General features: G+C 41.9%; 1 protein-coding gene across 1 annotated transcript; it reads right to left on the bottom strand.

Annotated features, from left to right (window-relative positions):
• Positions 1-72,436: 72,436 nt before the first annotated feature.
• LOC103877644 lies at positions 72,437-133,645 on the bottom strand (the record flags this gene model as incomplete). The annotated part of the gene is made up of 3 exons (XM_031653352.1): positions 133,540-133,645; positions 73,252-73,377; positions 72,437-72,534 (listed from the first exon to the last, which is right to left on the bottom strand). Coding segments are annotated over exons 1-3 (330 nt in total), but the record flags the coding sequence as incomplete, so codon positions are not given.
• Between the last annotated feature and the right edge of the window lie 10,534 nt (positions 133,646-144,179).

The following is a 144,179-nucleotide window of genomic DNA, read 5'->3' as shown; positions in this document are numbered from 1 at the left end:
GAGAGTGTGTACTGAACTATCTCCAGATGGTAGGAAAACAAAATTCAATAGGATTAGATTTGCAAGTTTCTCCTGGTGCTGGGATGTACCTCCTAAGCAACATGCCTACAATTTTGCAATGGGCATGGTAAGGTAGTAGGGCACCTCAAAATATGAATAGCCCCGTCAAGACCCATAGTCTAGTCAATTATTTTGTGCTAAAATATATCTCTATATTAAAACAATAGCATATAGACAAACGCATATGTATACGTGTACATATATGTGTGTATATACGTATGTGTGTATATGTATATGTGTGTACATATGTACATATGCATGTGTATATGTGTATGTATATGAAATGTTCATATTAATATAAAGTATGTCTTTAGCAGTCCTGTCCCACCTAATAGTTCAGCACAGCATAATAGCCTGGCACTTAGTTGGGGCTCACTAAATGTTTCTCAAATGAATGGAACTGTAAACAATTAGATTCTTTATCTGTTGTGTAGTGATTTCTCCTGTACTCAAAGGCAGCCTACTTGAAGGTGATACAAATGATACGTTCATACCCTTCTGTCCCAGCTCTAAATAACGTTTTTATTTCACTTGTAACTCCCTTACCTGTAGCCATTAGCACACAGCATTCCAGGTCCACTGCAGATATTATGTAATCTAATAAGGACAATAGTTGACCACTTCAAAAATTAGAAATGGCTTTAACTTGTGGCTTCTGGGGCAAAAGTTGTTTTTGGTGTAGCAGGATTCATTGTGGAATAATAACAATTATAGTAACATTATTATTAATAATAATGTCTGTTGTGTCTTTAGAGTCTACCGTGAGGTGGGAACTATGCTAGACACTTTGCATATCTGAAAAGTGCTATTCCTATTGTTAAAAGTATTATTTACATGATTGAGCCAAACGTGTGCACAATACTTTATATGTATTATCTCATCTAATTTTCACATGTCTGTGAAATAGTTGCTGTTACTTACTTTATGCAAATGGTGAAATTGAGGCTCCAAGAGGGTGAGTAATTTGCCCCAAGTTACCCACACACTGTGTAGCAACCAGAATTCACACTCAAGGGAAACAGACTTCAAGGACCCCTGCATTTTTTAAAATGGGACACTGGATCAGAGAAGTGGTGGAAAACAGCGGAGACACAAGTCATGCATCCTGGTGGGGAGATCACCAAGGTATCCACTTCCCATGGTGGCAGTGAGGAGTGGCGGAGATTATGTGAGTCAATGTCTAGACTGGTGTAGGCCACTGAGAAACACTCATGAACAACAGTCTCCTTTCCCCCCCTCGAAGCAGCAAATGTAACTAACAGTGTGAAATGTCTAGATTTTTTTTTTTGAGTGACATACAGATATTTCTGAGTCAGTTTTGATGGGGATTCATTTTCAGTGGCCATAGAAATACTCCCCATTAGCTCGTGCCTCTGTTAATCTCACATGTTGATCCTCACAGCAGAGGTTACTATGATAGACCAACAAATAATAAAGCTAATAATAATGAAGTGGCAGAGCCTCCCAATGTTTTAATACTGTAAGCTTTCTGTCTAAAAGATGTCATTTCTTTCAACGGCTTCAACTTTCTTCAAGGCAGAAAACCATTGAAGCTGCAGCATAGCTGAACATCTGTCTTATCATGTGGGCAGATATTGGGATTAAATTAACTAGAAATGAATAGAATGATGTATGACAGGGTGCAGATGTCCCAGGCACAGTGTGATAATTTCATTGCAAAACTATGTAATGAATTCCATACATTATGGAAGTACAAATGTACCACTTTAGGTAATTGTGATGAAAAGGTATAATGTGCAATGCATAAACAGAGTGTGAGCCCAGGGGCATTTCTCCTCTGCTATTTCTCTTTAGTCATTTCAGAATGACTTTATTTGGTTTAATGTAAGCCTATTATTATTATTATTATTAGAGCCTTATTTTTTTGGTCAGCCCCTTCGGCATTTCTTGCCTGGTTGGTATAAGAAATATTTGGAGTAGAGGAATAGAATTTGGGTGGGTCAGAGCTTTGGCCTCCTGGAGAGTGATGACTGGTGACAACATTTACAAAAATGTGTTTGTGTGAAAATTTCAGAACAAGGATTTACCTCCCCTCTTTTATTTCTTCCCAATAGGCTGGGGAGATTGCTTCAGTATCCCCTGCTAATCTATGCATGGGATTCAGGGTTGTGTGATGGGAAGAGACATGGATTTAAGCCAGAAGACCAAGGTTCCTCTTTTGGCTCTGTTCTTGACTGCTGTGTGACTTTGGGAAAATCACTCCACCTCTCTGAGCTGCTATCTCCTCATTTATACAATGCAGCTGATAATACTATATCATAGTGTTGCCAGGTACCAATGAGGAATCTCAAACTTCAGTTCTGAGAAAATAGGGACTGCATCTGTTTTGCTTTTTAGCACTTTGCTAGACACTATTTTATGCCCAGTGCCTAGCAAGGTGATCACACAGAACAGGTAACTGATAACTGTTTTTAAGGACATAAGTCAAATAATTATGTGCTAGGCAAAGTGCCTAGCACAACGCCTGGCACATAAGAGGCATTTAATTAATATTTCTTGAATTCTGATGGTTTGAAGAAGCTTACTTGCAGAGACCTTCAAATTGAGCTGTTGGTAACACAGTCACTGAACAGCCCATTATACAGGGTCACTGGCCAAGCATCAGGTACAGCTGGGCTCCAGAGAAGGGCTGTGGATCTTCCAGTGTCACACAGCACCACAGAAGCAGGGCCAGGACTCCCTTGCTGATCAACAGCTTCAGTTTGCCTGCTTTGCCAGGCTGCCTCCTGGCTGGGATTAAGCAACCAGGTCTGGTGTGAAACAGAGGTCTCCCCTCCCTGGAGTAGAAGCATACCTTTGCTAGTATGTGTTCCATCAGGGAACAAGAAGAAGGTTTCATTCTGCAGCAAATGGCTGGCCCGCAGCCCTGCTCGCCAAGTGAGAGTGAGAGCCCCGTGGTCACAGCTGGGGCCAGTCCGAGCCCTATTTTTCTCCCTGTTCCACTGCTCTGTTCACATAGCCCCTCTCTTCCCCTTTAAGTCTTCTCTCCACCAATTATTTGCCTGGGGTGACATCAGTGGAAAATGTGAGGAGATGGCAGCAGGGCCGAAACCTTAGCCTTCCCTGGGAGGCTAGAAAAGCCTGTTTTTAATGCTCTGATTGGTCCTTGATTTCCCCAGCTTGTTTGTGCCATGTAATGCTTTCGGCACAGTTGAAGCCAGATGCCCGGGGTGATTTGAGGCCACCGAGGGCCTGGGTCCCCCTGCCCACTGGACGGATGCTTCGCTGTCTGTCCTCCCAAGGAGGGCTCCTACAGAGGAAAAGTCGTGAGGTGGGGGTTCCTTCTTCCCCCATATGAATGTTGCTGCATTAAATGCTGTGGGTTTGGGGTTGGTCACAACACATCTTTCTTCCCTTGCTCCAATCTTCCCTTCTCTATCCTCTCCCCACAAGCCTCAGGGCTGTCTGCAGGGCCTAGATTTTCTTGCCAATTTGGATGACTTGAAAGGAACATTGTTTGAAATAGAGATTTGAGGAAGGTGCTAATCTTCCGCTGCTTATCAAATTTGAGCAAAAAATGTTGACATCCCACTTTCCCAAGTGCTAGCTCAGCTTTTTTGTGTTCCACTGCAAGAGAGGAACAGCTGTGTCTAGCAGGGGATAAAAACTCAACTCGGACTCCCCAACCCTTTATACCTGGTCTCAGCAGACCCAGGGGCACAGCAGGAATTGTGGGGGGCTTGGAGGTGTCTTCATTCCCAACAGCACGACCCTCTCAAACCCCAGGAGGGGCATCCCATTGATTGCCTCTGCTCCTGCTCCTGCTTAAACTCTTCAGGAGAAAAAAAAATGCCACTGAGAAGTTACTGCTTTAAATGTGGAGAGAGCTCTTCATTTTCTCACTATGAAAGACATATTTGGGATCATCTGGTTTTCCAAGCAGATGCCCAGTTTATCTCACTTTAAATCAACTCTTTCAGACTGGACCCTTTCCTGGATGAATTAATTGAGCGTGGCTAAAACCAAAATGCTCTCGCGATTAAGGAGCTAGAAACAGGGGCTCTGTGTCAAGGATGTCAGCTCGCGAGGATGGTGGCGAGTTGTTTACTTCTATTCTCATAACAGAAGGAACAGGCAGGCTCAGCCCACTGGAAATAATTTTGAATAATCTCACTCTATTACTCCAAGCGAAATTGAGTCTGCTCAAGCTACCCTAGTGATCCGACATTTCAGCGAAACGGAGAAACTAATATCCAATTCATGCAGCATAAAATAAGTGACATAAGGAAAAGCAGGATGGAATCTGGAAGTTTTTAGTTTTCAATTTGCATGGCTTGTCTTCTATTACTGGATCAAGTCACTAATGCGGCTCACACAGAGGAGGAGGTTTCATTAAGCTCTTGGTCATTAGTGGTGGTGGGCATGTGTTGAGTGTGTGTGTGTGTGTGTGTGTGTGTGTGTGTGGTAGTTATTGATGCCTGACACTGATCTGAAATATACATCACTCTGTGTAAATCAAATCTAGAAAGAAAATTTGTCTAAGAAATGGAAATTGAGTCCTGTGTTACTAACTGGAGTTCTCCCGACTGAGAGGGCAGATGACCTGGAATTTAGATTTGACCCTTTAGAAAATGCTCCCAGTGTGGGGGAAATGGCTCATTAGCTTCATCCACCAGTCCTGACAAGGTCTGTCTCCTATGAACATGCACTCTGCTAAGGGAACTGTCATCCTCTGAGCCAGGAGGAAGCCTTAACATCTCTTTTAACTCTTTCCTCCATCGTAGCCCTTACACCTTACTAGGTGCTAAATAATTGGATCTGGCATCAAATAATCTGTTGCTTCCATTCTGTCCTCTCCAGGTCTGGTTAAGACACTGATCCCATCTTTCTAGTAATCCGAATTGGTCTTTATCCTGTCTATATCTCTCTGCTTTAAGCTGTCCTCTTTCTGGTTACTAAATCACCCTAAGCACAACTTGAATATATCACTTGCTGCTCAAAAGCATTCAATGGCTCCCCATTGCCCAGTAACTAAAATTCAAATCCCAGGGCTCATCATTCAAAATCCTCTACAGTTTGGCTCCCGGCTTCCTTTCTAACTCAGTCGAACACGTTCCTCTTCATTCATACTGAACTGCAGCCAAGTGCAAGTGATTCTTGTTTTCTTGCACACACTGCAGGCAGTTGTCTGCCTCTGTGTGTTTGCTCACATGGTTTCCTCTGCATGGGTGTCCTGCTTTGCCTGCCCATCTGTGCAGTTCCAGATCCTACTCATGCTTAAAAATCTATGCCAGGTGCTACCTCTTCCAGGAAGACTTCCTTGATCCTCTGGGTGGAAGGAGGTCCTTCCTCCTTAGGCTCCTCATTGTTCTTATAGCACAGGGGCAGCAACATAATAAATAAAATGCACAGCAGTGAAGTCAGATGTCTAAAGGAGAGTCCCAGCTGTGGGGTCATGTATATGCCACTTAAATTCTCTGTGACACAGGTTTTTTTCTGTGAAAATGAGCTAATAATAGTATTTACCTCTCAGAGAATTTCAGGGAATTCAAGGAGACAATAAGTGCAATGTACTTAGTATAGTGCTTTTTGCATGGCAAGAGTTCAACATACATTTTTTTTTTTAGTTACTTTTCTCCTCTGCAGTAGTGCAAGCTTTTAACGGAGAAGCCTGTCATTCAACTCTACATTTTTTTAACATCTATTCGAATCACATCCTGCGCTAGGTTTGAGGACATATAGAAATAAATAACACATAGTGCCTTCCCTCCAGGGGCTCATGATCAAGGGTAGAGGTGATAAATATGCAAACAATGGCAACATACCGGTGAAGGGGTATAATAGAAGTGATCCGAGGAAAGGCAGTGTGGTGAGGTGGATTCACTCTGTTCGAATCCCAGCCTAGTCATTTCCTAACTGTGTGACCTTAGGCAATTACTTCACCCCTCTGTGCTTCAGTTTCTTCACCTGTCAATTGCGGATAGTAAATGGTACCTATCTCAGAGGATAGGTGTAAGGGTTACAAAGTTTGAGAACCAAGTCACACCCAGGACAGGGCCTGACTGGTTGAAAGAGCTCAGTCAGTCATGGTTAGTTACTCTCGTGGAGCTTTTGAGGATCTGATTGATGCTTTGACTTTGGGCAATTTCTCTGCCAGAGAGGTGAGCTTTTATGAGGATAAAGACATCATGGTTCAGAGAAGCCACGACCGGAGGCATGAGGCTTCTCAGCTGTCTGTTTGTGATGCACTTTAAACTCAGAGACCACTCCTCTTTCAGAACAGAAACCATTCCCGCCTGTGTCGTGAATACAGGTGTGGATAGGGCACACCATTGGCCAGAGGATTTTGCTGAATCTCTTGACATTTCCTAGTGCTAAGGGGTCTGCTTCCGCTCTCCTAGGCTTCTGTCCAAAAAAAGTCCATTTAGAGAACATCCTCCACCCCTTTGTCACGTATGAACATTGAGATCTTATAAAACAGGGATGGATGAAACTTTATCAGGCAGTTTTAACTGGCTTCAACTCTGGTATCTGCTTTTGTGACCTTGGTAATCAGCCATGTTGGAAAATAGAAACCCCTCCAGAGTCTGCAGCTTTGTCTTCCAAACCCTCACTCTCCTCATGCTGTGGGTCACTTGTACTTGGTCAAGGGAGACCTGGGACTCACAGCTCAGGGAGTCTCTTGCTGTGATTGGATTGGGTCCTTCTTGGTTGGAGGTGGCAGCCAAGGAGATTCCTGGGCAGCACTGTCCTGGGGGACTATTTGACCAAAGCAGGGCACATCCACCTCTGACGTGAGTCTGTACTCAGGCCTGTTATTCAGAGAGAAGCATCAGAAAGAGTGGGTGCCTGAAGGGACCAGGAGATGATGTGCGGTGAGTGTTCAGGTGGTGTGGAAAATCAGGAGATACAAGGGAGGATCAGGCAAAATAAATCTGTTAAATAACAACTCAAACAAATTCTTGGAAGTGAAGGACCATTTTTATTCCAGAAAAAGCAGACTTTGCTAGAGCAGATTGGATCCAGGGCTCTGCATGGCATGTACATATGTGCCTGTGTGTGTGTGTGTGTGTGTGTGTGTGTGTTACTCCCTGATGAAACACAGCAAAGTGACCCTGAAGTCACTGCATAATCACCTGTCCCTTGTTTCTGTAGCCCACCTGCACCCAAGTGAGAAAAATTCAAAGATATGTGGTTATGAACCTGGAAATGACCCTGAGCCCCCACGAGTTCCCTCACGTCTCTGCCAAAGACCCATGTGACTCACTGGTGCTCCCTGGTGGGCATTTGGGTTCTGTGGCTCCACCTGGGACATTGCCCCATTGTTTGGGCCTCTCTTGCTCTCATGAAGAAGGAATGAGGAATCACTGAAGCTGGAATTAGACTGCAGTGCCCAAATACTGCTCCAGCTGAACTGGGTAGGGCTTTCCTCCCTCTAGTATCTCAACCCATTATTTTAGATTTCTCAGAGGAGGACTTTGCTCTTGTCATACACACTTTTTTGACTTGAGGGTTTTGGGGCTGAGTGATTAGAAGACCTATGAGGGAAATCAACCAGTGTCCCAGTTCAAAGTCCACAGGCCCCTGGATTCTCTCTACATCACAAAGCAAGCCCTGTCTAGATAGGTAACCCTGGAGAGGCCAATTTGGATTTGGACTGTTGTTCACAGCCTGGGGTTCTTGCCATAACTGATGGAAGCATTCTCAAGGGCTGGCAGTGCCAGCCAGCCCAGGACAGCCCCATCCAGCTGTCTCACCAGAGCAAGTGTCCCCTGACCTAAACAGGACTCCCACCCCCTAGGAGGGAGTGTGAGATGTGGAAACCTGGAATGAAATCAGGTGACCTAGGTTCAAAACTCTGGTCTTTCCTAAGAGTATGACTTTGGCCAAATCATTGAATCTTTCCAAGTCCCATTTTTCATGATTACAAAAGAGAAAGAATAAAATATCTTCCTTATAGGGTTGTTGTGGGAGTTAGAGGTGACACGCTTGAAGTGAATGGCCTGGTGCCCAGCAGGTCATCACAGTGATAACAGCAGCTTCCATCTGTTTAGTTGTTCACTAAATGGCAGACACTGTAATAAGTTCTTTACATATTTTGGCAAGCCCGGTTTTCATAGGCCATGTAATTACTGAATTAAATAAATGTAACTTTTTTGTTCTATGACTTCATTTTTATTAATTATATGTTTATATAAGCCCCCATTCTGCATGATAGATGCCCAATTCTAGTACCAAGGAATCTGGGTCCCCTCAGGGTTTTCTAAGTTGCTTTGGGTTTAAGCTCAATAAATTCAAACTTGTTCCCTTTCTCTTTTTCCCCTTGGTGTGGCATTTGCATTCTGGTATTGAGATGTATTCTGACAAGGGTATGAGTTGAGAAAAGGCTGAGGTTCCAGCCCACAATCATTCTTTTTCCAGTTATGGTGGCTGCCAAGATATGACTCCTGGTCTTGGTCACTGGCACCCTCTCCCAGGTGTGTGGGTACTGCTGTCCCACCTGATCTTGGCTTCATAGTCTCTGCTCTTCTCTAATGTGACATCTTTCTCTCCTAATTCTAATGCCATCCCATGCTGCACAGAGGGAGCTGGCTATTTTCCAGTGCTGTACTGGGAACACTGGAGACTGATGGGTATCCAGGTTCCTCTGGGTATCCTTGCCTCTGGGTATCCCATGGAGCTATCTCTGCTATCTGTTCCTGGGCCTCCGTGAGTTGCCATCTCACAGAAGACTAGATGGGAGCACGGTAATGGACCCTTTCCTCTGTATCCACAGCTCTCCTGACTGCTCTTCCGTCTCTGCAGCTGACACCTGTGGAGGAGAGGTGGGGCCCAGGGGAAGGGCCACAGTCTTTTGCTTTATCTCTGGTACTCTGTCTCCTCCTCCCTACCTTGGAAAGTTTTATGGGTATGGGTAGTGAGACTGGAAACACTGGTTCTACTTGATCACATATTCTTCTAAATAGTTTCTGTTTTACTTCTGGACTGAGAGCATTGAACTTCAAAACCAAGATGTGATCCCTTTGTTCTCTGGTCCTACCACGACAGCTTTCCTAAAGTAGTAGGGGCTTTAGTCTAACTGCCCCAATGCAAGTAGGTTGAGATGGAAATAGGAAATGCAAGGTGGATGGGTAAGGAGACTATTTCCATCTCACTGTAGACACTAATCTTATTTAATCTTTCAAACAATCTTATGATGCAGTTTCTATTATGAAACTCATTTTACAGATGATAAGCTAAGACTCAAAGAAATGACTTGGCTGGCTGATTCCATTCATTCAATCACAAAATATTGATAGAGTGTCCACGATGCACCAGTTACTGTTCTGGGTTTTGGAGAATACAACAGTGCACAAAACAAACAAAACTCTTGTCCTCATGGGGCCTACAGCCAAGTGGGGTAGATAGAGGAGGACACAAACAGTAAGGAAGAAGATCAACAGGTATGTGATATAGTTTATCCCATGGTAATAAGTTTTAGGGATACATATAAATCATGGAACGAACATAAAAAAGCAAGGAGGATATGGCTTCAAACAATATGCCTTACCAAGATGAATCATGTGAATAATCCCATATTGGAGGGGAACGAATCTCAGGAAGAGGAAGGAGCAGGACAAAGGCCCTAGGCTGGGAGTGTGCTTGGTTCAGTAGCTCAAGGAAAAGGGCTGGGATTTGAACATAGTCAGTTTTGACTGCAGAGCCCATGTACTTCACTACCATCTGATAGGGTTCAAGTTATGATAGTCATTGTTCTGTCTGTTTCCATGGCTAGACATTGAATGCCCTTCCCCTTTATGAGTCTTGGTGGGCAGTTGAAAATGCTAGAGGCTCTTTTTCCTAGCATTTTACAGCTCCTGTAACTGTAGAATGGTTGTAGGCCCCAGGTATAACCAACGAAAACACAACCTAGGATTCAAATCAGGAGCTACTGATGCACAGAATGGGGACCAGGAGGAAGAGTTTCTTGGAGCCCTGGTGGTTGAAGAACAGTGGATCATGCTTGGTTGTGGTGGGAGTGGTGCTGAACATTGTCCACGCTGGCTATGTCATGAGTGGAATCTATGGAGTCAAAGCTAGCTGAGGCAGGGTTTGCATCTGCACTTGACCAGTTCTGTGGTGTGACCTTGGGTGTTCTTGGCTGCATAGCCTTGAGCCGGTTTCCTGAGATTTCACGGCCATTTGTTGAACTAACTATTATCCATCTGTTTTTTCCTTCAAAAGCAACATAGGTTTTATTTTTAGTTCAATAAAAAAAGACTAGATGACAGAAACATTTTCTTTTTCATCCCTCCACCCTATCCCCCAAATTTAGAGTTTGCAATTTTTATAAGGTTTGCATGATGATAAATAAGAAACAGAAATGTTATTAAAATTGAAGCGAATTTCCTTTTGGCCTGTGGAAAATAATGAAAAAGCTATTTCATCTGTTTTCTTTCCTATTTCAAAATATAAAATGGAAGATGAGGCTGCTTGCTGTTTTGACATTGTCAGGCATGTCTTGTATGCCCTCAGTAGTTCTCACGTTACTTCAACAAGGTCTCCAAGCAACCGAGAAAAATGGTTCCTCTGTGTTGTCTTCCGAGAGCAGTAAAAAGACCGAGATCTCCTTGGAACATTTTACTTCACCTGTAAAATGATCTTTCTTTTCTTTCTAAAAATATATTTTCTAAAATGAACTAATTTAAGTGGGTAAAAATTAACACACTTCTTTGGATACATTGCCCCCAGGAGATGACCATACTTTAAGTAAAGCTGAAACCCAATTCACAGGCCTATTTATCTAATTCTATGTTTTCCCCTTGAATTTTTTATTTTTTAAAGTTAATTATGGATAAAATTTGAAGAATCATCTGATATTCATCTAAAGCAGAGATGCTTTAGAAATCTCTGGCCCAAGGTCATTCTTTTTCCAGTGATGGTGGCTGCCAAGATATAACTCCTGGTCTGATAGGGCTTGAGGTATGACAGTCAAATTACAAAAATTATACCATGTTAGTTATGGAATAAAATCTGAAGAATCAAAAGTTTTGCAGAGTCAATTATACCAAATAGAAGCTTTCTGTCCCCCATCTCCTCATTTTTTCTTTCTCGAAGACAACCACTTCACCCAAAAAAGCTAATAGATTTGTTACTTACTCCCATGCCCTTATTCATAGTAATATACTCAAATTGCTAGTTACTCAGTGTTCAGTTTAGGCATTATCTATGGACTTCCCATGAGGGAAGATGAGAATTTAGCTCTTTGCTCTCCTGACCCAACTCATCTTCTTCCCAAACCCCATATCCTTCTAATTATAATATGATAATATTATCATTTTGAGAGATAAATATTCAGTGTTTATATTATTATCTTCAGGTAATGACCTTTACAAATGATTCATGTAGCAAACTATGATTTTTCCTTTCCTTCGCAAAGTTTAGTTTTTTTCTAGGGTTAATATTTATCATTTTCCCCCTACTTACTTAGAATTACATGTAGAAATCAGTAACTAAATTGCAAACCCTTTGTCCAATATGTATATCTCTCAAGACTTATTTACATGAAGTTTTCTAGCAATTTCTCTCCAGGAGGCTCCTGACCACTTATGATCTCTCTCTGCCTGTGCACAGCATTTTTCCTGGGATCTACTTTCATCATCTATCCCATTATTCCCTCTTTTTCTTGGAGTGCATCCTCTAGTGGCTTTCTGGGAAAGTTGAATGGAAAGTAATCTTTTGTGATCTACAAATATTTTTCTTTTACCTTCACACCTTATTAATAGTTTGAGAATAGAATGAATTTTTAAGGCATTTCTCCATCGTTTTCCAACCTCCAGACTGGTATTAGTCTGAAATCAGTCTGATTCCTGAGCCTTTGTGGTGTGTTTTTCCTCTGGAAACTTGTGGAACTTTCTCTTGGTCCCTATTATTTGGAAATTTTATACTGATATGTCTTGCCATAAGTCCTCAAAATTTTCTTTTTAATCCATTGCCCTTATAAACTCTTTTATCAGGAAACTCAGGTTCTTTTGTTGTGGGGACTTTTCTTGAATTATATTTTTGATCATTGTATTTGTTTCATTTCCTCAAATTGCCTAAAAATCCTATTATTTGGTTATTAGATCTCCTGACTTATGTTTTTAATTTATTTATATTTTACTTTCTGGGTATTCTTCTCTTCATCTTTATTTTTTTTCCTGGAAATTTTCTAATTTAAAACTTCCTATTGTGTTTCTCATTTTTGTGATATTTTTAATTTCCCTGATTTCCCTTTCGTTCTCTGAATATTCCCAGTTTTCCATTTTTTTAGGAATGATTGCAGTATTAAATTTCTAAGGGCATGACCGATAGGTGTTTTTATAGTTTTCTTCTCACCAGTTCTCTACAGTGTACCATTAAAAAGAAATCTATGATGTCAGAAGATTTCCTTAGATATCTGGGTGTCTGATAGCCCTTGGTTGTCTGACCGTATTTCAGAATGTAGGACTTCAAACCTGAATAGAGGGTTTAGACATGTTATAAGATTTGTCAACTGTGATTTGGCTGGGATTTTACTCGGAGAGCCTTCCTTGTCAGTACCTGAAGGTCGTTCCCTTTGTATTTGGTTGCGTTTTGTCAGACTTCCCAGAGAAGTCCCTTTCGGTCTCTTTCCTGGAGATGATATTATATTCTATCTGCCAGCATTCTAGAGTCAGGAAGAAAATAATGCTGAGCCTCAACATTCAGTAAGGAAACTTTTACCAAATTTTCCTGTTTTCGATATAATACATCCATCTCCATTATGCTTATTGCCCTGCCATTTAAAATCCCTCGCCTGTAATCCCAACTCTTTGGGAGGCTGTGGCAGGTGGATTACTTGAGGTCAGGAGTTTGAGACTAGCCTGGCCAACTTGGTGAAACTTCGCCTCAACTAAAAATACAAAAATTAGCTGGGTGTGGTGACATGCACCTGTAATCCCAGCTACTCAGAGGCTGAGGTGCTAGAATTGCTTGAAACCAGGAAGCAGAGGTTGTAGTGAGCCAAGATCACGCCACTGCACTCCAGCCTAGGTGGCAGAGCGCGACTCTGTTTCAAACAAACAAACAAACAAAACAGTGGCTCTCATATTTCACTGGAGAGCTTGTTAAATCACAGAATACTGGGTCCCACCCCTTAAATTTCTGCTCAGTTAAGTCAGAGGTGCGGTTCAATAATTTACATGTCTAACAGGTTCCCAGGTGATGCTGAAGCTGCTGCTCCTGGGTCCACACCAGGAGAAGCACTGCTTGTGAGAAAAGGACTCTAGTCTTGGCTGGGTGAACAGGGCAGTTGACTGGCTCTGCGGAGTGATGTGGGATCTGATTGATTTTCCCACAGATTTTTGACCCAATTCACCTGTCTTTAGCCCTGTCTTTACCCCAGTTCCAGAAGTTCTTAGCTGCTGTAAAATCCTGAGTCTTTAGCCAGTTCTGTGATATGAACTGGGTTGCCTCTTGACTTTTCCCACTGCTGATTTACGATTCAGCATTCTAAAATTTACTAAGACAGATTATTGTTTTATTTTATTTCTAGCTTCCAAAATTTTGTTGCTATTGCCTTCTCTCCTGTTCTTTTTTGCTTTGTTAATGTATGGCTTTTAAAAATCCATTCACTGTCATTTTAGTGAAATTTAGGAAGGGATAAAAGTATAGTGAATGCTGCCAGTCCTCTACTTTTAACCAAGAGTCCTCATATCTTTTTTCAGTCCTGGAGAATTCTATTGTTTTATCATGTTATTTCCCTTTCACTTCCTCTATTATTTTTATCAGGAACTCAGATGTATGTTGGAGACTCTCAGTTTATTTTCTACTTCCCTAAACTGTTCTTTGCATTATTTTTTTTAAAAATCATCCCTTTTTCTCTTTCTGCTGAGGTCTGGGTGAATTCCTTGTTGTTATCCTCTAGTTTGCTAATTCTCATTTCAACTGTGTCTGATTCAGCGTTCATTCATTGAATAATTTATTTCAATGACTCCACTGTTCATTTCTTAGAATGTGAATTGTGAATCGGTTTCTTTTTACATGTACCTATTCATTTCCCACTTTTTTATTTCATCACTTTTTGCTCTTTATTTCATAGAATTTACTTATTTGCTGTTCTCTTTGAGAATTTTAAAATACTCATACTTTAATAACTTTGGAAAATTGCTTTAATAACATCAGTTTTATGTGGAGAGAACACATGCCCTGATTTTTCCTTTTGTTGGCTATCTTTATTAGCTTTGGATTTCTTTACGTCCTTTATACTTTTGGTCAGTAGGAAAATCTCAAGTTTCAGGTTTTATTTTTAGCTATATATTTTTTTCTATTTCTTGGTGCTTGCCTCTCCCTACCTGATAGTTTTTACAGTCGCTTTTACTGACCCTCATTTTCCCAGTTAAAAATCAGGTCTTTGTCCCATGGCAATACTTCAGTGCTTCTATGGCATGAGCTGAGTGTGGTCAGCCCAGTTCCTTCCTCCCTCCTTTTCTCTCTTCTTATCTACATCCTGTAGAAAGCATGGATTCTTCTCTCCTTCTTCATGTCACAACGTTTACAGGAGAAGACTCTGTCTCCGAAGGGGAAGGCCTAAGGTTGCCTAGCGCTATCTGTCACTGGGTGAGCAACTCAGTCCAGCTTCCGGGGTCAGCATGTAGTATGGCGTTGCACACCTAAGGAAAAAACAGAGTCATGATGAGTAATAAAATGATACTTTGATCTCCGTATGTCTAACTGCTGTGTCTGTATCTCCATCTCCACTGAATAGGTGAGGAGGGTAAAGAGAATGATGTGTTTACCCCCTAAAATTCCTAACATTCCCCAGGTGTTTAGAGTAGAAGGGTTTCATCAAAACTTGAACTTACAAATCTAAATTTATTGGAAGTAATTTAATTTCCCAATATGCTTTATGTTAAATCCAGTTTGATATTCTCTAGTTTATGGATTTGTATGTTTATTTTGGGGGGATTACTTGTATGTGTGTGTAGAATATGTATATATAATATATATGTTATATATACTACATGTATAAAATATATATTTTTATATAAAATACACAACAAAAGGACCTTGACCACTTTAACAGCAATCTCACTTCTCCCACTTTACATTATTGCCCTCTATTTTAGTTCCACCTTGTTTTTACCCTGAAATTAGTTATTATAATTATTTAATAAGTTAACATCTATTTAGATTTACCCACATATTTGCCAGTTTCTTTGCTTACCTTTCACTCTTACAGCACAGCTCAACCTTTTCTTCTCTTTCAATGTTCTTCGTGAAATATAGTGTTTAGTAATTTTTTCTTTTTTTTTTTTTTTGAGGTGGAGTCTTGCTCCATCACCTAGGCTGGGGTGCAGTGGTAAGATCTTGGCTCACTGCAACCTCCGCCTCCTGGGTTCAAGTGATTCTCCTGCCTCAGCCTCTCGTATAGCTGGGATTATAGGCACCCACCACTGTGCCTGGCTAATTTTTGTATTTTTAGTAGAGACAGGGTTTCGTCGTGTTGGCCAGGCTAGTCTTGAACTCCTGACCTCAGGTGATCCGCCCGCCTTGGCTTCCCAAAGTGCTGGGATTATAGGCATGAGCCACTGCGCCCGATCAGTAATTTTTTTTTTAATGAAAGTCTATTGGTGGTATTTGTCTTTAGCCTTCATGTGTCCCGAAATGTCTTCATCCTCAATCTTATGATTGAAGAATATTAGATTGATGTAGAATTTTAGGTTGACAATGGTTTTATCTCAGTACTTTGAAAACATTATTCTGGCTGGGCATGGCGGCTCAGGCCTGTAATCCTAGTACTTTGGGAGGCTGAGATGGGAGGATCACTTAAGGCCAAGAGTTCATGTTTGCAGAGAGCTATGATGGTGCCACTGCACTCCAATCTGGGTGACAGAGCAAGACCATGTCTCTAAAAAAACAAAAAAAGAAACTATTACTCCACTATAGTATGTTTTCTCCTGTTTCTGTTGAGAAGTATTCTGTCAGTCAGTTAACTCATTTCTTTTCTTACTGATCTGAGACATTTTCTTTGGACTTCCACATTTTCATTATAATGTGTATCTCCCATTTCAATAACTCTCTTTTCCCCCTTTGTAGTGAGTTTTAAACTCATCCATTGAGGGTTTTTGTTTTGTTGTGTTGTGTTACTTTTAAATTTCAATGGTAAAAATTTTTACTTCTGTTACTGTTTTTTGGATCTTTAAAAAAAATCTGCCTGACTCTTTTCCTTAATGTCTTTCTCATTTCTCATGTTCTGTTTCTTTTTGCTTTTAATGAACTAGACTATTATTTTCCAATTTTCCAATATTTCTATTATCTACTTTTCTTGAAAACATGGCCCTGTTATTTTTCCTACCGTCTTTACTCAGATTTTGTCCTCATTGTATTAGGAGTTTCACTATGAGTTACATAAATAAGGAAAATAATGACATAAACCTTGCATCTGCCAGGTGCCCCAAAGTATTTCTTGTTTGAGATCTATTTTTGTTGTTGTTGTTAATTTCTTATGTTGCAGGGCAGGGGTGGGGGGGAGGGTCACCAAAAATATACATGGATAGTGTAAATTTGAGCTTCAAACTTGTATGTGGTATGTCATTACAGTTATGTATTCTTAGAGAAGATTTGATTTTCCCTCCAGAGCTCAATCAGTACAGACAAGTGTCCTTGTACACAGAGACTAGGTTGAGTGGATTTTCAAGTCTTTTCTTTTATACATGGTGTAACCCCTTGAGTGTTCTGGCTTTATGCAGATGTCTTTTTGTTCAGGTGTTTAGATTTGGTCTTTTGTTCCAAGGTAGGCATAAAAAGCCAAGCTTTTAGGTCAATGATATTGGCACCTCCCATGCCCTTTCACACCTCCCTACCTACTTACCAGGGCAGTTCAGGGTCAGCTTACAAGGGTCTAGTTTTCTCTTTATTTTAATTGCCCCAGGGATTCTTTTTACTTTCTTACAAGCTCCTGAAAGTTAAAATATAGCCCGGCATGGTGGCTCATGCCTGCAACCCCAGCTATTCCAGAGGCTGAGGCAGGAGGATTGCTTGAGAGCAAGAGTTCAAGACCAGCCTGGGCAACATAGCGAGAACTCATCTCTCCAAAAAAAAAAAAAAAAGCTAAAATACATAGTTTGTTTATCATGTCTTTCTAGCATTTCTAGGTATTTTTTGGAAGGAGAATTTCAGATTACCATTACCTATTGAAGACTATTTTCCCCGATACCCTCTTTATAAATTCCTCTCACACTTTTAATTTGCTTCTATTAGTCAGAATTTATTTCTTTTGCTCCCCTCCAAGACTACTGACAGGTACAATGTGTTTTAGAATTTTCCCCGTTGGATCTGGCTCTGATTCCTGGTGATCCCCGAGGTTTAATATGTTGCTAGAGAGCTCCAGATAGAGAATGCCAGATGGAGGTTCCCAGGCTTCTGATGTGATTCCCCCACCCAACCAACTCATGAAGGGGAACTTATTTCAAGCCTGCTTTAGCTGGTCTCCCATGAACTCACCTCTCCCATGTGAAGGTTTTGTGGAACTCCAGCTCCAGCCTCTCCCCGTCTGAGAACAGCAGCTTATGGTGTTCAGAAAAGAGCATACTTATTCCTTAGATAGATTGGAATGTATCCCATTGATGCCAACTGCATTGAATAATCAGAATATGGCAGCAAGGCTTTGGAGCTTAGGGATGAAATAATATTCATTCCATCAGGGTGGGGCAGGCTTCTAAATGCCCACAGCTGAAGGAAACCTGGACCAGGTTTCTCCCAGGCAGATCCTGAGCTGCCTCAGAGTCAGCAAAAAGGCACTGGAGTGGGAGGAGGGCCAATACCTCACATGCAGTGGAATTGGGGGAGCTAGGCTCATCTGCTTTTCGGTCCTGACTCTGTCGCACATCTGCTAAGTCACTTTGGGCTCACTCTGTCTCATCTCTTACCATCAGTTTCCTGATGATACTAAGGCAATGGTGAGACCTATTTATTTTTTGTTAATTTCCCATGTTGCGAGCTCAGGCGGGGCAGGGTGGAGGGAGGTGGGGCAGGGTCACCCAGCAACATGGATGGTGCAGATTTGAACTCCAAACCTGTGTGAAGTATGTCATTACAGTTATGTATTTTTAGAGAAGATTTTATTTTTCCTCCAGAGCTCTCTATCTTAGAGAGAGAATGTGTGCACTATACACTCTCTACCTTAGAGTTCTGGAGGGAAAATAAAATCTTCTCTAAGATTTCTTCACTAAGGAAATGGTGATAAGGTTGCTGGTCATGTCTACCTTATAATGTTGAAATGACCAGATACCTCATAGATGTTATGTACATTTGGGAGAGAAGTGATGTTAACATCTTCACTTGATGAAGGAAGAAACTGAGGCTCAGAGAGATGAAATTGGTTCTCTGAGGTCACACAGCCAGTGAGTGGCAGAGCTGGGGCTCAGCTCTAAAGCTTGTAACCCCAGGGCTCATTCCTTTTTCACAAGGCCACCACTGTAGAAATGTAAGATAAAGGCAGGAAGAGGGGAATCAAACGTTTATGAGCACCTCCTCTCTGCTAGCTGACCTGTGTGTGGCATATCACTTACTCTCCACACCACAATCTAAGGTTAGAGGTTAATTGTCTTATGCTTATTTTACAGATGAGAAAACTGAGCATCAGAGACTGTCCATGATTTACCCAAAATAACATAGTAATTTTAAGAGCTAGGACCTGGCATTGTCCAATTGCAAAATCTGTGCTCCTTCTGTTTTTAGTTTTTTAAACAATACTCTCCAGATATTGGCATTCTCCCCTAAAATCCATATGCATTTAGACAAGGTGCAAATCAATTAGTTCATACTTTGCTGCTGAGACTCCTTTGTGCCGAAGGTGATCAAGGTGCTCCCAGTTTTATGCATTCAAACCCAATGAGGCCTCTTTCCCTACTTCTTGCATGACAGCCCAGAATTGAGAACCGCGGTGCATATGGTGTTTGCAAAATGCTAGTTGTGTATGGGTGTTTAAACTTTAGTTTTGCATCTTTTAATTTATTTATGCAAGCAAGCCGCCTTTCATGAATTTTAATCGGTGCTGCCTTAAAGAAGTGCTTTCCAAATGGGACAGCATTTGTGATCACCACTAAGCCATTCTAACTGCTTGCAGGCCTGGGGAGAGAGGCAGTAGAGAATATTAGCAAGCGCTGCACTGTCCCTGTGTCATCCCGGGCATTGTGGCGTAAAATGTGCTTCGTGTCTAGAAAAAAAACACAACTGTGACTCGAGTCTTTGGTTATTTTTAATGTTGAGCGGCAGAACCACAGGGAATATTATGAGTTCCAAGATTTCTGACAAGAGGGACTCGCCGCTGAAGTGCTTTCTTCAGGAGAGAGAGAAACACTGCTACAAGTCTTTATTCATTTATTTATCATGCTTCAGTTCCCTAAAAAAGAAAACACTTCTCCTGTGCAGGGGAAATTGCTTCAATGGCTAGATTGCATTTAAATAATTTAAGTATAAAATTACTCCAACAGGCCGACTGATATTTCGAAAACGAAACAGTCACAATCACTTAAGAACGCCGGCAAAGTTCGTGATTTGGTGTGTAGATGAGGTATGAGAAGAGCTTCTCTCTGACTTGGGGAGAGGTCTCCATCTTGCCCCAGGTGAAGCTCGTTTCTGGTCAGGTTCTTCAAGAAGATGGTCTTGCAGACCCCAGAGCCTTGAAAGAGAGGTGAACTGCTCACACCTTTTGGGTTTTTGTCTTTATTTAAGCAGCTAGGTAATGTAGAGAAGCCACTGGATTTGTGTTTGGAAGACTCCCATCTTTTCCGCAAAGTCCACTGGCCAGCCTCCACAGTCCTGGAGTTCCTCATTAATGGATATTAGCACTGACCTCCCAGGGCTGTCGGAGGCTGAATTAGTTTCCTGAGAAGACCCAGCACGGGACTTAGCGTGTAGTGGTCCATTTTGTTATGTGTGCAGTACATTCTTCCATGTGTCTGAGAGGCTGTTCCCACAGAGCTGCCATCTGGATCTCTCTATTCTCAGGAAGACTTCAACCATGCTAATGATCAGCTTTCTGTGATCTGTCCATCCATGCCCACGTAAAATATTGACTGAGGAGGTTCTGTCCTCTCCTGTGCAGACAGCATCTCTTCAAGTTGGTTTCTATAGTCCGCTAGGATGCTGAAATGCCTGGAAAAGAAACGGGCCTATGGTCAAATGCATTTGCAAAATGCTATACATTCATGCCCATTCTGGGGATTCACCAGGCATTCTGACATGCCAAAGGCTCTGAGAAGTCTTCCAGAAAGATGCTTTTTTTGCTTTAATTCCACTTAATTCTGCATGTATTCATCTTATTTGGCAATGAGAGCCTCCCCACCCCACCCTCCCACCAACTGCCCTATTAATATCTTTTGGAGTAGGACTTACTGAAATATACTTAGGGAAATTCTACTCTAAGGCGGTTCTTCCTCTCTCTACCCAACACTATTGACTTCTATCTTATTTTCTTCTGAACTTAATAGGACCAGCTTCAGGGGCTTCAACAACTTCTTCTGTTTACAATTAACTAATTAATGAAGCAGATGCACTGAGTGCTGGGTTTAAGATCAATAAACCATCATTCATACCCTCATGATGCAGCCAAGATGGAGACCAGACACATAATCAGGAAGGGTGATTGCTCTGTGCCTAGTGTTGTTAGCACGTGTGGAGTAAGGGCTGGGTTTCGGGTTCACAGGTCAGGATGAGGGGAGACACCTCATGACTGGCCTGAGAATGTCAGACGAGGTCTCCTGGAGGAGGAGTCCACATCCTGTTCTCTGTTGTCATCATCCCTTGAGGGGATTTTGCCTTCGAGGCATTTAGAGGAAGCAGGGTGCGCGTGGGTATGGGCAGCCGCCTCTCAGCAGCACCAGTGTTTACTTTGAAGAGAAAATGTCTGCTTTGTAGGCAAATGTTTTCAGCATGGAAATGATCATTGCAATTGCTGTGGTTGTCACAAATGTTTCATCAGAGCCGATAAAGCAGCTGAGTGTTGGCAAAATCGATGAAAACATCTTGAGAAGTGTTCGCTGCCTACTTAACCGTCTGTGGCTCATCTGGTGTGAGGGAGGAGGGGAAGGAGGCGGTGAGCTGAGGCCACACATGAGATTTTGAGGCAGTGTGGCATGGTGGATGGGAGTACAGGCTTTGGAACCATAATGCTTTGTTTGAAACCCTGGCCCTGACTCTCGTGCGCTCGGTGACCTAGACAGGTTACCTAACTAACTTCTCTGTGCCTTCATTTTCTCATTTAGAAATTGGATAATAATATTACTGACTTCATGGTGGTGTTGTAAATATTTAAATGAGTCTACATATGTAAAGTGTTTTGGCACTTAATAAGCGTTAATTAAAATAATTTATGAGATTTAAATAATTAAAATAATTACTTGAATTGTTTGAGGTTCACAATCCTTACACCCATATGTCTCACCTGACAAAGAGGCTTTACAAAGCACCATTCATTCAACAAGTATTGATTGAGCACCTTCTGTGAACCAGACCCTAGTCTCAGGGTTAGCTTCCCAGTGGCAAATGAGACAAAGTCCAGGCTACTGTTTCCTTGAAGCACTCTTTCTGCTAAGGTAGACATACAAATCAAACAAATAAATAAGAAATCTTCAGATCATGATGTGTTATAAAGTACATAAGTCAGGGTAATGGACAGAAGAGTGTAGTGGAATCACAACCCCCAAATAAACTCAGGTGGACACAGAGAACATGCATTTTATTTAAATTTCTCAACTTCTCTGACATTCTTCATGTGTTACCTAATGGTTAGCATAAAAAGTAATTAGTTCAATCTGTAATTTTAATCTGACCAAATAATCTAAAGAGTCTCTTTAGGTTTTTGTTTTCCTACCTTTGGCTACAAATCAAGATGGCATCCTGGTATACGCGGAGGAGAGGGTCTGATCTGGGACCTTGCACTCATTGGGAAGAAGGGCCCTCAAGATCCATGAGGCATTATTGTACTGTCCTCTAGATTCTCTGGTCTAAGAAGTAGTGTGTTCTTCTGCCTGATGGCACCTGTCCTATTGCAGCTGAGCCCATGGCAAATGCCTTCATGCCTTCATTTGCCTTGCTTCACTCTTTCAGTTTAATCTGAACCTTGTAACCCTCCCTGGCTAACTGATCTTCATCTCAGCTCTCCTTGGCACTGTTGACTCATCTGCAGCTCTGCCTCTGCCGGGATACCACCAGCCCTGGCGTCCATTCTTTATCCTCGGCTGAGAGTCATCTTTACTTTTGTTATGACAGACTCTACGACAAGTCCATTGCATCCCAAATCTGCTGCCTTTTAAATCACTTTCAGGAACTTCTGAGTCTTGAACATACTGCATGTAAACCAAGAGAAACTCAGGAAAGCAGTGAGCCAGCAGTTCCTACTAACTCTCTTGTACTGCCAGAGAGTATTACTGCCAGCAGGTACTCTTTCCCCAGAGTCCTATAACTGACGCAGGGCAGAATACTGCTTCATACTCTTCCTCTGCCCCTGCTTTCCCTCCCCTTATCTGAATGTTTCTAAGCTACTCCCCTTTAAAGTTTAGCCCTGAGATAAGCAGGAGGAAAAATAAAAACCCTGGCATCAGACCTTCTTTTCCTTTCCCATTGTTTCTCTTTTTTCTCTCCAAATGCCTCAGGTAGAAAGGGATAGAATTCTCTTTCCATGTCAATACCTTCTTCTACTCTAGAGTAAGAAATCTCAATGCTGGACTTCCAGTTTCAGCTCTGACATGTAAAAAAAGTTTAGAATTCATCACTTCCATCCTTTCCGTAAGAAAAAAAACTGAGAAAACTAAAAGCCAGTGACTTTTCTTGACCCATCTGCAAAGTGAGATGACAAGGTAAGCCAATACCCCAAAATATGGGGAGACAGGTAGATCCAGGGAAACAGAGCTGAGATCAGCTCATCTGGAACAGAAGCTGCTGGAGCCACAAACTGGCAGGAACAGTAAAATGCTAACATTGATTAATTGTTTGAGGCTGAGTGTGGGCATTATAATATGGGAGCAAGAAACTCCTGGGGGCTGCAGTCTGAGGAAGCACCACACTCTTACGGGTTTTGCCTCTGGGAATCCCATCAGTTTCTCATGGTGAAGGGCCAAGAAAAATTCCCTAATGACTCTGGCAAAAGAAGGGGAAGAATAACCACTGTGAAATATATCCAGAGCATTCTTCATAACAGAGTGCAACCTTCCGGTGGGGAGGGAGGAGAAAGATTTCATCAGAGCCTCATTCTACCCAGAGGAAGATCATTCATTCCTCCCACCCCAGACCTGTCTAGCCTTCCCGTCTCATCTAAGAAGGAAAAGTGCCATGCCAATAGAAAAACACTTGTGAAGGTTACAGCCCACAGACTAAAAGATCACCTACTAAATACCAGGATTTAATAAGTAATAGAATATTTCTATCCTAACAAATTTTACCACTACACCAATAGGACTCCAGCATAACAGTGGATTACAGCCAATAGAACCATTAGGTCACTGACTGTCTCCAAGGAAGAGTACTTAGTAAAGCCCGAGGACGACAAGGAAAACAAAAACAAGGATACTAGAGGAATTTGAAATCTCTAGCACCAGCTACAGAAATATTAACATAGCCCCAGTGCTAGCCAGCTTAACATAAATCCTCACAGTAAAGCCCTATTTACTTCAGTTTCTACAACTCAGCACATGTCAGTCTTTCAACAAACAAAAATTATAAGGCATTCTAAAAGTCAAGAAAAAACACACAGTCTGAAGAGACAAAGCAGCCAAGAGAACTAGACTAAGATATGACACAGATGTTGTAATTATCAGACATGGCATTTAAAATAACTATGATTAATATGTTAAAGGCCCTAATGGAAAAAGCAGACAACATACAAGAATGGATGAGTAATGTAAACAGGGAGATGGAAATTCTAAGAAAGAATCAAAAGGAAATGCTAGAAATCAACAACACTGTAACAGAAATAAAGAATGCCTTTGATGAGCTTATCAGTAGACATGAGAAAGGAAATAATCAGTGAACTTTCAAATAGGTCAATAGAAACTTCTGAAAATGAAATGCAAAGAGAAAAATAAGGGGGTAAAAACCCAACAGAACATCCAAGAACTATGGGATAATTTGAAAAGGTATAACATATGTATAGCTGGAATACCAGAAGAAGAAAGAGAGAATGGAGCAGAAGAAATATTGGAAGTAATAGTGGCTGATAATTTTCAGAAATGAATGATAGACCAAATCACAGATTCAGAAAGCTCAAAGAGTTTCACTGAATACAAAAGGTCGATACCTAGGCATATTGTAGTCAAACCACTAAAAAACAAAAAATGAAAAAAAAAAAGAGGAATTCTTGAAAGAAGCCTGGGTGGGGGATGATCTTGGGGAGAACCTTGCCCATGGAGAAACAAGATAATTATAGCAGACTTCTTATCAGAAACCATGCAAGTAGAAAGAGAGTAGAGCTAAATAATTACAGTGTCAAAAGAAATAAATAGCAACCTAGAATTCTATACCCAGTAACATTTCTTTCAAAAGTGAAGGAGAAACAAAGAGATTCTCTGATAAAGAAAAACTGAGAATTCATTACCAGTGCATCTTCCTCACAAGAAATATAAAAAGTTTTTCAGACAGAAAGAAAATTATTTAAGTCAGAACTTGGGTCTACAAAATGAAAGGAAGAATGTCAGAGAAAGAGTAAACGAAGGTAAGAAAAAGTCTTAGTTTTTCTTACTTTGAATTGATAACTGTTTAAAGTAATAATAGTAGCAATATATTGGATAAGCATATGGATAAGTGAAATGAATGACAGCAATGCATAAAAGAAAAGGAAGGAGGAATTGGGAATAATCTATTACATGGTATCTTCATGTATAACTGTAAAGAAGTATACTGTTATTTGAAGGTGGAATTAGATTACTTAAAATATATATTGAAAACTTCAGGGCAGCTAAATCTTAATACTCAACAATCGTGATCCAACAAAAGTTTTAGAATAGGGAAATCGCATAGATAGATTTCTTCTTGTTTTTCTTAATTATCATGTTGTGGTGCTGAGAAATAGACAATAAAGGGTAAGGCTATTGTATCAAAGAAATTGTCTTTTAGGGTCCACAAATAAATTCAGCCTGGCCTAAGTTTTCTTCCTTTGTTTCTTTGTCTGACACTTGCTTCCTGCCTGGACATCCTGACCATCTTGGATGTAGCTTTGGGGAATTATTGAAAAGCCACCTTGCCTGAAGACAACCTATCCACAATACCCGAAAAGATTTTCCTGTTCTATTTTCTATGTCAAAACCTATAAAACTTAGAGATTCATATTAACTAACTGGGATACAGTCACAGAAAGACCTGACAAGTCATTCAAAATGAGACAAGAAAGAATTTAGTCAGATTGTTGTCCTCACAGCAAGCCAAGATTAATTCTCCCATTTGGAGGCAAGAAGGGGAGGGGGGAGCTTCTTACAAGAAGGGAGAGTATAGAAAGAAGAAGTTAACTTTTAAAATTGAGGAATTAATGTCAATATGTTAAACTACTTTCTGGGACTTTCCTCACCCAAGGAAGGTTCATCATCTATAAACAATAATACCAATATCCTGAGGAAGTGGTGAAGATTACATAAAATAGTTGTAAATAGCATAATTATTACTGTTACTATTATTATTAAAATGGCTATATGTTTTTTCTGTGTAACTTTACTCCTGGCTTCCTAATATAATTGTATCTCTATATTTTTCTACCTGATATACTAATATGCTCTCTTTATTATAGCATAATATTTTCATAAGTTGTTTAAAATCATAACTAGAACAATGTCCTTTATAGGGAAATGATATAAATGTAAATGAAATAAGCACACTACTTTTCATCCCAGTGCTAAATCCTATTGTGGAATCCTGGAAGAAGGAAAGCTTATACTCAGGTGCCATCAGGCTCCAAGGGCAACTAAATGTTTGGAGATGGTATTTGTGTTGAATGTGGGAGAGACTCTTCTCCTACACTTTGCTGTGGCTCAGGCCTGGGAGCAGCTGCCACAGGAATAGGGTCATGCATAGCAAGGCCCCTGCCAAATGCATTCAGGGCAGAACAGAAAAGAGCATCCAGTCAAAGGGCCTGCAATGCTGGACCCATGGCTGCTGATGGAGAGAATTTGGGAAAGAATAAGGAAAGAAGAGAAATCAGATTGCAAAAGTTAAATGTGGAAAATGAATCAGTAAGCAAGATATGATCATAAGAGCAACAATAGCCAAAAAGAAGCGAATGTCATACTTTAACTCCCTTTTGTAGGACAAGGTACTTAGCTCTCTCTGCCCCAGTTTCTTAATCTATGAAATGGTGATTAGAGTAAGGGGAGGACCTGAGATCTACCTGGCAAGGCTTCTTAATTTTTTTTTTTTTTTTAAATTACCATGAATCCTTTTGGCGGTCTGTTGACCTGTGAACCCTATCTTTGTTTGGATTTTCCCAGAAGCAGATTCTAAGTGCAAGTAACGTATTTGAGAGTTACAGAAAATACCTATAGAGAAGTATAAAAGGAAAGAAAGCCAATAAAGTGGGAAACTGGAGCTTTATCCTGCAGGATACTCTGTAAAAGGCGCAAAACCACTTCTCAGAATTTTTCTACCTGAAGGGTGAGGGAGCTGGGGTAATTATACACCTACTCCTAAGGGTGTTAATACCCTGGCACCTCAAGCCTGCCATGTGTGGGCATCCAGGCAGTGGTTCCTTGCATAGTTGGTGAGGTAGAGAGCCCTTAGACCCAGAGATTCAGATACTGACAGTTGGAAGCCACCTGGGGCATATTGAAAGGTTGGAGAGCTGTGCAAGGGGGCACTTCCAGCATCTGCTACAGACCCGCTTACCCGAATAATGTTTTAAAATGCATAAAATAAAATACACAGGATTACAACGAAAACCAATTATACTGAAATTTAGTTCTATCCGCAGACCCCCTTGGGGCACTCCAGGTTAAGAAGCCCTGCTAGGATTTCTTTTCCATGTGAAATTATATGGTTTTATGACCTAAGAGCACAGATTGTGTTACTCTGCTGGGAGGTGGTGGAGTAAAGCTCTGCCTATTCTACATAGAAACTATTTCAGAGGAAAAATACACTTGCCCAACCTGACAATCCCCTACAGCTCAGGGACTATAAATGATGCTGCTGGGCTCTCTCACTCTCTTTCTATTTTTTTTTAACAGTGTTTGTTTTGCTTTGTTTATGTTTCTGTGTTTTTAGTGTGTCTTTTGTTAGCTCCCAAAGCACTCTGGGGCAGCAATTTGCCCACATGGCCCTGGCAGCAGCCCTGCCCCCTCAGTTGTCCCTGGGGAGCTTCATCTTTAAAGTGGTGTGTCTGAAGCACTAGGGTCCCATGCAGCCACAGAGGGCCAAGGTTCATCATGTGACTTCATGGTGCCAACAGGTGGTTGCGTGCGGGGTGCTGGAGCCACCGCCCCACTGGGAGCTGCACACCACTGAGACTCTATCCCACCTCCTAATGTGACTCCGTGGCTCTGTTACTCACAGCTAAATTACAGTATTATGACTTCATTGTTGAGTCCCAATTCTCCTAATTATAGCCTAGAGATCTATTATTTGATTTGGTAACACCAAGTGCTTCTTTTCTAAATCATGTAATCTCTTGTAGCTTATTAATGTCAGGTTTGCGCACACGCAGGGACTTGGTTGTTTGCCAGGCAGAATCAAATTTTCAAATTTTCACTGTGTTATGTTACAGGGCTTTGCTTGTTACAATCTAATTATATTGGCACTGAAATACCGAAAACCAATTTATATTAGAAAGCACTTTAACTCTTTCTTTGGAGTGAATTTACATGCTTAAGTGTCTGCCACACCATTGGTCTTTGTATTTCCACTGGGAAATTCCTTCTGGGATAAAGGTAAAAGTAATAGTCCCTTTGTATTAAAAAGTCTGCTGTTCAAGGAAAAGAATTGTGAATGTTGCCATTCTTAAACATATTGGAAGCATGAAGCAAGCAGGTCCCTTCCGTCTCCACAGGTACTCCCTACTGGGGAGGCCACTTGCTCTAGGCACCTAGAAATCCCTCTCTTGGCGGGTGTCACCTCTGGAACTGTTCTCAGTACCATCCCCAACCGTGGACTGTGTTACTTCTTTCCTATGCCCTTCTCCCCTTTAGATATATTTTCCTATTTTCTGTTTTCTTCTATGGGCGCAGTTGACACATTGCCCTGAAAACCAGGAGTACTTGCTGCCTATAGAAGTTGCTCTAGCAGTGGGATCACCCTCATCATCCTCACTTACCTTCTCAGGAGAATCCTGTGGCCATTGCACCTGACCATTGGTATATTCGTCTTGCCATTCTATTAGTCTCCCTGGTAATAACAGGGAATACTCTTCCTGGCCACACTATCAGAACCAGAGAGCATGATGTAAATCATCCAGCCCACTCCCACTTCCTCTTGGCTTCTCTTCTGCCACCTGACTACCTTCTTTTTCCTTGGTCTTTTGGGAAACAGATCTTGCTCCTGCTGAGCTGGTGCAGGTAGAGAGAGGAGGGCTATCTCAGCAGGCAGCAGGGGACTCGGGTGAAAGGAATTCGCAGAGTGGTATCTTGATGGAAATGGAAGGAGCAGCGGCATTAAAATCAGACAGATCTGGATGGGAATCTGGGTACCTCAGCTTACTACTGTGCATCTTGTGCAGGTCTTTTAATCTTTCTGAGCTTCAGTTTTTCTCATCTCTAAAATGGGTACAGTTACAGCTATCTCCTGGGTTGTTTTGAAGATTAAATGGAATAATGTGTGCAGAGCACCTAACAGAGTTCTTGTTATGCAGGGTGCATTTAACATATATATTTTTTATCCCCAGAAGACCTTCCTTCTTAAGCTCACCTTCCAGGCCTGTGTGGGTCCAGAGACCAGGCTCTTTCAAACTGAGGATATTTTTCTCCTTCCGGTACTCTAGTCCTTTGGGCCCTGCCCGGCACTGCTTCTCATGACCATAACTTCAGCATGACTTGTATTTGTGAGCTGTAAACTTCCTTTTGTTTAGATGTAAATTTATCAGCTAGTGCCCAGCTTCCTAGAGACATGATGAAGTTAGTTCAGTCCTCGTATTCTTAATGTTCATGTTGTGGCTGCAATGTGTAGAGATTCACCCACTGACATTTCCTGGGTAGAATTAATGTTGGTGATCAAAACCATAACTTGTCTCCAAGGTCTGCGCCCATTTCATCTGTTTAATTTTATTTTTTATTATGAATATTTCAAACATTCTGAAATGTATAGCAAACACTATAACTAATACCAGTATTCCCACCATCAGCTTTATCAGATTTTACATCGTGTAATGTTTGCTTCCAGTCTTCTGCTTCGGGTACAGTATCTGTCCCTGTGTACTCTTCTTTGATCCATGTCTGATTCCACTTTTCCCAGAGGGGACCACCCTTCTGTATCTGGTTTTTATCATTGCCATGAACGTTTGAATACTTTTTTTCAACATATGCCTATATTCATGGACTATACCTACGGCATCCTATGCGGAAGTAGAATTAGGCAGACTTTGCCACTAATTTATTTTAGCATCAGTGTTCTCATCTGTAAAACAAGGATAATAATACCTCATTCCCAGACTTGCTCTGTGTAAAGTACTAGGCACAGTACTTGGCACATGGTGGGTACGAAATAAATCTCTGCTTTTATGAGGGATTATATTTAATACATGTTTAACTTGAAAGTTCTCTTCTTTGTCCCTGTACTTAACCTTTTATTCTGAAAATTTTCAAATATGCACTATAATAGAATTATGAGCAAAAAAAATCTCCATGAAGCCATAACTGGGCTCCAGTGATACCAGCTCTCCATGTTTCTTTTAAATTCAAGATAGCTTTCAGCATGGAAATACTCCCATCATCTGGCCTCTGGTTCCTGCATCATGCCACGTTGCTGGACACAGCACAGAAGCATACTGATTTCTGGAGGAAATGTTTACCTTCTCCAGTTCTATAGATGATCTCTCCTCTCCTCAGGGAGAAGATTTTGTTACAAAACTTTGAATAACTAGAAATTCAGCTGCATTTTCTATGCTCGTGCGATAACACAAACCCTAGTGGCAAGAAGGCAGCCCAGTATTCTGACTTTAACCTCATGGCCTTAAGTACCCTATGATGATGACTCTTCTCCAATTCACTTCTAGAAATATCCTTGAACATCTCCAAGACTCAGACCTGACTGCCTCAAAATAGACCAGTGTGATACTTTCAGAACCCTCCAAGAGATGCCCATTGGACTTAGAAGAAAATCCAACTTCTTTTGGCCTACAAGTCTGTTGCGAACTAGTTCTGATCACAATTCTGTCTCACTCTGAGCCAGCCCCTTGCTCACTCAGAAACTTCAACCACACAAGGGTTTTCCAACTTCTCTTTCCCACTTCAGGACATTTGTATACATTCTTTCTTCTGTCTGAGATGCTTTGGGTATTACTGGCCCCTTCTCATCCTTCACTTCTCAAATAAAATGTCACTTGCTTAGAGCTAACTTCCTTTCCCTGTGTTTAATCAAGTATGCCCTTCCACCGTCCCATTTCCTTTGTTCTATTTTTTACTTACTTGTTTTCTTCTTTGTTACCGCTCCACTCTCAGCGTTTACCCAAGACTGTCAGATCTGTGAAGGTGGAAATTTTGTTTTGGTTAATGCTAAGTTTGCAGTACCAAGTCCAGTGCCTGGCACATAAGTGAAGATCAATAAATAGCTGTTGAATAAAGGAATGAATGAATATCAGGGAAATTTTATCTTTTGCTTTGTAATGGAGAGGAACAGATGTGCTCCAGATCTTTGGATTTGCCTGGCTCCCTCTTTCCTTTCCTTGCTCCAATCAAGTGGACCTACCTCCTACTCCCCAAGGGCACACAATACAGACTCATCCTCTTCTCCTGAGTAGGAAGTTGAGGAGCCATCAGAGCTTGGCATGGCTATGACTCAGTGTCTCCATCTCACCTTTCTCAGCTAGAGCCTGAGCTGGCAACAGAACCCATCTGAACCAAATGGCTCATCCTCCAGAGTATCTTCCTTGACCCTTTCCCAAAAGTGGTTCCATATATGATGCTAGCAAGTGTCACTTAACCAGTGGACTAGTGGCAGCAGAGGGTGTATATTAGTCCATCTGTGTTGCTATAAAGGAATACTCAAGGCTGACTAATTTATAAAGCAAAGAGGTTATTTGGCTCATGGTTCTATGGACTATACAAAAGCATGGAGCCAGCATCTGCCTCTGGTGAGGGCTTCAGAAAGCTTACAGTCATGGCAGAAAGGTAGGAGAGCAGTTATGTTAACTGGCAAGAGAGGGAGCAATAGAGAGATGTCAGGCTCTTTAAACAACCAGTTCTCACATGAACTAATAGAGTGAGAACTCCCTCATGAACATGGGGCAGGCACCAAGCCTTTCATGAATGATCTGCCTCCCATAACTCAAACACCTCCCATTAGACCCCACCTCCAACCCTGGGGACTACATTTCAACATGAGATTTGGATGTTTTGGGGCAAACATCCAAACCATATTAGGGCCCATTTGTGGCCATCTCAAGGATCACTCCTATTTGCCTATGTGAGGGATGAAGTGATGTGAGGTCAAAGTAGTCACTAAGTCAGAGAAGGGGATGGATGGATGGAAAATTAACAAGACCACCCAGAAGCAGGGAGAGAGGTTAGCTAGGCACATAGTGCTCCATGGTAGAGTGCTCTCAAGGAACGATCACAGAATGAATTATGCACACCCATTGCAACTCTGAATAAGACAGTTGCAGAGCTGATCTGTGGGCTGATGTGGTTATTTAATCTCAATTCTAACAAATCATTAATCAAATTTATGGATTTAACTGATCTCTTTTTGCTCCTTCCTCTAGGATTTTCTTTATAGGAATAATGAAATGAGGGGCACCTGATAGGTGTATGTGTCCAGCAGAAACCCTCCTGGGATGCAGAAATCTGAAGGACTCTCTCCTTTCTTCTGCAGCTCTTCTAGAAGATCTAAGAGGCACTAAGGGTTAAAGAGATGCCCTCTCCCCAGAAAACTTCAGCCCAAGAGCACAGAGCAAGGTAAACCCCTATGCCCCCTTTTTGGGAATGAAGACCTTTATACACATTTTGCAGTCCTCTGCCTGGCTTCCCTCATTCAGAGAACCTGACTGTTCCTCCTCACTGCTATATCTCTGCCCAGACTTCTCTCTCTGCCTGGATACTCTGCTCTCATCCCATTTCTGCTGGTAGAAATTAAATCCATCCTTCATAACCTGATTAAAAAATAATAATTTGCTCAATAAAATGCAGTTGTCCTTCAGTATACTTGGAGATTGGTTCCAGGACCACCCCTCACACTAAATTGCACAACCCATATATACAAAAAGTCAGCCCTCCCTATATGCTATATGCAGGTTTCACATCCCGGGATACTGTATTTTCTATTTGAGTTTGGTCTAAAAAAACCCTGCATATAAGCGGATCCGCACAGCTGAAACCCATGTTGACCAATGGTCAATTGTATTGTCAGATCCACCTGGTCAGAATCACACTTTGCCTCCACTAGTCTCATAGTAAACTGCCCATGTTATTTGTAGCTAGGATGACCATATGCCCTGGTTTCTTGGGACAGTCCCAGTTTATGTCTGTTGTCTCAGAATTATTATGACTAGCATCTTTCCACTCTCCAAAGTGTCCCAGTTGATCACCAGGTTGTATGGTATGGCAGACACATGCTGTGCTGACCCATGAGCCATGTCCTTTTGTAGTCATATCCTCTTAAATGCAGACAGAACCTGTGACTTGCTTCTGACTCACAGAATATGATAAAGGTGACAGGATAGTCACTCCCTGGATTATGTTACCTTATATGTAAAACTGTCTTAGCAGACTAAAGGGAGAGAGATTATCCTGAGGGCCTGTTAAGGTGCAAGCTGTCAAGATGTGAACTGCCTATGGAAAGGGCCTCAGGAACTGCAGGCAGGCTCTAGAGCTGAGGGCCTTAGTCTTCCAGAAGCAAGGAACTGAATTCTGCCAGCCATTTTGTGAGCAGGAAGAGGACCCTGAACTCCAGAAATAATACAGCCCAGTGGACACCTTAATTGTAGCCTTGCAAGACCCTGAGGGCCCAGTTGAGCTATGTCTGCTTTCCTGACCCATGGACACTATAAAATAATAAATAGGTGCTGTTTTAAGCCATCAAATTTTTGGTAATTTGTTATGCAACATAAAAATTAATAACATGGCTACCTTAGTGATAGTCCTATCCAAGAGTTCAAATGGTCTTATTTCTCTGTGATATGGTTTGGCTGTGTGCCCAACCATATCTCACCATGAATTGTAATAATCCCCACATGTCAAGGAAAGGGCCAGGTAGAAACAACTGAATCATGGGGGCGGTTCCCCCCATACTGTTCTCATGGTAGTGAATAAGTCTCATGAAATCTGATGGTTTTATAGAGGGAGTTCCCTTGCACAAGCTCTTTTTGCCTGCTGCCGTGTAAGACATGTAGGACATCTGATATGGTTTGTCTCTGTGTCCCCATCCAAATCTCATCTTGTAGCCCCCATAATTCCCACGTGTTATGGAAGGGATTCATGGGAGATAATTGAATCAAAGACCCATGAGTGTGGGTCTTTCCTATGCTGTTCTCATGATAGTAAAAAATCCTCACAAGATCTAATGGTTTTAAAAATGGGAGTTTCCCTTCACAAGTTATCTCTCTATTTGCCAGCTGTCATCCATGTAAGACATGACTTGCTCCTCCTTGCCCTCTGCCATGATTGTGAGGCCTCTCTGGCCACGTAGAACTGTGAGTCTATTAAAACCTCTTTTTCTTCCCAGTCTTAGGTGTGTCTTTATCAGCAGTGTGAAAACAGACTAATACAAGGTCCCGTTGCTCTTTCTTTACCTTCTTCCACGATTGTGAGGCCTCCCCAGCCAGGTGGAACTGTGAGTCCCTTAAACTTCATTCTTGTATAAATTATCCAGTCCCAGGTATGTCTTTATTAGCAGTGTGAGAACAGACTAATACACTCTAACAGATTTGTATTTTCTTAAATTCAGAACACAAATTGTGTTAGTTTCTCCAGCTTCCTTACACTCTTTGGAGTCAGAGCATCTGTGTTTGAATCCCATGTCCCTCACTGACCAGCTATATGGCTTTAAATAAAAGCTTTAACCTCTCAGGGCCTTAGTTTTCTCATTTGCAAAACGGGGTTACACAATAGTGCTTTCCTCTAAGATTGTGGTGAGGATAAATTGAGCTAATGTAAAAACACTTACAACCATTGGTGCAGAATGCTGTGTCACTTTGCTATTACTTATACTCTCAGTTTCATTTAATCCTTATGTCAAATCTGTTATTTTTATCCCCATTTGCAGATAAAGAAACTGAGGCTCAGAAACATTAAGTAACTTGCCTCAAAATTACACAGTTAGCAAGTGGCAGGCAGACTCCAACCAAATCCATAATTGCTATCTTCTTTATTGTCCATATTTGCAGCTCTCTTGTGGATATGTATGTTGGAAAAAAAAAAAAGAACTTTTTGCAGAATTTCATAGTGGATTATTCCCCAAGAACCAGGAGTTCAAATACCCAGATTTCAACTTTGGCTAAGGTTATATTCTGGAGCCACCTTTTCAGGTGTGAGTGGGTTTCTAGAAGCACAGGGAGCAGGGAGATAATTTAGACAATTTAGTGGGATAGGGTGACCCATAAACATGCTCAGGGGCCCATTAAACTGACATCCCACCTGACAAATGATGAGGGACTTTTAGACAATTCCAGTCTACTAAAAACTGGATATTTATGTAAGTGCAGATTATTGGGACCCATAGATAATTTGCTACCTGCTCATTTTTAATGTGTTTGTGAACACTCATGAGAAGCTCATTAATTGTAAGTGTCTGTAAGCTTATTGTGTTGTAAACCAAGTCTGACAGCACAATAGACACCGATAAAAGGAAGTGGCCTCTTTGCCAGCCAGTGTCGGAGCTGAGAAGGAGCAGGCATGCAAATCAGCCCAGGGATAATTGACAAGATTGCTGGGATGCACACAAGCCCTTATCGGAGTGAATTTTATGTCCCTGTCCTTAGGTAACCCGGCAGAAATACAAGCGGCTGTGATAAGGGTGATTCTAACCGCGTTTGCTATGGTGATGTGACGGGGTCAGGCACCAAGCCCCACTAATCAGGAAATGCGTGAAGGCCATGGCCTAACAAGGCTAAAATCCATTTATTATTCTTTGATCAGAATGCCCTTGCTCCTTTTCTAGACTGGTGGATTCTGACTTATCTTTCAATACGAGTCAGTTCCTCTTTGAAGCTTTCTCTGACTTGGCTAGGAAAAACATTTCCTCTTTTGTACCTTGCAAGCTCATTCCTTGCACATTTTCTGGAAGAATTCTAATCATGAAGGTATCTGAAATGCCTCCCCTTTTCTCCATACCTCAATGAGTGCAGACCTCAAAAGTTCTTTATGGATGCCCTCTAGAAATAATTTTCCATATGGATGCACTATACAAACAAAAGCATCAGTGAGCACTGCAGATTTTGTGAGTAAGGAAGGGATCCCATTGTTCAGTAGCTGTGCTTCGCCCATTTAGTTTGCTTTTTTCTACTTTTGGGCCCTTGGAAGGGAACATAATACTCTTCTTGTCTCACAGCATGGCAGCGCCATAGAACCAAAAGACCTGGAAAGCCAACCTCTGGCCCTAGCAGGCCTTTCAAGCACTCGTTTTTTATATTTTTTTAAAAAACAAAGATGAATTTCTAGGGACAAATAACTTTACTAGAGACTAAGAGAACACACTTATATTTATATTGTTGTATATATTCATATGTAATATTATTCTCCAGTAGATATGGTACTCCAAGGGGGCAAAATATCTACATGTTGCATTTAATAAATCAATTGTATTCCTTAGTACATGCTAATCTGCTATATTGGATAGAGCCGACCAATGTATAATGGCCCAAACACAATGTAATTTTATTTCTTACTCCTGTAGTAATCCAAAGTAGACGTCCACGGTGGTAGGCAGCTCTCTTCCATGCAGCAATTCAGGGATCCAACCTCCTTCCATATTGAGACTCCATTATCTTGTAGGATGCCATTCTGGTCTGCCCCAAATACCAGAAACAGAAAGAGCATGGAGTGGCCTATGTGGCTTTTACTCAAGCCTAAAAAGAAGTAGAGATCATTTTTGGATAAGCAATCAGTGGTATCTCTCACATTGCTCAGGAGTTTCTAGCTTTTTCATTGTACTTAACTAGATTAAAAGAAAATGATATTGCTGAATATTAATACTTAAATCTACCCTAAGAAAAGCTTGCATAAAACTATGCTTTAATGTTATAATCTCACCCTCCCCTGAAGCACTTTTTTTTCCTCCTTTAATAATTACACTTACTGAGTGCTTACTATGTGTCCAGCATTGTATTAAGTGAATGATGGGCATTATCTGATTAAAGTCACAAAGTAAACAAGATGAGGCTGGTACTTCGAGACCCTCATTTTGTACATAAGGGAATAGAATCTTCACATGGTTAAATGCCTTTGCGCAAGCTCATACAACTAGTAAGTGGTGACAACTAGATTTGAACTCAAACCTCTGGTTTCAGAGTCTAGGTCCTTAATCAGTACACCATATTGGGTTTGTTTTCAATATCACTAAGCACCCTTTCTACCTATGTTCCTCTGACCAATTCCCAGGTATCAAGACTTGGAAAACTTTGCACCTACTAGACCAGCTACAATAATATTAAAGCCAATACTTACCATAATATTTGGTTTCTAGGAACTCAGAGGTATTTTTTGCATTTACTTGCTGTTATTTTCTTCACTAGAAATTTTGGATAAAATTTTTTTCTCTCCCATTATTATCCCTTTATTTTTTAGTGCTTAACTTTTGTCTTTTGCAATTTTGGGGGGAGGGTCTTAATGTATTCATGCTTTGATCAAGAACTATTTTGGAGGAAGAGGGGATTATAAACAAATCTAATGGTCATATGGCATGCATGCTGAAGGCTAAGGAATGTAAACTACTGGTGTCTACAACTTATTTTGAAATGCATGTAAAAGTTAAATTTACAGATGGATGAGGAATGGATGAATTGATCAGTAAGTGTATAATAAAGCAAATATTATAAAAGTATAATTGTAGAATCTAAGTTGTGGGTATGTAAGTGTTCACAGTACAATTTTCCAACTTTTCTACACTGCAAACTTTCATCGTAAAATGCTGGAAAATATGTCAATAAGAATCTAGACCCATTTTTATAAGAGTCTTAGAAAAGAATAATTCCTTCTAAGTATCAATATTTAGGCTTTTTGTTAGTACCAGCTCCACCATTCCTCAAATCACACAGCCCACATGTGCAAGCACTAGGGAACGCACACACACGCGCACACACATACACACACATCACACACATGCACACTTTCCTTTGCTGTTTTATTAACAGCCCAGAGTTCTATACAAGGTTATGTTTTATATCTCCAAGTGGAAAGATCTCTGGGAAACCAAGAAGAGGTATCTTGGTAGGTTGAGCAGTCTTTTCCTCCCTCCCTCCCTTCCTTCCTCCCTCCCTCCCTCCTTCCCTCCATTCCTTCCTTTCTTCCTCCCTCCCTCTCTCCCTCCCTCCTTCCTTTCTTGCCTGCCTGCCTGTTTTCTTCTTTCTTCTTTCTCTTGTCCTGTCCCTTCCTCCCTCCTTTTCTTTTGTCATTCCTTCCTTCATTACCTCCCTCCCACAACATTCCAGGACTGTGTCGGTCACAAGGGACCACGAAGACCAGTCAGATATGAAAGTGCCTGACTCAAGGAGGTACGAGTCAAATAGATAATACTAGTATATAAGCAAATAAAAATAGAACAGTCTGAAGGGTGTATACAGAGGAGGACCCAAAACGGTTTCTCAAAGTAGGAGATGCTGGATTTTGAGAGTAAGGATTCCTCTGGCTGCCAAGGGAAGGAGAATATTTCAGGTAAAGCACCAAGTGCCAGATAGTAGAGACATGCTTCGAGTGTTGATAGCTCAGAAAGACTGAGCTTTCTGAGTCTTGGGTTGCAAAGGGTGGAGGGATGATGGAAGATGAGGCTCAAGAGGTAAGCAGAGGCCGAATAATGGAGAGTCTTATGTACCAGGCTAAGAAATTGGAACTTAATGTTCAAGGTAACTGAATGACTTTGGAGGATTTAAGTAGGGAACTAATATATAAGGTAGAGGCTGGATGCAATGACTCATGCCTGCAATTTCAGAACTTTGGGAGGTGGAGGTGAGAGGATCACTTGGGGCAAGGAATTCTAGACTAGCCTGGACCACAGAATGAGACCCTGTCCCTATAAAAATAAAAAATAAAATTAGCCTGGCATGGTGGCATCCACCTGTAGTCCTGTTTTCAGAAGGCTGAGGTGGGAGGGCCGCTTGAGCCCAGGAGTTTGAGGCTGCAGTGAGCCAAGATTGTGCCACTTCGAGCCAGTCTGGGTGACACAGCCAGACCCTGTCTTTATTAATAAATATTTAATTACACAAATAAAATGTAAGGGAGACCTAGTGATGTGGAGGAAGAGTGGATGGGGATAAGGTGGAAACAGAGATCAGTCAGGGGCTGTTGTAACAGTTCAGGTGAGAACTGAGCAAAGGGAGCAGCAGCGGGTGAAAGGATACAGGTGAATTCAAGAAACTCTCAAGAGAGAAATAAGAAGACATAACCCTGAAGACATGTGGGGATATGGGAACATCTAGGATGACTCAGGTGTCTGGTTTAGGGCAGTGGAAGTGGCAATGTTGTTTTCCGGGCTGAAGGCCACAGGCAGAGCCTTGCTGCTGAGGTGCCAGCACTGAGAGGTGCCTATTTCCCTCTCTGGGAAGTCCTTCAGCCCCACCATGGCCTGCTGAAGCTCGAGATTTCTCCTGCATGAATGAATATTTTTCCTTTTCTTGCTTCCAAGTGAAGTGAATGCCTGCTCTGCCTTCCTGTTTGGTCAAAGCCTGCTGGGAAAAAGCACTGCAAATGGCTTCCAACATGCTTTCCAAGCCATCTGGAGCACAGGTTGGAGAAAAGCCCCCCACCCCAACACAGACCCAACTCTAACTCCTGGATCTCTGACTTCATACCCCCTGTCTGCTATCTCTAAGAAACAAACCCTATACGGCCTCACTTTATTATGAAATTAAAATTGTTTCCGAAGACCTCAAAGGAGGAAAATTAAATTGTTTTCAGCTTTGATTGCGGTCATAATAAAATAGCTATTTGCAGGGGGATTGTGTTATTCTTGGATAAACAAGAAGCAAAAATACTTTTTTACAGTTTGCCGTAAAGACAGCAATAGAATTTTTCACTAGACAAATGCAATCAATGATTCAGAAAAGATGAGGACATCTATATTTGTTCTCCCTCGGACATCACGCACAGTGGGGTATTTGATCTCTACCAAGCTGAAAAAGTAGCAAAACAGGCTTCTGTTCTACATTCCCAGATACTTCAGTTCCCTCCAGGGCAGAGTCCTCCTCCCATTGCTATGCCCCATATTGCTTTCCTGCACCTGTCTCTTAGCTTCCTTGTTGAAATTAGTACCTGGAGCCTGAATGAGATTCAGTGTGTTTATATTAAGCACCAACCATATACACTAAGCACATGCGGAACATTCTCGTGTGGCCACCTCATTTGGTCATCACAACCCCATAAAGTAAGGGATGATTCTCTCTATTCTCCAGATGGGAAAACTGAGATGAAGTGACTTGCCCCAGGTCTTATAGCTGGTGAGTTTAACAAACTTCACATTTTAAATGTAGATCTGTCTAAAGTTCTTTTCCCTACTCCAAATATTCTCTTCTTGGGACTCAGGCCTTTATAGGGCACTGCCAAGTGGCATTGTCTAGAGGAAATGATTCGGGATTCAGTGACCAATCCCTGTGATCTTGAGAAGGTTGCTCTGAGACATTTTGCATCTTGGTATTCTCACTGGGGTAAAAGAGGAGCAATACATTTGATCTAGTGGGTTGGATGTTGTAAGGATTAATTATTAGAACGTGTATGAAATATGCATTAAAAAGTAAGGGATCCAAAAAAGCTGGTTTCCTAATGAAGCATCTGTCAGCTCATTCTAGAATATGATGCCTTAACTCCCATGAAAAGGTAAAAAATGTTTTAAAATGATACTTAAAAAGACAACTTCCATATGACTTGCTGGCATGGGCCATGGGGGGTACTCTGACTCCAATGGCCTTGGAATAACCTGACATATCACACTGTGTTTTAGCCATCCACAGATTCTGTACCCAGTCAGTACACCCTCTCTATCTTCAGCCTGAACTTCAGGCTGTGGTCAGAGTCAGTGAAAGCATTGCTTTCTCTTCTATCCAGAGACAGAAGGTTTATATACTACTAGAGTACTTCCAAAACTCAGTCTTTAATTCAGCATTTTCACTTCCCAAATGACCCAAAATGGTCTTGAATAAAGGTTGGATTTTCAATCCCCTGGGTTTGCAAAACAGTATTTTTGAGTACGGGTCTCCAGTCTGCCCCCTTCTAAATGCCTGCATGAAGAAACAAGTTACTCTCCAAACCCTGATTCTAGGGGGAAAGAAGGCAAAGGAAACTATGGCAGTGTGCACCTGCCTGATGTTTGTCCTCTGTCCCCACTCACCTCTGACTATGCACCTTGGGTGACTCAGATTTGAAACAAGCTGCCTCCTAACAATTAGCCCATGCTTTTCTGAGCCTGGTTCTGAACCTATAGATTTGAGTTGCTGCCAAATTAGATGCCTCTCCCTTTAACTCTCTTTTAAGTTTAAACATTTAAAGTCTTGGCCTGGAGATTTCATTGGCATAAAGTATTTGAGTTCTTTGATTTTCTAATAATAAATAAGTCAGATGTTAGAGTAAGAGCTGTTGAAATCTCAGAAATCTGCCCCCAGTTTATCACAAATCTTTTTATATATTCAGATACTTTGGATACACATTAAAGATTTCAGCCCATAATTATGATTTTGATCATTGCTTTAGCTTTTGACAAATGCATCAATAATTGGCATGGGAATGGAGCAGGACCCACTTTGGCTGATGCCCCAACTACTGGCCTTTCTTGGCAATAACTTCTTATGTTTATGAGGAATCAAGGGTCATTTACATGTGTGAACACAGGTCCTTGCTCATTCACAGATTGTGTTTATGTGTCCTGGGAACTCAGAAGCCCTTGGAGAAGTAAAAGTATCCTTAACATCATCATTAGAAGACAAGAAGACAAGGGAATATGAGTCCCTCTCCAGTAAACATGGGAGGGAGGGTGGATGCTGTGGGGACACAGAGGAAGGTGCTCATGTGAGGTCACATCAAGGACATCTGAAGGCCCACCTTCATCTCAATATTTTCTCTTATATCTGGCCTGAATCCAACAGCACAACCTTTCCTACCCTGGGCCATCAGTGAGTAGGTGAGTCAGGGACATACAAAGGTGCAAAGAAACTAAAGTTGGGAAGTTGGGGTAGAAGAAGAGAAGAAGAGACATGAAGGATACACTTCCCCACCCTCATTGCTTACTTTCTGATTGGAATTGGGACATTGTGAGAGGATCACTGGCAAAGCAGGATGCATGCAGATCAAGGAGTCCAGGATACAGGGGGGATGACAAACCACACCAGGTGAGAAAGAGCTGAAGAGTCCAAGGCCATTTTATGTGGAAGAAAAGGAGGCATGGGAGGGCAGTGAGAGCTTTTTGCCAATATTTGAAAGGTGAACATGAGGAAGACTTGCTCCTCCTGGTCAGAGAAACCAGAACTAGAAAGCTACAAAGGAAAACATTCCCACAACATTTTAAGAGTTCTAACAATAAAGGAAGGGAGAAATGGAATACCACCATTTATTGAGCACCCACCATGAGCCAGGGTTTGTACAAGGCTTTTTGTATGTTTTTCATCATAAAGTCTTCGCCCTAGTCCTGAATATTGACCTGATGAGAGAACAAAAAGTGAGAGAAGTTATGGAATTTATCTGAGATCCCAGAGCTAGTGATGAGCTAGGGAAGAGCTTGAATTTGAACTTCTACCACTTCTCTACACTCACCCTATTATGCTCAGTGATCAAGCAGAATTTGTGTGACCTCATTTTAGGAGATTGAAGAAGGATTCCTGTGTGAATAAGGACTCATACTAGCCATTTCCTAAGGTCCCTTCCCATTCTGAGAACATTGTGCACAATCCTGGTGGCCTGAGACAGTGGCTGGAGTGTCGAGGACTGGAGAGAAGAAAGAGAAGGAATGTTTTGTGGGCAAGTCATCTGTTCAACAGAGTGAAATGAATGGCAAATGGGCTTCCCCTGGGACTGATTCCCTCCAAGTGTACTCAAAAATAAAATGCTTCACAAAGAAACCTGACAATTTAGTTGTTAATTCAAAACATCCTTCTCTAAGCTGCCTATAACTGCAACCTAATTGTTGCAAGTTGGTGGTTTATGAAGGAAAGAAAAGAAAGTAAAATCACATTAAATACAAATGTGTATTTCTTCTGCAAAAACTCATTCTGTTCCTATGTTCATTTTACTCTGTAGTCTTTCATGTTACCATCAAATACTTAATCTACACACTGAATATTTATTTCTATGAACAGTTTAATGTTATTTCAAGAATTTACAGGTTTTCCACTCTATCTTGTAAGAGGCAGCTGAGTGATGGAAACAGTCTGGACTCTGATACATAGAACTTGATTTTAGACCTAGGGAGGAACGGCAGCTAGTTGGTGACTCAGGCAACTTCTTCAACCTCTTTGGATTTTGGTTTCCTCATCTTAAACTAGATAATAACATTACCATTACCATTGTTGGGATGATCAATAAGATCAAATCTATGAGAAGATCTTTTAGGCTCTAGTAAATAATACCATTGTTTGTTATTCTTTTCTGGCTCAAAGAGCTTGCCCCATGAGGCATTATTTTGACTCCTGGGGCAGTTATGTATTTATTAATTTATCATCCATCTATCCATCTAATCAACCATCCATCCATCCATCCACCCATCCATCTACCTACTTTGCTTTTTATTTTTAAAATGTTGATTGAGTTTCTGCTATGTAGCACATACCAAATCAGGAGCTAGGAGTATAGGTGTGAACAAGAGAGACTACAATTCCTGCTGCCAAAGTCCTTCTGTCCAGAGAAAGGGGCAGACACACTTATGTATAATTATGCAATAAAGTCATCATGGTAGATCTCTTAAACCATGGGGGAAATGTAACAATTTCAGACTATTTTTTTTTTCTAATTGTCTATTAGAAACAATGGAGAATACCATGAGAATTTGAATTGCCAATTGTTCTGCACTGGGAAATAGGGCAGATCTCGGATATAGAGAAGGGAGAGATTTTTCTGGACCTGGGGGCCAAATGGGGATGCCGAGGGAAGACTGCAGAACAATCCTGGTGGTAGGCACCAACTGTCTCTGCTTCATGGAGACAGGCCAGGTGAGAAGAACCTCTGAACCTCAGGTCTTCCCTTCTACTTAGGGCATTGGTGGTAGTGCCAGGGACAATAGCTGTGGGGAATGTTTCTTTTTCAAACTATCTTGGCAAGCAGCAATTCAGAGAAGTGAGAATTATTGGAGGACTCAGGAAGAGCAGATACTACCCCCACAAGTATGAAAGATAGCTATTTCTTAGCACAATATTACACCTAACCCCAGCCAACCTGGCATAGTGGAAACACCACGGGAAAAGGATGTGCATGCATGAAAAAGATGATCCTAACTCGTTTCATGGGTAAAACAACTGGAAAATTATGGTATAGTTACCAGAGCCCTAGTTAACTGTGCTGGATCCCGGCTGGAGCTTCAGACAACAGGGAACTGAAGGTCAAGCAGGAACTGAAGGTCAAGCAGAAACTGAGAGAAGCAGACCTGTGAGATGGGCCTTTGCAGTGGGATTAGGTGGGCAGGAGCTTCCACCATGTCCTCGGTTGCAAGATTAATTACACCTAATGGGAGAGATGGGAGCCTGATGTTCTACCAGGTGGATCCTTATTGACTTAGTGGTATGTTGAAGAATTTCATTCTCTGCAGCTTGGCTGGTTGAGTTGGACAGTGCTGGTAATGTTTATCATATACTCTCCTTTACATGTCTTTATATACCCTCTTCCTATTCTCATCTATATACAAATGCAAACACACAACTTTGAGAGGTTGATGTAAGATTGAATTTTTCTATTCATCGCTTCATTCTGTGTAATTATAGGTCCCATTTATGTTTCACTTATTATACATCAGTTTCTACACTAAATACTTTGTATGCACTATCAATATCTCTGTTAAGAATCTTTATGTAGGAAGTACCAGAAAAGTCAACTCAAATTAGCTTAGCAACAAGGCGGTACTTTGGCTGCTGCAAAGGAAGAATCCTGATGTAGGTTTGTTCAAGAAATCACCAATATTCAGTTTCTTTCTACCTCTTTGTTATACCATCCACAGTTCAGCTTCATCTTAAGGTTGACTCCATGGTCACGAGATGTCTACCAATTGCACTTGGGTCTATGTTCTTCCTTGCTCAATGTCCAGAGACTCACTTCCCCAACTAACAAACAATTGGGGTTACAGATTGGACCAAGTTAAGCCAAGTGCCCATCTCTGAACAATCACAACAGCAAGGAGGTGGAAGTGTGCTGATTGGCCGAGACCTACAGCAGTGACTCACTCAATAACTGACATTGGCATCCTTCCCTTCTTTGTCTCACCTGCCCATCCCTCTTCTCCATTTCTCAAGATCTAATTCTTGGGCTATCCAATCTAAAGTAGCACCTTGCCCTCCCTAGTCAGCTACAAGAACCTTCAGCCATCCTTACTGCAACTAAGAAAGTGCCATGGACATAACAGGTGCTGATAGGTGTTGGTTGGATGCATGAATACCAACCCAGGAATGTGGTGACCACACGGAACAGGGTTTTGTCCCGTAGGCACAGGGAGTGTGACTATGACCCTCTTTCCGGTGTCATTATTTCTTCACTGGGTCCCAGAATAATTTAAGGACAACAGAGACTGGTCTATCTTACTAAACCGTAGGAAAGTGTTTGCCCTGAAACTTTCACTGATATCGTGAGAGTAAACTATAACTGGCACCTGGTTATAAAACAATGCCAGAGAAAGAACGTTAACAGAGATTTTATAGATGAGATCCCACAAAATAGTCCAGTAGCTTCTCTAATGCCTTTCCAATTGTATCCCATTCCCAATTCCATGACAACTCACATAAAAGTTAGAAGGTAAGTGAAATGACTTCTGATATTTTATTCTGACATTGAAGGTACTACCCTACCAATTAAGGCATTTTGATTCAAAATATTCCTAATCTTTCCAGACTACATATTGGAGAATGTAAACCAAGTTCTTTAGGCGGTGACAAAATATTAATCTCTGGTTGGTAGAGTGAGAAAGAAGGGGAGTAAATAGATTTTATCCTTTGCTGTTCAGAACAGTATAATTCTCTTTGAATTTTGGGTTTCTACGTGGCTAATATTAAAGATATAATATTCACAAAAATTAAAGACTAAATAAATGTGTATGTGTGTGCATTCATTTGTCTACAGAGATTCCGTATTATAATCAAGGTTAACTTCTAGGCAATACAAGTGAAAATACGGTGAAAAGACTTATGTATATTTTTTATCCATTGACCCGAAAGACCTCAAACAATACTTTGTATGTGTTACATAAAAATATGTGGATAGTTATTTCTACCCGCGCTTAATGGAAACATCACAGAAGCCCACATAAGAAAGAATGATTTAGGCAAAAAGAAGATGAAAGGGAAGGAATTCCACATGTGTCATAATGAACAAGCTAAATTCATGGAGTAAATTTAGAAAGCAACTAATTATTTTTTACCACAACTTTCCTGAGGGTATAATTGACATACAATAAACTTCACATACTTAAAGTGTCCAATTATGCCTTTCATAATTCCCTCCCTCCTTGGCAAAGTTATGCTTCAAGATACAACAAAAAAATACGTGATGACTTTTAGTGAAATGTGCCTGACATAACTGAGTGAATCAAATGTTATACAACTCAGGGTCATCAAAGAGAATATGTTTCAAGAATAAAATAATGTTATTAAGTCCATGATTCATTCATCTTTGTACCTTCCCAAGCCCCTGACAACGGTCTTGGCACATAACAAGGATTTATAGATGTAGTTGATTTTGTACCAACTCATTTTTAGGTGTTGACTTCCAGGTTATGAACAAGGCCAACTAGATTCATGGTCCACATGCCTGTTGGCTATTTATTGGCTGAGGCCAAACAATCTATGAGCATCCACTCGGAGGCCCATGTTGTCTACTTAGAGTGGTCACCTGCTGACTTTCAGAATCTTCCTTTCTGTTACTCAGGACTTGGGATGTGAATCCTAATTCCTGTTTTAAATCCCATATCCCCATAACGTCTCAGAGGCTCTATTTTCCTGACTAAACCTAGGCTGATAGAGGGGCTTAATATTCTGGGCAATGGAGAGCTTCTGAAAGTTCTTGACTAGAAAAGTCACATCGTCAAAGGAATATTTAAAGAAAACTGCATATGGGGAAGCCAGGAGCCTATCCAGCTGGTGTTGTTGATAACTACTTCATTTTCTGTGTCATCCTGCTTTGAAGATGTCCCTGAAGTGGTCTGATCATCTGAAGCAGAGGCTGGCTTGGTGTCATGATCCTCCCCCAGCTCTAGCTGAGTTTGTCTCAGTACACATGTTATGTGGACATAGGGTGCATGACAAGAAGGCAGCATAGCATTCTTTGTTCACACTTGGTCCTGGTCTGTCACAAGCCCAGGAAAGAGCCAGCATGATATTCGGAACACCTGGCTTTGGCTCTTGGCAACCATGTGAACCTGAGCAAGTCACTCTCCCCAGCTGTGCTTCCATCTACTCATCTGTTAATTGGTCCAACAAAGTAATTGTTCCAGAGGTGCCTTTGGCCCTAACATTCTGCAAGTTCACTGACAGCAGGCTGATTTCCTTGGCTCGCAATGTCCCTTTAGGCTGGGCCTAGGACAAGATCAGCAAGGACTAAGCCAGGCCTGGAAACTGTAAGCTCTCTCCTGGGCCTATGACAGCTGATTAATGGACATGACCTTGTTCTGGGATGGAACTTGAGGACAGCCAGGGAGGTGAGAATTCACAGGCACTAGAGAAGCAAACAGTTGTCCACAAAATCAGGGCCCAGCAAGGGTGTGGCCACTTTGGCTGCTGACAAACAGACAAACACAGCGACATAAATCAATCTTGCCTCTTAGACCTTCCCTTGAGGGAGCTACTGCCATGTCTTACAGTGTGATGATTAGGTTAAGAATAAGCTATAGTGTAAATTTATGGTGGCTGCAAGTTCCCCATATTTTCCTGAAGAAGATTCCTTCACCAAACAGTCTCGCCTGTCCTGAGGCCCCAGGCTTAAGCCACATACACAAATCTTGATTTCATCAGAAGCTCTTTGTTCCCTCAGCTGCTCCTCCTTTTCCTCTGAATGCACACCCTTCCCTGGAAGTTTTATTGTTCCCCCACAGCCTAGTTTTCTCATGAGTTCCTTCCTGGGGAGCTGGGGCTTAGCCAGCCTCTTCTTATGGGAAATAGACCCTGACACCCACAAAAAAGCCCCCTTCTCTCTTCATGGTGTCTCTTTTTGTCATTAAAAAAAGAAAGACAATAAAAATCTCTCTTCCTCCTGGTGCTCTTTATAGATTTTCTCATTAAGAGAATTAAGAGCAGTCAAAGCCAAATCCATGGCTGCTTCTCTTTGAACAAATCATCTTGAAACTCTTTGCTCCTCAAGTGAAATATGATGATTGTTTGCTGCCAACACTAAACTCCCAGCGTAGGTTCCCATCATCTTCTCTGCAGTGCAGTCAGAGGAAAGGAGAAAAGCAGTTGGTGGTGTTTGAAGCTGCACGTTTCCACCCAACAGCCATATTCCTCTGATGTTTAAGGGGAAGGAGCTCCACACTAGGTTTCTGACTGGGCTCTGTACAGGGCCTATACAATTGTTCCTTCTGGAAGCCATCCAGACCCAGAATGAGTAGAGATAATGAGCTTGCCATTCCTGGAAAGATTTACAAAGAGGATGGCTGCTCCTCTATTATCTGATGAATTAGACTAAATGACTACTAAGTCCACTTCTGTTTGGAGTATCCTGAATCCAGGGTCCATTTGTCACTAGTCTTACAATGGTGTCTGAACAGCAGGTCCATCAAGGAAAAATCTGATGGGATATAGAGCCCAGGTACAGCCATCAGGAATGGGTAGGAAGAAACCCTCATGGCAGAGGATAGCTGTAATCCAGGTAGACGTGTCTAATCAAATTCTTTGCAGCCAGAAGAGAACTTCTCAGGGCAGTGGTAAACATTTCACAATATAACATGTAAAATGCAATAGGCACATTTTAGGCTTCCAGTACATACTGAAAACCAGCTTATACTGACATTAGTTTGATGACTGTGAGACATTAAATTATATTGGCGCATCCAAGGATCTGAGAGTCAGGAGAACTTGGTTGCTGTTCTTTTCCTCTGTGTCCTTTTTGAAAAGTTATTTTCCCATTCTATGCTTCAGTTGCCTCATTTGTAAAAATCTAGGATTGGTCTATATCTGCAGTCCCCAAAGAAGGTTCAAGGGAAACTAAGTCCTATTAGATACTTAACATGAAATTATATTATGGTATAATATGTTTAGAAACCCTGCATGTAACAATGCCCCTTAAAGAATGACAATGCTGATGTGCCTGTGAAAAGTTCCAAAAACTTCTGCAGTGAATACATCTATTTGTCTTTATTTAACCTTGTTTTTCTGGAATACATTTGAACACAGAAGTCTTTTATCCCAATACATACCTTTATCACCCAAGAAACCAATGCTCCTCAGCACACACTCTGGGAAATAGCGATCTAGATAATCTCTAGATAGTTTTTCTAACCCCTATGGCTCCGTAGTCCTAGGACATTATTTGCTGCTCTAATTAGCCAGAGAATCACCAATGTAAAGCTTTATCAAAATGTGCATGTGCAAGACCCATGCTGCCTGCATCCCTGGATTGCATCTCTGATTACCCTCTCTCTCTGTGGGCTCTGCACACACTCTTTCCTCTGCCTAAAACATCTACCACATTTTTTGACTGGCTAACTCAACCTTCTCATCTCAGCCTCAGTGGTATTTTCTCTGGACTTCCATCTTCATTGCTCCGGTCTGGGATAGGTATACGTTGTATGTATCTTTTACTTTCCAAACCAAGTCTACAGGGGAATCAAAGCTCTGCGAAGGCTGGGGCCATGCATCTTGTGTTCTCCATTCTATCTCTAGTGCCTAGGAAAGTGTGAGACATATAGGAGGCCCTTGATTAATATGTATTGAATGATTAGATATAAATCAAGTGACTTTTGGGACTGCTCTCTTAATTGGAATCGGGGGAGAGTGATGATCTCTTATGGGAAACTTATTTTTTCTTGTCCCAGTTAGGAAGTTACAGATAGGAAGACATCAGAGTTGTTCAAGACAGAACTGGCTGCCTCTGTAGGAGACAGTATCTCATAATTGAACACCTTTACCATAAACACAAAAGAGAACATCATCTATTGAAATTTTGACTTAAATGACTTTGACATCCTCTTCTAATGCAAAGAATCTATAATTTAATTCTTCTTTAATCAGCATTCTGTATAATTTACAGATCCCTATAAAATAAGGCCTATTTGGTTAAATGTCTGGTTTTTAAGAACAACTAAATTTAAACAATAACTAGTTTGCTAGCAGTCTATTACATTAACAATAGCAATCTAATGCATTAATAAAGTGAAGCTTAAATGCTAGAGTCAAGAAACAAACTATATTATACAGTTATCAATTATGATAGAGATTGTAACTTTTTAAAAGTTTGTGATATAATGTTCATTGAAAATATACAGACTCAAACTAGTATTATATAGACAGAATGATCACAACCTGGTTACATGCAGAAGAAAAAAGATGGGAAGGAAACAAACACAAAGGCAGAGTATTTGGGTAAGGACAATGGGATCAGAAGTAGTTTGTCTATTCTGTTTTTTAATTTGCTCCTGCAAAATTTGTCTCTTTTTAATGTGCTTGTCTTAACTGTAAATTTTTCATAGATAAAAATAAGACTGGAAACAACAGAAGATACGTTCTTTGGCTTTGCAAACTTTATCTTGATTTTTTTCCAGCTGAGGTTTTGGGACCTTGTTCAAAGATGACTGGACCACAAGAAAGAATAATTCTGGCCTCCCTCTTATTTCCAAGCTGTTTTGAAACGTCCTTCATAACAAGATAGAATGACAACATCACCCCCAAATTTAAATACTTCATTAAATCATTGACAACCCCTGAGGAACCCAAGGTGGAAACTAAGCTGAGGTTGAAAATTTGATGTGTTTGGCCTTTGTCTGCCCTCATTTTGGGGTTAAGTTGATTTTTTATTTATTTTTTGAGAGGATGAGGGGTAGGAGGGTGGCAGTTAGCCCAGGTCAGGAACCTTTATTCTTTGTCCTAAGATAAATCCCAAAAGCTATTACCAGGAAAAAGAAAAAAAGTTTCTGTTTGGCTTTTTGCTGTTCTGGCCATAAACAGCAGTCTGAGATCACGGGGGTTGTGGGTGCACAGGATTTAATCTCCACCAGGTTTTCTTCCCATAAACATCCTTTCAGCTGTCCTGGCCCAAGACATCTTTCCCTTTCTGAGGCTGACACCTAGTTCTCAATGGAGTGGCTTGCTGCAGCGCTCTCAATGGACCCAACTACCTGGTCTGACCCTTCATGCCTGGAAAATTTCAGTTCATTCATGCTTGAGATATTTGGACCCAAGACAGTCTCTCACTTGGCAGTTAAATATAATTTGATGGAACAGTGAAGCCTGGCATAGTAGAAAGACCGTGGCTTTGGGGAGTCAGACAATCTAAGTTTGAGTCCCAGTGCCTCTGCTTGCAAACAATTTGACTTTGGTTAGACAAGTTACTTAACTTCCAGAAGGCTTCATTTCTTCTTGAGAAAATGGTATAATGATTTCTACCTGAAGGTTGTTTCGTAGATTGAAGAAAATATCAGATGCCTAATACAGTAAACCTGAGTTCCCATTCCTTTGGTAACTATAGTCACAGACTGAAGTGTTCAGCCACATTTTTGAATACCACTGAGGAACTAGACTGAGTCCTGAAGAAACCACCCAAGATGGTGAGACGTCTGGAACCCAGGTCCTATAAAGAACAAGTAAAACAACTGGGCACATTTGGTGTACAGAAGACCAGGGTGCTGTAATAACTGACTTCAAATCTGTGATTCACTCAAATCTGAAAAGGGGAATGACTTGTTCTGTCTTTATTTTTTCTTAGTTACTGAATAAATATTTGTTGGATGCCTTTGCTGTGCCAGATGCTGTGTTTATTACTGAGGATGAACTAGGGAACCGGAGATTTCCTACCTGCCTTGAGCTTGTGATCTAATTAGAAAGATGAACTTTGAATGAGCGATTTGAAGTATAATTGGTAATAAAAAGGGGAGAGGCAAGGGCACTGTGTGGTTTTATAATCTGTCAGAATTAGGACCAATAGATAGTAACTATAGGGATGTTGGTTTCAACATCATAACCCAAAGAGAATCATATTATTGGACAGTTTATGTACTTCACAAAGTTCCAAGTGAGGGATAATTGAAGACTGGAATCTCAGTCTTATTTTATTCCTCAACCATGCATTTGCTTAGAGGTGACACCTTTTTTTTAGATTTGCACAGAAGTACCATATAGTCTAGAAAAGGTTCTGAATTGAAATCTCCAAATGGTGACCCATGAAAATATCTGGACTCTAGACATTCTTTGTTGGTCTATATATATATATACACACATATATATATACACACATATATATATATATCTCACTGTTGTTTTTGTTTTTAGTTCAAACTAGTCAGATTTTATAAAGTTCAGGAGGTTTCACATTAGAACCTAGATTTCTGGGTCCTTTGGATAAATTGGGAAGTCTGATTACAGGGCCACATGTTTCTTCATGGAGAATATTAGCTGGAGATTATTGATCCCTGCTACCCTTAAAAAACTAGAGATGTCTTCCCCTTCTATTACCCCACTGCCTCAATCCTTTCATTCAAGTGATTTTTCTTCTCTGAGTCCTGGGTGTTTACATTTGCTATCCCTTCTCTTTTTGTGCCCAGAGCTGGAGGGAATGGGCTGCCCATTGAGGTGATGGATTTCATCCCTGGTGCTATTCAAGCAATGGCTGTGGGCTTCCAGTCAGGGATCCAGTGAAGTAGCCTCTTATACCAGGTAAGAATTTTGACTGACCTTGAAGTTTTGTAGGTACCTGAAACTCTTTGGATGATAGTCTATCCTTGGTCTCAGGACACACTCATTATGTATACAGTACCAAAGTATATGGATCAAAAGGAGCTTTCCTTTATATGTTTTTTATATGGCTATGCCAAACACCTGAATTTATTCAATAAACCTTTAGGGAGTTCCTGATTTGCGCCTAACACTGCATTACACAATATGGAAGTGCTCATTCCAGTCAGAGCCTGACACCAGCCAATATTCACAAACGTAGTTTATTTTATTTTAGCTTTGTTATTCAGCCTACTAAATGACTGAATAATCAACTAACTAACTCGGTAATTGTTATGGGCTGAATTATGACCCCCAAAATTCACATGTTAAAGTCCTACCTGTATGACCTTACAATGTGACTGTGTTTGGAAATAGGGCCTTTAAAATGGTAATTAAGTTAAAATGAAGTCGTTGGGATGGGGCCTAATTCTATATAACTGGTGTCCTTATAGGAAGAGGAGGTTAGGACAGAGGGATGACCATGTAAGGATATAGCAAGAAGGTGGCTATCTCCAAGTCAAGGAGAGGGGTTTCAGAAGAAACCAAACCTGCCGACACCTTGATCTTGAATTTCTAGTCTCTAGAATTATGAGAAAATAAATTTCCATTACTTAAGCTACCCAGCCTAGGGTATTTTAGTGCAGCAGTTCTTGAAAACTAATATGCTAACAAACTAAGAAAGAAAAGTTAAAATCATATTTCCTGCCCTGGAAGAGCTGATATAATAAGAAGGGAGGCTTGACTTGTAAACATTTCCACCAATAGTCAGAATGATCTTACAGCGACAGCTGGATCACATTGCTTCCCTATTCTCAACCCTCTAGTGGCTTCTCCTTATACTTAAAATAAAAACCGAGCTGTGTCCTACAAAGATCCTAGTGTGACCCAGCATCTGCCTAATGGCTACCTAGTTTTGTGTTCCCCACCTCTCCTCATAACACATGCCCCCCTCTCCCTTTTCTGCTCCTCTCACAAGCCTAACAAGCACGCCAAGGTCTGAGAATGTTCTGCTTTTTCTACGTAGTTCAAGCCCTCTTCTCATCACTCCCTGCTAGGGCTGCAGGAAGGGGAGGCAGAGGAAGAAGGGGGAGGAATGTCAGTTTTCTAAGCTATAGATGCATAGGAGGCAATGTGCTCGGTGCTTTGCATACATTATCTGGAATATTAACCTCACTTAACAGATGAGAAAACTGAGGTTCAGAGAAGTCACAAAACCTAAGTAGGAAGAGTGGATTGTATTTGAACCTAAGTCTTCCTGGACTGGAATGCCCAGCCTGACCCTGCCTAGTCATGCTGCTTGGTCACCTGCTTGAGGGGATGTGGAGGGGCTTGTTGGCCTTTTTCTTACAACTGTGAAGTCTTTGTGTTAAACAAGCCCCTCTATAGGCTTTCTTGTTAAATGCACATGACCATTGACATCCCTCCCCTCCCCTCCTCTTTGCTGAACTTAATGAATAAAGCTGTTCTTTTATTTAACCTGGCATCTTCAGAAGAGTTTCTGCCTGCGGCTAGACCAAGAAGAAAGGAGATTGAGCAGAGCAAATGAAAGAGTAAAGGAGAGGAGAGGGTATGTAGGACACAAAGCTGAGGTGACTGAAGCAGCAGGAAGTAGGCAGGGCAAGAAGAATTGGGATTCATAGCCCTTGAATTTAGTCCCCAACTTCACTTATGGGGTAATGCTCCAAGTCACTCAGTCCCCCTGAACTTCAGCTGGAGAAGGGGAACAGGAATAATGCCTATCTTCCAGGAGCGTTCTGCATAAAACTGAAAGCACGGGTTAAAAAGTACTTTGCAAATTATAAGGTATCATAAAAAGGAGAGGTGTTGATATTATTATAATTTATATTGTTATTTTCTAAAAATACTGAGGGTGAAAGGAACCTAAACTCAGTCCCTTTGACCAGAGACAAGGCTCAAAGATTTTGACTTGGTTATAGAGTCATTGTGACCTGAGTGGGGCCCAGTGCATGGAGTCCATGGGTACGGAAATTAAGCTTTATCCTAGCTAGGGTCAGTGTCCAAGGAGGTCCCAGCTGACAAAGCGAGCTATACTTTCTAAGCAGCCAGTAATGACCAAAATCCAGCAGGTACTGTCATTGAGGTCTGAAGTGATCATTCCAGTCAGAGCCTGACACCAGCCAATGAGCCAGGATGGTGATTCTGTTTCCCAAAGAGAGAGGTCAGAAAGAACTGGACAGTTGTTGGGCCGTAGCCAAATAAGCTGGTGTTTGAGGTAGGCTTAAATAACCAGTACACTGAATAAAATCCGAGGCCAAAGCCCAGTAAGATTGACAGCATACTGGGTAGATAGTGTCCTCTAGGTGAAGAACTTGTTGCCTCAGCTGCTGAAAGTTTTGCTGGCAGAAGGTTCTTCAGTTGTTGGTCCTCTCATAGACTGCCCAAGATACCCAGGATCACACCCTGCCCATGGATCCCACATTCAGTGATTGATCAGTGAAGGAGTATAAAGTCCTGGCTATCTTGACCCGACTAGGACAACCCTAAAGGGCCCTCCTATCTCCATAGCTTCCAGAGGGTGGTCTGAGGCTGTCCTGGGACTGCATCACAGCTAGACTTCTCCCTCTGCCCCTCCCTTTCACAGGTGTGGACCCCAAGGCCACTTCTCAATAAACACCCTATGTCCTAGACTCTGTCTTAGAGTCTGCTTTCTTGGGAATTCAACCTACAACAAATACCCGTTGGGGTTTAAATAAATGTACAGATTGATGGGAAAGTAGAGCCAGGGTTCCTCTCAGGAAGAGAGGACACCAAGTCAATGATGGCACGACTCATTCCAAGCCCAAGAGGCTGGTTCAGCAGCTGGGCAACTTTGGGTGTGGAGTGGAATTCTCAGTAAATGTATATGTGCAAGGCTCAGAAGACAGAAACAGACAGGAGCGAATGCACACAGATTCACCATCTCACACGCTCAGAGTTTCATGCATAGAAACCATGTAAGCCCAGGGCTGGAGATGATGTTTCAGAGTGCTAACTACTGAAGGCCAGGGCTTCTGGGCTGAGAGGGGTATATGTTGCAAATATTCCTTCTGAACTGCCAGGATGCAGGTGGACTAAACTTTGAATTGACGGAACTAAGATATCTCCAGGTGCCATATTAACTCCTTCTCATCAGAGCTACTAACAAGTAGCCTTATTATCAGCCAGACACTCTGCTAAGTACACACCATAGGTGATCTCACTTAATGCTCACAACAAGTCTATGGGGTAGGTATGCTTCTGGTTTCCACTGTATGGATGCTGTGATTTGAATGCATATTTCTCTACAGAATTCATTAGTTGGAGCTTAACCTCCAAGGTGATAGTATTAAGAGGTGGGGCCCATTGGAGGTGATTATGAATGAGATTGGTGTCCTTTTTTATAAGGCTCAAGTGGACTAGTCAGCTCTTCTGTCCCTTCCATACTGTGAGGACACTGTATCTGTTCTCTCTAGAGGATACAGCAATAAGGTGCCATTTCAGAAGCAGAACACAAGCCCTCTTCAGACACTTGCCTTGATCTTGGACTTCCCAGCCTCTAGAACTGTGAGAAAAGAAAAAGAAATTCTGTTGTTTATAAACTACCTTGAGTATTTTGTCTTAGGCATTTTGTTGAAGCAGCAGAAATTGACTAAGACAACAGATGAAAAACATGAAGTTCAGAGAAGAAAAAGAAAGACTCACACTCAAGTACTCTTTTGCTTATACGGGACTTGTCCCATTAGACCCTTCAAGTTCGCATATGCTATCTTCATAAGAGGTTTCTTTATTGCCTTTATGCCTTGGAAGTGGCTAATGGAATTATTACAGGCATCAGGGCACCCTGGGTAATAAAGACATGGGCTTCCTTGGCTTTTGGACCCAATAGTTGTCATCCTGCCTGTCCAGAAAGAGATTGCATTTGGTTCTTTTTACATCACAGTAGCATAAGTCAAAGCCCTTATAAGAGGCAGTAAGTATATAAAAAAGGAAACCAAGTTGGGGCAAAATTTAGTAGGCTTATCTGTTAGAATGAAATAAATAATTTTTAAATAAAATACTGAATGAACGGATAAATTTACTTGAGTTTAAATGAGTAAGAGGTTTGCTATATATGTGGATGTGTGTGAATTATTGGTCTAACTCTGGTTCTCCACAAACTGTGAGATAAATCCAGGACAAATTTAATATCAAAGCAGTATTTGGTTTGAGCTCTCCCCCGATAACATTCATTCATTTGACAAAATTTTTATTAAAGTACCTACTCTGTGTCAGGTGCAGCTCTAGATGATTGAAATGTATCAGTGAATAAGACAAAGAAAAGTCTCTACACTCAGGAACTTATATTCTAGCGTGTATGCATGGAGCAGGGGAGAGACGCCACATTAAAAATACACATAATAAACAAATCCAATGAGATATTTTAGGAAATAAGAACTGTCAAGAGAAAACAAAGATAGAGCTGGGAATCAGGGATATGGTGTGGGAATTTTTTGTATTAAAAGGCACAGTCAGGGAGGGCTCATTAAGATGACATTGAGCAGAGACTTGAAAGAGGGGGAGGGTATGCACCACACAGATATCCAGGGAAAAGTGTCTCAGGCAGCAGGAACAGCCAGTGTCAAGGCCCTAAGGTGGGAGCATGTTGGGAGCATTCTAGTAAGGAAGCTAACCTGGCTGAGAGGAAGGGGGCAATCAGAAGATTAAGAGAACAAGCAGAAAGGTAACAACCGCAGGATCACGTAGTCCACACTGGCCTCTGTTAGCTCTTTGGCTTTTCCTCTGTGTGCTCTGGAGCCTGTGGAGGGTAATAGAATGGGGAGTGACATGATCTAATGTTTTAGAAGTATCCTTCCAGCTGCTGTGTTGAGACAGATGGCAGAAGTGCATGAGTCATAGGCATCGCTGTCCATCCTGGAGATGTTCCTCAATCAGAGAGGAGGGTCCACTCCTTCACTGCAAGCTTTTGGACTCTCATGGAGTTCTGGGGTTTCCTCAGGCTCGGGGTCCCTGGGGCCGGACTTCATCTGCAGGGATGGTCTGCTCCCTACCTATGGAAGCCACATTGCATAGTTTGCCCTTGTTCTCTGCAGACTCAGCTGCTGGCCCTTTCTCAGACTCCAGCGGATACCTCTGCTGGATTCTTGCTGCCTGTATCACAGGCATACTAAACTGAAACTACACACTAAACTGCATACTAAGCTGAAATAACTGACATTTCTGTCTGTCTTCCTAACTGATCTTGGAAAGAGAAGCTTCCTTATTATTACTTTAATTTCAAACACAAAGTGTCTTATACAACTGTGTTTTCATTATGTGCTTGATAACTGGCCCTATTCATTAATGTATAGGGCCAATGGGCAAACATTACAGGACACTTGAGCCTATTGGAAAAAAATTATAACAGCCAGAGCTGTCCAACAATGGAAAAGGCTGCCTTCTAAGGTAGAGAACTCCCCATCGTCAGACAGTCCAAGCAGAGGCTAGGTAACAATTTGGTAGGGCTATTAAAGATGATACAGGGAGTGTTGAATTAGGTCTCCTGGAGCAGCATTCATTAATGAGGATCTGCATAAGCTTCAGTTTAAGGATGCAGTAAAAATATAACATTTCATCTGTGTGTTAAAGGTGAGCTTCAGGGATTGGGAATATCCTGTTCGGTAGTAAGGTCTTGGGGGTAATACACTTATCTCACACCTCTTCATACTGTCAGTCAGACCATTTGAGAAAGCTGCTGGAGTCAGAGAGGTGGAGATAAAAATTTGTTAAAAGCTGATGGGAGAAAATGGCTTGGATCTCTATCTCAGCTGGCTCCCTAATTCCAGTCCCCACAAACCGAACTTCTTGACCCATTTATGATGGATGGGCAGTCCCAGACCTTTCTGATAAAGACTCTAATGAGAGAAAACTTGAAGGGCAGATCCACACATGCTGGTGTCCTTCTTCCTCATCTCATCTGCTTTGTGGGGAGCAATTCATGGGCTGAGGAAGGGGTCACAATTTCCCTACCTTGAAACTAAAATAGAAATTTGTTCCCTGCAATGAATAGTTGAGAATGGGGAGTCAATTTACTGTTCTAGGCACCACAAATGCAACAAGACGGCACACCAGGCTCTAAAGTGGGGGCTGCTTGCTGGCCCCCCTTGCCCTGAGGCGGCTGAGTCCTGTGGAGGGTTAGCAGACAAGCGCTATGCTTCTGTTTGATGGGGGAGAAAGACTCTTACAACTGAAGCTTTTACTTTAAGATACAATAAAAGACACTGACATGCTGTGTAAGCATTGTTCCTGGCTGTAGTTATTCCAATTATTTTTTATGTTTTCTCCTTAAATGAGAAACATATCAGACACTAACTCAAACACGGAGATACCTATTTATGCTTCAGAACAAACAGTTTAAGGGCATTATATACAGATGTCTAAATATTTAGAAGGTGTCTGTTTATGGGAGCAAAATGAAAAGTACCTGTTTCCATTTGAAGGATTTTATGTGAAATTTGCATGTAACAAAAGACAGCCCCAGTGGCAAAGGGGTGTTAGAGATGAGAAGTGTGTGCAGGCGTGAAGTTGTGGAGGAGGGGGACACGGGAGCATTGTGGGGTAGGGGCTGTCCTTTGCACTGACCCAGAACTGGGGGGAACTGGCAAACTTAGGCTGGGGTGATGTTTCCCCTTTGGCTGGGGTGTAAATAAATTCCTTGAAGACATCAGAGTGTTTTAATGACCTAAAATGGGCTTCTGAACTCACAACTTTATCTTCTTATTAGACATTCTTCTTAGCCCCAAAGGGGCATTTAAAGAGTAATAGGATCTTGATCATTTTAGAAAAATGTAGTAAACTGGGGATTATTAGACTATCTGGGGATGCTGTGGGCATCATGGGAGTTTAGATGGAGGAATTGAGAGATCATCTAACTCTTTATCTGACATGGAAGCAGGCTTCAGCTCAATTTAAGAAAGAGCACAATGTGTGAAGACACTGTGTATGGTTTTGGGAAGTAGAGAGGTCTCTGTTGACCGAGGTGTTCTAAAATAAAAAGACCTTCTATCAGAGATGTTTTAGGGGATTAGCTAGATTGCAATTTTTCTCTGGCCTTTTTAGTCCTCATGATTCTGAGATTAGGTGATTCACAAGAGTTCCAAAGGCACTCTTCTTCCGCGACTTTGTTTCCTAGGGACGTACTGCCAGCCCTGCAACTCCTGGAGCTGGGGACTCCTCAGCAGCTGATTGAATCTGCACTGAGAAAGTCAGAGCTATTTCTTGAGTGATCAGGAGCAGAACCTCACTAACTGGAGAGGGGTTGACAGGAACAAAGCAGGTCCCTCTTGCCCCTTAGAGGAAATTGGTGGCTAGAGAAGCTACCAGAACTTGGGACCAAACAGGCTAGTCCTATACCAGGAAGCACCTAGTAAAAAGTCTTAGCTCAAAACCTGAGTTATCTAGAGGTGCCCTAGCTAATTGGAGGTGATGGGGAGGGCAGCACAGAAACTTGGTGGTTAACACAAACCACCCCCAGGCCAGACCAATGGAGAGGCAACTTAGGAAAAACAGTGGACTCCTGAACTCAGTGCCTGGGAAATGACTCACAGATGAAGCTAATAAACAGAGACAATCAACATTAAGCCCCATTGGACTGGATTCTGAAGATGCTTGAGGACTTCCTGCCTTAGTCAGATTTGGTTTGGAACTGGGGCAGGGCCAGGCCTGCAGGTGGAAGCAACATCAGCCCCAGCTGTGGGTCCTTCTGACCTCTTTTTCTCTCTACCAGAGAACTGGCTATTTTTACCTGTCAATAAGGTTTTAGGGAGATTGAGTTCAATTGACATTTACTTTGTGCGTGTCTTCACACCCAGACCTAGAGATAAAAGAGACAGCCTCTGCACTAGAAGAGACAATGACTAGTGGGGAGCAGGCCTTCTAAACAGCCAATTGCAGTGCAAAGTGGCAAGGGCTTATAATGGATTTGGATAAAGAGCTTGGGAGTCACGTAGAGGAAGAAGCCCATAAACATGCTATAGAACAGGCCCCTGACCATATGCTCATGAATGAATTAACAATCTGTTATTAGTTTTTCCTTTTTTGTGTGTTTTTTGGTTCAGAGAAGAATGGATAGAGAAAAGCATCATTACAAAAGGTGAAATTTGTGAATTTTATCCTGGCTTTCAACATTGAGTAGATGAAGAAGACAATTCCAGACAGAGGAAACTCCACAACGAATATCATGGAAATTTGAAAGAACACAGTGGGCTTGGGAAGAGGTGAGTTGTTTTGTATGGCTAAAAAGAGATGAGGCTAGAGAGAGTAGGTGAAGTGCAAGGATCTTGAACACAGTGTTAGGTAGTTTTGCTGTGTAGCAAGCAACCACAGGATTTCAGGACACAAAAAAAGCTAGCATTGATGTCTAGCACATGCATTCACAAGGGGCTGGGATGGGTGTTTCAGGCTTGAGGTCAAGTTCAACTCTGTCCCACATATCTTACTGTGGGCCCAGGCTATCTGGTAGCAGTTTCCTGGGGTATGTTCTTCTCATGGAGCAGGTTGGAAGCTCTTAGAGAAGTAAGTGGAAATATATAATGTTACTCAAATTCTAGGCTCAGAACTTAGACACTGTTACTTCTACCAGTACAGAATCATGCCCCATGCCCAAGATGAATGGGGGCAAAAGAGCACTTTTCCAATAGAAGGTGATAGAGGGAGTGAGTTAAAATAGTTGTTTAACAATTCTCTTACCTGCCTTAAATACTATGCAATACTATTTTGTTTTGATTGTGGAAAAAATCGGGGATGTTGCCAAGTCTTCTTTGTAGTTGAGATGGTTCCATTTTAAGAGGAGTGTTCAGAAACACTCACCATAATGCAAGGGGACATTTTATTCACACCTGAATGTAGTTAATATTCTTCACTTTGTTTACATATTGGAGTATCTGAAAGACGGGCACTGTGATTCATTTATCTCTATAGCTTCAACACTGAGCATAGCTTACAGCACACAGTAAGTGCTCATAACATTTGTTGAATAGAATGGCCTTACATTGTTCTCAATGTATGATTAAAATTTAATGGGCAATGCACATTTCTCTACCTCCATTGACAGTTCAATGTAAGGGTGGGGTAATGAGTGAAGAGCAGACATGACCCACTTGAGGTGGGAATGAAAATGCTAATCAGAGAAGCCAACAGCAGTCGGAAGCAGGTGGCCCAAACCCCAGCTGCTATAGTCAAGAGGCCACTTGATGTCGAGAGCCAAGAAGGACTTTGAATAATGGGACTTCTTCCAGGTAACCGTGGATTTGAAAGATATGTATATATTTCTAATGATAACGACTGACATATATTGGGTGCCTCCTATATGCCTGACACAATCTTAAAATGTTGTATTTATTATTTCATTTAATTGATTCTTCCTTTGGTCCACAGTTATTAATGAGAGATATCATTGAAGAGAATCATAGTCTATTTCTATTGTACTAGAGTTGCATTTTTATGTGCTGGTTCAGTGGCAAACAGGGACAAAAGAGGCTCAAGCAATGTAAATACAATTGAGTATTGTAAGCACAGCTGATGAAGTCAGTAAAACTGAGCAATTGCCGATGAAAGACTGAGAATGCACTGCAAATAGTTTCAGTTCTCAAATAAAAACATGACCAGATCAGTGAACAACAAAGAATGAGGACAAAAGAATGAAGGAGCCAGAAGGACTGATTCCCTCTCTGCCACTTTTGGTTCAGAATTCCATTGATAATTCTGGTGAGGAAGCTCTTAGGTCTCAGGGATCCTGTACAGTATATCTGGGCCTGCAGACCCTTGAGAGCAGGAATGTGATTGTTCACTTTTGATGCCCCAGAGCCTAGCATGGTGCTTGGCAAATAGTGCAAACTCAACATTCTTTAAAGACCTGAACTCTAGCCTATTATAGGGTGGAAAGAAGTTTAAGGAAATTTACCAACCTCTTGACCAAGTTTCCACAGACAATGCCTCTTTCTGTTCCTCTCTGTTAGAGATCTCAGTGGTGGAAGCACCATCATCCCAAGGAGACTTAGGGTAAGTAACTACTCTTCAGTTCTCTCCTTTAATATCTGAATATAATCTTTTCTCCATCCCTGTACCTGCGCTTCATATCTGGGCCAAGATCTTGGTCTGCAGGAAGCAGGCAGATGTCAAGAGGCCATTGAGCAAAGGCCTCTTGTGCTCTGAGTAGTGCTAAATTGTGGGGATGTGACTTTGAAGGCTGCCATGGGAATTACATGAGGCTGTGACCGGTGAATGGTACAAGCTTTCAACTCATTACCAGAAAGAGTATGACTGGGGCCGGGTGCGGTGGCTCACGCCTGTAATCCCAGCACTTTGGGAGGCCAAGGCGGGCGGATCACAAGATCAGGAGATGGAGACCATCCTGGCTAACACGATGAAACACCATCTCTACTAAAAATACAAACAATTAGCTGGGCGTGGTGGCACACACCTGTAGTTCCAGCTACTCGGGAGGCTGAGGCAGGAGAATTGCTTGAACCCGGGAGGTGAGGTTGCAGTGAGCCAAGGTTGTGCCACTGCACTCCAGCCTGGGCAACAGAGTGAGACTCCATCTCAAAGAAAAAAAAAGAAAAAAAGAGTATGCCTCGCTCCCAAGCCATCAGGAATTACCAAAGATTGTGCAAAAAACACCCCTCAATTTTAAAAAAAAATTTCCTTCTTAGATCTAGTTCTGTCAAGTTCACCTTGAATGGGGAGGAAAGGGAAGACTTTTCATATCTATCTCCCTAACCCAATTCCTATAATATATATAGTAGAAATTGGCTATTAGACTGAGTAATTTCTAAAGAAAGGGGGCTTATTTGGCTTGCAGTTCTACACGCTGTACAAGCACAGCACCAGCATCTGCTACTGGTGAGACTGTCTCACGTGTCCGCGTGAAGAGACCACCAAACAGGCTTTGTGTGAGCAACGTGGCTGTTTATTTCACCTGTGTGTAGGCGGGCTGAGTCCGAAAAGAGTCAGCAAAGGGTGGTGGATTATCATTAGTTCTTATAGGTTTTGGGATAGGGGTGGAGTTAAGAGCCATGTTTTGGGGGCAGGGGGTGGATCTCACAAAGTACATTCTCAAGGGTGGGGGAGATGATAAAGAAACTTCTTAAGGGTAGGGGAGATTACAAAGTACATTGATCAGTTAGGGTGGGGCAGAAACAAATCATAATGGTGGAATGTCATCAGTTAAGGCTATTTTCACTTCTGTGAATCTTCAGTTGCTTCAGGCCATCTAGATGTATACGTGCAGGTCACTGGGGATCTGATGGCTTAGCTTGGGCTCAGAGGCCTGACAGAGACTTCAGGAAGCTTTTAGTCATGGTGGAAGCTGAAGGGGGAGCAAGTGTGTCCAACCTGCTCTCATGTGAACTATGAAAGTGAGAACTCATTACTATAGGCAGGGCATTTCATGAGGGATTTGCCTCCATGACCCAAATACCTCCCACCAGACTTCCACCTCCAACATTGGAGACTGTATTTCAATCTGAGATTTGATATCTGAGCCACATCATGGGATTAGTGCCCTTATAAAAGAGGCCCAGGGTTGCTTGTTTGGCCCTTCCACCATGTGAGGCACATAGCAGGCACCATGTATGAGGAACAGGCCTTTACCAGACTCCGAATTGGCTGGCACCTTGATCTTGGACTTCCCAGCATCCAGAAATGTGAGCAAAAAATTCTGTTGTTTATAAATTACCCAGCTTAAGGTACTTTATTGTTGCAGCCAAAATGGACTATGGCCCTCTGGGTGATGGATTATGATGCAAGCATCTCTACGGCATTATGCAGGCAGAAATAAAAGGGTGTAGAATTGTGTACAGTCTTCAGAGGAGAGGTGCCCTTTTTCACTCGTGTCCATGTAAAGAGACCACCAAACAGGCTTTGTGTGAGCAACAAAGCTGTTTATTTCACCTGGGTGCAGGCGGGCTGAGTCCGAAAAGAGAGTCAGTGAAGGGAGATAGGGGTGTGGCAGTTTTATAGGATTTGGGTATGTAGTGGAAAATTACAGTCAAAGGGGTTGTTCTCTGGCGGGCACTGGCAGGTGGGGGGGGGCACAAGGCACTCAGTGGGGGAGCTTTTGAGCCAGGATGAGCCAGGAGAAGGAATTTCACAAGGTAATGTCATCAGTGTAGGCAGAAACAGGCCATTTTCACTTCTTTTGTGATTCTTCAGTTACTTCAGGCCATCTGGATGTATACCTGCAGGTCACAGGGGATATGATGGCTTAGCTTGGGCTCAGAGGCCTGACACCCTTGAGTCCAGTTTAAAAATAAATGTCCATTTTCAACAGTCTGATGATAATATAAATTATTAAAAGGCAGGTAGAGGGAAGAGCATTTACACGGGCATGGAGGAATAATAGAAAATGACGCATTTGGGGGAGCTTGAAGTATCTCTATTTGGCTAGAGTGTATGATCTCTACATGAAGGCAAAACAGGAGACAAGTTTTTTGTGTGTGTGTGTGTGTTTTTTGTTTTTTTTTTTTTTTTTTGAGATGGAGTCTCACTCTGTTGCCCAGGCTAGAGTGTAGTGGCGTGATCTCGGCTCACTGCAACCTCTGCCTCCCGGGTTCAAGCAATGCTCCTGCCTCAGCCTCCTGAGTAGCTGGGATTACAGGCATGTGCCACCATGCCCGGATAATTGTTTTTGTATTTTTAGTAGAGACAGGGTTTCATCATGTTGGCCAGGCCGGTCTTGAACTCCTGACCTCAGGTGATTCACCAGCCTCCGCCTCCCAAAGTGCTGGGATTACAGGCATGAGCCACTGTGCCCAGCCAGGAGACAAGATTTAAAAGTAAGATAAACAGAGTCTGCCCTACATCTTGGGTAAATCATTTTCCATTTCTAACTTTTAATCAGTTCCTTTATATAACTGGACCAGAGTCCCTGCCTTCCCTGATTCCTAGGGCTTAGCTTTAGAGTTTATTTTAATTATTTTAGAGACAAAGTCTCACTATGTTGCCCAGGCTGGTCTCAAACCCCTGGCCTTCAGTGGTCCTCCGTCCTTGGTCTCCTGAAGCACTGGGGTTTCTGGCATGAGTCACCTTGCCTGGCAATTTTAGAATTATAAAGGGAGACAATATCAGCCAGATGGTGGAGTAGGAGGCTCCGTATTTTCTCTCTTCCTACAGATACATGGAATAAACAGCTACACATGGATCAATTTTCTGTGTGATAAATCTAGAATTACAAAGGTGAAGAAAGGGGCCCTTAAATATCATCTAGTCCACAGGTTTTAAACTGTGTTGCCAGGGCTTCTTTGGGGTCTTGGGGGTCAGCTGCCCTCAGGATGGGGGCCAAATAGGCTGAGATCTCTGTCTCCAGCTTCAGTCAGAGCAGCTGTGCTTTGCTTTGAGTATTGGGCTTCTGCATATGAATAAAGAAAAAAGATGAGGTTCTTTATGTTAAAGTTTGAAAAATCACTGGACTGGTCCAACCTTCCCACTTTGTAGATGAAGAAAATTGAGAGGCAGGAAAAGTAAGGAAATTACTTGCATGGGGTCAAGAATGAGTCAATTAATGGGCTTTAAGAGGAGACTGGGCTTCCTATTATTGAAGACACATTTTCATGCTCATTTTCTTCTTCAGATCAATCAAGGTGTCCCCCTCCTTCTTCTTGGAGGAGTCAGGCTCCTGCCAGCCAGATCTTCCACAACACTTGAAAGACAAAGGATCAAAGTGAAAAAACAAATGCTAATGCTCCCAACCCTGCTGACCACCTACTGGGCCCAAGAGGTTCAAAGCTTCAAACCCTGGAGGAAAAGCCCAGCCCCCTCCTATCACCTGGGCTCTCTGCAGCTTCTAGGACAACTCTCCAGCTTCCCCTTCCACATGGCTTGCTAGAGCCACTCAGGCCTCCTGACACACTTAGTCCAAAGAGGCTCCCAGAAGGCTCTGACCCCTAAATAGTCCCCATACCAGGACGACTACGTGTTTGCCTGGGGTTAACTGTGGTGGATAACTGTTGCATCTGTTCAAAATATGTTTACAGGGTATAGGCAGAGAAAAGGATTGGTGATAAGTACACACACTTCAAACTGCTGAAGAATTTTGTGAAAGTGTTCTGTGTGTTTTTAGGCAAACCACTCCAGTTTTCTGGGTCTCAGCTTTCCACTTTTAGAAATGAACAGCTGGAGGAGTTATTTCGAAGGCCCTTATCGGCTGACAAATGCCGCTCAGCCTTGTTGTTTTCTATTCTCTTAAGACATTCTTTGAAGAGAGTTTTCCCGTGAGGAAAGTGCTTCAGAGAAGAAAATACACCAGGTATGTGTTCCTAGCGGAACACATGTTTAGGACAGTTAGGAGCGTAAGACATTGTAAAAGATGGAAAGAGAATGGGGACAGAAGACTCATGCTGAGTCTGCAGCAGGGATTTGCTGCTCCTTTTAAAGAATGTAAAGAGCCACTGTGCCAGGAGTTGGGCTCTGAGCCCTGTTGGGAATCCAGGGAGGCCCATGGTGGCTTGATCTGCAGCAGGCTCAAATTCACCCCATGCCTGGCCCCTGGGAACTCTGACACCCTTAGACTCCAGTAAAATTTGAGTAGGGATGCATTCCAAGATTAAGTAGCAAAGAGTGCAAAGTGAAAGATAGTGAGAGGGCACCACCTGTGCCTTGTGCTTTTGTAATTCCTGCTTTGAACCTTTCCCTTTTAATGGTAATTTAAAAACACAGGTAAGTAAGTCACTTTTATGTTGTCATTTCCAAGACCCTCCTCCAGGCAGGACTGATATATAGTGGGTCCACATACCAAATGGGTTGTTTACTCCATTTCTGACCTGATTAGTCAGTCCTGTGCAATACTGGATTGTTAAATATTTTGAATACCACTCAAAATTCTAGGACTTTTTACTTGGGGTTTTGGAGCAGAGAGACAGAAACCCTCAGGAAGTCTTCTTTTCATCAAAATTCAACTAAGCACCTACCATGTGTCAGACTCTTAGACATATCCGCAGTCCCCAAACATCGGGTCTGCTAGGTGTGGTGCTGTCAAGAAGGAGCTATGATTTCCCAGTATTATCAGATCCAGTAAAGAACTCAGTGAGAATAAAGGCTGTAGAACTAACCGCAACCAAGTCCTAGTGCTCCTTAGGCTGCAATAATGCCATTGCCCTATTGTCTTCTGGAGGGCAGGAAGTATTGGGCAGGAGGGAGAATGGAGGAGAAGCCCAATTGGGGTTATTATTTATATAGAATATAATTAAATTCTATAATTATATAGACTATATAGAATATATAAATTATATAGCATATAATTAAAAATTATTATTCTAAATAATTTTTTGCAATTATCTGAAAGGGAAAGGAATTGCAATAGCAGGGAATCAAATCCTTCTAACCTTTGCTTATCCGGAATTTCCTTCTTTACCTATTTTCTGAGAAGGAGGTTACCTCTTTCATGAAGTTTTGGTTTTCAGATTTTAGAATGGACTTCACTCTCTTTTTTGCTTCTATTGCTATTTGTAAGGTCAGCTACTACAGTCTCATAGCGCTTTACTATATTTATCTATTTAAAATACTGTCTTCCCCAGCCAGACCCAGATCTTCTCTAAGAAAGGACTGAGTCCATTTATCCTTTCCTTCTCAATGCCTAAGAGTGCCTGGTACATAATGGAGCTTTGTAAATACTTGTTAAATGAAAAAATGAATGACTAAGTGAAAATGAATGAATAAATAAACACATTCCTAGACTCTGACTCTCTGTAGGCATCACTAAATTATGTTGCCTATTTGGCTCCTGGTGGCATTTGTGTTCTAGCCCCTGCTGTAGGTGATAATTAATTAAAATTAGGATCAGCTGGAGTGTTAGGAAATCCTGAAATAGCAGTGGCTTAATAAGAATCAAAGTTTCTTTCTTTCTCATCGAAAGTCTGAAAGAAACAGCCAGGGTTTGCATGGTGTTCCATGGTTTGTTTCTATCTTGCTGTGCATGACCTCCACTGCTAAGGTCTTTTATGGTCCAAGATGATTACTCCAGCTCCAGCCATCACGTCTGTATTCCATCCTGCAGAAAGGAAGAAAGAAGGTAAAGAGCACATTATCACTCTTTAAGGACACTGTTTAAAGTTGCACATTCCATTTCTATGTAAATCCCATTGATTGTAACAGGATGAAGTCACATGGTCACACCTTGCTCAGAAGAGGTTGGAAGATACAGTTTTTGTTGTTAATAGCCACCGAAAATGTGGGAGTTTTATTACCATTGAAGAATGGTGATTGAAGAACAATACACAATGTCTGCTATAGTAACCACTTATGGTTTTTTTCTCTGTTTTTTGGCAAGAGAGTGGACGGATGAAATCAATAGTATAGAAAGATCAATATGGTGGCTGGAAGGAATAAGACATTAGAGAAAGAAGATACTGGAGTCAAGCAGACCAGTAGGAGGCAGTTTCACAAAAGTCTAGATAGATGAGATGAAATAGGACAGTAGCAGATAGGATGGGAGGGTAGATGCAGATTGGTAAAGCAGTTTGGTAGTGAACTAGTCAATGCCATGTGAATATCACTGGGGTGAGGAAAAAGAAGGAGTCTAGAATTAGGCTCCCTTTGTGATTGGTGCCCTCTGAAATGGAGCTGTCACTGATTGATTTGGGGAATTTCAGGAAGACCTCAGCAGGTGAGGTAGATGAGTACTGAGAGCAATGACTTTGATTTGGGACGCTTAAAGAGCTGAGCACTGACTGATTCAGGTAATCCCTAGAGATCTAGGTAACTCCCTAGAGTTTCCCAGAGTGCACCCCCAGAAGGAAACTCTAGGGGTTATTTGGATCAGTCAGTAAGAATGGACAGTTAGTCCAGTTGGAATGAGTATAGTGGAGTAGGAAACACAGTTGGAGGGTGAGGGTAGGGTCATCTTCCTGTCTTCTCTCTGGTACTCGTGGTCATTGCCCTGTTAGAAGGGCCCTCATTATCGTAGGGGCTACCGACCAATTCTCAGAAGAGTTTGAAGACAGAAGTGATTTCAAATTCTCGCTAATTAAAATGGAGGGTATCAGCATGTGCCTGAAGTCCTGCTGCTGCTGCAGAGGAAGTAGGGAGGGGTTCTCAAATCCACAGCCAAGCCTCTAGGCATCATCCTGACTCCAGGGGGAGGTGCTGGGAAGCTGGGGAGGGGCAGCCACGTGCCAGCTGGCTGTGCCAAGTGAGGGAGCCACACGCCTGGGGTTCTGCCATGTGTTTGTTTATTTGGTTTGGCTGATGTAAAACATACACACACAGACTCACAGCCTTAGGGCCTGTGTGCAGAGCCCATGTTTAATCCTCAACTAAAATCAGGAACAGTGCAGGAAAAAAGAAGGAAGCCAAAATAGCAGAATACAACCAGGTAGCAGAGTTTGTTCATTCATTCATTCATTTATTCATTCACTCTTTTAGCAAACGAATACCAGGCAGTATGCAAGGCACTGGGGCAATAACATGAATACAACATTTCCCCAAGGAGCTCCAAGACAGGGTCTGGGAACAGAGACAAGGGAAGAGGTCATTTTAGTACAAAGTGAAAGGTGCATGATACAGATTTATAGCACAGCTCTAATCTGGTCATTTCCTGGCTCAAAATCCGACAGGGCTCCCCTCATATCTAAGAGGCTTTCATAGGCACGATAATGACACCCTTAAGCCTTCACCCATGCTCCAAGTTCAGGGGAATTCAAGCAGCTCCGGGATCATGCTGCCTCTCACATCTCCTGACCTGCTCACGCTCTGTTTCTCCTGCTTGTTAGGGCCTTCTTTCTTCTGATCTTTGTTGCTTCCCACTCAGCCTTGAAGGTCAAGTGTCATCATCTCCCAGTGACCATCCTCTGAGTCCTCACTACATGCCCTGCAGCCTTTATTGCTGGCACTGCTCAACTGCTACTTTCACCTGCCCATCTCCCCTGTGGCCTGTGAGCAACTCCAGCAGAGATGGATCTTGTCCACGTGTGTATCCTGGCAGCTAATCGATGCCTGGCACAGAAACACTCTTAATAAATGCCTGTCCAAATGAACGGACATAATTTAGTGCCACTATGGATAGCCTCAATGTGCCATAATTAAAATACATTTGGATTCTGGAGTCAAACCCTGAGCTCTGTCACCTCCACCTTATCGTTCCTTTCTCTGAGCCTCAGTTTTCTTATTCTTCAGCTTAAGCTGATAGTATTTCTGAGTATGTCTTATATGAAAATGCTTTCTTTGGTGTGTGTTCACCTTTCTTTCTTTAATGGGATAAACATGGAGCATTTATTTGTTACTTTTATGACTATCCTCCTAAGAAAAAGACAAGGCCCTGCTCTGAGGAGTGAAGACACAATCCAGCAGGCAGGAGGGATGGCTAAGTTCAGTCTTGAGAATTGCCCCTCATGGACACCCCAGGGTGCCCATCTCCAGGTTACCACCAGGTAATATGGCCTTTCAGGTCATTACAAAGATACATTTGATAATATGAAAGAGTGAAAACATTCTATTCATCAAGTTTTCTTTCTTGACATGTAACATTTAAATATTTAGATGTATGGTGCTTGAGTCTCTAGTTAGCTTGGGCTGCGTTTTAGTAAGTTTTGGCTGCCACAACAAAATATCATAGATGGAGTAATTTATAAACAATACAAATTTATTCCTCATGGTTCTGGAGGCTATGAAGTTTAAGATCAAGGTGCTGGCTAATTTGGTTTTTGGCGAGAGCTCTCCTTGCTGTGGCCACACTTTTGCAGTGTCCTCACATGGCAGGGGGCAAGAGGGGAGTCTCTTTTTACAAGGATGCTAATCCCAACATGAGGGATGCATCCTCATAACCTAATTACCTCCCAAAAGCCCTGCTTCCAATTACCATCACATTAGGGATTAAGGAATAAACATATGACTTCTGGGGAACACAGCTTAGTCTGCAGCAGCCTGCCTTGGTATCCTTGCTCTAGGTGCCATAAACGTTAGGGATGGGCCTTGGATGATGGAAGTGCAGGGGAGTTAGCTTCCCATGGGGGGGATCCCTCGGACCAGTGAGAAAAGGGAAAGGGAAAAAGAAGGAGCCAAATGCATAAATACCCAGTTAAAAGAAAAAACTTTAGACAAATTAAACTTTACACAGTTTAATTGGGCAAAGAACGATTTGCGAATCGGCCAGCCCCCAGAACCAGAATAGGTTCAGAGCTACTCCACATGGTCGAATATTTATGGACAGAAAAAGGAAAGTGACCTAGCAAAACCAGAAGTGAGGTACAGAAACAGCTGGATTGGTTACAGCTGGGCCTTTGCCTTATTTGAACCTGCTTTGAACAGTCAGCTGCCTGCGGTTGGCTGAGACTCTGGTACTTGTTACAAGAGTAGGTTACAGTCTGTTTACACATTAAGTTAGTTTATGGTTCACTGTGTATGGAGAAACCTTTAGGCCAAACTTATAATATGTATGGAGGCAGCTGTAAGGAAACTTAGTTCAGCAACTCCTTCCCTTCTCTCCCCTTCCCTTCTCCATTACCCTTAGAGGTGGTATCTCCTTGCAAATGATCTAGAGGAATTCCAAGTTCTGCAACTTACCTACCCAGCAAGCTGCTGTATCTCAGAAAGGATCATGGGGAGGTGGTGGCCAGCTGCTGTGCATCACATTGCGTCTTTTCTTGCCTCATTTCCCTTTTCAACTCATTCTCACCCTGGGCCTTACCCTCAAGGCCCTGGTTTTGCTTCTCCTAAATGTCAACACTTTAACCTTGGACTTTGCTTTCTAGAGGACTGAGAGTGAAGAAACTGCCTCTGTCACTCACTTGGTAGTTATGACTTTAAAGCAGGTTACTTGACCTCTTGTGCCTCAGTTTTCCCCTCTGTAAAACAGTGATAAATGATAATATCTCCCATAGAGAGTTTCTGTGAAGAGAAGACTAAATGAGTTATTAATATGTAAATTTACTGGCCCATAACTGTCAGGTTTTATAATTCTTCTTTCTTCAAGGATATTGTATTAGTTTGCTCAAGGCTGCCATAACAAACTACAGACTGGGTGGCTTAAACAACAGGAATTTATTTTCGCATAATTTTGGAGACTGGAAGTCCAAGGTCAAGGTGTTGACAGGGTTGGTTTCTTCTGAGGCCTCGCTCCTTGGCTTGCAGCTGGCTGTCTTCTCGCCATGTCTTCACATGGTCTTTTCTCGGTGTGTCCCCATTCCCGGTCCCTCTTTTCCTCTTCAAATTTCCTCTTCCTGTAAGGACACCAGTCAGATTGGAATAGAGCCCACCCTGAGGGCCTCTTTTTAACTTAATCACCTCTTTCAAAGCCCCATCTTTGAATACAGTCACATTCTAAAGTACTGAGTCTTCAACATATGAGTTTTGGAGGGACACCATTATAGCCCGGGACAGACACTCGTTAAGTGCTACCTCTGTGTAGGGTGACCAACTCAACCTCAACCAGGTTTGCCTTGGATTTTCTTTGTTTTAGTACAGAAATTCCGGCATCCCAAGGAATCCCTCGGTCCTGGGTAAGCCAGGAAGATTGGTCAGCCTAACCTCTTCCAGAAGCTTTACCCAAGTCTTTTGCAATATGTAAGGACTAGAGGAACTCAATATGTATCTAGAACTCCATCCTTCCCAGTGGACTTTGACAGCCATAACTTGCTTAATCCTCACTTCAGCCTCGTGAGGTAGGTGGGGAAAGAAACAATATTCCAGTTACATAAAGGAAGAAATAGGCTCAGAAAGATTCATCTTGGCTCCCTTGGTCCTGTTTATCTTTCTCTGGGTTCTTTCATTACTAGGTGCTTCCAAGACCAAGATAACCAGGCAATCATAGTAGATGCATTAGTACATCTTTGCCCAAGGGCCTAGACAAGAGGTAAGTAACCATGATGTATCAGTGAGTGAGTCCTGAAATTTCTCTTGTGCAATTTGAATTAAACAAATTACACAGATAATCAAACCTGTACTACTTGGGTAGCGGTGATAGGTGGGCCACAGCCTGGGCCTTAGAGCAAATGCCTCTGGCTGGAAAACTGAAGAGTGGGAGGGAAGCAGGGAGAGATGCAGGCTATGTTTGAGGATCTGCTCTGAAAGGCAGGGAGGGAAGCCATTGATTAGTGAGCTTTGTTTGATCTGCTCAAGGATCAAAGGGACAAATACCATGTGGGAAGATAAAAGTTGACCTGGAAACCCTGTGTCCCAGCCTGCTGGGATCCAGTCTGCCTTAGGCCCATGGCTCAGGCTGGAAGACTCTCATAGGAACCACGGGCAAGACTGCAAGCTCACTTTTTCCTCAATCTGACCCCTGACCCCTCCCTTACCCATTGCCTTTAAGAAGAGCTTTCTCCTATCTCTTGGGCACTCTCTGGGGTAAGGGGTGCTCAAGGGTAAAAGGGGGCCCAGAGATCAAGCATTATTTCTGGCCTTTGAAGAATATGGAGAAGTCACCAGATGATATGTGATGAATGCTGTGATTAAGCTGGGCTTGGAATACTGAAGGTATACCACTGAGAAATCCCTAAACCTACCCTGTGGGGCACAGAGGAAGGCAGCCCAGCATATGTGTCAGGGAATAAATTGATAGAGGAGATGGTTTCTGGTTTTCCTTTGGGAGGAGGGAGAGGAGGAGCACATACACAAAGCTAAGGAGGTGATTAACAACATAGTACAGTAAGGACCAGCCAATATTAACTGAATTTCTAATCTGTGCCAGGACCTCCATCATCTCATGGAATCCCAATGGCATTAAATGAAGCAGCCTTGGGATTCTTCCATTTCATAATGGAATGAGAGAAATGAGGCTCACAGAGGTTTGATAACTTGCCTGAGGTCGTACAATTGACATACAGCAGAGCCGGAATGTGAACACAGATCTGCCTACTTGAAAACCTGGCTTCTCACCCGTAAAGGTGTGGTTATATCCATGTTTTCGAAAGTTCCCTCTGGTTGCTGGGGGTAGACTGCAGGAGCTAGAAGTAGTGTCTGAGGAACCAGTTAGGACTGTATTGCAATAGTTTCAGATAGCTGGTATAGTTTCCTAACCCACAAGATCAGGTGCGCAAAACTGAAGCGAATTTTATATAAACTTGAACCCAAGTCCAGTGTTGACAGATATTTAATCTTAGTTCAGGGATTTCTCCATGTTTCACCACCTTGGCCTCTGTGACAAGCCTCTCTTCCTTCTCCTTGTAGTAGCATCTAAGTTCCACATGAGGAAGGGATTGTATAGCATCAAGTCATGGAATGAGGATGAATGAGAGTTACAGTTGAGGGTTGGCAAGGGCTATCATCTATTCACACTTTGACATCCAGGGCCTTCCTGGTCACTTTTTCACTAAGATCATCATGTGACCTTTTCATTTTCTAGACAGGGAGATCTAGACACTACTTTTTTGAGGACTCTCCAGCTATGCTTTTTGGGGAATACAATGGGTCTGAATTAGATCCTAAACCTAGATGTCTGAAGCAACTACACCTAACCTTACTGTTCTGTTCCCTGATAGCTAACAGGAGAATTCTGGAGGTTGCCATCTTTCCAGGCAGAAGATGGGCAGGGGAGCACAGGCTCTCTGTGTCCTCAGATCCTTGAAATAAAAGGGAGAACTATTTTCTACTTCCCACCCTTGGGCTCAGACTAGGCATGCAGGACACAGAGACCCCTCTCAGGGGTCCAAACAGGTATTCACTTGATTAATCTTCTGACTATCTGCCAATTCTACCAGCTCTTTAAACATTATGCTTTCTGTAAGTATTCTTTCTAGTCTATTGTTCAGGCTAGGATTTTGGCTGCTGCATCCGTAATTAATTTGCTCTTTGTATTTCTGTTATAGCTACCTTTCTCTGAGGCAATGGATGCTCAGGCTTTATGTTCTAGTTTTAATGGAGGAAAGACCATGGATGTGTAGAAATAATAATGGGAACAAAAGCACTGGAGTTAATGTTTCAAATTACTATTCTGTTAAACATACAGGATATCTGAAGGTCTGGATCATGGCAGTGGCAGTAGGGGAGGCAATGAGGGAGTAGATTAGAGAGAGCTTTGAGGATCAGAATCCAAATGTTTTGGCGATTGGTAAAGTCTGGAGGATAAAGAAGAGAGATGTTTTCTGTATCTCTTTCAGGTGTTGTTTAGCTTCACATGAATTTTATCACCTTGCCTAGAATCAGCCACCATCTAACAGGGTAGGCTGTGGCTGGGCCATATCGTGTAGAACCGAATCAAGGGTACCAAATTATTGTGGACTTACCCAATATCTGGCCTCCTTTTGTTATTTACTTAGGCCGCTGACTTTTTCTGAAATTACTAGACACTAAAACCTGCTGAGGAATTTCATGTATATCAAGATGACTCAACCCAGAGTCCATTTCAAGGCGAGGATGCTAGAGGACCCCAACAATGGAGTAAGGAAGTGAAACAGATCAGCTCACATCCAAGTCCTTGCATGATCAATCCTGTAGTAGGACTGCTGCTCAGTTGGAACTCGTGACAGCCTGGAAGAGGAAAAGACAGCTCTAAGTATAGCAAGGAAACTGTTATGGAAAAGACCCAAATGTTAAAATGGTGGACATAGTAAAGTGTTTGTTCTACTTAGGGGAATCTAGATCCCCACATTTGGACCTCCACTGGAATCTCAGAAGAACAAGTGCCCGGGGGGCTTGTCACAGAGGCCAAGGTGGTGAATATCGGGCACATCACAGTCCCCAAGATGGGGTGAAGACTGAGATGCAGAGTAACAACTGAAATCCATTCACGGGAGCCATGTTTATCTTAAATCATTGACAGTGAGATGAGGATCATGTCAGCCTTCATACCTTTGATGATGATCCCAGGCTGCAACAGTGACACACAGAACTGGATTCAGTAACTAACTACAAATTCCATCAACCAGGGCTAGTAAAGTGAAAGGCAGAAATTGGGAGGAGGGGCTTCTTTCTTGCTTATAAAACTTTATTTGGTTGTGTTGAGTATGTGCATGTATGTATGAAATCCCATAAAGCAGTCTTCTTAGGAACAAACCAGCATGCCACAAAGTAGGAGATCTTTGGAGCACTGGCCTAAATGGGCAGAGAGCTCAAGGTACTCTGCTTTGTACATGGCATGATTTGTACCACCACCACTATCCCTATTTCAGAGCACTGTTGAATTGTTCCAAGCCCGGATTTCTACGTCAGTTACTTGTCTATAGGGCTTGACTAATAAAAGCTAGTTTCTGAAATCTGTTTTGGTTCTGGAATTTATTAGAGGGCTTTTTCTTCTCATTTTATTACTTGTTTTTATTGTCATTGGTATATTCTCTTTTATAGTGAAAACATTCACAGGCTGATTGAAGAGAAGATCTGAAATTATTAGGCAGCAAGCATACAAAGCCACTGCTTTATAAAGATAGTATCTTAAAGGCCTAATGTCTATAGTTTAATATATCCTGGAGATGTTGGCTAAATCTTCCATCATGGAGCCCTCATGGGATCTGGAAGTCCTGTTTGAATTACTGATTTATCTTCCTTCAGGCCCAGTAAGTTGGTTTTCCACAGCTATAGGTTCCACAACCAACCCTGGATCGAAAAATTTGAAAAAATAATAATATAACAATAAATAATAATACACATAAAAAAGACAATACAACTATTTACATAGCATTTGCATTGTATTAGGTATTATAAGTAATCTAGAGGTGATTTAAAGTATATGAGAGAATGTGTGGGAGTTATATGCAAATACTATACCATTTTATATAAGGAACTTGAGTATGAACAAATTTCAGTGTCTGCAAGGGGGCCTGGAACCAATTTGCCATGGATGCCATTACACAAAGACTAATTAGGAACTTTTGCATGGATATGGCACCCTTGGCTATTTAGAAGTGCCTTTGAGGTTGGTAGAGTACATTATTAACTTTTAACAAAAACCTCTTGAGGTAGATAGGGTGTATGGTAGTATCATTTTTATTTAACATCGAACAGTGAGGTCAAAGAGGACCAATGTTGCTTGCTGCAGGCCATGTCATTAGTCTCATCCATTTGTTCATTCATTTATCTCAAATATTATTGCTTGCCTAGCCTACCATGTTCCAGGCTCTGGGCTTGGTACTTACTATGATGAAAGAAACAAGATCCAGTACTGAGCTCAGCTGCTCACAGTCCAGTGAAGGATACAGACACACAAAAGAACATTATAAACCAATTAATTTATTCAACAAATATTTATTGAGATCTTACTCGATGTCTGGTACTGGGAACATAGCAACAAGTAGGTCAAAGTCCATGCTCTCCTTTTTGGGAGACACAGATAATAAATGATTATGTAATATGTTAGGTGGTGGTAAGTCCTATGAAGAAATGTCAGGTAGGAAAGGGGACAGAGTGTGGCAGGTGTGGAACTGTGGCATTTTAGATAAGCCAGAGAAGGCCTCTCAGATAAGGTGGCGTTTGGGAGAGAATCAAGTGCAAAGATCCTGAGGCAGGAGCGGGCCTTGTGTGTTGAAGGAACAGCAGGAAAGGCAGTGGGCCTGGAGGGGAACGAATGAAGGAGGACAAAGGAGCAGATGAAGGCATAGAAGGAGAAGAGGGCCAGGTCATGGAGAGTGGAGGTCCAGCAGGCATGGTAAGGACTTTGGATATTTTTCAAAAAAGATAGGAAGCCACAAAAAGATTTTGAGCGAAGAATTGACATGACTAAATGATGTTTTGACAGGGTTACCCTGTAACTGTGCTGTGAATAGACTGTGAAGGTCAGGAGCAGAAGTAGAGCAGCCAGTTTGGAGATTGTTGCAAATGGGCCAGGGGAGAGGTCATGGTGCCTGGTACCAGAGCGGTAGCCAAGGAGGCAATGAGAGATGAGATTAGGGATATTTCTGTGACACATTTACTGACGTTTGGGTATTGGCTGTGAGAAAAGGAGAGGAATACACAAAAACATGGGCACACTGAGGAAAGACGCTGCTGTTGGTCAAGTTAGGTGGGAGACAGTTTCTAAGTCTTTTAAGCTTTGGGTGCAGGAGGTTTATTGGGGTACATTCTCAGAAACAACACCTTTGAAGGAGCGAATGCAGTCCAGAGGGGAAGAAGCTGTGCTGTGATGCAGTCACAACAGAGGCTGCAGCTGATCCTACAGGAAGCTTGGGAACTGGGACAACCCTTTCTTATTGTCTCATTTAAGCAAAAGGGCCAGAAGTTTGTAGCCCCACATCAACCAGTCACTATTAACGGCACACTGCCCCAGGGATGGGGCATAACCATGGGTGAGGTGGCTTCTTTTTGCTGAGAGCGAGTGCTGGAGAGAGATTCTCCTGTGACTTCTTAGTACCCAATCCTATCAGCAGCCCAGGGGGTGAGAGCCTATGTCCTGAAAGGTGCCTGGGTGCCACACCACACACACACTGTCAACTGCAAATGCCCACTCCAGTCTAGGCAGGGAAGAGTCAGGGAGGACTTCCTGGAGGAGATGATACCTAGGCTGGTTTCAAAGCACCCCATGCTACTTTTCTTAGTTATGTGATTTTATTATGAGCAAGAAGGTGCTTAAACACTATCCTAACTCAAATACCCTAATTATGCTCATTTGTTAAATCTTCAATGAAACTGAACTCTGATGTTAATTGCCTTTTAAACTAAAGCATTTTCAGCTCCCCAAATTATAATAAATCCCTCTGATTTACAGCTAGGCCATTATATATTTTTAAAAATGTACTGATTCAAAACATATAACTATTTTTAAAAATCTATTAATTCAGAGCATACAACTGAGGCAAAATTGATATTCCAATTGTTCAAATTTCTGGCAAACAAATATTCCTCAATAAACAGAATTCTAACATGCTGATATTTTTATTAGCTCTTATTGGCAGGAAATCCCTTCCAAGAGCTAACATAAATCCTGTTTGGTACAATTTGGGACATTTCCTCTAGATTTTTCTGCAGAGGAGTTGGAGAATGGCTAGCAGCCGGATCTATGTGATAGGCTATTCCTGCACTTAAAGTCTTTTTTATTTGGATGATTCTCATCGTTTTGAGAGAAAAATGTTAGAGTTAGACCCTGGCAACTGGCAGAATATATTATAAAATATATGCCCCATGAATGAGCAGGCATGTATATGTGTGTGGCTACATATTTGCATCTGTAAGTATGTATAGTGCTGTGTGTATATATGCATACACGTGTATGTAGGCAAGTATGATGAGTATCAGGAGAATGTGTATATGAACATTTTTGCTTGTGTTTGTGTGAGAATCTTCATGTGTAGGGATACGTTTATAATGTATGTATGTCTGGGCAAGTGATTCAGGTGTGTGTATATATTGAGGTTTGTGCATGTGTGTGCATGAGAATAAAAACATGTGGGCATGTCAACAGTTCTTCCCAGACACATGAAGTAATCAGATCTCATGGTTCCATGGCAAGAATGTAAATGCCAAGGTCAGGTTTCTTGCCTGTATCAACTTTACTCTAGTGATCTCGTTCCAAACATTTTCCTTAGGGGCCTCTCTAGTTCCTCCCTCTCTTCCCACCAGGGGTGCAGGCCCAGAGGGTCTCAGACATCTTCCCAGCCTTTGGAGTTGTGCTCTGATGTCTGCCCCAGGAGCCTTCGCTGTGGCAGTCTTGTCATGTTGGACTCTGCTGTCACTGCCAAAGTGACAATCGATGATCAGAACTGGAGCTGCCCAGAAACCCAACTTCTGTGCGGGGCCCTTTGATCTGCCCAGGCTTGGAATGGAGCAGAGTCTGGCACAGGTGCCTTTGATGAGGCCAGGCCAATGAGGGGGCTGTAGGCTGATCCCACCCAGTCCCCACAGCCTTTGATGCCCACCTGCCCTGCAAGGATCAGGCTACAGAAGCAGGCTAGTTGGAGTAGGAGCCAGCCGCACTACACTCTGCTCCTCAGCTTCGTGGAAAATCACCATCTGGGTGTTTGGCCTGGAGATGCTCGGATCTTGGGGCTGCAGAAGCCAATTCTTAGAAATATTGTTCTTGCAACCACCCATCTATCAATTCAGCTAGTATTTATGGAAAACTTACAGAGTCAGCAGAGCTGACAAGTTATTACATACACAGCCTTTCGAGTCAGAATGCTTGGATTAAATTTGGCCACTTATTAGTTGTTCCAACTTGGGCGAGTTAAATAACTTGCATGTGCCCCTCTGTGTCTCCATTTTCTCATCTGTTATGAGGTTGTTATGAAGACCAAATTAGATAGTGCAAATAAGGCGCCTGATACCTATTAAGACTCCACAAATGTATCTATTATTATTTCAGGGGGCCTGCATATTTGAGTGGAGAAGTCTTATCAGCTCTGAAGCCCTGACTTGGGTTCAAATCCCAGCTCCAGGTCCTGGCCCAATCGTTTTCCAGTTAACTTATCTCATGGGGTTATTATGAGGAGTAAATGAGCAAATATATATAAAGTACTTAGAATAGTGTCTGGCACTGAGTAAGTGCTTCATCAAAGTTAGTTTTTAATAATGATAATGACTTGATACGAGGCTAACCTGGGCCAGAAGGTATGAAGTTCTTCGACTATCTCCGGAATAAATCTTCAATCTTTGATTGATTTATTTATTTATCTGAAAGATCAGATCTACTCCTATAATTTTGACTGCTATTCTCTGATTCCCAAATCCCAAATTCAATCATGCCACTTTCCTGCTTAAATTCCTCTAGTGGATTCCACTTTCCAGAGAATATTCCAAACCACTTAACGTAGCATTTGAGACTCTCTGCCATCTGTCCTCTGCTGATCTCCTCCGTGTTGTAACTCGTAACCCTTCCTGTTCCTACCTCCCATATCCACTGCCAAGCATACTGAGAATACAGGCTCCATGCACCTTTATGTGCTTGTGCCCTCTACCTAGAATGCCCTTTCCTCCATTGCCTGGCTGTGAACTCCTTCTGTTCCTTCAAGACTCAGATCTCAGGTCCTTCCCACATAAAGCCTAAAGCCTTCTTTTTTCTTCTATCTTTTTTTTTTTTTTTTTAACTATTCCCTGCCCAGTAGAGTTAGGTATTACTTCTTTTATGCTTCTGTCTTAGACTCAGGACATGCCTTGGCTTCTATGACATGGCAGGACACTTGCTGGTCCACTTTCCTTATAGATTATGAGCTACCAGAATGGGATCTTGAACCATCCCACTCTAAATCAACAGCATTAAGCACAGGGGTTGGCACCTAGTAAACACTCCATAATCATCTGCTGAGCAGATTAACTCAAGCTATCTCTCCCGCTTCTCAGGTCCGCTGACCTCCCGGACAGCTTCCCCTTGGAATGTCATGGCTCCTCAAGTTCCACTGATACATGCCATTCCAATATCACTCTCCCTCACGCTGTTCCTTCTTAATTCAATGAATGCCACCATCCATCCATCCAATCTCCAGATATGGAAACTGGAGGGTCACTGGTAAAGTCCTTGCTCATAGTCATTACACACTCATCCCAAGCCATTTTGATGTCTTAAATGTTTCTTCTGTTTTTCCTTCTTCTCCATTTGCATCCCCATTTCCACTCTGGATGATGCCTATTGAAATCTTCTCACATTCCTCCAGGACTTGAAAAGTTTCCCATCCTTTCCAGGATACCATCCAAGCTCCCTGGAGTCACTTGTATGGTCCTCCAGGATCTTACCCCGGCTTTATTCTCCACAGTTACATCTCCTCATTGCATCCAGTGCTCTTGTTATGCCAGACTCATCCTTCCAGAATATGCCAACTTTTACCCGCCACTAGCTCACTGGACAGTTGTTCCCTGGACTCCTTGGAATGCTGTTCTCCCACTTCCTCCCCTAGAATATGCTTCCTCTCCCTAGAAACTCAGCAAAAATGCCACCTCTGGACACCTTTCCAGACTATTCTCCTATATCCTCCTGCCATCTCCTGCTATGGCCACGCTGAGACCATTGTTTCCTCCTGGGTGCTCTCACAGCTCTTAATGATCAGCTGACCATGCTGTACTGTATCTACTTATTTTAAAGAATGTGTTTATCCCCCGTCTAGACTATGAGCCCTTTGAGAACAATTGTGTGAACTTAAGTTAGTAATTCTGTCTGACTCTCAGGTTCTTAATCTATCAAATGGGGATAATGTTAGCCATACCTTCTTGACAGGGCATTGTAAGGGTGAAATGACACAATGTGTGACAAGGGTCTGGGCTCATAAGAGGCACTCAGTAAACAAGCATATCTGTATGATCTTGCTGGCAGGAACAATACCTGTCATGAGAGAGTTCCAGAGATGAGAGCCCAGAGAGCACCCAATCGCCCCAGCTGAGTTTTCAGCAGCTTAATGGTGCTTTCAAGTAGACTTAGTGAAATGGCTCCATCAATTTCTTCAACTCTCTACAACTGAGTGACTTTGCACTTATTATCTTGCCTCTTTGTATCTCAGCTTCCTTGTTTGAAATATGGAGATAGTAATACTATACTTACCTCACAAGGAAGTTTGTTATGAGAATTTAATAAGATGCATGTAGGTATTTGTGTTAGCTATTGTTATTATTATTAATGAGTGAACATCATGGAGCAGATGGATCTATGCTTGAATAATGCTTCATAAATAAATTATTAGCATCTTAAAGGGGCTACTTAAAGATACAGGTATTTGAAGAGATGGAAACTGAGAGATTCAAAGCCAGTGGCAGTAATGGTTGCAAGGAGTTATAAAGGTGAACCATGAAATCCCAGTTCACAATGGAGAATTCCTACCCTGCTTGCAGGCTTGAAAACAGAGGGGTGAAATATGTAGCCATCAAGTAGCTCAAACCTAGAGAAGGTTAGGAAGACTTTTTTTAGTAATGCTAAAATGATGCTACCCCCCTCCCTAATCCTGAAATTAGGGGTCAAACCTCACTTCCACTTCCTATTCTTAACCCCTCCCCTACCACAACACCCTGTGATGAACAAAGGGCCTCTGGGTGTTGGCCCGTGCTCAAAAGCTCTGGCTGATGCTAGTCTTGCCTAGCCCTCAGCTCACCTAGCCAGCATCATGGTTAAATTCTGGGCATGGACGTGTCAGTCTGCATGGATCACATTAACAGCTATAAGGCTAAGACCTGGGGTAAGTAGGGGGAGTTACTTGGCCTTTTTCAATCTCTGTTTCCTAGCCTGTAAAATAGAGATATTATAAGGATCAACCTCATAAGGTTGCTATGAGGATTACATTATATAATGCATATAAAGATCACTATTTGATATATAATAACTGTTCAATAAATGCTAGCTCTTTTGATTAGTTGCCTGCCAGCTGCCACACAGTTTCTCCTGGAACCAACCAAAAACCTGCTGGTTCATATGTCAAAATACTTTCCCCCACTTCCTGTTAAGTGGGCCATAGTGTATCCTGAAGGCTATATCACTTCCAGCACCTCAATAGACCATGTCTCAAAGAAGAACAATGCCCAGGATCCACTTTCTGGCACCCAAGAGTTCCCAACACAGTCCTCACCTCCAGCTGTATCTTCAGTGACCTTCATTGCCACACCTGATGCCTCATCCCAACTGGGCTTTTCCCAGTGATCCTAGCCAGCCCTGCCCTTTCTTGTCCCTGGGCTCTCCTCACCTCACTTTGCTTTTCTCAAATTCCACCTCTTCTATGAAGCCCCTGTTGATTTTTCTTTTTCACTTTCTTTCTTTTCTTTCTTTCTTCCTTTTTTTTTTTTGACAGAGACTCGCTCTGTCACCCAGGCTGGAGGGCAATGGTGCGACCTTGGCTCATTGCAACCTCCACCTCCCAGTTCAAGCAATTCTCCTGCCTCAGCCTCCCAACTAGCTGGCACTGCAGGCACCCACCACCACACCCAGCTAATTTTTGTATTTTTAGTGGAGACGGGGTTTCACCATGTTGGCCAGGCTGGTCTTAAACTCCTGACCTCAGATGATCCACCCACCTCGGCCTCCCAGAGTGCTGGGATTACAGGTGTGAGTCACCATGCCTGGCTCCCCTGTTGATTTTTCTAATGAGAGGGAACCATTCTTTCCTTGGTCTCTTCCCACTTCACCTTTCAATGTGTATCTGATTCCTACTTCTTACCCTGGCCATCCACACTTACTGAATGCAAGCTTCCTCTGGGAAAAGATTTCAGTTTACTCATTGCTGTATCCCTGACATAGGTTCTAGCACACAGTAGGTTTTGACATATGACATTTTCCTTTTCATTATATACCCATCAAAGAGAATTTGTGAGCTGCCCACTTCCCCCAAAGTTCTCTGCTTTGAGAAAGATAAAGCTGTAGGGGATAGCAACAGCCACCTAGCTAATCTGGTACCTGGATATCTGGTCTCTCCCCAAGCAGAGCCTGAGAGAAGAACTTAGTTATAAGGAGATAATCCCAGTAAGCAGAGATTGGGGAGGAAAAGTCAATATAAAGGTATATTATTGAGGTTGCTGCTTTGGGCCTCAGGGGCTATATTCTGCTGCAGGCTTCTGAGTGGTGTCTAGACCACATCCCAGGATGACTCATCTGAGGGACAGGAAGCTGGATGATTTACCTCTCAGTTCCCATACCCCCTCAGTTTAGGTTTGCTCACTTGAGGTCAATAGTTCATCTGCGTTTCCAGGCTTTGCATATGTAAAGACCAAGTGGCTTCTCACGGAGCAGATGAGGGCCCTAGATCCTCATGAAAGTGAATAGATGTGCAGCCCATGGTTGAGGTGGGGTCTGGTCAGTGTGAGGTAAGTCTGAGCTTGCATGGTGGTATTTGCTGAAGCTGTCCCTAAACTCAGAGGTGAGCTCAGAGGAGGTGATGTGGAACCCTGTTTTAGGTCAAGGTTCCTGGAAACAGACTGTAGGTGATATTGGACAGCGTTGTGAAGAATAACTCAGAGGATAAAGGAAGCAGAGTTGGACAGAGGCAGAAATTAAATGGTAATGCACTTGCAACAGGGGATCTGCCAATTCCAGAAGGATCCCTGGAGCTGGGATGGTCTTTCAAAGATGTTCCAAGTCAAGACAGGGTACCTTCACTTTGGTACCCTCACACCAACCAGTCATTGAATGTGTCTTGCTGTAGGGAGGGGGCATAAATTAGATTTTCTCTTCTACAAAAAGCAATTCCAAGGAAAGAAGCTCAGCAGAAGCCATCAGCATGTGACACTCTCAGCAGCTGGAGAAATAAGAGCTTTAGTCATGAAGCAGGGACCCAGTTGGTGCCCACAGAATCCACTGCAGACAACAAAGGCATCTCCAGACTCAATACAGGAGGCTTGGTTGAATAAACTCCTTGGGGATTTTTAAGTAACTGTGATCATCTCTCTCTTCTTCCACCCATTTTAGATTTTCCTCACCTTTGGTAAACACTTCAGGTTGTTTGCCCTAAGCGATCTAGACAGTGATTTTGGTGATCTAGACTTTCATCTCAGAGGAGTCTGAGTCTTAGTGGTCTTGCTCTGGTTAGGCCTTGAATGCTGCCATTGTTGATTCACGATTTCCACTAGTTGTAGAAGAACCAAAAGACTCCCTTTGAACTTTCTGAGTTCTGGTCACATTCCTCTTTGCCCTCACTTTATAGCAGTAACCTAAGTGCCTCCAGCAGGTCCCATTCCTTTACTTCCTGCTCTACCTGATGAGGAGCCCAAAGTGACCTGGTAGGAATCATAGTTTCAACTTTAGTGGAATACTTATTGTATCCCCTGGTGAAAATGCTCTTTCCCTGGGAAACAGAGCTATTAATCCAGCAGAAATTAAGGTTAGGGGAATGGGAAACACAAATACTGCAGGTGGGTCATGAGAGTGAGAGAGGATAATTCTACTTTCACATTTGGTTCCTGGACTACAGGAACCAATAGTGGGCTAAGTCATGGCCCTAAAAGATATCAAGTTTTCATCTCTGGAATCAGAAAATGTAATCTTATATGGAAAAAGTGTCTTTGTAGATGTGGATTAAGTTAAGGATTTTGAGATGGAGAGATTACCCTGGATTATCTGAATGGATTCTAAATGTAATCAAAGCATCCTTAGAGAGGCAGAGATGCAGACAGAAGAGAAGGCAATGAGAAGCTCGTGGCAAACGTTGGAAAGATATGGCCACAAACCAAGAAAAGGTGGCAGGAACCAGGAAGATGAGAGAGGCAGGAAATGGATTTGCTTCTAGAGCTTCTGGGAGAGGCATGGTCTTGCCAACACCTTGACTTGGACTCAGTGATACTGATTTCAGACTTCTGGCCTCCAGAACTGTGAGAGAATAAATTTCTAAGTCACCAAGTTTATGGCAAGTTTTTACAGCAGCTGCGGGAAACTAATACAGAAACACAGCACAATATATTGCTGTTTGATTTATGCTGATACCACATACTAGAAAACAACAACCTTGCCCTTCAAGGTTTTACTCCAAACTGGTGCTTAGTTGAGTGTTTAATGGGCTCTTCCATTATTCCAGTAGACCTGTATTCACTGATTCATCACCAATATTTGTGAGAAAATACATCTTTATAAACATTTTGGCAACAACATTTCTGAGCCCACCAGATCTGAGGCTATGAGGACTAATATGAATTTATATAAGATGCCTCTCCCCCAAGGTTCAGAATGACCTTGCTAGGCTACAGGTAGACAAAGGGCAAATGAGACCTTGGGCCAGAATCTGTCTTCTACTTGGTTCACTTTCTCTGTAGAATGCTCAGATCAAGTGGGTTTCTGATTTTTTAGCTATAGAAACATGCCTGATGATAGCTGTTTCAGTTTTAGAAGTTTACACTTTGCATATGTTCTATTTTAAACTCAGATACCATGCTGAATTAAGAAGTAAAACATCTGAACCTCAGCAAGACCCTTTGTTTTCTCTTTTCCTTTCTTCCCTGCTACCCATCCCCCCCACCTCCCCACCATGTGGAAGGATCTTTATAGCTTAAACTTTCCTCTGCAAAGCAAAATGAGTCCATTTATTCTACCAGCCGACAAAGCCTGGGCCTGCCTTCCTCTGTAGCACAGAGTGCATGTCCTCCTTGGCAAGGAGAGAAAGAAAGGATATTGAATACTTTTATTCCCCGTCTGTTTGATAAAAAAGCATGTTTGTTTTTGTTCATAGATTTAAAGCCCAAAATGGGCCAGTACTGTAAATAAAACATGCAATCTCATTTGAAAAATTTATTATAAGGAATTTTGTTTATGATTTCATGTTCTCCAGTAATAATTAATTGGAGGTCTTCTGTGGTCCCCGCAGACCAACAATCATTCAGACGGTACAGAAAGGCGAGGATCCAACACAGCCTCTCTCCTGTCTCTAATCCATGGCCAAAGGAACCATCTCTGGTTTTGCTACCACTTTAGCCTATATCAAGGAAGTTAAATCCATAATATGACTTGCCTATTACAGTTTTTGGGGCATGTTCACTGTCTGTGTGTGACGCTGATGTCAGAACACCCTCTTAGGAATCCCTCAGGTCAGGAAACTCTACCTTTAAACTGTACTGAGAGTTTGGATTATGGCTCACCTGACTTCTCAAGTGCTGAGAATGGAAGGTTGTTGAAACAGTTTGATCTAACAAAGGAAACACTCTTATATACACACATCCCTACCCACACAAATACAGCTGCCTCTCAAACAGTGAAGGAGTTGGGAGTGCTGACCCCCATATAGTCAAAAAATCTGTGTATAACTTTTGATGCCCCAGAACCTTAATACTAATAATCTACTGTTGACTGGAAGCCTTACTGATAAGATAAATAGTTGATGAAGACGTATTTTGTATGTTAAATTGTGTTCTTACAATAAGGCAAGCTAAAGAAAGAGAAACGTCATTAAGAAGATCATAAACAAGAGAAAATCTATTTACTATTAATTAACTGGAAGTAGGTCTTCATAAAAATCGTAATCCTTGTCATCTTCATGTTGAATAGGCTGAGGAGGAGAAGGACGAGAAGGAATTGGTCTTGCTGTCTCAGGGTGGCAGAGGTGGAAGAAAATCCACCTATGAGAGGACCTGGGCAGTTCAAACCCATGTTGTTCAAGGGTGAACTATAATGATAAAAATAGTCCCAGTCATACAAATGATAATAACTAATGTTTATTGAGTATTTTTGATGGATTGGATAATGTACTAAGAGCTTTTCATATGAATTATCTCAGTCCTTACAACAGTTGCTTTAGTCAGTACAGGCTGGGTTGGGCTGTGTTAACAAACAATTTCAACATATGGTTTACCATGACAAGACTAATTTCTCTCTTTGTTCCCTGTTCATGGTGGATTGGTGGGGTCTGTGTTCCAAAGTTCTCAATCTGGGACTCAGGCAGCCAGTATCTGGAACATGGATGGCCTTAGTGGTAGAAGAAAGGAAAGTTCTAGAGGACCTCACATCAGCAGGTAAGTGGCACAGATGACTTCTGCTCACAACTTATTGGCCAGAAATAATCGCATGACGCTTCCTGCTCACAAAGGGGTCACCCCCTCCTTAACATAGTAGGTATAATCCTACTATGTTATAAACCTTATAAGGTAGGTACTTTTAAAAACATTGCTAATAGATTTACAGATGAGGAAACTGAGGAACAGAGAGGATATGTAACTTGTCCTAAACCATGCATCTAGTAAGTGCTGGAGCCAAGATTGAGACTCAGGCAGTTTGATATTTTCCTGCCATGTGCACTCACACATGTGCATTCATATATACACACATTTAAACGCATGCACTCACATGCACACTCATATCCCAGGGTACTGTGTAAGCGGCCAAATGCTGTTGGGTCAGTGCATTCTGTATACGCATCCAGGAGTGAAAATAGAGTGGTGAATGTGAGCCAAAGTCCCTAGAGAGAATTGAAGGTCAAACAGGGAAACTATGTTTAGCCACTAAATCAAAAAGGAAGGATCAAGGCCAAGAAGAAAAAAACAAAAAACAAAAAAACAACTAAAAAGCAAGGGTCAAGAATAGGACAAACTGAAAGCAGAACATGGTTGGCAGCAAAGAGGAGCTGGTCAATGCTGGACACTGACCACAAAGAAGCCTTTGTGTTGCTGTAGCGTGGGTGGGCTTGGCTGAAAGGTCCAAGGAGGAAGCAGCGCATGACACATTCTCCCAAGGCTGCCTCTGCCAATCCGCATTTTCACTGGGGTGTGCATCCTTCCCAACATGCAGGAGGTGGGAAAGACCTCAAAGATGGAGTTGGAATCTTCTTTGGGAATCGGACTTGGCAGTGTTGTTACTCAAAGAGGTTCTCTGGCCCTGCCCCTTCATGTGAAACTGGCCTGACCCCTTTTCATAATGGATTTAGAGGCAGAAGCATCACTATGCCATGATTTCTTTTCTTTCTGGCTCTAATTCCTTGATCTCTTACTATTGATGCTAGTCCAATAATTTTTTGAGCTGTGTCTGGCAGGATTTTTCCTGTCTAAGAATGATTGAAAGAATTTAATGAAGGGACTATTACAGTGGAGTGAGCAGGGTTGAGGCAACTCACAAGAGATGATAAGCACCCTGAGGCTGGCAGCTGTGGGATCCTGCCACTACCCCTAGGTCTGAAGGGGTAAAGGACAGGTGCACTTACCAGTCCTGGGCTGAGCTATGGCTGTAGGAGAGCATTTACTGATAGGGGTGAGGGCATCAGTAAAGAAACATGGCAAGGAGGGAGCTGGAAGAGGAAGTATTCAGACTTCTCCCTTTCCACCTCTGATCTGCTGATGAAGCACCCCACTGGCTGAACTCAACCAGAAGCCAAAGGAAAAAGTAATCTGAATAATGCCTCTATAAAGCCCATCTTTTCAGAATGTAGAGCAGGGTAGAAAAGGGTGGAGAGGGGCAAAACTACCCAGGATATATGCTGTTCTTGAATCTTATGGTGCTTGGTTTCTAGTCTTGATGCTTCTGAGGAACCTTCTCCCATCAACTCACACTATTACCAGAATCTCCTGGGGTTACCCACTTCTATAACAGTAGCTGTGGTTCTTTGGCTGCTACTTTAGGGATTGTTGCTTACTCATCCATTTAGTAATTTGTTCAAAAAAAAATTTAGCACCAATTGTGAGCCAGGCCCTATTTTAGATTCTTGGGATCCCGCAGTGAATAGAACCAAGTGCCTGCTCTCATGGTGCTTACGTTCTGGTGAGGAAAACTGATAATAAACAAATTTACAAAGAGTGACATTAGAGAATGCCAGCTAGGAAAATGGGGCAGGACAAGAAGGCAAAGAGTAACGGAAGCTGCTATGTTAGATGGGATTATCAGGAAAGTCCTCTCTGAAGAGGTGGCATGCTGAGTCACCACATACATGCACATAGGATTGCAGTAGCATGTGGCGCATACACTGTCTCTGTCATTTGGAAATTTCAATACTTTTGGGAACAAGGTATTACATTTTTAAAAAGTGAAAAGACAAAGGATAATTAACAATTCAAGACCCAGTGCGGTGGCTCATGCCTGTAATCTGAACACTTCAGGAGGCCGAGGTGGGTGGATCATGAGGTGAGGAGTTCGAAACTAGCCTGCCCAGCATGGTGAAGCCCCATCTCTACTAAACATAAAAAAATGAGCTAGGCATGGTGGTGCATGTCTGTAGTCCCAACTACTCGGTAGGCTGAGGCAGGAGACTCGCTTGACCCTGGAAGGTTGCAGTGAGCCGAGATCATGCCACTGGACTCCAGCCTGGGAAACAGAGCAAGACTACGTCTCAAAAAAAAAAAAAAAAAAAAAAAAAAAAAATCAATTTAAAGGGGATTTTCCACAAGTTGAGAGAATGACTCAGGCATTCTTTAAGAACTTAGAGCTCAAAGGAGAAGTAATTACCTTAGACAGATCAGGGAAAGCTTCCTGGAGGAGACAGTGCTTTGTAGTTCATTGATGGATAAGGTCATTGACGAGACAGAAAGGAGTAGGATAGTTTGGATGTTTGTCCCCTCCAAATCTCATGTTGAAATGTGATCCCCAGTGTTGGAGGTGGAACCTAGCGGGAGGTGTTTTGGTCATGGGGACAAATCCCTCATAAATAACGTATTACCCTGCTTGTGGTAATGCGAGTGTTCTCACTCTATTAGTTACCTTGAGATCTGATTGTTTAAAAGAGCCTGGCCTCTCTTTTGCCTCCTCTCTCACTGTTTGACACATCTGCTCCCCTTTCCTTTAGTCATGAATAGAAGCTTCCTGAGGCCTCATTAGAAGCCTCAGATGCTGCTGCCATGCTTGTATAACCTGCAGAACTGTGAGCCAAATAACTTCTTTATAAATTACCCAGTCTCGGGTATTTCTCTGTAGCAATGCAAAACAGGCTAACAAAAATAGGGAGGACATTGGTGGTAGTAGGAGGAGTATGGCAGAGGGAGGCAGTTTGGTGGTTGGGAAGCCAGTGTGAGCAAAGTTGTAGAGATGACGGGGAGTTAGTGACAATGGGGGAGCACGTGGGAGAAAGTTAATGAATTTTGCAGGTTGCAGGCAAGAATTCTACAGATGCTTTGAATTACTCTCTAGCCAACTGGCAGCAAAATATTCTAGGATAACAGCTGATTTGGTAGAGGACCAGGCCTAGGTTGAAATTTTCTTGCTGCCTGAAACTTTCATGCAAGTTTCTCAACTTCCTTGAACTTCAGTTTATTGATCACTAAAGTTAGAAGAAAAACCTAATTGAGATGATATTGCCATGATTAGATGTGGAATATTTGGCACACTACTTAGCACACACTAAGCACTAAATGAATATTCTTCTTCTGCTTGGCCTAATCAATGAACATTAAAAGACAAGTTGCTTATCTGGAAAAAAAAAGAGCAATTAATTTTCAGGTAGGAAGCTGACTTTCATGGCAGTTATAAACACAGGCAATCTGCATTCAAAATTGGGTTTCTCCATTTTCCAGAGTGAACTGGGGTAAAATGGTAAGTAACCTCTTGGGGCTCCAGCCTTTTTTTAATTCATAAAATATGATGTTTGTAGTAGTTATTATAGCTTGTGAGGAGTCAATAAAACACTGAAGAGATAAGCAAGGTCCCCAGTACAGAGTATATGTAGTTGGAGTGTCTTCATTGGATTAACTGTCACTTTTCACTCAGAATCATCTCAACAGTGCTCTGATTCCCATCTGCACAGGGAGAGGGCTTCTATGCTGAGGCTGGGAAATGGTGGTTGGGGAGAGGATGTCAGATGTCTAGCTGTCATTCCTAAGATGTGAAAGGGAGATGTGTAGGTGTATTAGTCTGTTCTCACACTGCTGTAAAGAACTGCCTGAGACTGGGTGATTTATAAAGGAAAGAGGTTTAATTGACTTACAGTTCTGCAGGGTTGGAGAGGCCTCAGGAAACTTATAATCATGGTGGAAAGGGAAGCCAACATGTCCTTCTTCACATGGCAGCAGGAGAGAGAAACGAGTGCCCAGCATAGGGGGAAGCTCCTTTTGAAACCATCAGATCTCATGAGAACTAACTCACTATCACAAGAACAGGATGAGGGAAACCACCCCTATGATTCAATTATCTCCACCTGGTCCCTCCCACATGTGGGTGTTATGGGAACTACAATTCAAGATGAGATTTGGGTAGGGACACAGCCAAACCATATCAGTAGGAGAGAAGAGTGTATGTGTGCAAGGGTGTGTAAGCATAGCCCCATCCACTGCCTGAGCATTCCCATTCCTACCTCAGCCCTTACCCAGCCAACAAATTGCAGAGTTGGAAGCACCCTTGGGAAACCACTTGCTCACATTACAAAAATAGGATTCAGCAGAATTCCAGTGCACTGAGTTTGAGTACATAGAGGTATACAAGGTAAACACACCAATGTGCATTGGGTGTGTGTGTGTGTGTGTGTGTTCACTTTAAAACTACATGCTCCTTCACCCCAGGGTGCTTCTGCAGCCTGGCATGAGAATCTGACAGATCAAGAAAAGGGCAGTCTTGTCCAACTCAAAAATAGCATGTTTGCTGGACACAGCCCTACCCAGTAGCAACATTGCTTGGGTGAAGATCAATCACATTCCATTTTCAGAATGTATAAGCTTTAATTATTCAGGGAAGTTGCAAAAGCAAGAATAGTTCAAGCATTTCACATTAGTTTTGAAGCACAGTCAGAAATAGCTTTATCTCTAAGTACATATATATTTATCTCAGAATCTATGCCTCATCAGCATTTTTTAAATTAAAAAAGTATTTTATGAGGTGTAATTTATGTAATAAATTATAAATTATTTACAATAAAATACACAGGTCTAAGTATTGAGTTTGACAAGTTTTGGCAATTGTGTACTCGTTAGTAACCACTACCCAAAGCAAAATATAGAACATTAGATCATCTCAGAAAGTTTCTTCATGGTTCTTTCCAGGCAATTCTTGCCTCCACTAGAGACAACTGCTGCTTTGACTTCTATCACTATAGATTAGTTTTGTTTATTCTTAGATGTCTTCTCAGGGGAATACTACAATATGTATTTTTAACATTTGGCTTCTTTCACACAACGCATTTTTGAGAGTCATGTATGTTGTGCATATCAGTAGAGACTGTAAAACAATGATCCAATGTGGTACCATGTTATACTCCAACAAAGTATGAGAACTCCAGATGCTCCACACCCTCAGCAGGGCTCGGCATAGTCAGTCTTTTAAATTTTATTCATTCTAATGAGTATGTAGTGAAATCACATTATGGTTTGCCTTGTCATTTATTTGTTGAGTATCTTTTTGTATGTTTATTTGCCATCCATATTGATCTTTTGTAAAGGTATATTCAAATATTTTGCCATATTTTTACTGGTTTATTTATTTTTTATTATTTGCATTGTAGGAGTTCTTTATACATCCTGGATATCTATTCCTTTGTTAGATATATGTATTAGAAATATTTTCTCCTAGTCTCTGGCTTGCCTTTTCATTTTCTTCATAGTGTTTTTTAAATAACAGACATTTAATATTGATGAAGTCTGGGTTATATTTTCCTTCTGAAGTTCATACACTTTGTGTCTCATCTAAGAAATGTTGTTACCCCCAAGGTTTTAAATATTTTTCTCCTAAATTTTCTTCTAAAATGTTTATACTTTTCACTTTTAAATTTAGGTTACTGATTAATTTAGAGTTAGCCTTTGTGTATGGATTGAAGTGGGAGATGAGATTCATTTTTTTCAATATTGATATCTAGTTGTTCCAGCATCATTTGTAAACAGACAAAAAGACACTTTTCTTTCCCCCATTGAATTTACTTGGTAGTTCAGTTGAAAATTGATTGACAATATAAATATGGGTTTATTTCTTAACTATATATTTTGTTTCATTGGCCTATTTGCTGAAATAAATTATTATTTTGCCCAGGCCATACTGTCTTAACTACTGTAGGTGGTTACCATAAGTCTAAAAATCAGCTACTCTAAGTCCCCCAATTTTGTTTTTCCTTTTAAAAGCTTTTTTAGGCTATTTTAGAGCCTTTGAATTTCCATATGAATGCTAGAGTCTCCTTGTTAATTCCTTTAAAAAGGCTGCTCATACTTCAAATGAGATTACATTGAATCGAAAGATCAATATGAGGACTTTAAGCTTCTTAACAATATTGTATCTTTCAATCTATGAACATGGTATATATCTGTATTTATTCAGATTTTTATGATTTTATTGCCAAATATCTGTCCAAAATAATTTGTGGTTTTTAGTGTAGAGGTCTTGTATGCCTTTTGTTGAATTTTTTACTATAAGTTTGATGTCTTGCCATGCTACAGTAAACCTTAAAAATTATATTTCATTTTGTTTACTTCTTATACATAGAAATAAAATTGATTTTTGTATATTAACTTTGTATCCTGTAATTCTGCTAAATAGGTTTATTAGTTCCAGTAGTTTTGTTTGTAGATTTCATGTTTTCTATGTATACAATTATTGCACATGCAAATAAAAACAAGTTTACTTTTTTATTTTTAAACTTTACACTTTTTATTTTACTTCTTGCCTTATTACATCAGTTAGGCTTCCAGGATAAAATTAATTGAAGTAGTGAGAGCAGACATATATCATTGCTCTAATTCTGATATTAGGGCGAAAGTGGGCAATGCTTCACCATTAAGATGCTATTCATAGGTGTTTTACAGACTCATTTTATCATTGAAGAGGTTGTCTTCTGTTTCTAATTTGCTGGGAATTTTTTCATGAATGTGTGTTGAATTTTGTCAAATGCTTTTTCTGTGTCTATTGAGACAACATATGGTTTTTCTTCTTTAGTTTGTTTATGTGGTGAATTATATTAATTTATTTTTGAATTTTACCTCTACTTTGAATTCCTAGGATAAATCCTACTTGATCATAGTGTAGTGTGCCTTTCACATATTGCTGGATTGGATTTGTAGTATTTTCTTTAAAATGTTTGTGTTTATGTTTATGAGGAACATTTTTTAAAATTTTCTTGTAATATCTTTGTTTGGTTTGGGTCTCTATGTAATGCTGGCCTCATAAAAGAAGCTGATAATGTTCACTTCTCTGGAAGAATTTTTGCAAAATAGTTTTTCTGCATTCCTTAAATGTTTCATAGAATTCACCAGTAAAAGCCTCTGGAGTTTATGTTTACTTTGTGAAAAGTTTTTTGTTTTGCTTTGTTTTTTGGTTTTTGTTTTGTTTTGTTTTGTTTTTGTTTTGTGAAAGCAATTACTTTGATAGATATAGGGCAATTTATATTTTTCTATTTCATCTTGTGTCCATTTCTGTTTGTGTTATTTTGAATTTACTGGCATAAAGTTTTTCAGAACCTTCCTTTATTATCCTTTAAGATCTCTAGGATTTGTAGGGATATCTCCCCACACATTGATGAAATTGATTGTGATTTTTTTCACCTTTTCTTTAGTAGTCTTGTTAAGGAACGATCAATTATATCAAAGAACCAGAGTTTGTTGATTTTTCTGCTGTTTGAACGTTATCTATCTTATCAGTTTATTCTATTGTTTTACTTCTTTTCTTCTATTTATTTTGGGTTTAATTTGCTTTTCTTTGTCTAGATACTCGAGGAGGAATCTTAGATCATTATTTTTACAACTTTCTTTATTCTTAATAGAGACTTTAATTTTTTTCTTTTAAAATTAACATATAGTAAAATTGAACCTGCGTTTGCTGTACATTTCTATGAGTTTTAATACACGCACAGATTTGTATAACCACCACACCACCAGACACTAAACAGTCGCATCACACACCCCCAAAATTCCTTCATGCTTCCTTTTTGTAGTCACCCTCCTATGACTTCCACCTCCTGACAACCACTGATCTGTACTCCATCACTATACTTTTGTATTTTAGAGACTATCATGTAAATGAAATAATGCAGTCTGTAACCTGCTAAAACTGACTTCTTTTACTCAACATAATAATTTTAAGATTTATCTCAGTTTTTTCGTGTATCAATAGTTCATTTCTTTATATTGCTGAGTGATGTACCACAATTTGCTTATCCAATCACCTCTTGAAGGATATTTGGATTGTTTTTAGATTTGGTGATTATAAATAGAGCTTCTATAAACACGAACATATAGATTTGTGTGTAAATATAATTTTTTGCATGGTAAATAACTAGGAGTGGGACTCCTGGATCATAAGGTAAGTGCGTGTTTAACTTTATAAGAAACTGCCAAACCTTGCCACACCAAAATGGCTATGCCATTTTGGATTCCCACCAACAATATATGACAATTCCAGTTGCACTGAATCTTCACAAACACTTTGCATTGACAGAATTTTTTATTTTAGCTATTCTATTAGGTTTACCAGTGGTAACTCATCATGATTTTTATTTTTCATTTTCCTGATAATGATATTAAATATTTTTCATGTCATTTGTAATCCTCTTTCATGAAGTGCCTGTGTAGGTTTTTTGTCCATTTTAGAATTAATGTTTTTTGTTTTGTTTATCATTTGTTTTTCACCTTTTGTTTTATTTATATTTTGTTTTTCATCTTTTGTTTTATTTTCTGTTAAGTTTCAAATATTCTTTATAAAATCGACTTACAATGCCTTTGTCATATATGTGATTTACAAATATTTTTTCCTAGTCTGTGGTTTTACAGTATCTTTAACAGAGAAAAAGTATTTAAATTGGTGAAATTCTATTAACAATCTTTATTTTATATAATGAATGTTTGGGGTTATATCTAAAAATTCACCACCAAAACCAAAATCACACAGACTTTCCTTGACATTTTCTTCTAAAATTGTATAGTTTTATTTTTTTGCATTTAGATCTGTGATCCAATTTTAGGTAATTTTTCTGTAAGATGTGAGGTTCAAGTGTAAGTTTATTTGCAAATGGACTTGAAGTTGTTTCAATGCAATTTGTTGAAAAACTATCTTTTTTCCATTGTACCTTTTGCAACTTTGTCAAAAATAAGTTACCCATATTTATGTGGGTCTATCTCTAGACTCTCTATGCAACTTAATTATCTTTGTGTCAGTTCCTATACTACATTGTCTTAATTACTGTAGCTTCATAGTAAATCTTAAAAAGAGATAGTGTGATTTCTCTAACACTTTTCTGTTTCAAAATTGTTCTGGCAGTTTTAGGTCTTTTGCATCCTGTATATATTTTAGTCTTAGCTTGCTTATAGTTACAAAAAATCCTGTTGGAATTTTTATTGGAATTGCATTAAATCTATTTATCCATTTTGAGACAATTGACATCTTACTATATTGAGTTCTCCCAATTCACGACCTTGGTGTGCCTTCCTACTTATTTATGTTTTCTTCTATTTCTGTCATCAGTGTTCAGTAATTTTAAACACACAGATACTATATACATTGCTCGATTTATACCTAATTTTTCTTTTTTTGAGTTATTGAAAATGTTATTATCCTTATGACTTTGATTTATAATTGTTCATTGCTTATTGCCAGTGTATAAAAATTTGATTGATTTTTTGTTTGCCTTGTATATTGTGGATTGTTAAAGTCTTATATTAGTTCTTGAGTTCCAGAAGATCTTTTTCTTTTACTTTCTTTCTTCCCTTTAGGGGGAGATATGCTTATGTATCTTCAACATAGATGATAATATCACCTGTGGATAAGGATAGCTTTATTTCTTCCTTTCCAAACTGTGTGCCTTTTATTTATTTTTATTGCCTTATTTCACTGGTTAAGTCTTCCAAAGTGATACTGAATAAGAGTGGTGACAGTATACATCCCTCCTCTGTTCTCGATCATTGAGGAAAAGTGTTTAGTCTTTCACTATTGAGCATGATGGTAGCTGTAGGTTCTTTGTAAATGTCCTTTATATTGTTGAAGGAGTTTTCTTCTATTCCTAGTTAGTTGAGAGATTTTATCATAACTTGATGTTGAATGTTGTCAAATGTATAGATCATATAGGTTTTTTATTTAGAATATTAATATGGTGAATTATGTTATTTGAGGTTTAGATATTGGGCCAGTGCTGAATTCCCAGGATAAGTCCTCATTGGTCATGTTTAATAATTTATTTGAATTCAGTTCGATAATTTTATGTTGAAAATTTTTGCATTTTTGTTCATGAGAGGTTTTTGAGTTTTGAGTTTCTTTTCTTGTAATGTCTTTGGTTTTGGTGTCAGGGTAATATGGGCCTCACAAAATGAGTTGTAAATCTACCCTCCTCTTCTGTTTTTGAGGAAAAAAGCATGTAGAATTGGTACTATTTTTTCTTTAAATATTTGCTAGATGTGTTATTGAAATCATACATGCCTGAAGATTTCTTTTTTCAAAGATATTAGTGTAAATTCATATTTTTTAATAGTTATAGGACTACTTAAGTGATCTATTTCATCTTGGGTGAGCTTTGGTAATTTATGGTTTTCAAGAAATTGTTCTATTTTATCTAGGTTGTCAAATTTATATGGGTAGAGTAGTTGCTTTTAGAATACACTTATTAGCTTTTCAAAGTCTGTAGAGTCCATTGTGATATCCTCTCTTTTACTTCTAATGTTGATAACTTGTAGTCTTTTAACGTTTTTTGTCAATGTTAGTAGAGGTGTATTAATTTTATTGCTCTTTCCAAAGAATAAGGTTTTTATTTCAAATCCTCTGTTGTTTTTCTAGCGTGAATTTTATTTATTTATGTTCTTATCTTTTATTTTGTTCTTCTGCTTGTCTTGGGGATTTTTTTCTTCTTTTTTTGCTCTTTTAGTAGCTTCTTAAAGTGGAAGCTTAGATTATTGACTTAAGATCTTTCTTCTTTGCTAATATAAGCATCCAATGCTCTAGACAATCCTCTAAGCAATGCTTTAGCTGTATCTCACAAATTTTGATATGTTGTATTTTCATTTTCAACCAGTTCAAAATATTTTTCATTTGTTCATGAGACTGCCTTTTTGACCCATGGATTTCTTTTAGAAGTGTATTATTTAATTTCTGAGGGTTTAGAGACTCTCTTGTTATCTTTCCGTTATTAATTTCAAGTTTAATTCAATTTGGGTCAGAAAATATACTTTGTATGATTTTAGTGCTTTTACATTTGTGAAAGTTTGCTTTATGACACAGAATATGGTCTATCTTGGTAAAAGATCCTTGTGCACTTGTGCTGTGGGGTGTAATGTTCTCTAAATGTCAGTTAGATCAAGCTAGTCTGTGGTGTTATTTAGCACTTACATACCCTTGCTGATTTTCCATCTACTTGCTCTATCAATTATTGAAAGAAAAGTATTGATGTCTGTAACTACAATTGTGAATTTGTCTATAATTTCAGTTTAGTTCATTGTTGCTTCATATATTTTAAAGCTCTGTTGTCAGGTTTGTACACTTTGGGGATTATCGTAACTTCTCAGTGAAATGACTCTTATATCATAGCATAATATCTTTCCATATCTCTTAATATTTTCTTTGCTTTGAAATCTATTTCTTCTGATACTGTTTAGCCATTCCAGCTTCCTTTTGACAAGTATTTATATGGTATGTCTTTTCCTATCTTTTTACATTTAACCTTTCTATATTACTATATATGAAGAGCTCTTTCATAAAAGTAGATTTTTGAAAAATCCATTCTGATGATCCCTGACTTTTAATTGGTGTGTTTAGAAAATTTGCATTTCATATAATTATTGATATGTTTGGATTTAGGCCTAACATATTATTATTTGTTTTCTATTTGTTCCTTCTGATTTATTTCCTCCTTTTCTCCTTCTTTTGAATAATTTGAAACATGCTCTCATTATTCCAATTTAACTCATTTCTTGTGTTTTTGACTATATAAGTTTGTCTATTTTTATTTAGTAGTTATTAAGGAATTTAAATATGCATACTTACCTTTCCATAGACTACTTTGAATGTTTTCTACTTCAAACGAAATGTAGAAACCTTGACACCATATAAGTTCCTTACCCTTTTCACTTATGTTGTACTTGTTCTGTATTATATCCACATGCATTGAAAGCCCCATCAGACAATTTTATGATCTTTGTTTTCAACCATCATATATTTTAAATAATTCAAGAGGAAGACAATTTACTTACCATTACTGTTGCTCTTCCTTTGTTTGGGATGTTCCAGGTTTGCTTCTGGTATCATTATCCTCTGTCCAAAGAACTATTTATATCAATTATTTTAGGGCAAGTCAAGTGGCAACAAATTCTCTCAGCTTTCGTTCATCTAAAGATGTCTTTATTCCTCCTTTATTCCCAATGGACATTCTTACTAAATGTAGAACTCTATGTTTACAGTTCCTTTCTCTCAGCAACTTGTAAGTGTTGTATTACTTCCTTCTGCTATGATACACATGTCAGAACCTTTGTTTTTAATCTTACATGTCCCTAGGGATCTATTTATTTTAATTAATTCATTCTTTTTTAGCTCTGTTTTTCAAGTTGGGTAATTTTTCAAGCTCACTGACTTTTTTCTTTGTGCTATTGATGCCATCTAGTGAGTTTTTAAATTTTGTTTAGCACATTTTCAGTTCTGAAACTTCCAGTTCTTCTTTGTGACTTATATTTCTTTTCTGAGAATTTCTGTCTTTCTACTTGGTTCAAGAGTACTCACCCTTAATTTTTGGAATATTTTTGTAATGGCTGCTTTATAGACTTTGATTATTTCAACATCCATGTTATCTCAGCAAGGGATTGTTTATCTATTCCCCTGTAACTTTAGATTTTCCTAGTTATTCATACATTGAACGTTTTGGATTGTATCCTGCTCATTTTGAATATTATGTTATGAGACTCTAGGTCTTGAATAACACTATGGAGAAAGTGTTTATTTTAGGTTTATCAATCAGCTTGGTTGGGTTCAGGCCACAAGTTCCAAACAGGATTTTATGAGTTTTTGTGTTAATATGAGTTCTGTTTTTAAAGATCTTGCAATGATATTTGGATCTGTCCCGTGTGTGCAGCACCACCCAGTAACCTATCCGGATCTGGATGGTGGGCTATCCTATAGTTCAGTTCTTAAAGTCTTTGGTATTCTGTTTAAGGTCAGATGAACTGCCTCAAGGAGAATTCTGATTGATGGAGTCCACTTCCAGGATGACTGTGGAGGATGCCTGTATGTTCTGCACTGGAAAATGGTAAACCATTTGTGAATCTATAGTGGTATTGCCCAGGTGGCATGTGGGACCTGGCTAATGTGGTACTGATTCCAAGTTTACTTTTTCTTAGCTGTCTAATTCAGACTCCCTCCTCAGCTTTTACACTTTGAAAATGCAGATATTATTTATCTAATAGGCATGTGGAACATATTAAATGGGATACATGATGTAAAGTGCCTAGTCTAGTGTGTGACACATTGGAAGATCTCAGTTACCGTTGAGAATTCATCTGACCTAGTGAAGAAGAGCTGGTATGTCAGTAGGCAGAAGTTAAGAACTAGTTCTGAATTGCTCCAATGCATTTCCTCTGCTTTTCTGTGGATATTGTTAGAATGGTAAAAGGGTCCTAGTCTTTCTATTCCCACTCCTTGCATCAGTCTGAATCACAACCACTGCACAGCTGCTGCTTCATAGAGTTGCAGTGGGAGCCACATTGTGCAAAAGGCATACCAGGCAGCTTTTGAACTCTTTGGGTAACCACGGGCTGGAGCCCTAACACACAGCTCTGGGGAGTCCTTCAAGGCATCTTTCCATTTGAGATAAAGATGATGAACTCAGCCCTGTAAGTAAAGTCTTAATGGGGATCATGAGGGTCACAACACCAAAAAGTATTATCAATGACCCCAAGGTATTTTATGGCTGAATAAGAGCCAAAGGGATAGGATGAGGAGGAGAAACAGGTGTACGCGTGGTCCCTGTCTTGACTAATAAGTTAACTGGACTATAGAAAAGTAACTTGATGAAGACTGAGCACTATTCCTCTAGTTTCTGAATAATGATATACACTTAGAGATTATTAGAAACTGAATGGTCAGAAACATCCTTATTCTGGGCTTAAGTCAGACACTATTAACCAAACATGGCACTCTTCCCTTTTGAGCCTATTCATAGCCTCAGAACACTCCTCAACAGAACCATCAGAGATGAAGCTGAGAAGAAAGTTGTCATCCTGGGTCCAGACCAATACTTTAGCAAGAGAGAGGCAAAACTGGGATGAGAATCTAAATCTTGTAATCCCTAGTTATTTGCTCTTTTACTTTCAACACATTGTCTTTCTGTTTCTAAAACTCATAAATAATGGTGCTAATCCTACATGTTGGTAGGCACTTTACAGCTTCCGAAGGAATTGAGGACAGTTTCCATCTATTTTTTTTATCAGAGATGTGCAGGGAAGACAAGGAAGCTCTAATCCAAATGATGAAAACACTTACGATTACTTTTGGTCTCAGGAAGACTTTCGGAAGCATTGAAGAAGATACAAACCCTCTTCAATGAGAGATACGTTTCATGTGCTTATATAACTTTCACCATCCATACTGGACTTAATTTTTTATGCGTCAGTGTATACTTAGAAATGTAAGTGCATGTGTGTGCCCATGAGCGTGCATGGCTTTGTATGTATGTCAGATCTGTGATTCTTGCTCAGTGTGACATGTGCAGGTATCACGTCAACATGCATATTTTACATGGCGATCTATGTGAATACCACCAGCAGCATATGAGAGCACATATGCTGGTGTCTACACACATATGCATGTGAGAATATGTGGATTTGACCCACAGTGCTTGTCTCCGAAGCTATGGGTATAGGAAGTGTTGTGGCAGATGCCACCACGTTGCTTCTTGGCTGATTCCCCAGCCCTCATTAACACCCACAATTGCTGTACATTCTTCCTATCACTAGGCTGTCCCAGTATCTGGACGCCTGCCAATTAGAAGCTGAAACTCCTGACAGTATCCTGGGGATCCACATATCTGTCCCTGTCAGCCACTTAGAGAGCCAGGAATCCTCCCAGGGTCAGCAGAAGGGAATTCACAGAGTTTAGTCACTCCACATCTTAAGTGCCTCTTCAGCTGGGCCCTTTATTTGGCATCTTAAGCATCAGACTCCTGTGCCTATCTCAGCCCTACAGTGAGCCTGTACTAAGGAGGGGCTGAGCCATGGATGGCAGGCCAGCATTTGCCAGACTTGTCCTGGAGCCTGGGCCTCATTGCAGACAGAGATGTGACCCTGGTGATAGGCATGCCTTGCATGGGAGCAGCTAAGGAGGAATTTCTTCATCCAAAGGGCCTTTCCTCCCATTACTATTTCCAGTGCCTAATACATAGTTCTCAGTATATATGTCATAAATTACTGAGTGACTTACTGAAAATATATAGATAACATAAGCTGAGATAAAAGATGTGGCAACATTTAGGAACAGGGGCTGTTCTCTCTCTGATGTGCATGTTCTACTTGAGGCTGATAGAGTTGGATTTAAATGTGACCTGCTGTTTCATTCAGTTTAGCCTTGATTAAGCACCTTCTATGTGTCAAACACTGTGCCAGATACTCAAGAAGGGGTCCTTCCCCCTCAAAGAATGTCACAGTGTTTGGGGTTGGAGTGATGCCTAGTGAAGCACCCCAGAGTGAGTGGCTTACACAACAGAAATGTATTTTCTCATAGTTCTTGAGGCTGGAAAGTTGAGATTAAGGTGACAGCAGGATTGGTTTATACTGAGGGCCCTGAGGAAAGTGTCCGCTCCAGGCCTCTCTCCTTGATTTGAAGATGGGTCTTCCCCCTGTGACTCAACAGCATCCTCTGTCCCTGTCTGTGTTTAAATTTCCTCTTCTTATAAAAACGTCTGTCAGATTGGATTAGGACTGAGCCTAATAACCTCATTTTAACTTAATTATCTCTTAAAGACAGTGTCTCCAAGTCTGGAGACTTCAACATAGGAATTTGGGAGGGGACACAATTCAGCCCATAATATAGCCCAGGTCTATATTATGAAAGATACCTTTCATGTGCTCATGTCTTTACTAAACATCACTTTCTCCATGAAGACTTTTGAGCTTTCTTGGATGGAATTTGATATACTCTCCTTGGAGCTACTGCTTGGACAACTGCTTTTCTGAATTTGTAGTAGTAGTTATGTGTTTAGACAAGTATCTTCCTTATTAGTCCAAGAATTTCCAAGGAGGCTGCAGGAGCTCAATACTCTAATACCTGGGGTAAACTTGGCATCTAGGAGTAAAGGAGAGCTCTGTTGTATGGGTGCATAGATAGATGGATGGAACTGATAAAAGTTGAAAAAGGAAAGACAGTACCCAGGGAACACATCTGGAGGATTTCATGGCACCAGTGATGAGAATAAGGGGGCAACAGAGAGGACAGTTTGGCACACCTTCTCAGAGAGATCCCCTGCACCAGAATTGATCCGCAAAGTTAATCCTGATGTGCAAAGCAGTCAGTAAGAAAAAAGTGTCCCCAAACCAGAGGTAACTCCTCCAATTAAGGGTGCATTGTTCTGGACTTCTCTAGCTTCAACAGGAGGATTGGTCTGATCGGCCCATGACTGCTGAGATCACCTGGCAGAACATCTCTCATCCTGTCCCAGGCCTAGCCCTCCTGTTGCCACGTTCCTTTCCTGGAACCAGTATGGGGGCAGTCCAACAAGGGTTTTTACATTTTAAAAACCAGAAGAGAGGTTGAAAATAGTCACTGATGCTCCTCCCCTTGGAATGAAGCCCTAAGTGTGTGAAGATTGTTACTGAGTGGTAGCCGCCTTTCCACACCCCACGTCCAGAATACTTCTCTGGTACAGCCAGGCTACCCAGTGGACCCAGTGGCTCTACTCCCCTACATTTCTGGGGTTGCTGTCTTCACTTTGCCTCCTCCTCGGAAGGTCTCAGGATCTAGGACAGGAGAAGTCCTGTCTGCACCCCACCACATCATGGGGCTAGTTTCCTTAGACTCTTGCCAGCCTTATCACACAAGACCTGGACTTCTTGCATGCTTGTTGCCTTCCTTCTGGCTGAAATTCCCAGAAACACCAGGCTTGGTACCCAATGCCATTCAATGCTCTCTACTCTACCCTTCTGAAGCTGCACCCTCATCCCTCATCCTGGTGGCTTCCTGCTGGGATGCCTGGCCCCAAATAGAATTGGAGCTGCTTCTTTCCGGTTAGGACACCTCCTGTGATTGCTTACTCCCTGAAAAGGTCCTGCTCCAGTTCTTCCTGAACACCTTCCCCTTGACCTGGGGCTCTCTGCGCCTGCTGAAGCCTGGGTTCAGGGGAAGGAGTGGATTGACAGTCGTGGAGTGTGACTTCAGGTGGCCCTGAAGTGTAGTGGCACCAGGAGCACCCTGGCACTGCTCTCAGTCCTGCCTAGGGACCTGCCTAGCAAATAGAACTCTGGGTCAGACAAAAGTCATTAGAAATCATGATGACATCCATACCTTGCCATGTCCCTGGCATAAAGGGCCTGGCTAAATACCTTTGCAAAGCTTGTATTGTGCTGTATCCTGCGCCGCCTTCCCAAACATCCCTGCACTATCAAATCTTTCTAGGGCCCTTTGTTGTGAAACCAAATATAGCACTACATTGTCTGGCCTTCCACCCATTCTGGCTGGATAAAGAGGCCCGGTCCCCAGACTGGGGACACATGGCTTCAGGCGGCCTCTCAATGCTATCTCACCACCACAGCCCACGCCAGGAGCCTGCGGCTCCCCCACCCACCCTCTCTGCTCCCGGGCCGGCGGCTGCTTCATTGATATGGTGTGTATTCTTTTCCATAGGTTCCCACGAGCATGTCACTAACCATTTCCTGGGCCTTATCACTGGGAGGAAAAAAAGGAGCGCCTTTGAAAAGTGGGAACAAAACATCAAGCCCCATTGTTGTGTGACTTCCCTGGCCACAATCTGGGCTCTCCATCGCTCGACACGCAGAGACTACAAACACAGCCTAATACAGATACTCCAATCGGCAATTTGAAGAGGACATTTATTGTTCTGTATCTGCAATCTCTGCTCTGCTTGTTTGTGTCTTTTAAATCATCCTTTTCATTTCTCTCTGTTGACTCAGAGCAAGTCAAAAGCCTCTAACGGCCGTAGTCACTGGGAAAGGCAACTGAGTCAATTTGCAAACTTTGATGTGCCTTCTTGTTCCTTGGGAACTCACAGTGGATACAGCCTTGTTCACCAAGTTCACTTTGTCCTTTTTCACCCCTCTTCTCTTCCTCACATTTTTTTTTGAACTTTTTCTCTTTCTTCCATTCTGTCTCAGTCTTTCCCTCTCTGATCCATTTGTTAACTCTCACTCCTTACCTAAATGATCAAGTAGCAGAGGGCACTTCTGGTTAATCTCTCAGAATGAATGAAAGGGGAGAGAGGACTTTATTCATATTGCCCTAAGGAGCCTACACTGAGGGAGGTTTCCCAGGGGCAGCACCTGAAGGAGCAAAACTTTCCCAAGCCAGTATCATTGCCTCTCTTGGGCTGGGCCTGTCAGTGAATTTCTATATCCTTCCAGCATAGTGATCTTTTCAAACATAAGATGCACATGATTCTAGACTATTTTATATGAGAAACTTCAGACGTGAACTAGTCAAAGCCCTTATTTTTATGGAGGAAGAGTCAGCAGATGCTCTGAGAGTAAAGTGACTGGTTCAACACCATACAGTGACTTGGCGATTGCCAGGACTAGAAACCAGGTCTACTCAGCTGCCTGACCATTGCCAGGAAATGCTGTGCCCTAGCTGTCTCTCGGGATCTCTCTGAGAGTCTTCATGATACATTCCCATTTTAGATGTCTATCTGAGATGGGGACTTAAAAGTCATCCATTTGTCCCACCCTAGGGATCACTAAGGAGCATTTCCTAGCATAGCACAAAGTGGCTAAGAGCACAGACATTGCACACAGAAAACCCAGGCTAGAATCTTGGCTCTGCCATTTACTAGCTGTGTGAACCTGGGTAAGTCACTAAACCCCGCTGTGTCCCACATTCTTTATTTGCACAAGTAGAACTTGCCTCCTAGAGTCTTTGAGAATTAAGTGCATTCAATTATATATAGTGCCTGGTACATAGCACACACTGTACACACTTTTTAAATTTATTTTATTTTATTTTATTTATTTTATTTTTTTGAGATGGAGTTTTGTTCTTGTTGCCCAGGCTGGAGTGCATTGGTGTCATCTCAGCTCACTGCAACCTGCGCCTCCCAGTTCAAGTGATTCTCTTGCCTCGGCTTCCCAAATAGCTGGGATTACAAGCATGAGCCATCACGCCCGGCTAATTTTGTATTTTTAGTAGAGACAGGGTTTCTCCATGTTGGCCAGGCTGGTCTTAAACTCCCGACCTCAGGTGATCGGCCTGCCTTGGCCTCCCAAAGTGCTGGGATTACAGGTGTGAGCCACTGGGCCAGGCCACACTGTATAAATTTTAACTATTGACGAGTTCCCAGGAGAAAATCTTGTGTTAAAATCCATTTTTATATCAACCATACACCCATCTTGTTATCTTATAAATACTGACTTCTCAGAACTTTTCATACAGTAGAGTTCTTGTATATGCACACTCTAGTTGATTCCAAAGCTAGGACTCCTGCTCACCCTTGCAACATAGGCGCTTTGCCAGTAAACATGTATTTATCTGTTCAACGGTATATGTGGAACACATACTCTGTACTAGTCACTGTGCATACTCCTTGCCCCTGTGGTCAGGTGCAAGAGATAACATTAAACAAATAACCACACTAATAAATATGCAAGTACAAAGTGTGACATGAAGGAAAAGTAGAGAGTGTGATTAGAAGTTACATTAGGGGACCAATTCTAAGTTGAGAGTTTAGGGAAGGCATCCCTGAGAGAGTGAAATTTAAGTTTAGGTTTAGAAGAATGACAGAAGGTAGCCAAGTCAGTAGCTGGAGAGCACCCGGGCAGAGGCAGGATGGGACCACCTGAAGACCTGACCAGGGATGAAAGGAAGGCTGGCATAAGGGGAGCACAGAGAGAAGAGGAAGGCCGAGAGGTCCACCGAGGGTACACTGATCACTCAAGGCTGCAACTGATTTTGGAATTTCCCCTTTTAAAGTCAGTACAAATACTTTAATAGTTTCTGAGTAGACTGTGGCTGGTGAGTTAGCCAATGGATAGAGCAAGGCAATTAGGAGTGCAAGAAAGAAGCTCTAGATCTAGTCCAGGTTAGAGAGAAGAGGAGCTTGGACTGGCATGATGGATGTGGAAATAGAGACAAAAACTCCAGGGATATTTTGAGTAGAATCTATAAAACTTGGTGATGATTAGACTATGGTGGGGAAGAGAGAGGTTTGAGTTAAGGATGCTTCTGAGATGAGCATCTGGACTCATGGAGCCTCCACCTACTGAAAAGGGGAAGCTAGAGGGAGATTTGGGGATCAAGGGCTCTAGCTGTGTTTGAGATGCCAAGTAGGCAGTGGAATTCTTGAAACTGGAGCTCGGAGTAGCAGTCCAGGCTGGAGACATACATTTGGGTATTAATTACATTTTATGCACTATGAATGAAAGACTGAATGAACAAAGTGATCATGCTAAGATCTGAACTCAGATTTGCCTGGCTTAAAAGTTAATATTTTATGCACTATTCAATCACTTTCCAGTCAACTGAATTCAATTAAAATTTTGGTTTTTCCAGTATCCAGAGACTGTGAAGTCCAGGGGGAAATGTGATGAATGCCAAGTCCAGAGAGAAGGCTAGATTCTTAGAAGAATTCTTGAGAACAGGCAGAATCTGAGAGTGCCAAGGGCCAGGGGTTCTGGCATAACTTCTGGAGATGCATAGGAAGAAGCTAAGTCTTGGGGGATGTAGGGATCCTTCACACCCTCAAACTTCACTAGGCCAAAACTCTCCTAGAGTAGACATTCATAAGATTGTTTTGAGATAATTTACTAGAAAGAATCTAATACAGTGCTGGGCACATAGAAGATGCCCAGTTGTCAGGCTGGACTACACTAGATGGGAAGAACAAACAATTCCAAAATCTCGGTGACTTAATAGAGTCCATATGAGTCAGGCAGTGTTCGGGAAGGCACTTTTCCAACAGTGACTCAGGGATCAGGGCTATTTTCATCTTTCAACTCTGATTATCTCAACTGTCTTCACTTCTCCCACTGGCAAGAAACTGGAGAATTTACACCTGTTCTTACCAGCTTTGAACTGGAGGCAACACAAATGACTTCTACTCCCAGCCTGCTGATCTGGCAAGCATTCCAACATAGCTGCAAAGGAGGCCGGGCAAAGGGCTAGGGGAGCACATAGAGATTCTGTGAGGCTTCATTGTCTGTGCCTACTCAGCAAATGCTCATGCTCTGTCCTTCTTCTGGTGAAAGGATGAAGCAAGGAAGACGACTGGAAGATCCAAGTGGGAGATGAGGTGGTCAAGGCTGAGGATGATAGGGTTGGAGCAGGAACCCTAGACCCTAGTCAGATCTTTGACTCTAAGAGCTAGGATCAGAAATCTGTGCCTAGAACTTAGTCCGTTTCTAAGCATAAAAAATGTGTTTTCTCCTATTCTCTATGTTTGTCTCTCTCAACATTCTCATTGGAAAATACTGGAAAATAAAGGGGAGGTTAATTTAATTTACTGTCACAGTCTGAGGTCTGTGCCCTCCAGTGACTTTTGCCACCCATGATTCATAAAGAAAGGATATCTGAGAGATTGGGACAAGACCATTCCCTGACAGCCGGATCCTAAGGAGCCCACATCCAGGAAACTGCCCAGGGGCATCACCTGAAGGAGCAAAACCTTCCCAAGCCGGTATCATTGTCTCTCTCTTGGGCTGGGCCTGGCGATGAGTTTCTATATCCTTCCAGCATAGTGATCTTATCAAAGCAGATTAAAAATGAGAATGGGCCCATAAAACGTGCATTATGGGTTCTCGTAACCTCATAAAACCAGATAAATGCTCTGTTCCAGAGAACCCTAGATTGAGTTTACACTTCTCTCCCTCCCCATAATGGAATCATCAACAGCAGATAATTGAAGTTAAAAAACAAATCAGTAACTTGTAAAGTTCAACTCAGTGGATTGATTGTTTGGCCTCATGAGTTGCCTGGAGAAAAAGCAGATTATGCCAGAGACACCTGCCTTTCCTTGACCCCAAAGAGCTGCTCCATGTTTTCCATGAGGTTTGGATAAAAGGTACAGAAAGAAATCTGGGTTATTCTCTCTTTCCAGGTGGTCCGTCTACTCTGCCCATCTGCCCACTGACACCTGAGTCCCCAGCCCCAAGCTGAAGTGTTTTGATTCAGTTAGATATCAGGCTTGCTATGAATCTACCTCTGCGATTTGGACACTTTCCTGGGACTTGTCTTTGACTGAAAGAAGGGGGAGCTGACAATCATACAGCAGGTTCTCTGTCCCTGTCTCACCCATTTCAGCTCATCCTTCCCTTTCTGCTCTCAGGTAGGGAGGATTGAAGGTGCTGGTTTTGAACAATGGGCCTCATTATTTCTGTGCCCCAAGCTTGACAAGTGGTTATGCTCCAGCTGCACTCAAGTCATTGAATAAAAACTGTGCCCTCTGAGAATGGAGACTGTCCCCGGGATGGGAATGCTGCCTGGGCTTAACCAGTCCAACTACTGGGACTTCCACCCAAACCCTGCTTTCCTGTGAAAGCTCACTTTGCAGAAGACAGTTGCTTATTCCTGATGTTTGTTTGTTTGTCTGTTTGTTTTTGAGACAGAGTCTTACCCTGTCACCCAGGCTGGAGTGCAGTGACGTGATCTCGGCTCACTGCAGCCTCCACCTCCTGGGTTCAAGTGATTCTTGTGCCTTAGCCTCCCAAGTAGCTGGTACTACAAGCATGCACCACAACATCTGGCTAATTCTTGTATTTTTAGTAGAGACAGAGTTTTGCCATGTTGTCCTCAAGCCCCTGGCCTCAGGTGATCCACCTGCCTCAGCCTTCCAAAGTGCTGGGATTGTGAACCACCACTCCCGGTCTATTCCTGATGTTTGAATAAATCCTTCCATCAACCATCCTCTCTATGCTTATCCTAAGCCCTGACCCGAACTAGTTTGGTGCCCCTCACCCTACAGAACTCTGAGCCCCTATTATGGGCAGAGACAGTGAGGAAGGAAGATAACTCCTGTGAGGATTTTGGGTCTAGTTTCATGGCTTTCCTTTGGGCTGAGTGTGGCAGTTCAGCCAACATAGATGTCAGCCCAAGTTCCCCCACCAGGTTAGAGGAAGACATATTCTTCCCAAGCATAGTGTTTGTGCCCTCTGTACCCACTGTCCTGACTGTGGAGATGGGCAGGCCTCTCTTCTCACAAGAGCCTCTGTTCTCTCTCAGACCTGAAGCTTAGATAGCAACTGGAGGAAATATCCTCCATACCCGGCCATACAACTGCAACCACAATCTCCAGATTGGTCCCTAGTCCTATAGCACTGCATGAAGACCACTGACTTATCTCCAGTTATACTTTATTGTCATTATTTGCTTGTACATCTGCTTCCTGACTAAACCATATGGGAATGTGAAGAGCAAAGGCCAGCTTTGGCTTATCTTTGTTATCTCCAGTGCCTTACACAATGCCTGACACATAGTACGTGCTCAATAAATATTTGTGGCATGAGTAACAATACTTACTTGTGTCTGCTTAGTTCAATTCTAAGCAGGCAAGAACTTTTGCAATGTGTTGTGATTGTTTTCCTGTAAACGGCACAGGGAGGCACTCTGACTCTGTGACCTCCTCAATGGGTTCTACAGTACAACTGAGACAGAATAAATGTCTGACTGCTCTGTTTTGACTGGTGACAAGAGTTGCAAGCTGATTAATACATTTAAAGTGGTGATCAATTTGTCTTATTCATATCCTCTTATCCTGATTGTAATGAGTAGATCTTTTAACATAATGAAAACTGCATATTTCACTCAAATTCACAGTTTTGCATTCCAGAGGAGTTGAAATGCTGTTCTTTATTTAATGTTAAAATGAAGTATAAGCTCTTGTCTTGGGAGGCCAGGAAAGGTGACAAGCTGTCTCTCCTCTTGAAGGCCAAATGTGTGGAATCAACTGAAACCTTTGAATTTGACTATGAAAATAGATTTCAGAACTGTGAAATGGGAAGGCACATCTATCTCTTGCCTGGTTTATGGGTACATCGGCCCTGAGTGGAGATCATCTAGTTTTGGCTTGAATACTCTCCGATGATAGAGGGCTCACCACTGCTCGTTTTATTTTTCAAAGCCTCCAAGTGAAAAAATAGTTCTTATATTGGTTCAGCATTGACCCCCCTGTTGTTTCCATTTGTTTCTGTTTCTGTGGACTTACCTGCTTCTCTTCCTTCTTCTCTCCCTCCCTCCTTTTTTTTTTTTCCATTTTAAACTTCTTATAGTTTTCCCTTAAAATGTCTAATATCATAGTAACCTCTTATACTTTGCAAAAGCTTCGAACTTTACTTGTGCTTTTCACATAGCTTTGCAGTGGTTTTCTGTTGATTCTGTGGCATTGCTGCTTCTCTTGGAACAGCCTCTAAGAGTGGCCTCTCTGATCCACACACCTTTCTCCCTCACTCACTGCCATATATCTAGCACCCAGAACCTTGCCTGACACACAGTGAGCTCTCAGTCAATGGTCCTTCAATGAATGAATGAATGAATACATAAATTCATGGTGGTGCCTAGAAAGCATTTTATTGACTGTGACCCTGAAACCCTGTCCATGGTTGCTTGGTATCCCTCCACTAAACAGTCAGCATCACACAGGGGCAACATGGAAATGGAGACAAATATATTCCTACTGTCTTCTATGGTTGAACCTGTGTCAGAAAAGCTCAGGAGTTTTGAGGAGGCTGTGATTTTGCCAGGGGACCAAAGAAGTAGGGGAAATCTGAAAACAGAGGAAAAGAACAGCAGGTGCGCAGAGAGGAGTGGAGATGAGAAGCAGAGAAGGTGCAGAGGGCTTAGCAGCCCTGGCTTCCAGGGGTGCCTGAGGCCTAGCGCTGTCCCTGTCAGGGCTCCAGAAGATGACCTGGCCTCCTTCCCCAAATTCCCCTTTATTGCTCAAGCCAACTCAGAATAGTTTATTTACTTGCAACCAGGCATGTCCAACTAAATACAGGTAGACACGAAGACGTCTGCTTCTTAGCCTTGGAAAGGAGGCTCTGAAGGGTAAGAAACTCTCCCAAGGCCACAGGAACAGGAGTGGCAGAATCAGGTCCACAGCCAGTTTTCCAATTGAATCGTAACCCGATGCCCTCCCACTGTGCTTTGTTCTATGCAGTCACTGAAGCGCGTCCCTGGCCCTGGCTTGTGCTCTGCCCCTGCATCTTGCTTCTAACAAAAGAAAGAGTCACTTCTGGAGCAGCCAGATGTAGCAGAGCAGTGGGAACCCAAACCAAGAGGAATTCACTCTCCATAAATTATGCTTTAATAGATGTCAATTATTAATTCCTAAATAAATATTTGTTAATATTCAAAAGAGTTTGCCTACCAAGAAAAACTCAGGCTACACAGAATAATTAGTGCTTCTTACTGTGCGATGGATGCAGCCCATAATGATTTTTTTTTCCTGTTCTGCATCTTTATTTTTTCTGAAGTGTGAATGCCTGAGTATGCTGGGTTTCCTGCGGGGGTTGGCTGGCCCTCCTCTGAGCAGTCTTGGTTTGAGGTATGTGCACAGAAAGAATGCAAGGAGCTGAATGTTTCCACAGAAGCTGCCATACTGGCCAGTGGTTCTTTCTCTTTCTTCTTTGTAAAGGGAGATTTTAAGAAGAACTGAAGCTGAAACATGTCTAATGAGAGAAAGTTGTAGATTTAGCCAAAAATTGGCATGTGGGGAAGCCATTCAATTGAACAAAAATCTCATGTCATGTATCACAGTTTTGAGCACTGTGCTAGGGCTGGGTCAGCAGGCAAGGGTGGGAGTGGCCACAGAACAGAATAGACGTGTCTCCAGGGTTCAAGGAGTATTCAAGACTAATAGGAGAGAGCATCGTGCTAAGTTCTTTGCTCAGGGGAGAATGAAATTAGTCCACAAAAAGTTCAACAAAATGCCAGGGGTGGCTTGGAGAAGCTAGAAAACACATTAACCTGGGGACAAGGGAAAGGAGTGATTCATGAAAGGAAGTCAAATTTGAGTCAGAGCTTGAAGAATGGATACATTTTGATGGGGCAAAGATGGCTTTGGCATTTGAGTTTTGAGCAGGCATTCATTTGTTTTTTCATCCATTTAAGATACATTTATTTGATGCAACTGGTAGGTGCCAGCCAGCCTGGTCTAGATGCTGGAGATTTATTTTTTAATTCAAAAAATCCTGTGTCTGTGAACTTAGAGTTTACAGTTCAGTGATATATATTAATAACAATGACACATATAATGTTACCTAATAATTTCACATAGAACATAAAAAATAATTGCAATGCAGTGAGACATGGATCCAATAGAATGACCACCTCCACTGGTGACATCAGAGAATTCTTCAAGTGGTGGAGACTCTTGGTATAAATCCCAAAGGAGTCATTTATCCAATTACTCATTCACAGCAAATATTTACTGAGTACCTACACATACCAGACACACTTTGTGTATCCGGATAGTACGATAAACAAAACAAAGTCTTTTTCTCATGATGTTTATATCCTAAAAGTTTAGCAAATGAGGGGAGGGAAAGCCATTCCTCTCAGAGAGAATAGAACATGCAAGTCATAGAACCGTGATGTCCTGGGGTGAAGCTACAGTTAAAGTTGCACAAGGAAGGGGGTTGTCAGGAGGTGAGACTGGAGAAGGAATTAGGGGCCACATTTCAAAGGACCTTACAACTGGGCTAAACATTTAGAACTTTATCTACAGCCGATAAAAAAGGTTTGGTTAAAACAAAGTTCGAAGAAAGTGATGTTGAAGGCTCTGTGGAAGCTGGATTGGAGGAATATGAGGCTGGGGGCAAGACACCAGTTAGGAAGTGATTGCAATAGCCCAAAACACTCATGACAAGGGCCTGGATCAGTGTGGGGATAGAGCAAGGACGTGTTTAAATTAGAAGAGTGGCTCTTAGCTGTGTGTGTACATGTGTGTGTCCAAGCTTTTTGAGAATAAAATGGAAGCTTCTGCGCCCAGGAAAATGCTCATACTCACCTACACATATTATTTTGCAAGCAACTTCAAAGGGCATGAATTCCAGATTAAGAATCCCTGAGTTATAGGAAACAGTTGGGGTGAGTGGGGGTCAGGAGGTGTACACATAAAATAAGAGGCTACAGCAATGGTTTGGACATGAATCCAGTGCTATTCTAGTTCCCCTTTCAGAATCCACCTTCTTGGGTCCTTCTAACTGTCCACATCCCATGACTTGGGTGGCTCCTGGTCGACAGAAACTTTCAGCTACCCATGAACTTGCCTATCCCTCATTCCTTCTAGACCAAGCTTGTGCCTGTCTCCATCACTCAGATGCCCACCAGAGTCAGAGGCCACGGAGACAAGTTCCTTCCGGTCTTTTCAGTCCTGGGGGAAAGTTAGAGTATTCCTCAGTGGTGTCAGTACCTCATGGTCCAGATCAAAGAGCACCTCCTTATAAGATGCCAGAGTACTAGAGGTGGGAGGACCCTCAGACATCAACAAATCTTGTTCCTTCATTGCACACATGAGAAAGTTAAGGGACAGAGAGGGGAAGAAATTTTTCCAGAGCCATGCAGAGTAAATGGGTGAGCTGGAACTAGAGCTCTCACCTGCTAATATAATGTCTTTTGCCCCTCACAGAAGGTAATGGCTCCCTTCATTCTTCTAGAAAAGCAGCATGTGCCTTATTAATGGTACTGATTGCAGCCATGACCTGAACCAACATCAGTTGATAGCAAGCTCTGTCTATGAGTGTGTCCACACTCAAGAGTATTGAATGCAAATCATGACAGAGGAGAGATTGGATGCCTTTAGGTGCTCACCAGTTTTCTCTGCCTACATCACCATTCCATGTAGGGAAAACAGCAGCCCATGCATTTATTTTTCCTGGGCTCCCAGATGCCTTTGCAGTACCACGACGATGATGATACCCAATTCCCAGGGGTGTTGCATACACGAAAGGGGAAGAACACGTGAACAGACTCCCACTGCCCTCTCAGAAAACACTCTTTTCTGCTTTTCTTCTTGGCACCTCTTCCCACACTCACCTTAAATAGTGCTGTGGGAAAAGCTGGGGCTGGGGTAGGTCAAGTTAGTGGTCAGAGAAGAAGGCAGAGGCTGAGTTTTGCCTTTGTTGTGGCCTAGGGCAGCATCATTTTCCATATATTCTATCTCCACATAAACCCACACAGACACCTTTACAGGGTCATTCAGAACTGAAGTCAGAAAGAGCAGTAAGCAAAAGAAGATAGAACTGGGATGTCCCTGGCAGATGCCACAGGGATGGCAAGGCCCAAGCAGGCTGGCTGGGCCTGGACTTGTCAGGGAACATAGAGAAAATCATGTTTTTGCCAGACTGAATGAGCAACTTGTAGTCACTGAGAGCCCTGGCCCTCACCAAGAGTTTTCCCAGGTTCATGGGTAGCCATGCTGGTGGGCAGGGACAAGAACTGGAACCTTCTTCCAGAGAAGTACAAATGCTGTCTACAGATGGGCAGAATCCAGAGAGGTGGGATCTGCATCCAAATCATAGGGAGTTGTGACTTCTGGGTGTCCCACATGGTCCCAATTACTTTGAGTCTGGATCATGGACCTGCACAGTGAGAGCTTGGGAGAGACACTGTTCAGGAGTCAGGTGGTGGCTTCTCACACAATGGCTGTGTGCATTTGGGAGAGTTAGACTCTCAAAGCCTCTGTTTCCCTAGTTTCTCCATCCACTGGATATGAACAATAATAGGTTCCACCTTGATGTTGGGCTGAAGAGTAAGTGAGATTAAGGAGAGCCTGTATTAGTGAGCAATCAAAAAGTCCACGACAAAAATTGGAGGGCAGGAGGGTAGACCCTCCTGAAGCCACCTGCTGTTGTCTTTGCCTGAACAATTGCCTGCATTCTTCTGCAGCCTTCTTCTTTTTTAAAGTAAACTTTTTAAGAAAGGAAAACATACATATAGAAAAGTGTGCAAATCGTAAGTTATAGTTTGATGAGTTTTCTAAAGTGAACACACCCATAAAACTGGCTCTCAGACCGAGAAAATGCCCCTCATGGGACTTTTAGGGCCATACCTATTCCCCTTTCTCACTCCTAGCATCATGGATTAGTACTGTTTGCTCTTGGAAATTTCTATAAATGGGATCATATAATATATATCCTTTTGTGTTTGGCTTCTTTCAATTAACGTTGCGTTTGTGAGATCCAGCCAAGTTGTTATATGGAGTTGTAATTTCTTTATTTTCATTGCATGTACTATTCTATTATAGGAACAAACCACAATTTATTTATGCATTTTATGGTTGACGGCCTTTTGGGTAGTGTCCAGCTTTTGACTATTATAAATAGTGCTGCTAGACCGTTCTTATACATGACTTTTGATGAGCATATGTATGTTTTTCTGTTGGCTATAGATTAAATTGAATCAAATTAAGTTGACATTTTTGTAGATCAAAAATTCAAACACTGACAATTTAATATGGCTCAATCTAATACTTTGGAGTAAAAATGTTGGGCCATTAGGCATGTATAACATATGCAACTTTCATAGATACTGACAGTTTCCCAAAGTAATTGTAACAATGGACACTCCTACCAGTAGTGTGTAAGAGTTTCAATTTCTACAGTCTTTGAAACAAGGGGTACTCAGGTTCCTCTGCAGAGCCTTATGTACCCACTTCCTCTGTTCTGAAGGGTCATTTTGCAGCATGAATTTGCAGTATTCTCTGCATTTGCTTTCCCCTTGGGAAGGTCTTTTTGACAGTTCTAATCCTAACTGAGCCATGTTTTAGTGTATGAAGAATGTGGTTCCACATAGAACAAGTGTAACGCTGGCAGAAGGAATAAAATTGTGAGAACAAAGAACAAAGCTCATTCCCCTCCAGTGATAACCTTGAAGCACCTGAGTTTGAACGGTATTAAGAAGGGTGACTTCTCCTTATACCAATGGTTTTCAATCTGTCCCCAGACAGGCTATGGAAAGTAAGAGGACAGGAGCTAAGCCTCTTCTCTCTTGCCCAGATCCGAGGAAGCTAGATATTTCCAGGGTGTTGGTGTTGATCAGAATCCATCTGCCAAATGGAGGCAGAATGGGAGGCTCTTTCTCCTTGGGTCTGGCATGGCTGCTCTATCCATTAGCCACAGTAGACTGAGTGCCTAGGGTTGCAAACATTTAGAGGGCCTACAAAAATGTTGTAATTCTCTTAAAATCAGAGAATTTTAGGACATTGTAGGTCAAAGAAAATGCTTAAATTTATAATATTAGTATTTTCTTCTTTATATTAATGTAGTCATAAAATATAATTTGTTTATTTACTTATCTAAATGGAAGAAAGAACCCACAAAAATAAGAGTACCTAGGACCCACTAAGGTCATACTGTGACCCTGGGGCCTAAGCCACCTGCAGAGTGAATAATTCGAATTCATGGCACTTTCTGAGTTTAGTTCCCCTTCAGAATATCTTTTTGATAGTTCTATCCCTGTTTCACCATGCCTCGGGGTATAAAGAATCCTGTCTACATTTGAACCAGAGAGTAAAAGGAGAACGCTGGGAAGTTCTTCATTTCACCTCATTCCCAAAAGTAGGGTAAAGTCTAAGGGTTCCTTAGACCTACCTTCGGAATCAGTGTGAAATCTGAATCTTTAGACAGCATAGACATAACTCCCTTGGGGTGCAGGGCAAGGGGTCTGCTGAGGACAGGATTGTGTTCTCTAGCTCCCAAGAAGATCCCAATATGGGTATCTGGACCCTGGTCATGGCTAGACCTCAAGCCTGCTTTAGTTCCTGTTTGTTTACTCCTTTGTTCTTCCTCCTCCCGATATGCACATACCCAGAGTCTAATTTAGGGGCTGGAGACTGAGACATCAAGATCTTATTTCTTCCAAACATGTCTCTGTTGGGCTGGCCTTCAAGGAACTATCGAATGATGAATAGCTGTTTGCTAGCTGGAGGAATTTAGAAAGGACAAGCTATTTAAAGCTCTGTGAAGAGCAAACAGGTTGGGAATATATCTTTTATTAAATGGGGGGGAAAAGAATAATTTTGCAAAATACTAATGATGTAAAATATGAACAACATGAACCTGATCGATTTCATTTACATCTTTATGTTTGAATTAGAGAGAGAAATGGACAAGGAAAGAAGAAAAAAGCAGATGGTTGGATGCAGAATCAAGAAGAGAGGGTTCTACCAGTAGCTGTGCCACAAATTTGCTCCATGATCCATAAAAAAGCACCCAACCTCTCAGAATCTCAGTTCCTGTATCTGCAAAAGTAATGACTAGATTATCCTGGAGGTCTTTTTTAGCCTTCAAATTTTAACACACAGTAGGGGCTCCATCAGTAACTGCTGAGGTAGTGAGGGAATGCAGGATTGTGACTAGACCAATATTACACACGTGTGAAATCCAGCAACAGAGATGGTGAGCTCATCAACAATAGCAAGGAGGCTGGGAAGCAGAGCCCATCTGTAGACAGCATTTGTACTGCCATAAAAATAGCATAACAAGATTATATTGAAATATCCCACTATTTAACTTAATAATTTAAATGTTTGCCTAATGAGGTGGACTTGATTGGATTAGGGTATTCACAATTAATTTTGATAGATCACTTTACACATTAGAGGTGCATTCTTCTGAACCAGGAGGTGGAACGGAAGTGCAAAATGTTTACGTTCAAACGAGCATGTGATTTTGCAGAAAACATTAATCCCAGATCATGCACACTAAGTCAATTTCAGAAATGGCTTCTAGATATATTATTAGAAATTGCTCTTCAAATATAAAAAGCTTGTAATAGAGTTCTGTCCATTTTTCCTTTGGCTGATGGAAGTTGTTTTATAAATATGCCTATGATAGGATGTTTTCTTCATCCAAGCCTTTTGGTACTAATTGCAACTTTTTAAACACTGTAAGTAGTAGCTGTCATGAACACTTTGAATCCTATTACAAATATGTATTTCTGAACAATTTCACATTTAGGGGTGCATTCTTTCAACTATTTTTTGCTACTTTTCCCCCCTGTTTTTTAAAAAAGAGTTTGAATTGGAAACTGTGGATCCCCCTTTTTTGTTAAGGAAATAATTTTATTATGCAATAGAAAAATGGCATCAGCCCCCTCCTACATTCTCTCAAAAATTAAAGATCCAGGAGTGTTCACATCTGCCCCAGGAGTCAGGAATGAGCAGAGGCTAATGGCCTCTGGAAAGGTAAATTGGAATCAGGCCATAAAATCCATCCCAGAGTTCCAGGAAAAACACATTCCTCGATGCCATTGCTGTCAGATCAAAACTGCATCTCTGTTTTCTATCAGAAAATTATCTCATGTAGAGTGTCCATGGGCAAGGTGCTTCTTGAAGAATTCTTTGGGTCTCAAGCTACCCTTCTGAAAGATGGAGCTAAATCACCCACATCTCAAACCTGAGAAATGGAGGTCCTACATGTGGCAATGTTTAGTGAGAGAGCATGCAGTCATAAAAGCACTGGTTTGGGACCGAGTGACCATAGCTCAAATCCTGACTTTGCTCTTATTAGCTGGTTAACTTGGAGAAGGCACTAACCCTTTCTGAGACTCAAACTCATCATTTAGTAAATGGGGACAATCACACCTGATGGCGAGTGTTGTGAGAATCGAATGCTACATCCCCCAATGCATGATAGCAGCTCTACAAGTTTTAATTCCCACCACCCCACACCCAGTCTCCTTCTCTGGTAGGGAAGCAGTCCAAAATTCAAGGCACCATTGCCATCTTGGTTTCCGCAAGTGCTCCTGACAAGTCTATGGCACTTAGGACATGGGGGCCCTGTTCTTCCTGGTCTTGGGAAACATGATGTCTGCTCTGAAGGCTCCAAGCCACCTTTGTTAGCAGAAGCACCTGAATCTTCCTCCCTTCTCCTCCTCTGAGGTCCAAGCTCTATAATGAGACTTCATTAAACTCACCCAATGTGAGGTTTCAGTGACCTTCATAATGAAATCCAAGTACTTTGCAAGGTGCTCCGATTTGAATACATTCCCCAAAAGTTCATGTGTTGGAACCTTAATTCTTAATGCAGCAGTGCTGCAATGTGGGGCCTTTAGATGGTCATTGGGTCATGAGGGTGGAGCCCTCCTGAATGGATTCTTGCCATTACCATGGGAGTGAAGTACAGATTGCTGTAAAAAGGGAGCTCTGGAGCATCGCGATGTCTTCCGCACCTGCTTGCTTTGCCCTTCTGCCTTTCCGCAACGGGATGACGCAGCAGCTTTCCACAGTTCAGTTACCCGTGGTAAACTGCGGTCCGAAAATATTAATTAGAAAATTCCAGAGATAAATAATTCACAAGTTTTAAATTGCATGCCGTTCTGAGCAGCATGATGAAATCTTGGCCCTGCCCGGGTCATGAACCATCTTCTGTGCAGTGCATACCCTACCTGCCCGACAGTCACTTAGTAGCCCTCTGGGTTATCAGACCGACTGTCACAGTGCTTGTGTTGAAATAACCCTTGTTTTACTTACAGTGCAATGCAACAAGATATTTTGAGAAAGAGTGATGACATTCACCTAATTTTTATTATATTGTTATTATTGTTCTATTTTATTATTAGTTGTTGCTAAACTCTTACTGTGTCTAATATATAAATTAAACTTTATCATAGGAATATGTATAGGAAAAATGTCTTTTATACAGGGTTTCGTACTATCCATGGATTCAGGCATTCTTGACGGAGAAGGGAGCACTACTGCATTCTGAACGCATGAACTCTCTCCAACCCGGGTGCTTTGCTTATTTTTGCTGAGGGCTCACTCATCCTGGGATTGCCCTTTCCTCTATTCTGCAACTAGGAAAGTTCTTATATTTCAATATCTAGCTCAAATGTCTCCTCCTCCCTTGTGGGTATAGCCACCATGGCTTTTTCTGGTCCTCTTTGGGTTTGTAATCTGTCCTGACACAGATATTATTCTGATATTAAGGCATTACAGGCTCCCTCAGAAAACCTCCATGCCTTTCCATCTCTGTGTCCCTGGGATCCTCAGAAACCAGGCTGATTATAAAGCTCTTAAAATCCTCCCAAGAATCCTACTGAGTTAGGCACTATTATTGAAGAAATCAAGCTTCAGAGACACTAAGTAGCTTGTCTATAGTCACACAGCCAGTGGGTGTAGAACAAGGATTTGAACCTTGAGAACGTCACTTCCAAGTCTGTGCTCTTTCCACTGCTCTATAAGCCTCTCCATGATCTCCTTAAATCTCCCACCAACCCAGAAGGCAGGCAGGGAAGGCCTCTTTATAGAAGAGGGAACTGAGGCTGATGGAAATGGTCACTTCCGAAGGCTTCCTGACTCATTCTGGGAACTGACTAAAGTTCTGGGTTTCTGATTCCAAAACTGGGCCCCTGCACAGCCGCAGGCTCCTGTCAGTGACCTGCTGAGTCACCCGCTCCAGAAAGCCACCTGCAGCAGGGTAGGTGGAGCCTGGGCTATGGCAATGCCTGACAAATTCATGTGCCTCTCAGGGCCCTTCTAAGCCCCCTCACCACAGAGGTGACGAGTAAATGACAAGGGGCATCTCTGCTCCCAAGGGATTCCAGTCACGCGAACTCCGCCAATTAAGGCTGGAACGATGTCATCTCCTGAAATAGCATTTTAATGAGTGATGGTTCTGGGATAAATTGTTATCTTGTGATCCCTCATTAGAGAGCTTAATTAGATCCATCATAAAACATATTGATCAATGGCACTGTGCAGGTCCACAGGACATTCACCGTCTGCTGGAACATTCCTGCTCACCCTTTGGCAGAGCCTGGTGGGACCAGTCCCTGGGTCCTAAGAGCTGCTTGGGTGCAAGTTCTTTTTGAGTACCTGGGCACCATTATCCTGGTTCTTTCCTTCCTCTCTTATTTTCTTTCACAAATATTTATTTTAGCACCGTCCGTGTGCCAGGCACTGTGCTGGCTGCTTATGCTTTAACTTAGTTTATCCTCATGAATATCTGTTATTTCCTTATTTTGAAAATGGTGAAACAAACACCCCAAGCTGTCAACTGGGTGTAGCCCCAACAAACTGAGTTATATTTCAGGTAACTTCTGGGGAGTGGCTAATGCAAGATGGACAAAAGTAAAACTGAAGGGAAGAGTAGACTTGATTAAACTCCTAATCCCTGCTGAGACTCTCTGCTGGGTGGTATATATATGTCACATTTAACCTTCATATCAATGGTGAGAATTTTCATCTTCATTTTATAGTTAAGAGAACCGAGTCTCAGAAATGTTACTTGCTCAAAGTAATACAGCCAGTGAATATCAGAGCTGGAATTAGAACATGGCTCCAGGAACCTCAAATCCAGACAGGTGTGGGTTCAAACTCCAGTGCTATTATATATGTGCTATATAATTGTGTAATTTCTCAAGTTACATAAACCTTCTGAATATCAGACTCTGCATCTATAATACTGAGGGTAATAACTGGACCCATCTCATACAGTTATTTTGAGGATTCAATGAAATAATGCCTGTCAAGCATTTAAATAGTATCTGACCCACCCTAAGTGTTCAGTAAAGATTTTTCACTGAACATCCCAATTGTTTCCCCTTGGAAAGAAGTGACCTGTTTCCTTATCTATAAAGTAAGTATAGTAACCCTTGCCCTTAAACAATTCATAGGAGAGCACTTTAAAAAAGGTAAAGTATTCAAACTGGTTGGTCACCTTCTGTATACCTGTGTGCTGGCAAAAACTGGAGTCAGCATCTATTTTATGGAAGTTTTTTTTTTTTTTTTTTTTATCTCAGCTTACTGCAAACTCTGCTTCCTGGGCTCAAGCCATCCTCCTACCTCAGCCTCCCGAGTAGCTGGGACCACAGGCACACGCCACCAAATCTGACTAATCTTTTGTATTTTTGGTAGAGATGGGGTTTCACCATGTTGCCCAGGCTGTTCTTAAACTCCTGAGCTCAAGCAATGCACCTGCCTCAGCTTCCCAAAGTGCTGGAATAACAGGCATGAGCCACTGAGCCCAGCCTGGAAGAATTTTAAATTATTATTTTTATTATTAAAATAATGCACTAGCACAATGGTGGTGGGGATGGGAAGATGGATCAAGAGAAAAAGGTGGGGGTGGGTAATCAAATCAGAGTATTGAGACTTCAGAGGAAGGTAGAGGTTACTTTGGTGGCCCAGGAAGTGGCCTGGGGAGTCTAACCAATGGGGCATGACTGCATTGATTCAAGGGTCTGGGCTCCACAGGGTGTTCGTGCAGTGATGGTATGTGCACATATCTGCATTGTGCATATGTGTGTGTGTGTGTGTGTATATGTGTTGAACATAATGCACATAGGATTGTAGAACTTTGCTATACAAAAGAAAGGACTCTGGAGACTCATCCATGGATTGTGCAAGCAGGTGTGTGTGTGTGTGTGTGTGTGTGTGTGTGTTTCTCCTTTTGTGTATTGAGGCCGGTTTCCATGAGTGGGTGACTTTTTTCACCTGTGTACACTTGGAGTTTTTTTCCTTTTTTATTATAGTAAATGTAGCTTGAAAGCTGGGGATAGCATAGCTTTTCCCTGAACACAGATCACATCACATAATTTTTCTTTCAGAGAAAAGTGCTGCAAAATAACCTGCAGATGGTGAGTCTCTTTCTCTTTCTGTCCTGCTCTTGCGTGCTCTCTCTGTCTATCTGACTCTTTGTTTTTCTCCGTCTGTCTCCATGTCTCTCTGTATCTCTGTCTCTGAGGCCCTATTTATAGCTTAAAATGCTTTCATATTTTAACACTTGGCATGTAAAATGCCCCCGTATTACACAACATAGCATGCATTCGGGTTTGTAATTAGATCATTGTTTCATCCCAAGTTCCACACATAATGATGCTGGACCCTGTTCCTTATTCCCTAGTACTACCTGCAAATACTGCCAGGTCTGGGTATCCTGCCCTAACCCCTTTCCCAGTTTTGTTTTTGCCAACTCCCAATGACAATCCTGCAACCTCACTGCTCCCTGCTCCCTTGCTGATCCTCTCCTGCAGCCTTCGCGATAGGTTCAGTGTTCCTCCGCGACGGCTCAGAGCAGCCCCTACCTCCTCTCCCTCTTTCTCTCTCTCTCTCTCTCTCTCTGGCATAGCCTGAACAATCGCTTCACTCTGTTAGCAAGGCCATCAGAATTTCTGAACACAGTCACAAAATTTACATCCCTCCAACTGTCCCAATATAAACACTACCCAGAGGAAAGGGAGGAAAGGTCTCTTTTCTCTAAAATAAGAAGATGCAATTTTTTAAAAAAAGAAAGTAGAGAGGAATCAATATTCATTTTTAACCAATCTGGACATGTGTTAGAGGATATTGCTGAGAACAATTAGGGATGTATGAGTGAGAGGTTTATTTCTCACTTGCTTGTCAGGTCAGAAGACAATCTGTTTATTTTCCTGCTACAATTTTATTCGATAAACTGAAAGATGGGAGCTAGGAAAAAGGGTATGAACAGGATGTGTGCTATCAATTTGTCAAATAAATAATCGTGCTTGGAAACAACAGATTTTATTAATTAGACAGGATGGTGTATTATTACCATTAAAGTGTTATATTGCATTAATTTTTGTATTTTACTCGGCTACTAATTACTGTAAAAGATTTCGGGAATGAAGCAAAATAAAATCATGCCGCATTATACATAATGTAAAGATAGCGTGAATTAATTTGTCGGCGCTCCCCGCCTGCCTCCGGGAGACGAAGAGGCATGGAAGGGCCTCCGCTGCTCGGCTTGCCGGCCGCTCCAGAGCTCCGCACCAGCGCTGCTCCCGCCTTGTCGCAGGAGGCAGCTGTGAAGACCTGAGGTTCAAGACCTGGCTCAGCGGCGAACTTGCTTGGTACCCTTTGGCAAATCACTTCTCTGAGGCCTCGGTTTCCTCTTCTGTAAATGTAAACATCCCTTCTTTTTTTTTACCTTACGGGGTGGTTGTAAAGATCTAACGAATTCCCGAGAGTAAAAGTGCTTTCAAATGTCAGAGATGGGAAGACGGGTTGAGATCTACTACAGTAAGAAGAGGCAGACAGAGGTGGGGGGCATCCAGTGTTCAGACCCTGCAGGGCCAGCTCTGGTCAGACTTAATGCTCAGAGACTGCCAGAGTCGGGGGCCCGGATAGTTAGGGCTTGGGGAGGGAATTAGGGCTCTCCAAGGCCATCCAGCGGTCGTCTCAGCCACCCCCTCACTGGGCAGTGCCTGGGAGTGGGGGCCCATGGCTACACCCTGGCTGAGCCGAGTTCCTCACTGTAAATGCAGACTAGAATACACCTCCGTTGTCCCCAGGTGCTCACACCAGGGAATCCCTCACTGGGTATTGGCACAGTGGAAAAAAGCACGATTCTCGTCAGACAGGACCGGGTTTTAATCCCTGCACAGCCACGCAAGAGCCATGTGGCCACAGCCAAGTCCCTTAACCTCTCTGAAGGGCAGTTTCTTCTTCAGTTTAAAAAAAAACAAAAAACAAAAACTTGTTTGCTCAGGAATAAAATTCCCACGCTGGGCACAAGTTCTGGCTAAGGAGGCGGCGGCTGGGCCCTCACGAGGGTGCCAGGGTCCCCAGGGCTCCCCATGACAGCACAGCCTCATGGGGACTAGGAGCCCCAGCAGAGCCCTCCCCGTCCAGCTCCATCCAGGCGCTGCCTCCCGGGTCCTCGCTGACCTCCGCTCGGGCAGAAGCCACCAAGTCCCAGGGCGGCCCCCAAGCCCCACCCCGGGGGCGCGGTTCTCCCTCGCTCGGCGGCCGAAGCCCAGCCACGTTTTTCTCCAGGCTGGGTCTCCGCAGCCAGGGCCGGACGAGGGCCATTTCTCACGACCCACTGCCACCTACTGTCCGCAGCGGAGAACTGCAGACCGAGCGCGGCAGGCCTCTGGGAAGCTGCCACCGGGAGGGGCCAGAGCCCCAGGCGGCGCTCAGGCCCCTTGGCCTGGAGCCCCAGTTCCCAATGTGTTACGGATACGTGTTGCAGCCCTGTGGGAACAACTCAGCTGGCCACCTGAAGCCCTGATGCTCTGGCTTGCACTATTACTGGGGTAACTGGACCCCTGGGGACACAGGAGCACTAGGGCAAGGGCCTCCCTCCCCATTCGGCTACAGTCCGCTTTAGAGGCCTGAAAATCCTGCCCCTGGGTTTGGAGGGCTGTCTCTGGCTGCTTGAACTGGACCTGATGTAGGGCTTCCAGAGACAATTGTCCCTGTTTCCAGTTTCCAGATTAGAACTTCGCCTGTCCTGCAAGTCTGACCTGAGTCTGAGCTGGGCCTGCCTTCAGCTTTCTCCCTATTCTCTGGATGCCTTATGTGACCTTCTCTTGGGGCATGGATCAGGCAGCCCTGCATAAAAGCATGGTCCCAAATCTTGACTTCTCCACTCACAAGCTGGCTGATCTGAGGTAAGTGACTCAGCCTTCTTGTGCCTAGTTTTCCTCATCTTTAAACCAGCAATATCAATAGTAACTTCCATATAGGGTTGTCATGAGGATAAAATGAGTGGATATATATACACACACATACACACACACAAAGGAATTAGAACAAGGCCTGGCGCACAGTAAATGCCTTATACGTACATAGTAGTGCATTATCCAAACATTAGGGATTATCTGTGTCAGTGTTATCTGTGTGCCTGTCGCAAGACTTCCATTTGATTGTGAGCTCCGTAAGTGCAGAAATCATCTCTGATTCAGCCATGAATCCTCAGCTACTTGCACACAGAAGGTTGCAGTACCAGTTATCCATGCATTCATTCATGCATTTAATAAATATTTATTCTACTAAGTGCCAAGCACTCTGTCCCGGGTTTACAAATATTAAGAAAGACAAAGACCCTTCCCTCATGGAGCTTATGTTGTTTGGAGAAGACAGAAAGAGAGCAAACAAGTAAGTTGATAAAATGGGTACATCTTGTAAAAAGTGCTAGAAAGAGAACAGCCAGACTCTTTGGAAGAGGATGATGGAGGAGGAGCGTGGAAGAGAGCTTTTGGATGGTCAGGGAAGGCATTGCTTCTAAAGGCCTCTGAAGAAGTGATAATTAAGCTGAAATTTAAATGAAAAGGAAGAAGCTGGTGGATGCCTGGGGTATAGGCCAAAGATGGACTGCAAAGGAGGAAACTTCCTAAGGTGATGGAAATGTAACAGTGGTTACCTAAGTATATTTATATAGTTGTCAAAACTCATCAAACTGAACCCTGAAAAGGAGTGAATTTTATTCATAAAAATTATGCTTCAGGATGGGCACAGTGGCTCATGCCTATAATCCCAGCACTTTGGGCCAACGTGGGTGGATCACCTGATGTCAGGCGTTCAAGACCAGCCTGGTTAACATGGTGAAACTTAGTCTCTACTGAAAATACAAAAAGTAGCCAGGCCTGGTGGTGTGTGCCTGTAATCCCAGCTACTTGGGAGACTGAGGCAGGAGAATCGCTTGACCCCGACAGGCAGAGGTTACAGTGAGCTGAGATCACACCATTACACTCCAGCCTGGGCAATAAGAGTGAAACTCCATCTCAATAATAATAATAATAATAATAATGCCTCAATAAAGCTGATTTAAAAATAAAAGATGGTAGCCAAGTAAAAAATCAAGGAAGAGCATTCCAGACATTGCAAAGAAGAGCTGATGCTTAGCCTCTGAAGCAGGGAAAATCTTTTTGCATCCTGGGAAGGCCTGTATGGATGAAGCATGGTAAAGAAGAGGGAAGGTAGCAAGAGATGAGGCAAAACCATGACATGCTGGACTTGGTGAGGTTAGGATTTTATTCTGTGTGAATAGAAAAAACCCTTGATTTGCTATCAAAAGTCCTAAACCCTGGTCTGGACTTTCTAGCTGTATTGTCTTGGATGAATCATTGAACTATTGTGAACATTTTTTAAATGTGTAAAATAGGACTACAAATGATATGCAGGGATCCCATCAAAGGGGGCTGCAGCCAGGGCTGACTATGAAGGCAGGCTGACTGACACCTGACACCTGGGGATATACCCACACACTTTTATTGGGCACTCAAAAGATTGCTTATTGAATTAAAATAGTACATGCCTGTACGGAGTAGAGGCCTATGACCTTTCAAATAGCAGTTGGTGAGTGGTGGGGTGGAAGAATGGGAATTATTCCCATAATTAGGGCATTGACTAATTAGGGCATTGAGTCCTTCAGTGTGTCCTCACTTACCCAATACTGTTTTTCTCTCTTATAGGCAATTCTTCTTTTCCTTGGTCTCATAGCATGTGTCACAGTTTATTATTATGCATTTAAATTCTGTACATCTTTGTTCAGTGTCTGACTTTCTGTGGACTGCAAGTTCCATGAGGACCAGGACTGTGTCTGTTCTCTAAACCAATGTACCCCAGTATCTAACACTATCATTGGTACATAGGAGGCACTCAGTAAATACTACTTGAAAGAATGAATGAATGAATGAATGAATGAATGAATATAACCATTTATCCAAAGACAATTAACTATCCACAGGGCCCTTTCTGGTTCTTCCCAAATAATCCACCTTCTGCCCATTACCCTCTGGAAGCTCATCGCTTAAGCCTTCCTTTTTGGGTTTTCTCCATCATCCTCATTCTAAATTCAGCACTGACCAACCCCACAGAGTTTCTTTCTATTTTAATAAACATCTACACAAAATTAAGGAGATAAAGACTGGTGGTTGTGTTTGATTTCACACTGGTTTTGGCCTTGGATATTGTAAACTACCTTCACTTTAATTTGGTTTTCTGAAGTAGATAGGGTTGAATCGACTATAATTCCCATTTTCCACATGAGGAGCCACACAGTTGACGAGATGGATTGACTCATCCCATGGCATAGCTAGGGAGTGGCAGGGACACAGATAAACCCCGGGTCCCATGGCTCTAAATTCCATGATCCTTTTCCCTCCAGGTTCCTCTGCTTGATGGTTCTATGTGCAATACATTTCTCCCTTCACACCTTAGGCACTGATGGTGCATGACAAACCGTGGTGATGGTTCTCCACTGAGAAAAGATGATAAAGTCTCTTAGAAGCAATACTCTTCTTACCGTAAGTATCTAATCCACTTCCAGTGGCCATCAGAGCAAATGGAGGACATTATAACACGATTACGTGCATAGATCCCAAGTAAGGCCTCTAGAGCCAGATCTGCCAGGTTTGCATATTGGCCTTGCCACCTTCCAGCCCTCCAACCTTGGGTGATTTATTTCAGGTCTCTGTGCTACAGGCTCTTCATCCTAAATTGGAGATAAGAATAGTGACTACCATATAGGGTTTCTGGGTGAATTAAATGAGTTAATACATGTAAAATGCTTGGAAAAGTGCTTATCCAATAGAAAGTGGCCAATTGATGTTGTCCTTCCTTCCTTCCCTCCCTCTCTTCATCCCTCCCTCCCTTCCTCTCCTTCCTTCCTTTCTTCCTTCCTTCTACCTTCCTTCCCTCCTCCCTCCCTCCTACCTTCCTTCCCTCCTTCCTTCCTTCTCTCCCTCCTTCCTTCCTTCCCTCCTTCCTTCCTTCCCTCCTTCCTTCTTTTCTTCCTTCTCTTTCTGTATTTCTCTCTCCACTTCTTTCTCTGTTACTTTTTTTGTTCTTCTCTTTTCTTTTTTCTCTCTTGCTCTATATTATTCTTCCTAAATTCCTGTCTCTTCTCTGAATGTAACTTCACAATAGTGCATTGATAAATATTTGCTGAACCAATACATAAATGAGTAAAGAAAAAGGAAAGGGAAGGAGGGAGCTGATGCCTGGCACAAGATGTGAAGAAGTGAGGATAGAACAAAACAAGATAATCTTGTGTTTTTATATGTTTGTTTTTATCTTAATGTATGAGCTATAACAGGTAAGACATTCTCATCCTGTTTTACCATGGGAAAGTCAACCAACCTCTCTGCACCTCCCTTTCTGCATCTGTATGGGAGCAGCATTGAACTAAATAGTCCTTACATTTTCTGTCTCTGAGTCTACAATTCCATCTATATGAAATGTGATGTTGACTTTTCCTAGCATTTGAAATGAGATGGGGAGGGGATGAAATAAGCCAAATGTACATTTCCAAATGAAACCTGTTTCACCTGTGGCACCCATACAAGACTTCACAGGTGAGTACTTGCTTTGATCTCACCCTGGTGTTGACTTCTATCTCCTACTCTGCCTCTTAATAGCAATGGGACTTTGAGCAAGACACTCAACATCTCCAAGCTTCCCTTTCCTCATCTTATTATGAGACTAAATGAGATAATGCATTGTAAGATGCTTAGCACAGTGATCAACATGTAGTAAATGTTCATTAAATTACCACTGATGTACGTTGTTAAAGTGTATATATGACCTCAAGCCTTGACAAAACCCATTCTACGGCCCAATGATGAGTTTCCTATTAGCTGGTATTTTGGGCATTTTATGATTAAGCATTCATTGAAAATCCACTATCTGTTAGAAATTGAACCTCATGATAGCATAGGGAAGTCAAGGTTCAAAGGATTACATGCATTTTTTCAGGTCCCAATATATTTCTCGTACTTTGCTATATTATGCCCTTTAGTCCTTCTAACAACCCTGTAGGTAGGTTTTGTTGGGGTTGCAGGAATGAATTGAACTCAGGAAGTTGCAGAAGTAGAGCCTGCAGGGAGCAGGTGTGATGGGAATTCACAGGACTCAACCTGGACCACACCCAGCTCCTTCCCCTCTGTAAGCCACAGTCAGCAAATATCCTGATTGCTCAGTGCCAAGGATGGGAGTGCTGTTGAGACTCTCATCAACCCTGCAGAGTGGGAAAAAATATGAGTACCTCCCTCATGAATTCTCAGTCCTTGCTTCTGGCTTCCTGTCCCTTCCCTTCTTTGACTTCTTCCACGCAAGGCTTGGGCATAAATAATGTACCTGAGCATGAATAAACACTGTGACTGGCTTCTCTCTCCCAGGGGATGTTTTGCTTTTGCAGCTGGATCTCTCATATCTTCTGGACCCAAACTCCAAGCCTCCACATTCTTACTTAATTAGAATCCAAAGGCCTTAACCCAGCACGTGGGCTCTTCCCCAGCCTCCCTCCCTCTCTCCCTCCCACCTGAGTCAACTTGCCTGTGGTTGTCTTCTCTTATTCCAGCCCGAAGACCCTGGTCTATTCGACCCCTCCTCATACTCCCCATCTCCAGGATTCTACTGATGCTGCTTGCTGCTTCTGCTGGAATACTTCACATACCCAAATACTGCCTCTACTTTAGGTCTCAGTTCAGAGATCACCTCCTCCAAGAAGGCCTCTGTGATTTTACAGCTGGAAATAGTTTTTCTCTCAGAGAAATCATTACAGCAGTGGTTCACAACTTTGAATATGAATTTTTGCACATGAATCAGCCCAGATATTTTGTTAAAATGCAGATTCACAGACAGTAGGTCGGGGATGGGGTCTGAGATTCTGCATTTCCAACTTGCCCACCCGTGATGTTTGCTGATGCTTCTGGTCTGTGAATTACCCATTGAGTAGCAAGTCATTGACCAATCTGGCTGTGTATCAGAATCACTTGATAAGCTTATTGAAACTGTGGATCCTGGGGCCAGAGGTTGATCCAGGTTTTGTGGGGCCTGAATTTATTCCATCTAGAGAGTCCTTTTAAAAGTATATATATAAAGTTATGAATAAGAAATTGCCACCTATTGTTCCAGCTTCTTGGGAAGCTGAGGTGGGAGGATCACTTGAACCTGGGAGGTAGAGGTTGCAGTGAGCTGAGATCGCGCCACCGCCCTCCAGGCTGGGCAAGAGAGCAAGAGCCTGTCTAAAAAAAAAGGAATTGCTGGATCTTCTCCCAGGTCCCTGGAAGGAGCTGTGCAAGTGAAGGGTCTTGACGTATAAACTTCACTAGCTGCAAGGTAAATCCATTTTTGCCTGGGGCCCACACAACAGCAGAATCTTGGAAGGCAGGAACTATATGTGTGTTTTGTTTTTAGAATTTCTCCAGGTTATTCATAGTGACCAATCCTAGACCTACCCCCACGCCCCTTCTAGGAATAGAGCACTTGAACTCCTGTCCATCCACTTACCTCCCTCTATTCCTTCCATCTCCAAAGCTGCTGTGCCAGGCACTGGGATAGACCCCACAGAAACAAGGATCAAGGACAGGCAGGCTCCTCCCCTCAGCAAGCTCATGGTCTACTGGAAAACTGGTCACAGCTTCACAAAATGAACTCCTATCAGCTGTTCGTCCAAGTGCTGCAGGGATCAGAGGAGAGAACAAAACTCAGTCCTGATAAAAAGACAAGACTGGGAGGTCTCCCAGAGGGGCTGACATCGAGCGAGCTCTTACCAAATTACTGGGGCTTCTCCAAGCAGAGGGAACACTCTGTGCAAAGGCAGGGAGGCCTGAGAGAATATGTTCTCTTCAAGAACTAGCCAATCAAATCCATGTGTGGCAGAAGAGCAGGGCATATTTTGGGGGTTGGGGGCAGGGGGTAGGGCTGTGAGGAACGGGTATGGAGAGGTGGCTAGGCTCTCAGGAGTTGGGGCTCTTTGGGAGTGGATGGTGGGCAGTGGATGGTTTTCGGGCAGGGGACTAGCATGATCAGGTCTTTTTTTTACACGTGCATGCATTACTTTCAACTTCCAACAATAACTAGTTCTTTCCATGACATCACATTATTAGATCCAGAGACCTTTATTTCTTTTTTAAAGACATCTTTAGTTCTTTAATGACTATTTCTTTTAAAGTAATTGTTGAATGTCAGATAGCCTGCAAAGTATTTTGATCTTATTTATTCCTCCTACAAACTCTGGGAGGCATAACGGATGATGTCTATTTAACAGATATATGAACTGAGGACAGGAAAGTTTAAGGGACTTGGCCAAGGTAACAGAAATAGAAAATCTGAAAAGCCTTAAGACCCATAGACAAGCATGGTGCCAGGCACACCGCAAGGACCAAAAATGTTCGGTGAATTAAGAGATGAATGCTGAGGTTAAAGAGTTTCACTTGTTAAGGCAATTTAGGGAAGCACATGCCAGTAAGTTTGAGGGATGTGAGGCCTCCTCTCTGTTTCCCTGGAAATCCCAGGTTCTTGCTCCTGGGGGAGAAAAATTCTTCCTAATATCCATGCATGTGCCCTTCTACCATTCCCTTCCAGAAGCCGTGCCTTCCTCATGCACTCTGCCTCAGTCAGAGAAAAGATACAGCAGAAGCACAGACTGTGGAACATAGTGAAGAAAGTTGTTTTGGTGATTTTATGTGATTGCATGGCAGGTGGATTTTAATAGGGCTTTTCGAAATCATTGCATTCAATACAATTCAATTCCATTATTCCAATTAGGACAAATGAACTTGACTTTAAAAATATTTAGTGAGTGCCTAATATTGCTACTGGCAAGTGATAGTGAGTGAGAATCCCCAGGATGCTGGAGGCCTCTGGAAACAGGAGTTGAACTTGACATAGATCCTTGATTTTAGTTTTCCCTCTGGAATACATTCTAATCTATAGCAAAATGTGGCTCCTCGTTCATGGCTGGGACCTTCAGCCATTTCCTCCAGTGAGTTCAGCCTCATTTCCCTGCTCTCCTTGCCAAAAATGATGATGGTCATGACGTTTCATAAGGAATGTGACAGTATTTTCTGGACTTGACAATAGTACAGGGTAAAAGAAAAGTTAGATCATTATGATTCTTCTCCTACAGAAGTTCAGAGAAGTTCAAAAACCTGCACAGTTAGGAAGTTGTGGCACTGGGGCCAGAACCCGATTTTCTAATGCCTGGTGGGGACAATTTCAATATGACATTATTGCTAGGTCACCAATCTGGCAGTTAATTAACATCTTTGTGATGATATGTTCACATGTTATTCTCTCATCTGCTCACACTTGTCAGTGTTTTCTTTCCAAATAAGCTGTAAACAAGTTATAGGAAGGAAGCTATGATTTCACTCCTATTCTCTTATATGCCAAACACTGTGAGGTATCGTTATGGGGGGTACTAGGGTTACAATTACGAACAAAATAAATATACTTCCTGTCCTCTGACAGTGTATCATCTAACTGAATAACATATTTTATGACTTTTTGAATTTTTACTATGTCTTAAGTATTGCGTTCTCCACTTTACAGATGAGTACATTGAGATCCAGAAAGTAACCAGGAACTTGTCTAGAAGGGGAGAGCTGGGATTCCCACAGATTCCTGGATTTCTGCTTCCCAGAAGCTGGCCCAGGGCTGAGCCAACACAGTATGCTATGGCAGTTTAAACACATGGCTTTTGAAGTCAGACAGATTCAAATCTCAGCCCAGCTAATTACTTGTGTGATCTTAGACAGGCTGTTTCCCTTTAAACCTCAGTTTCTACATCTGTAAAGTAGGGGTCATGACAACTGGCTCCCAGTTATTTTGTTACATGGGTCAGTTGAAAATATGAAGAATGTGAGACTCTTAAATGAATACCTGGTGCAGCGCAAGGGCTCAATAAACAGTAGCTATTCTCACTATTACTATTAATCATTGGCAGACACAGCACCACTCTGCCTGCAGTTATGTGCACGGTGCTTTAGTAGTTTCTTTTCCCCTGAGTTGTTGAGAGTAAAATACTCTGTCCTCCCCGCTTCAGCTCCCCACATTCCAGAAACAGAGACCACTTACACAAGCAGCAACAGGGTCCATTTCTGTGACCAGTGGAGCCAATGGCCCACTCGTTGGAAACACCAGCAAGCAAAGTGTCAGGACTCAGAAGCCGCCAACAGGCTTCAGGACCCTGCCAAGCCCTCGTGCCCACTCGAGCAGCCAGGGGGAGGGGGTGACTATGGCATAAACACACGTTTGCTTTCATTTGGCTTAGCTGACTGTGTGTTTTGTTAAACAAATTTAGGTTTGGAAAAGATTATTTTTGGTACACTGCTGCATAATTAGATGAATTTTCATGAGTTTATTCTTGAAATAAACTTTGAAATTGTCCGTGTTTTACTGTTTTTTAATCATCTGCAGATACTGTTTTTTGAGACTTAGCATGAAAAAAAAACCTTGTTACATATCAGTTTAATTTAGATTCAAATAAAATAATTTTTTGAATTTGCAGCAACAACAAGTCTGCGAAAGTGGTTGTAACTGGTGCTGAGTTGTTTGAGGATCAAGATAATTACAGTATAAAGGATAAGAGAGAATATAATATCCTGGCATCCAGTGCCTATTCAGCTAATCCCCAGCCCTTGACAGATGTTCAAACACAGTATTTTTAAAAGCTGACTTTTAAAAAAACAGGGCAATTCACTTATTAGATATAAACAACATGATAAGAAATTCAAAGTCTGACATCCATTATGAACCGTCCATGTTGAGAAGCGTGAGAGACAAGGCAGAAAGTCAAATGCGCTGTGCTCATTGCTGTAATGGGTGTCCAAGCAGGGCTGGGATTGCAGAAAGACCAGGCCCCCACTTTGCCAGGGGCACAGGTTTCATCTGTACCAGCCCCCGAGAAGCAGAGCCCCAAAGGCAGCTTCGATGGTGCTGTAAGCCTACGCAGCAGCCTTTCTGGCGGCTGCTTGAAGCAGAGGCTGCCAGCAGCCAGCACCAGGATAGTTTGGCCAGCTTTAAACAATAGCCACGTAGTGATAGGTGGTCCATAAAGATGGTCAGGCAGATGGAGGGTTAATGAGTGGGGAGTCTGTTGGCTCAAAGATCACTCTTGTCGCTGGCCTCTGACACTCCTGCACTCTCATTCATCAAACATACTACTGAGCCTGAGTATCTGTTGAGAATCAAGGCTGACTGCTAGCCTCTGGGTTCAGAGATGAATAAGACCTCATTCATGCCCTGCCTCCAAAATCCCACAGTGCAGCAAAGGAGATAAATTATATCCATTGACAACAACTACAATTATTATTATTATCATTATTAAACTTTGTTTATATGCTAAGCTTAATTCTAAGTGCTCTTCCTAATTCCCACAATAATCTTATGGAATAGGTGTTATTATTATGCCCATCTTACAGATGAGAAAGCTATGGCACCGAATGAATAAGTATGTGATGAAGTTATTTCTGACTGTGGCTGGTAGCAGTGGTGGAGGAGGAACCACAGAAGGCTTTATGGAAAGGGTAGAGTTTGGATTGAGTCTGTATGGACAGTGGGGTTTGAAACGTGGAGATCCAGAAAAAGGACATTCAAGGCAGAGAGAACAATGGAGAGAGAAGAGCAAAAATATTATCTGGTGAAGTAAGATACCAAGCTGCACTGAGGATGGCATGAGATTGTCTTTTTTGCCTTCCTATTGGAAAGAAATTCTTTATAAAAAGCCCTTGGCACCCTGGGAAGCACAGGCTCAACTGTGGATGCTGATGCTTCTTCCCTTTCTGTCAAATATTTTTTCTGGGGTCCTTAAAACTGCCTCTGTAATAATAGCAGTGGTTCCAAGGTGGCCAAGTGCAGAGGTTCAGGGGAAACTCCAGCAGATACTTCTCTCCTGGCCTAGGCCTGGACATATAAGTCCAGGCCCAGGAAGAGCCAGGCTTCAGCATCAGAGGGTGCCAGTACTGTGGATTATTCCAAGTGCAAGCACATTCAAAAGGCAGACCACCTGTTCCACTTGTCTCTTGGTTTTCATTGCATGCTTCAATGATACATATCATTTCACTACCGCTAATCTGTTTTTAGTATTGTGTTAAGAATTACCTTATCTGCATAGTACTTTAATTAACTAATTTATTTATCTTTAGAGACAGAGTCTTGATCTTTCACCCAGGCTGGAGTGCAATGTTGTGATCATGGCTCACTGCAGCCTGGAACTCCTGGACTTAAGTGATCCTTCACCTCAGCCTCCCAAGTAGTAGAGATTATAGGCACATACCACCATGCTCAGCTAAGTTTCTTTCCTTCCTTCCTTCCTTTTTCTTTTTCTTTTTTTTTTTGAAACAGTGTCTCGCTATGTTGCCCAGGCTGGTCTCCAACTCTTGACCTCAAACAATCTTCCTGCTCCCAAAGTGCTGGGACTACAGACGTAAGCCACCACGCCTGGCTCAACTTTAAAACAATTGCTGAAAAGGATCTTCTTTCAGAAAATATTCCCTTTTCTCCCACCCCACCCATCCCCGACGTGCACACAGAGCACATCTTTCCATGAGGACATGCATGCAAGGCAAGGGAGAGGGGTCTGAAGATCATGCGAAGAGCCTGCTCTCCGTCCCCTGCTGCAGGGTGGCCAGGGCTGACACACTTAGAATTCAAATGGGCCCACCCTAGACTGGCTAGCTGTCATGGCCTCAGAGCCAAGGAGAAAGTGGTCAGCTGCTGGGTGTGACCTGTACTCCAGGAGTTTGCCAGACAAGTATTACTTGAGTATTTTCTAGAGACCAGATGTCAGCCACTCATGAGAGACAGTCTGTGTTGGGCTGTTTTAGCTCTTGCCCAAGAGGGCCATCAGGAGTGGGTGTGGGAGCATAAAGCAGGAAGAAAGGATTAACTTCTCTATCTCATGCTTACCCTGGGCTCCACCTCAAGGAAGCATGGGTCCCCACTCTGGTTTCAGCCACACACTCTCTTGGCAGCCTTCAGAAATGTACAAGGCTTCCAAAGAGCAGCCTCTTTCAAGGAACTTCTCAGCCCTGGCTTAGTTCTAGGGGAGGAGGTGAGCCTGGGCAGGGTGTGCCAGGGCTGTTCTCCTGCTCCTTCAGCTCCCCTGAGGTGGCCTCTACTCAGGATGTCCTCATGCTCCTGGGGATTCCTGAAACAACCACAGGATTCAAGGATGTGGGGCTGTGGTCATTGCCCTCTCACTCTTTACATGTTTATGACCAGACATCTCAGATTCTCTGAACTCAGGCTCAATTTCAAAAGCTTCATGCCTTTTCTCCCAATATAATAATATTAACTAGCCTTCATGGAGTGTTTTCCAGGTACCTGATGCTGCTCTAAGAATTTTACATATATTATCTAATTTAATTCTCACCCAATCTTAAGGTCTGTAAGATGAGATGCACCCATGTCCTGGGGCTAGTACATGCCTATCCTTCCCCACATTTAACAGAGATTTAATTAAGGATGAAGATCAAATGACAGACAGACTGAACAAATGAATGAATGATGGGAGGAAAGAAAGAAGGTCGCCAAGAACATGAAAAGAACCACTGAGCTGAAAGTGAAAGAAACACTCAGCCACTTACTAGTTGGGAGTGACTTTGAGCAAAATCTGTAAGCCTTAGTTTTCCCTTTGTAAAAAGGAGTTACTGGCACTAGAGTAAAGGAAGGTATAAGTTGTGAAAGTACTTTAATTTGTTTCTAGTAAGTGCTCACTTGTTGTTAAATGCATATATATATATATATATATATATATATATTTTTTTTTTTTACCTAATACAGGGACAGATTCCACTTTTCTGTATGGCCTGTCTTGGGGAGGGCATCGGAATTCTTGGAAGCAATATAAACATTCTGATGTCTCCTTACACAAATAGAATTAGAACCACAGCTTTTGATTATTTTTTAAAATGTCTGTCCAGTCTGTGCTTGATCACCTTCAGTAACAGGGAGGTCACTACTTCTTGAGACATTTTAATCCATGGTTATGTCACACAGTCTTCATGGTTGACCAGTTGCTCTTTGCATTGTGCTGTCCTGACTGCCTCACTGGACAAGAAACAGAGCTTTCTTGTCCTGGGCTTCAGCTCTTCTCAAATTGGAATGGAAAAGTACAGATTCATAGAATGTCAGAGTTTAAAGAGACTTAGAAACCCCCTATTCTGGGTCTTTAATTCACAGGAAACCAGGAAATCTCTATGCGAGAGACAGCATTTCAATTGGTTGGTAAGTGGAAAATTCTTTATTCAGCCTTTGTCCAGAGTGTTGTACTGAATAATTTTCCTTGGAATATATTAAGAGGAAAGGCACTTTGGCTTCATATGTATGTACAAGATGCCTATTTCAGAAATGAATTATTTCTCCTAAAACATGTTCTATGGTGATTGTGGTAGATTGTTGCAGTAATGGATTTGAATTGTTCACATCATCCTATACACCCTTGGGAAGTGCCCTTTATACTATTCTGGTGGCTATGTGACTTGCTTCGGCCATTGTGATGCAAGAGGAAACTTGAGACGTGTTTGTGCATTGAGACATCCTTTCTTACTTCTCCCATAACCCCATGACTGCCTTCTCTAGCTTGATGAATGTTGCTCCGTGGCCCCACCAATAGCCAGCTAATCCCCAGAAACAGAGCCACCTCACTGACTGGCAGTTAACTGCAGATACTTGAGTGAACCCATTTGAGACTAGCAGAAGAACTGCCCAGCTGAGCGCAGACCAAATTAGCAACCCTCAGAGTCATCAGCTAAATAAATGGTTATTGGTTTAAGCTAAATAAATGGTTGTTGGTTTAAGCCACTAAAGTTTGGGATGGTTTTTTATGCAGTCCTCCTCCAAATAAAAGCATATGGATCATTTCTCTAACTAGCCTGTCAGCTCAGAACAACCTTGTAACTGACAAAACCACTGGTCACAAAGTTTAAAGCTAAACAACGAAGAGTTCTTTTACTTGAGCTTTTACTTGAGTTTTTACTCTTCAGTTAGTAAAAATTTAACAACCATGTTAAATGCATCATTTAACAACAAGGATATATTCCGAGAAATGCATCAGTAGGTGATTTTATCATGGTAGGAATGTCATAGAATGTACTTAGACAAACCTAAATGGTATAGGCTACTACACACCTAGGCTATACGGTATGGCCTATGCTCCTGGGCTACAAACCTGTAGAGCCTGTTACCATACTGAATACTATAAGCAATTGTAACACAATGGTAAGTTTTGTGTACCTAAATATATCTAAACATAAAAAAGGTATAGTAAAAAATACAGTACTCTAATCTTATGGGACCACCATTGTATATGTGGTCCATCATTGACCAAACTGCAGTTATTCAATACATGACAGTACATGTCTATTCTGAGGTCCTGAGAGCTTGCTGAAGGTCACAGAGCCAGCTGGTCATCAGAGAAATCAGAATTTAAACCCAAGTAGGCCTGGTTCCAAAGTTTACACTCTAATCTTTTAAGGGAAGCCTACCAGATCTTTCTTCAGGGCCTTTATCTCCATAGAGCCTATGGGCTGTGCTCCTGACTTCCTTATGAAGCCTACTTTGCTACCACCACACAAGACTGGGACCCACCGTGATGGAGCTGTCACAGAAGGAAGGGGAAGAAGGAAATTATGCCATACTCTGCACTAATAATTATAATCACTAACACTGACCTCTAATTATTAACCACTAACTATGTGCTAGACATTCTTCTAGCCCCCTACGTGTATTATCTGATTGAACCCTCACCACAGTCAACTATAGGTATTACTAACCCCGTTTTACAAATATTTAACTAAAATGGCCCAGTAAATAAAGAGCAAGAATTTAAACCCAGGTCAACTGGCATTGGAGCCAAGATGTTCACTTCTGTGCTGTGCTGCTTCTTGACAGTGATCCTGGGGTTAGGAGATTTACTTAGGTGGGCTTCTGAAAACCAGGTAGTTGGAAAATCTGCAAGGTTATTTGCAGATACTGGAGCCAATGCTTCCTGCTCTGCGCCTGGGTTGCTTAGGGCAATGGAGAGTTTATTGCTTTTTTCTGTTCATTGTTTTTTAAACGGTCTCTGTATGTTCTAAAGACTGCTCCCCAAAGGCTGGAAGAGAAAACACAGTGGCCAGTCCTTGGTCCTCAGAGCCCCATAAAAGAATACAAGCATATCTCAACATATTTTTATCACTGTGGCAGTCGCTGTGCTAGGTCACCCCCGTATGGTGTATTAGTTAGCATGTTCCTTGCCACTACCTTGAGACATCAGTGTGCTATCCCCATTTTACAGATCAAATTAATAACATACCTCAATTGATAGAACTCTGGATAAACCGTATTTTCATGTAATTGGTACTTTTCCAGGGTTGCAAAATAATTTAGCTCAGTAAACATTTTTCCAACAATTTTGTTTGCTTCATTCATTTACTTAGCAAACCCTTTTCCACAGAGGTAAAATCCCATTAATAGAAAACTCTAGGGATATCCAAATTGTTTTCTTGACAGAAATTCTGATAAGATGAGTAAGTGACTGCAATTCTTGTTACCAACCTGTGAGATCCTGTAATGTAAACAGGTGAAATGTCTTGGTCACAGAGTTCCACCGCCAGTTGAGTGAGTGGACCCTTTAACATCTGTGATTTACCATATGGATTCTCTAACCCCACCCCCAGAGTGTCTTCATTTTCTTGTTGCCCTTCAAGTTCTGTTGGTTTTGTTCAGATGTTTTTAATGAGTTTGTCCTGCGGCAGCCAGGGAATGGCTAACAAGTCTTCTGGGCCCTTAAAAACCCATTAGAATGTTATTTCTTACAAAGTGAAAAACTAACCTCATGCCAGATGCAAATAGGGCTCAAGCCATCAGAAATAAAGTTTGATTCTGAAGGAAAATTCCACTGAGACATGAAAGTTCTTCAGCTTGGGGAAAATAGTCTTTGATGTCTAGTCTGACTCGGCAGTCTAATATGATTATTAAGAGCATGAGTGTTGCAGAAGTTGGAATGGGTTCAAACCCATTCTCTTTTCTTTTATATACTAGCTCAGTGATCTAGGGCATGTTGCTTAACCTCTCTGTGTTTCAATGATCTCACCTGAAAGACCTAGGAATAAAAATAATACCACATAAAACTATTGTAGGATTAAATAAGAAATTATAGGTATAGCAATTAAGATTATATTCAAGTATAATTACAAAAGCAACAGAAAAGTAACTTGAATTAGTAGAGGCTTATTCCTCCCTCATTTAAAATAATTTTAAAGATTGGCAATCCAGTATTGACAAGGCAGTTCCACAGTTGTCAGGAGTCTAAGGTTACCTCTACTTTTCTACTGCACCATTTTTAGCACTGGCTTTCATTCTCAAGGTCACCTCATGCACCTCATGGTTCAAAATGGCTGCCAGGTACCAACTCTCAGTCCACATTCTAGACCAGAAGCAGAAAGAAAGGTGGAGGGACAGAGGACATGAAGTCATATCTCTCACATGGTTATTTCAGGACATTTCCTGGTAGTTCCAACCAACACTTCCTCAGATCTTTTGGGTCCTCCTTAACTGCCAAGGAAATTGGGAAATGCTGATCTGTGGTTAGACATTCGCTACTCACAGTTAAAACTTGGGATTTTGTTTGTAAAGAAGGGGAGAATGGAAGTGGATAGTTAACTAGCAGTCTTAGCTGTACCACTCAAAGTACTTAAAACAGTGCCTGTTACATACTTAGCTGTAAATCTGTGCCTGAAATAGGAGGTAGCCTCTGTATTGAATTGAACACAGCCTTTGGAGTTCAGCAGACTTGAATTAAACTCTACCTCCATCCCTAACTGGGGATGACATCGTAAGCAACTTATTGAATTTACCGATGAGCCTCAGCATTCTTGGTTATCAAATGTAGTTGTATATATTGGCCTTTTAGGATTTCTGGGAAAATAAAGTGAGAATGAGTATTTAAAGGGCCTGGCACATAGTAGATGTTTAGTAAATGTAAGTTCCCCTCTCTATGTCACCCCATTAAGGCTTAGACTTTCAGTGCAAAACAAGGATCAGAAGAATAATCCCCACCCTGACCTGGGAAGTGGTCAGAAACCTCCCAGAAAATAAAGCCATGCTTTGCCTCTCAGCTGCCTGCTCTCTGCCCACAAAGTGCTAAAGTCAGTGAAGCCAAC

The sequence above is a fragment of the Papio anubis genome, chromosome 12 (genome assembly GCF_008728515.1).
Source record: "Papio anubis isolate 15944 chromosome 12, Panubis1.0, whole genome shotgun sequence".
Taxonomy (NCBI): Eukaryota; Metazoa; Chordata; class Mammalia; order Primates; family Cercopithecidae; genus Papio; species Papio anubis.
This window is presented reverse-complemented; position numbering and strand designations above follow the sequence as displayed.